Source organism: Pseudonaja textilis, chromosome 2 (genome assembly GCF_049901715.1).
Source record: "Pseudonaja textilis isolate UNSWEBS1 chromosome 2, rPseTex1.2, whole genome shotgun sequence".
Taxonomy (NCBI): domain Eukaryota; kingdom Metazoa; phylum Chordata; class Lepidosauria; order Squamata; family Elapidae; genus Pseudonaja; species Pseudonaja textilis.
In genome coordinates this window covers 249,612,430-249,756,608 of record NC_141991.1, presented here as the reverse complement: position 1 = coordinate 249,756,608, position 144,179 = coordinate 249,612,430, and positions in this window count along the sequence as shown.

Below are 144,179 nucleotides of genomic sequence, written 5' to 3'. Positions count from 1 at the left end.
TAAGATGCTGGCCCCTGTCCTAGATGGATACACAGAGTTGTGCAGAACTCTTGACATTCAGATTATCCTGTTCTTGTTTGCTTTCTATATTTTACAATATTCCTTCCTTGATTTGTTGAGAGGTTCATTAGATCATTTCTCCTTTAGACAAGAGGGAGAGAGATGAGAAGTGAAGAATAAAAAAGGCCCAATTACTTATTTCGGTCATTTTTTTGTGTGTGTCATATTTCGGTCATTTTTTTTTTTTTTTTTGTTATAGATTCTGATGACTCATTTGTGTTTTCCTGAAAGGGTTTACTACTCATACTAATGAGAGTTCACAGCACCGCTAATTGTCCACACTGGATAATAATTGGGAAAGAGCTGATTTTTGAATAGCTTTGCCTCCTCATAATAGCCTGGGCTGGTATTTTCTGCACTTTCCACAAAAATAATTATTATTTGCTTTCAGCTATGCTAGTAATGATTATAGTCAATAAGAAAGATTAAAAATGGATAGTGGACAGTGGCAGTAACTGGAGACAGGGAGGGGAAGAGAGGAGAGGAGAGGAGAAGGGATGATGAATGGAAAGGAAGGAAAGGGGAAAGGGAAGCAGAGAGGTGAGTGGAGTGGAATGGAGAGGAGAGAGAGAGAGGAGAGGAGAGGAGAGGAGAGGAGAGGACTGGAGGGAGGGAACCTAGCAGAGGGACGATGAATGGAGAGGAGGGGAAAGGGAAGCAGAGGGGAGGCAAGCAGAGTAGAGTGGAGTGGGGAGGGGAGGAGAGGAGAGGAGAGGAGGGAGGGGACCTAATGAAGGGAAGATGGATGGAGAGGAAGGGAAAAGGATAGGGAAGCAGAGAGAAGGCAAGCAGAGTAGAGTGGAATAGAGTGGGGAGGAGAGGAGAGGAGAGGAGAGGAGAGGAGAGGAGAGGAGAGGAGAGGAGAGGAGGAAGGGATGTTGGATATCTACTAGTCCAGGGATCCCCAACCACCGGGCCGCGGACCGGTACCGGTCCGTGGAACATTTCCTACCGGGCCGCTGGTTTGCTGGGCGCCGCCATCTTGTTTGATGAGAAAGTGCTTCTGGGTGAGCTTTTCCAGTTGGAAAGCGGTGTTTGGGTGCTGAAAGAATCCTCGCGCCTTAGTTTCATCAAAGGGGGGGGCTTCGAACGAAAGTAAGGCATGAGGATTCTTTCAGCACCCAAGGCAAGGCGAGCCGAGTGACCATCCCGAAGCTGTCCCGAAGCGAAGTCCATCGACAAAGGTACAAAGAAGGAGTTGAAGGTGGCGGGGAGAAGTGGGGGACGGCTGGCTGGCCGGTCGCTCGGCTCGCCTTCCTTTGTTATGCATGCTGATGCCGGTACCGGGCTGCGGATCAGTTTGTGATGCCGGTACCGGGCCGTGACACAAAAAAGGTTGGGGGCCACTGTACTAATCTAATCCCCTGCTCACGCAACAGGCCCTATACAATGGGTCCCCAAACCTCAGGTCACAGCCCACTATCAGGCCAGGGCCTATTCACAACTGGGCTGCCCAAGCAGCGGGCTGGCACACACCTGTGCACACAGCTCAACTTGTGCAAATTGAGCTGCTTGCATAGATGCACACCGGTCCACCACTCATGTGGCCTGGTTCCCCTCTCCTTCCCCCGTGCAATGCCACCAAGCTCCAAAGGTTGGGTGCCTCTGCCCTACACCATTCCAGACAAATGGTTGTCCAATTTCTTTTTAAAAACCTCCAGTGATGGAGCCCCCACAACTTCTGAAGGCATGCTATTCCAGTGATTAATTGTTCTCACTGTCAGGAAATTTCTCCTTAGTTCTAGGCTGGTCCTCTCCTCGGATCATCCATTGCTTCTTGTCTTGCTCTCTGGTATTTCAGAGATTAAGTGGATTCCCTCTTCTTTATGAGAGCAAATAGCAAAGAAGACCTATTGTTTACATATCTTGTCTCCAAGAGTCCTGGCCTTGGATGTCAACTTCTATATTTTAGTACCTTCATATAAAAGGCAGTCGCTTATAAGTAGAGATGAACTACGAATATTTGGGTGACCAATAAATAACCACAAGCTCTCTCTCTCTTTCCCTCCTTCCCTCCCTCCCTCTCTCTCTCTCTCTCTCTCATCATCTAGTCCAGATCTGTGTAGCCAAGTTCTAGTGCTCTATCTTTATTGATTTGAGGTCATTGAGAGATTTAATGTCATCTCAAAAAGAGCCAGAAGAAATTGGTAGCTGATAAAGGAAACAGCACATAAACATTCTATGACTATGTTTACAAGAAGTCACAATGACTGCCCTCTGGATTATTACCCCTTAGAGACCCATTTGGCTCCCATTTCGATGATGTTCAGAAAGTCACTTAAAACTTGGCTGTTCTCCCAGATCCTGGGGTAAGGTGGTTGCCAAGTTCATGTGGGTTGTTTTATCTGGTGTGTATGGTTTTCTTCTGGGTGCATTTGACCTGTTTCCCTATTTTATTGTTCAAAACTCTAAACTCTCAGACAAATCAGCCATCAGCAGGCAAATAGAGATAAACAACATCTACATACCATTCAAAAGAGACAATCAAAAAAGTCAAAAAGGAAGCAAAAACACCAAAACATCTCATCACCAGGTGAATCAACACCCAGATAAGCAAAGATTAACATCAAGATTAACACTAGACCAACAATCAAGGCATAAACAACACCACAATCAAAGAACTACTAACAGAGAAACAATCAAATAATAAACAAGGAACTGCCAAGAACACACCCACCAACACTGACAAGGCAAGTAAGTAGTATATAAAAGGAGAGCAAATCCACTTCCTTCTAACATTGATGATGTTACCTTGTTGGATAATGGAACGTCTGCAAGAAAATAGCCAAACTCAAAGAGCACCAAGGATCTCATTTCAATCCTGAGGTACAAATATTAATGAATATTAATATAATGAAATACCTGCAGGAAAACAACCAAGCTCAGAGGGCACAAATGACCCCAGAAACTAAGCTATCCAAAGTTATATGGAGACAGGTGACATTAACTCCACGAAGCGGAAAATATCAAGATGCTGACTCCACATGTAGACCAGAATTCCACTTTATTGAGATTCTGTAGTAACAGAATCTTGTAAGTCTACATTTTCCCTTCCCTTCTTTTTACACCCCCAGAAGTCAAGAAGGAGCCAGACTCATTGCCTGTAGGTGTCCTAACAGCTTTTACATCTCTATGGTTTCCTACAGGTGACTCTTAAATTGTACATATTTAACTCCTGAAAGGGTAAGACACTTGTATATAAACAGAGATAAACCCCACTGCTTTTTAGTACTGATGACGTTACCTAGTTGGGTCATGAAACATCTGCAAGAAAACCACCAAGCTCAGAGAGCACCAAGGACCCCACAATTCAACCCTTATTAATTCATAATTAACTCATGGAAGTTCCCAACAGATTTTGAAGTGAGGACTCCTAAAGACCTGGAGAAGTCTGAAAGTAATTTAAAGAGAGTATGGAAAGTCTTAGGCATTAGGTTGATGTAGCTTCATTAGATGACTGTTAACGTATAAGTTGGGTTGACAAAATCGGAAATGAGGAGGTGATAAGCTGCCTGGGAAAGCCAAGGGAAATCATCAAGAACCATTAAAAAGCGAAAGTTAGAATATTTTGGACATGTGATGCAACACCCGGAAAAAGTAAAATGGCATATTTTACTTAATCCTCCAGGGAAAGATCAATGGCAAACGAGGTCCATGCAGAAGAAGAACATCATGGCTTCAAAGTCTAAGGGACTGGTTTGGACAAAACTCAGCAGCACTTTTTAGTGTGTTGATTAAAAAGACTTTTTATTGTTGTTGATAAAAATAGGATCACCAACACGATCACCAATGTTCAATGATGAATTTGGCAGGAGGAGGAGGAGGAGGAGGAGGAGGAGGAGGAGGAGGAGGAGGAGGAGGAGGAGGAGGAAGGAGAAGGAGAAGGAGAAGGAGGAGAAGAAGAAGAAGAAGAAGAAGAAGAAGAAGAAGAAGAAGAAGAAGAAGAAGAAGAAGAAGAAGAAGAAGAAGAAGAAGAAGAAGAAGAAGAAGAAGAAGAAGAAGAAGAAGAAGAAGAAGAAGAAGAAGAAGAAGACAGTCATTAGCAATGGTAGTCTGGGTTGGGTCAAAAAAGATGAAGTTACCAATGGAAGCCCTGAACATTGTTATCTACAAAACTGATGGGGCTCCAATCACACTGCTAGCATTGTCATCTGGAGTCTTTTTTCCACCTTCCCATGGATCATTTGTTTTATTATCTAGTAATAAATGTAGTAACAGTGGCAGTAAAAACCATAATTTTCTGGAAGGTCTTTCTCCACTTTCCCACTTTCTTGCAGTAGAAGGAGAATATTTTAGGATCAAGTTTCTGTAATGAAACTGCCAGATTCCAAACTGCACTTTCGTTTGGAACTGCAGCTGGAAAACTCTCAGGAAAAAAAAAAAACAACAACTTCAGCAAATCCCAGGTTTTACAAAGATGCAGCTGTACTCACAAAAATATAGACGATGCTGTTGGGAGAGGAGACTGGCAGCCAGCCACAGTGACGGCTGTGAAAATTCCAGTGAGAAGGAACAATACACGAAACCTTAGGAAGCTGAGAATCGGGGAGGGGAAACCATGAAACGAAACCACACCGTGGTGATGCTGGCATGGAACATATTATCGTAAGGCCGGAAGGGATGTTTTATTTATTTATTTATTTTATTTGTCAATTGCTTACAAGACAACAGGTATAAGTAAAAAATTATGAATACATGGATACATATAAGAAAAATAAAAAGAAACAATAGGACAGGGACGGTAGGCACGTTGGTGCGCTTATGCACGCCCCCTACAGACCTCTTAGGAAAGGGGTGAGGTCAATAGTAGACAGTCCAAGGTTAAAGTTTTTGGGGTTTGGGGAAGAAACCACAGAGTGATGTAGAGTATTCCAGACATTGATCATTCTGTTGCTGAAGTCGTATTTCCTGCAATCAAGTTTGGTGTGATTAACCTTGAGTTTCTATCTATTGTTTGTTCTTGTGTTGTTATGGTTGAAGCTGAAGTATTCATTGACAGGTAGGACATTGCAATGTATGATTCTATACACTATACTTAGATTGGACTGAAGATGGCGTTGTTCTAGGTTTTCTAGATCTAGAATTTCAAGTCTGGTGGCATAAGGTATTCTGCAACGAGTAGAGGAGTGGAGAACTCTTCTTGTGAAATATTTCTGGACTTTCTCAACTGTGTTAATATCAGATACGTAATGTGGGTTCCAGACTGATGAGCTGTATTCGAGTATTGGTCTAGCAAATGTTGGAGATCTTCTAGTCCAAGGTAGGGGAATTTTATACCAGGGATCTCCAAACTTGCCAGCCTTAATGCTTGTGAACTTCAACTCCCAGAATTTGAGTTTTTCAAAACACCCACAGAACCAGTAGTAAAAATAATTTGCATCCCACCAACTGGTTGGGATGAAGAAACTGATGACTCCGATTAAAAAAAGAGAAATTGGACAAATGTAGTGCCAATTGGCAGCCCCTTTTGGACTTGTGGAAGGAACTGGGTGGGGGGAGTCAAATCACGACGTATGGATTTGATGAGAGATAATATTTATAGATTATCAAAAATAGACATTTCGTTGTAATCGTAGAGCAAGAATTAAAGTTCACTTTTGTCTGCTCTAAAATAAAGCAGAAGTCATTCTTTTTTGGTATCAGTTTCTCTGTATATTTTTTATTGTATTGCATCTCTGTGGGTTATTGCTTTCTCTCTCCTTTCTTCAATCTCTTCTATTCTCTTATTGACTAGTAGTTTTGTTGTTGTTTTATTTTTCTTTAAAACAAATTAATAATGTTATATACAAAAAAGGAAGGAGCCCTGTGAGGGAAAAAAAAAAAGAAATTTAAAGAGAGCAGGGAAATAGGATGGAAGAGTAGGAGAAAGAAACTCCCAATTGAGAGCCTTAAGACGAAGCACTTCACCAGGCTATAATGTTAAGTTAAGCTCTCATATTAAGAACTGTGATTCATAAAATGCTCCCTCATAAAAGTTGTGGCTGAACTGATAGGAAATGGAAAATTAATTTGGAGGGGGGAAAGAGAGAGAAATTTGATTTATGAAATAGGCCAGAATCTTTCATGTACTTTATTCAAGGTCAACAAGGGAAGATGGTACTTTCTTGAAGTGTAGAAAACTTTAATTGAGGCTTAGCTTGGTTGATCAAGCAAAGGGCCACCTCAAGGGACCGCAAGAATACAGGGATCTAGAAGAAGACATGGTTGTGTCTATTTTATTATGACTCTAATTTTAAATTAAAGTTAATTTAATTAAGGCTCTGGAGAGCCAATTTAATGCAGTGCTTAAGGTGCTGCCGTAGAAACCAGGAGACTGTGAGTTCTAGTCCCACCTTAGACCTGAAGGCCACCTAGTGATTTTGGGCCAATCACCAGGAGGGTGTGAGTTGTAGTCCCATCTTAAGCAGGAAAGTCAGCTGGGTGACTTTGGGCCAATCATCAATAGACTGTGAGTTCTAGTCCCACTTTAGGCATGAAAGCTATCTGAGTGATTTTGGGCCAATCACCAGGAAACTGTGAGTTCTAGTCCCGCCTTAGACAGGAAAGCCAGCTGGGTTTTGGGCCAATCACCAGGGGGCTGTGAGTTCTAGTCCCACTTTAGACATGAAAGCCAGCTGGGTGACTCTGGGCCAATCACCAGGAGACTGTGAGTTCTAGTCCCGCCTTAGGTAGGAAAGCCAGCTGCGTGATTTTGGGCCAATCTCCAGGAGATGGTGAGTTTTAGTCCTACTTTAGGCATGAAATTCAGTTGGATGACTTTGAGCCAGTCTTTCTCTCTCAGAATAGAATAGAATAGAATAGAATAGAATAGAATAGAATAGAATAGAATAGAATAGAATAGAATTCTTTATTGGCCAAGTGTGATTGGACACACAAGGAATTTGTCTTGGTATAAATACTCTCAGTACACATAAAAGAAAGCCCAACCCACTTCACAGGATAGTTGTTGTGGGGAAAATAGGAGTGAGAAGTGTTATAAATGCTCACTGCCTTGAGCTACCTATAAAGTAATAAAGACGAGATAAACATCCAATAAATAAATAAACAACCTCAAAATTAGATTCCCAGTCTCATGTCGCCACCCCACCAATGGAATATTTCTGCCATCTGACCTTAATCCCCAATTTTCAGACTAGGTGATTTGTGCGATCGGCACCACACCATCCCAAAACATGCTGGTGCCTGCAACATTCAGGAAGCAACTCCTGCCTTGTAAAATTGAATGAGCCCTATTGCTCCATTCTGCAAAACAGCCTCTTCTGACTTTATCTTTAGAGCCCTCGACTGAATGCAAAGTATCTCATCAAGGAGGATCAGATTTTCTCTTCGCTCCTGAGACAAGCATTGTGTTCCCTTTACTTCACAAAGTGCCACATTAACACACAGCTCAGCTACCTTTCACGAGCTAATTATAGCATCTCTGAAAGCTTCTAAATGGCTGGGAAGCATAAAGGGCTTGAACAGAGCGAGAAAATGTCTGTTTCTATCGCGCACTGAATTTAGTCAGTCAAAGGATTAGGTACTTTACTCAATGTAGTAATCTTGAGCAGTTAGGTCCCTACTCCCTGTTCCTGTTGAGGAGTCAATTGAAGGATTTCCCAGTGCGCATCCCTACAACACCATCTCAAATTAAGGGGAATCACTATGGAGATGGAAGCGGTGGTGAAATCTTGGGATCTTTGTAGGACTTCGATGGAGAAGACGCCACCATTTTCATCGGTTCTGAGCCATCACCCGAGAGAAAAACTAAACTAAATTGGTGCAAGGCGATCAAAATTGGTTGGATTCAGCTTTGAGAAAAGGGGTCCTTTCCTTTTTAGCAATTGGTTCTTCATGTGGCTCAAAAGTTTTGTAGAAAGTGAGCGCCCACGCCTCTCCTAGAAGAATGAAATATTTTGAGGAATGTGCTAAAAAGGCAGGATAAAATATTTCTCCTAAAAGAGAATTTAAAAAAAAAAAAAATCTTAAGGGAAACAGAAATTCAGAGCTGGCCATAAAACGTCGATAAAATTAGCAACCGGTTCACCCGAACCATGGTGAACCAGTCGCAGCCCACCCCTGGTGTGGACGCCATCTTCTCTCTGCAATCTGCAAGTGTGGTTTATCCCCATTTATGGACGTGCACTCCTGTGCAAAGTTCTTTGAAGTCTCGGCATCGAAGAGATTGCTTCCCCGTGATTTGAACGGTCCCAAGGAGAACCTTGAGAGACAATCAAAGGAGTCAATTAAACAATTTAAGCTCCACAGACCAAATCTCAGTAGGCAGCAATTACATTTCGAAGGAAAATGTTTTACAATTGTAATTAGACATAATAGGAAAAACGTATATATATTTTTTTGCATTTATCCTTCTCCCAGGGCGAGTCAATTTAATTCTTAAATACAAGAGACATAATTGATTTTAGCCCTAGATTAGTACTGAAAATGATCTATATGCATTATTTGCTAATGGAACCAGAGAATTTGCTTTCCTTGGAGACCTCAGACCAACCCACTTCGTGGTAGCATATTAAACCCTGACAGGTTAGCTAACAGAAGAAGAAAGGGAGGGGGGAGAGAGAGGGGAGGGGATCAAATACCCCACAGATTAACAATTTAACTGAATAATTAATGTTGCACTCTTGCTACTTAATTATAGATTGTATACACAAACCTATTACTATTATTGTAAAGACCACAAAGGGAAAAGAGCAGGATGAGTTGATTGTATTCACTGAGTTGTAAATGGAGGCAATTTTTGACACAAAAAGATACCCTTGTGTGGGAGAATGAGAATCGGGTACATCTTCAGCCAGCAATGTGGACAGAGAAATGAGTGAGGCCGATCGATTAGCAGTCGTATCTGGGACACTTCCTTCATCCCTGGGAAGGAAGTGCAACCACGAAGGGCGAGAGGCATCATTCACTTCGTTATCGCAACATGTTCGGCCATCAGTGGGAAGAGGAGGGCGCCTGATTTAATTTCGTCGGCTTCTTTTTTTTATCACACATTCGATGAATGTCATTTGGGGGGGGCGGGGGGGGAGAAATGGGGCATGTCTGATCTTGCTTCATTTAGGCTGTTCAGAGTTTTGCAGCATTAATTCAGCACCAGAAAAATAAACACAGGTGGCTTCATTTAACCTCTTTATAAACATAATAAGTCGATTTTACAAACCAGTTGTCGATTTCTCCAACACGGAGCAAACGCAGACAGAAACATGTTGCAAGTTCAGAGCAGAGCTCCAGTCTTCAGTAGTACAGATAACAGAGAGAGAACTTTAGTTCAGCAAGCAAGCAGAGGAGAGAAGCAGTTGATATCTTCAATAGACAAACTCAAGAGTTTAACATAGCTTCAGAGCTGCAGAGCTTAATATAGAGCCACGCCTAGGCTACGTCTAGTTTCAGTTTCCAGCCTAGGCTATTTCTAGTTTCAGTTTCCAAACTGTCCTCATTGGCTATGCCTATTCATTGGCTGACCTTGTTACCATGCTGTATTCCAGTTCATGAATATATTTTGACATAGGTCATTCTTTCTCCCCCACAAGAAGACTGTCTCGGATGTTTTTGTTGTGGCCTGCCAGTGGCCAGTGGAGCTGGCAGCAGATTCGGACAGTGAGGAGGTTGGGGAGGAACATGGGCCAGTCCTGGAGTCTGGGGAAGGCTCTGATGAGTGGACTGCATCGGAGGCAGAGATGGGGCCAGGGCCATCTGACAGTTATCAACTGCCTTCAGAGTTGGAGGTCAGTGAGGCAGAAGAACAGCTGGAGCCTGTTCCAAGTGTGCTCATGCACAGAGCTGCCAGAAGAAGTGAACAGCTAAGGAACAAGGGTCGACTCGGGAGTAAAGCCATAGGTGGACAGTGAATGGCCTCTCCCATAGGGAATAAAGAGGAGCGAAAGGGAGAGTGGTGTTTGCAGGAGACAATTTAGTTCAATTCATTAGGGTGAAGATCTGTTCCTGACTCCTTGCCAACTATTGTCTGCTACAGAATAGCGTTTGGAAGATATCGGCCTGGCAATTCTCCCAGCCTGATAAAGGTTTGTAATTGGGAACTATCTTGAAAGACTGTTGGCTGAGACATTGTTGGAGAGGAATTCACTTTTAACTAAATAAAAGGGGTTTTATCGGGACGAGGAGTCGGCTATGTGCTTTTGGGAAGCCTAGATAAGAACAGTCTTTGCTTAATCCAAGGGTGAAGAACGATGGCTTTTTTATGACTTGTGGACTTCAACTCCCAGAATTCTTAAGCCAGACATTATATACATTATATATAGAATATATAACAGAATAACAGACTTGGAAGGGACCTTAGAGGTCTTCTAATCCAACCCCTTGTCCAAGCAGGAGATTTTTATACCATTTCGGACAAATGGTTGTCCAACACAAGTAGTCCTTGACTTACAACAGTTTCTTGTAAGTGGCCATTCAAAATTACAACAGCACTGAAAAAAGCGACTTACAACCATTTTTCACACTTGCGGCATTGCAGCATCTACATGGTCACATGATTTACCATTGAATGCTTGACACCTGACTCACATTTATGACGCTTGCAGTGTCCCAGGATCACGTGGTCACGTTTTGCAACTTTCTGCCAAGGAATGGGGAAACCAGCTTCAGTCAACAACCGTATTTAAAGGACCATTTAAGAAATTAAAGTGATTCACTTAACAAAGGTGGCTAGAAAAGTCGTAAAATACATTTCCCCTTTAGCGACAGAAATTTTGGGCTCAGTAGTAGTCATAAGTTGAAGATTAGCTGTATCTTCTTAAAAGCCTCCATTGTTTGAGCACCCACAACTTCTGGAGGCAAGTTGTTCCACATTGTCTGAAATGGTATAGGGTTTCCTGCCTAAGCAGGGGGTTGGACTAGAAGACCTCCAAGGTCCCTTCCAACTCTGTTATTTTATTCTATTCTATTCTTCTTTCTGGCAGAGAGGGACAACCTATTCTCCAGAGTACCTGAAGGCAGGTGTCTTACCTACTGGATTCATCCCAAAATGATAACATCCATTGGGTTGTTCGCTCCACCTTCTTTATCTTGAACTCAAGTGACCCTGACTTCCCTTGGTGACCAGTCCACTCAATAATGACTTTTAACTAAGACTCTGATGCAAGTGTTGATCAATACACAGATTGTGATTCCCACCACTGGGAAACAGCAGCCACATCCAGAGCAAGTGACACCCAATCCTCCAAAGTTATTAAAACGCTGGGCTTTAATTTCTCATCCCATAGCTACTCAAATTTCAAGTCCTTATTGATCTTCCTTTGTAACAATTATCCTCCATTCAGCAAGTCAAAAGGGAAAGAAGTAGCAAAACATAAGCGAAATAACCATCCATGTCCTGGTCCATATTTTCTCCGTAATGCCAACGTATCAAGAATAATCCCGGTCGAAGATGTTTCTCTGCATTTTTTTTAAGCATTGTTTTTTAACTTCAGAACAGAGGAAAGTTTCTCCTTCCTCTCAGCAATTTTCAATTTGCTGAGTTCAGTCATCGTTTTGTTTTGTAGTTGTTGTTTTTAAAATGGGGGGGCGGGGCATAAGTTTTCATGTTATCTGCATTCTAGGCCATGTAAGTTTGGGGGCATATAGAACAATGTATGTTCATTTTTTACAAGGAATTATCCCCTGTAGAGAAGGGCATTTTGCATGCAAATTTTGCCTAAATAAATACGTCTCTGATTACCATTGTGCATTTGTGTTTGTGAGAGAAAGAGTGTAAAACTTCATCACAAATAATTCTGTTTCAGCTTGTATAAGAACTGCAAATGGGCAAATTCTTCAAATTGGAATTGTGACATTCTTCTCTGCTCGCAATTATATCATTCTCTCTCTCTCTCTCTCTCTCTCTCTCTCTCTCTCTCTCTCTCTCTCTCTCTGTGTGTGTGTGTGTGTGTGTAAGTGTGTGTGTGTGTGTGTGAGTGAGAGAGAGAGAGAGAGAGAGAGAGAGATCTTAATTTTACTATTTTACTTCCATTTCCTGGTTTTTTTTCCACTTACCCAGAATTTTTTTCTTCTCTTCAATTGTGCCTGATTTCTGAAGACTTGTCTATCCCTCCACTTTTCTTTGTCAGTTGATGGAAGTAGTTTGCCACTCCCTGCTTCCTAGGGCTAAGAGAGAGTGACTGGCTCAGAGTTACCCTGCCAGCTTTTTAACTTAAGGTGGGACTAGAACTCCCTGTCTCCCAGTTTCCAATCTCATTCCTTAATCACTGCACCAGACTGGATCTCAATGATGCCTTTCATCAAACTCACACAGATAGGAAATGCTTTACTCGTGCATGCATTTAATACTTTTTTTTTGCATTTTTATACATTTTACTCTTGCATGTGTTTTATATATGTTTCCCCATATTCTTCAGGCTGGAGTTCAAAATCCATCCACCATGAACACAAACTCAGCATAAGTTGCAACTGTAAACAGTTTTGGATCACAGCATCCTTGGAATATACAGTATATATCCACCAGTTTTAAAGTTGCCAAGTAGAACATTCCTAGTTTAAAAGTGTTCTACTTGGCAACTTAAAAACCTGTAGACATCAACTCCCAGAATTCCTCAACCAGCTAGCTGGGGAATTCTGGAAACTGAAGTCCACAAGTCTTAAAGTTTGCCAGGGTTGGACAGCCTTGATATAAACTATTTATTGGGCTGCCCAATTCTAACGTGTGACTCTAAGCAGCTTATAAGAAACCAAAGCACACGAAGGCCAGACAAGGAATAATGGATGGAAACTGAACAAGGAGAGGTTCAACCTGGAAAACAGGAGAAATTTCCTGATATTGAGAACCAGTGGAAGTTGTGGGAGTTTTGAAACTGGAGACTTTCAAGAAGCAATTAGACTGCCATTTGTCAGAAATGGTGTAGGATCTCCTGGCTGGGTGTGGGGTTGAACTAGATGACCTACAAGGACCCTTCCAACTCTGTTATAATCAAAGGACGAACAAGTTAAAAAAGAAATCCAGACTAAAATCCAATACTTTTTTTTAAACAAACTTTATTCAGTTTTTCACATTGAAAACAAAAATCTCTTTTCAGTAGACAACATATTTCCGGGTCATCACCTTTACATACAAATATGACAGCAACTATACATTGATATATGCATACTTAATTCTATTATTACCTTTTCCATTCCAAATTTTCAGTAAGGAGAGAAACAAACACATTAATTCTAGCCTCTTTCATTAATCTCAATCAAAACATCTTCTTGTTTCGTTTCAATTATTTCAAATATAATCCTTTAATATTTATTTTAAAAATAAAGATAAACAATATGTGTTTGCCTAATAATAATAATGATAATAAAAGAAAAAGTTACCATTTTCTCTCCTTGCTTTTAATAGTCTATATTAACTTGTTAATTTAGTTGGTTCTTTAGTCTGTCATATTCCCTTTCCATTACACATTCTTTTTATAAATTCTAGATTAATACAAATTTTAACACTAAAAAAAACCCCCAAGTATACTGTTTTGAGTAAAATTTTAACCTCAATGATTAAAATATACCTTCATTCCCTCATCTTAATTCCCAATAAACTATTATTTTTAAGAAGTTGCAATAATAATCATTACATCTTTTCAGTTGGATTCCACAGCATATTTCCCCCCCTTGATTTTTAATAAGAGTTATCAGTATCTATATTACCCTATTTTCTAAATATTTTTAATTGCAGAAATATTCTTATTACTCCTTGTCACCCTGCAGAATCCCCTTTTTAATTCATCAACCATTATCTCTGGAAAAAAAACATTTCTTTTCAACATTTTGCTATTTCTGTATTTCTTTATTTCATGCACCTGTTTCTTACTGCTTCGCCTCCCCCTCTTTTCCCCATATCTTTTCTCATTCCAGTTTATATCCCTCTCTTTCTTAATATCTTCCTTTCTCCTTTTCTGCTGGGTCTTTCTGCCTTTCCTGACTTCACAGATATTCCCCCTTTTGATTGCCTTTTTAAGTCTCAACTTTTTAAGCTTCTTTCTTTCCGCACTTCTTTGTAGTGTTTGTTTGTGTTAATTGTCTATTTAAAATGTCTTCTCCTTGAGTTGACTCCTCCTCCTCTGAAGCTCTTTCTTCTTGTTCTTCAATCGCCATTTCTATTTTTTCCATCACAGAGCAAAGTGTTTTGCCTCTTTCCTGTAATAATGCTCTCATATTTTTAAGTTCCATTTTTAATTCCCGAAGAGATATCATCATTACACACTCTTATATTTTATGATCGTTAAAGTCCACAAAAAAAACCACTTTTACCTTCCTTCTTTCTTCTTTCAATTTTCTAAAGTTCTCAGTTATTCCTGCCCAGGGTCTATACCAAAAACATCAATCAATCCCACAGTCAGTTTTTCCTTGCTTTTTTCTTTATTCTGGTTCTGCTTTCACTTTCTTAGATTCTTACTTTGTTTCAATATTTCTTTGTTATATCCACACAAGTTCATTCAGAAACAGGATGCTTTCCCTTTTGTTTGAGCTCAAGTTTTTGTCAGAAGGTGGCACTCTCCATTATACAAAGTCTTCACCTTTTCCCCCTATTTTTTTATTTAGGGTTTTTCGAACCTCAATATTCCAGCACAATCCAGTCTCCAATTTGTAAACTTTATTATTATTGTTGTTTGACAATCTTAAATCCAGCTTTATTTTATGCCTGTTTATTCCCAAAATATTTTAGTCCAATTTAGTTAAATCTTTAGTTCCAGCTTCTTCCTTTCCCGGTTCGAAGCCCTGCTTCGCTGTCAAAAATATATATATATATATATTTTTCTCCTGTCCCTTTGTAATTTCACCGCTCACTTTTCTTTTCTGAAAAATTCCATGTTACCTTAATCCCGGGGTACTTTTGTTTAGTTGTATTGCCCAGTTGTCCCGGTTCAGATGTTATCCACCTTTTTCTTCCCTCCTGCACAAATCTTAATCCAGCTGAGTCATCCTCTTCGGGGTGGCCATTTTAAACCACCACTGCAGTCGTCTCCGAGGAAGAAAAGACCAAGCCCAGGAGGGGAGATGAGGCTCGCCTCAACCTGGCTTGCGGCTTCCCCTTACTCCACCACCCCTCCAAGGCAGCTTCAGCCCCTAATCGTAAAGATCGGGGCTCTCTAACGAAAGAGCACAGACCATAGCCACAGAGAGTCGCGATCTACAGTCCGTCAGCGAGGAGGCTCCGCCTTCTTCCGCCCAAAATCCAATGCTTTTAATAAGCAATTAGGAAGCCCTTTGGGAGTAGTTCTCTCATTATTTATATAGCCGTGGTAGCACAATGGTTAGAATGCAGTATTGCAGACTGACTCTGCTGACTGCCAGCAGTTGAATCCTCACCAGCTCAAGGTTGACTAAGCCTTCCATCCTTCCAAGAACGGTAAAATGAGGAGCCAGATTGTTGGGATCAAGATGCTGACTCTGCAAATTGCTCAGCGAGGGCTGTAAAGCACTGTGAAGTGGTCTAAGTGTTATTTGTATTGTGTATGCATGTATATGCACATGTGTGCGTTTGTGTGTTTTTTAAAAAAATCATTCTTTTTGGTGTACCTGTTAGTCTTGAAAGAGGCATCTTTATTGCATCCTTTTCATTTGAGAAATTAGCAACAAAGAGGATTAGGGGACTGGAGGCTAAAATGTATGAAGAACGGTTGCAGGAATTAGGTATGTCTAGTTTAATGAAAAGAAAGACTAGAGGGGACATGATAGCAGTCTTCCAATATCTCAGAGGTTGCCACAAAGAAGTGGGAGCCAAGATCTTTTCCAAAGCACCTGAGGGCAGGACAAGAAGCAATGGGTGGAAACTAATCACAGAGAGAAGCAACCTGGAATTAATTGAAATTTCCTGACAGTGAGAACAATTAATCAGTGGAACAACTTGCCTCCAGAAGTTGTGAACGCTCCAACACTGGAAGTGTTTTTAAAAGATGTTGGATAAACATTTGTCTGAAGTGCCTAAGAAGGGGGTTGGACTAGAAGACCTCCAAGGTCCTTTCCAACTCTGTTATTTTATTCTATTCTATTCTTCTTTCTGGCAGAGAAGTTCAACCTATTCTCCAAAGTACCTAAAGGCAGGTGTCTTACCTAATGGATTCGTCCCCAAATTTCTTGACTGTTAAAACAATCAATAGAAAAGCTTGTCTTCAGAAGTTTTGAATGCTCCAAAACTGGAAGTTTTTAAGAAGAGAGTGGACTGCCATTTGTGTGAAATGGTATAGGAATTCCTGCTTGAACAGTGGTTGGACTAGATGATCTCCTAGGTCCCTTCCAACTCATTATACCATCATTCTGTTAAAAGTAACATGCTGAGAAGAATGTTAGTTTTTCAGAGTCGACATACTTAAGACATTGTCTGAATGTATTTATTTTATTTTTATTTTATTTTATTTATTTGTCAAATTGTTTACGAGATAATAAGTAAAAGTGTATACATAATTATGAATACATGAAATGAGTACATATAAGAAAAATGAAAGAAAAATAAAAGAAACAATAGGACAGGGACGGTAGGCACGTTGGTGCGCTTATGCACGCCCCCTACAGACCTCTTAGGAAAGGGATGAGGTCAATAGTAGACAGTCTAAGGTTAAAGTTTTTGGGGTTTAGGGAAGAAACTACAGAGTCGGGTAGAGTATTCCAGACATTGACCACTCTGTTGCTGAAGTCGTATTTCCTGCAATCAAGTTTGGTGCGGTTAACCTTGAGTTTGTATCTGTTGTGTGCTCTTGTGTTGTTATGGTTGAAGCTGAAGTATTCATTGATAGGTAGGACATTGCAATGTATGATTTTATATACCATGCTTAAATCAGACCGAAGACGGCGTAATTCAAGGTTTTCTAGTTCTAGAATTTCAAGTCTGGTGGCATAAGGTATTCTACAACGAGTAGAGGAGTGGAGAACTCTTCTTGTGAAATATTTCTGGACTTTCTCAATTGTGCTAATATCAGATACATAATGTGGGTTCCAGACTGATGAGCTGTATTCGAGTATTGGTCTAGCAAATGTTTTGTATGCTCTAGTTAGTAGTGTGAGCAGAGGGATTGGACTAGAACAGTGGGCCCCAACCTTTTTTGTACCACGGCCCGGTGCCGGCATCACAAAATGAACCACGGACCGGTACCGGCATCAGCACGCACGACCAAGGCAAGGCGAGCTGAGAGACCAGCCAGCCAGCTCTCCCCCGCTTCTCCCTACCACCTTCAACTCAGCATGCAAACGCTGCTTTCCATCCAACCAACGACCGACAAGCTCACCTGGAAGCACTTTCTCAAGCGCCGTCGAAACAAGATGGCGGCGCCCAAGCAAAGTAGGCAGCCCGGTACAAAATGATCCACAGACCGGTACCAGTCCGGGGCCCGGTGGTTGGGGATCCCTGGACTAAAAGACCTCCAAGATCCCTTCTAACTCTGTTATTCCGTTATGGTGGAAGAGCTATTTTGCAGGAAACAATATTTTCCACTTACATCTTAACCTTCTCAGCTTCGTTTCTGAAAACGAACTGAGTTTTTGACCTCCTGCAAAAGTGCGGCTTAGTTAAATCACTCACATGAAATCCTTCTGTGATTTATTTTTGCTTTGTCCCTTGCCTGCCACTCGCTTCTCCCCGATGGATGTGGGGAACAAACGCAAGACTGGCTCACAAGTTCACCTTCTCTGAAATCCTCGCCTGTGCAAAAGAAAAAGAAAAAAGACTTGGTCCATTATTTATTGAACAACGATGCTGCGAAACAATTACATTAGCACATCCCTCCGTAGGACTGGTGTGTGAGGCATCTTATAATTATTGTAAGGCAATCACACTCTTGGGGGAACAACAGCAAGAAAAATAAATGTCCCATGTTTTGTTTTGTTTTTGTTTTTGCCAAGATTGGTGGGAAAAGTGACATGGTCTATGCATAACTTAGCGCTGGAATAATGACACTTGGCTGAGAGAGCTTTTAAATGATTCAAAGGTTGGGTTCCGTTTCAGGGAATCTGGTTTTTCTCCTTATAAACAATGCAACAATTTTGGAAATTGTTCTCTGTGATGATCAGGAAAGGCTAAGCAAAGGCGTTTGCAATTTCCTGGAAGTGTTCGTAAGCCTACCATGGACTTGGTAAGTGATGGAAGCAAGAGAAGGGAATCCTTTGAATAACTGTTTTAAGTCACCAGTACATAGCGCCTATGATTAATGCTTCTGTTTCTTTGAAGTAACAAACAAAGAATGTGGAGTCTGAATTAAAAAAAACAGGACAAACTGGCTAAAGGGATAGGGTTTGGGTGAGGGTTTGAGTTGGGTTAGGGTTGGGGTTAAGGTTAGGGTTAGAGTAGAGTTAATATTAGGATTGGGGTTGGGGTTGGGGTTGGAATTAGGGGTAATGGTAGGGTAGGGTATGATAGATTCAGGTTATTGGTAAATTAGGGTTAATGGTAGGCATAGATTTAGAGTTAAGGTTTGGCATTGGGGATTGGGGTTGGCATTGAGGTTGGAGTTGGGGTAGGGTTAGAGTAAAGGTTAGGATTGGAGTTAGGGTTGGGGTTAGGGTTAGGGTTGGAGTTAGGGGTAATGGTAGGGTAGGGTATGATAGATTCAGGTTATTGGTAAATTAGGGTTAATGGTAGGCATAGATTTAGAGTTAAGGTTTGGCATTGAGGTTGGAGTTGGGGTTAGGGTTAGGGTAAAGGTTAGGATTGGAGTTAGGGTTCGGGTTCGGGTTCGGGTTGGAGTTAGGGGTAGGGTCAGGGATATGGATAGGATAGAATTAGGGATAGAGGTGGGCTTAGGGGTAGGAGTAGAGGTAGGGATAAGTGTAAGGTTAGGGGTGCGGTGTGTTAGAGTTAGGGATAGGGTTAGTCGTAAATTAGGGTTAGTGGTAAATTAGGGTTAGTGGTAGGGGTAGGGTTGAGGTTAGGAATAGGAGTAAGGATAGAGTTAGGGGTAGGAGTAGGGGTAGAATTAGGGATAAGGATAGGGATGGGGTAGATTTAGTGGTCCAGTTAGGGTAGGGGTAGGGGTAGAGTTAGGGTTGAACTATAATAAGCTGAAAACTCATAATGTGGGAAACACACCCCTTGAATATTTAATCAGCCATTTAACAGGTTCATGCCAAGAATATTATGGGATGAGATGAAATGTGGCATTACATGTATAGTTGCAGGGCACAGTCACTAGATGCTTGATGATTCAAATTATGCTAGCCAATGAGAGAGAGCACGTTCCAAACCCAATAGGTTTGAACTGTATATAAAGTACTTTTTTTTCCCCCTTTGAAGCTGCCTTTTCACATTGTACCTGTTTGCAAACATCTTTTTGGTTTAAGGAGGTAGCCCTCAATCTATGGCCCTCTGAGCCATAGATTATTAGAGCTGCATTAAAGCCTGACAAATAAATAAATCCATAATTCCAGTTTTCTGCTTCCCCTCCTTTTCAAAGCATTTTATGCAAACTTTAAAATTATCCCACGACTGCCTTCCATTAGAACAAGGGTGTCAAACTCTATTTCATTGAGGGCCACATTAGGGTTGAGTTTGACACCCCTACACTAGGTATAACAGATATAACAGATAATCAGAGTTGGAAGGGACCTTATAGGTCATCTAGTAGAACCCCCCACCCAAGCAGGAGACCCTACACCATTTCTGACAAATGGCAGTCCAATCTCTTTTTGAAAGTCTCCAGTGATGAAGCTCCCACAACTTCCGAAGGCAAATTCTGTTCCATGAGTTGATTGTTCTCACTGTCAGAAAATTTCTCCTTGTTTCCAGGTTAAATCTCTCCTTGTTCAGTTTCCATCCATTATTCCTTGTCTGGCCTTCAGATGCCTTGGAAAATAGCTTGACCTCTTCCTCCTCTCTGTGGCAGCCCCTCAAATATTGGAAGACCGCTATCGTGTCTCCCCTGGTCCTTCTCTTCCCTAGACTAGCCATGCCCTGTTCCTGTGACCATTCTTCGCATGTTTTAGTCTCCAGTCCCCTAATCATCCTGGTTGCTCTTCTCTGCACTTTTTCTAGAGTCTCAACATCTTTTTTATAGTGTGGTGACCAAAACTAGATGCAGTACTTAGAATATCCAATTTGGAAGGGACCTTGGAAGTCTTATAGTCCAACCCACTGCTATAACTATAACAATAATACTTATATAGCAGCCTATAGTGCTTTGCAGCTCTCTCTCTGAGATTTTTACAATGTCAACATACTGCCTCCCAAAACCTGGGTCCCCATTTTACACACACCCCCTCCCCAGAAGAATGAAACCCATCGGGATCAAATTCCAGATTGTGGGCAGAGTTTGCCTGCAATACTGCATTCTAACCATTGCGCCACCTGGGCTCTTAACTATGTAAAATTTAATTCACGGTCATCCATGTTGGCCCTCATCTCCCAGTTTTTAATATTACTAAAAACAACCCTGAATGTTTTACATGCTGTTTCTCTCAATCTCTGCAAATTTTCTGCCTGAACAACAGAAGAAGACCATGCAGCCAAATGAAATTCCTGATATTAACTTTTAGTTTAGTTTAGCAATATTTAACACCGCCTCCCTCTGAGGAGCGAAGTGTTCTGACTTCCTTTAACAGGGAGGCAGGTTATGGTTCGAATAGAATAGAATAGAATAGAATGGAATGGAATGGAATGGAATGGAATGGAATAGAATTCTTTCTTGGCCAAGTGTGATTGGACACACAAGGAATTTGTCTTGATGCAAATGCTCTCAGTATACTTAAAAGAAAAGATACATTCATCAAGAGTCAAGAATCATAAGGTACATCACTTAATGATAGTCATAGGGTACAATAAGCAATCAAATCATACTAGCAAGCAGCCAATATAAATCGTAAGGTTGGAAGTGACAAAGTTACAGTCCTACAATCACAAGTGGGAGGGGGTGGGTGATAAGGAGTGATGAGAAGATTAACAGTAACAGTAGTGTACACTTTGTAAATGGTTGAACGGTGTTGAGGGAATTATTTGTTTAGCAGAGTGATGGCTTTCAGGAAAAAAAAACTGTCCTTGTGTCTTGTTGTTCTGGTGTGCAGTGCTCTGTAGCGTCATTTTGAGGGAAGGAGTTGAAACAGTTTATGTCCGGGATGTGAGGGGTCTGTAAATATTTTCACAGCCCTCTTTTGTACTCATGTGGTATACAGGTTCTCGATTGAAGGCAGGTTGGTAGTAATTGTTTTTTCTGCAGTCCTGTGTCTGTCCTGTTGGGTTGCAGAACCAAACCAGATAGTTATAGAGGTGCAGATGACAGACTCATGTCTCTGCTTCTATCTCATAATTAAATTCTAGCAGCTAATCAAAGGAAATTATCCTGTCACAGAAAGCCAGATGCAGGTAGGTAAGTCGGTTGGAGGGAAAATATGACTATTAATCTGCTTTCCCCCACTTTAAGCCTGAAGTAATGAAGTTCTAAAGAGAAGCTAACAATGTCCAGGGGCATGCTTCGAACCCTAAGGCGATTTACAGGACTTTATCACCAAGTTATTATGGAAAGATTCACTGAGTAAAGGATAAGTCTAACTACTTCCTAAAATAAGAAGATACAAATAGGCTTTGGGGTCAGGTTAACAACTATATCCACTCAGCATTGTGTTTTTTCCAGGAGTCAAGCAAATATTTCTGGGGTAATCACCAGCAGGAGAAGAATGCCTATCCAATCCCTCTATTGCCTCTGTCCCAATGAAGCATCCTCTTTTAATGAACCCATAATCCCTTGCAGCAGGGGTCCCCAACCACTGGGCTGCGGACCGGTACCGGTCCATGGATCATTTTCTACTGGGCTGCTGGTTTGCTGGGCGCCGCCATCTTGTTTGACGAGAAAGTGCTTCCGGGTGAGCTTTTCCGGTTGGAAAGCGGCGTTTGGGTCCTGAAGGAATCCTCGCGCCTTAGTTTCATCAAAGGTGGAGGGGGCTTCGAATGAAACTAAGGTGCGAGGATTCTTTCAGGACCCAAGGCAAGTTGAGCCAAGCAACCATCCCGAAGCCGTCCCAAAGCAAAGCCCATCGACAAAGGAACAAAGGAGGAGTTGAAGGTGGCAGGGAGAAGCAGGGGACGGCTGGCTGGCCGGTCGCTCGCCTTGCCTTGCCTTGTCATGGATGCTGATGCCGGTACCCGGCTGTGGATCATTTTGTGGTGCCGGTACCGGGCCACGGCACAAAAAAGGTTGGGGGCCACTGCCTTGTAGGGTGGAGTCCGGGCAACTGAATGGAACTAGCCGAGTGTTTTAATGGCTGGATGCCTTTCCTGTCACCAATATGGAGTTTTGTTCAGCAGATATATTCTCAGTGTGCCCAGAGAGAGAAATACCTGCCTCTACCTAGGATCAAACTCACAGCCTCCTGATTGTGAGGCAAGAGCTCCACCTCTAGGCCACCGCACCACTCCCTCTGTCCCCATGAATGCAGCCCAGAAATAAAATGTCAGATTTGCATTCAGGTTGCGCAGCAATGATGAACCTGAGATGAATATGGAAAAGCAAAGCCTGGCAACCAAGTGTAAATTAGTCTGCTTTACTGTGCTTCCCAAGGATGGCTCAGTGGCTAAGGTGCTGAGCTTGTTGATCCAAAAGGTCGGCAGTTCAGCAGTTCGAATCCCTAGAGCCACGTAATGCGGGTGAGCTCCCGTTCTTTGTCCCGGCTTCTGCCAACCTAGCAGTTTGAAAGCATGTAAAAAAATGCAAGCAGAAAAATAGGGATCACTTTTGGTGGGAAGGTAACAGCGTTCTGTGCGCCTTCGTGCTAGCCACAGGACCACAGAGACGTCTTCAGACAGCGTTGGCTCTTCAGCTTTGTAATGGAGATGAGAACCACCCCCTAGAGTCAGGAACGATTAGCACGTATGTGCAGGGGAACCTTTGCCGTTACCTTACTGTGCTCCCCAAAGCTATCTATGGTGGTGAAATTGGTGTCGTGGCCCACCGGCGGCTGACAGAGCTGGCAGCAGAGTCAGACAGCAGTGAGGAGGTTGGGGAGGAACCTGGACCAGTCTTGGAGGCTGAAAAAGGCTTGGATGAGGGCTCTGCATTGGAGGCCGAGATGGTGAACGGCTTCCAGAAGACAAGATCAATTGAGAAAGCGGGGTCAACTCAGGCCACACTTCGGAGATGATTGGCCTCTCCCATAGGGCATAAAAGAGGAGCGAATGGGATGTGAGCTTTTGCAGGAAGCAATTAGTTCGTCTAGTCGGTTCAAGCTTTGAAAAGTTCTGTTTGACTCTGTGTCAAGTTTGGCCTTGCCCTACATCTGGCAATTAGTTCTCTGGCAGCATTCCAAGTACGATAAGGGAGGGTATTTATAAATATTCCCCTAAAAGAAGCCTGGCAGGCTGTGAATGAATGTAATTCACAGCCATGGAAATAAAAGAGGTTTTGCCAGGATGAAGATTGTGTTTTATGCTTTCTAAGGAGGCCTAGATCAGAACAGTTGGATCTTTAAAAAGCAAGACAGAAAGAAAATTGACTTGTTTGAGCTCTGATGTCATTTTGTTTAGTTTATTGTCATTGCACCTCGTACAAAGAATCAAACACCATCTTCAGTGCACATCATGATCATGAAAATAAACACAAACACACATCCCTCACACTCCACGCATTGAACCGAAAACCCCCGATACCACACCAACACTGCACTATACAGTCGAATTCAAAAGAGCAACTGCCCTGGGATAGAATCTGTTTTTCAGCCTATTTGTCCTTGTTTTTATTATTCTGTACCGTCTGCCAGATAGTGACAGATCAAAAAAAGGGTTCCCAGGATGAGATGGATCTTGGAGAATATTTTGAACTTTCTTAAGGCAGCGGGAGCTATAAAGCTCTTCCAAAGAGAAGTTTCCTGCATGTTCCTTGGACAGAAAAAGTGACTAACAAACAAGTACCGGAGTGCATAACACCAGATGTCACTGGAAGGAAAAACCACCAAACCGCATCTCACTTATTTTAGCCATGTCATGTAGAGGAAATTCACTGGAGAAAGTGATTATGTTTGGAAGAGTTTAGTGGTAAAAGGAAACCAGGCCACCAAAATACACAATGGCTGGACACCATCAAAGCTGGCCCCAGCCAGAGCATAGAACAACTCAAAGAAACAGTGCAAGATTGGAAGATGTTTTGACAGACCTATCGATCTGGTGTGTGATTACTTCATATATTAAATCAAAGGTATGTTTATGATGAACTTGAAAAGATGAGAGAAAGATGCTTTTGCGTTAAAAGTAATGTGTTGGGATTCCGACTACAGACTCACAAACTGGAAAGCTATATAATGAAAAAGTGTCTCCTGAGTAGATTTTTATGCTAGCAAAGTTTTTTATTGTACAGGTAGCATGTTCTCATTAAAATCTGTCCAGGAATTGCTCAGCAAGTGTCCCAATGAAATCAGAGACGGTGACACAAACTTTTAGTTTTCTATAAATGAATATATTTTATATTTACATTTACAGCAGGAAAGATACTAGTTCCCTTCCCTTCCTTTCCTTCCTTCCCTTCCCTTTTTACTTTCCTTTCCTTCCCTTCTCTCTTCCCTTCCCTTCCCTTCCCTTTTTACTTCCCTTCTCTCTTCCCTTCCCTTTTTACTTCCCTCCTCTCTTTCCTTTTCTTTCCTTCCCTTTCCATCCCTTCTCTTCCCTTTCTTTCTCTTCCCTTTTTACTTCCCTTCCCTTTCCTCTCCTTTTGCCTCTCTTCTCTATCCTTCCTTCCTCCTTCCTTCCCTCCCTCCCTCCCTCCCTCCTTCCTTCCTTCCCTCCTTCCCTCCCTCCCTCCCTCCCTCCCCCTTCCTTCCTTCCTTCCTTCCTTCCTTCCTTCCTTCCTGTTACTTTCACTGGGAAGGCACTAAGGTTTTACAAAGCCAATTATAAAAATTTATTTAAGAGCATTTTTATTTTATGAAACATTGCATCCAATTAATATCAATTAGCTCCTATTAAATTTAATAGTGGCTGAGTTATTGAGTTTAATTCAATTTCAATACATTTCAATTATGCCCATTCCTAATTATTAATTCAAGTCCCTATCAATTATCCTTAATTAATTTCATTTACTCACAATGCATATTCAGGTAATTCTCCTTTACTGCCAACTGCTTGCTATTAATTTCAGCCAACATCTGTGACCGAGAATAGAAGAATGAGCCTCGCACAGTATGGATTTGTGATATTACCGAAAACTCTCTTACCTATGTTAATTTTCTCCTCTTTTCCTGATCAGCTTCAACTCAGGATTATCACCCTCCATAGATATGGTGCACGTAGAAACACACAGTAAGAGTTTTCCTTTGGAGATGAAATTTCAATCCTATATTTCACCCAGTATGCTTTTATCCCTAAGGGTTTAAAAGCAATCTGCCACAATTTTTTATGGAAGAGCACTTGAATGTTTGATCAAAGTGGGCACTGATGGAAATGCCTAAGTTCAGTTTTATTCCAGCCAATGACTCCTACTTTATTTATTTTTATTTATATCTATTTATTGTTGTCGTTTTCGTTGCCGTATACGCCAGTCTTTCTCATTGATCAGCTTCTCCTTTTTCTTGTACCATAGCCATCATCGGATGTTGGCGATCGTATAGGCAATCCTATTTTTATCAACAGCCGCATGAAAAAGTGCTGCTGAGTTTTGTCCAGACCAGTCCCTTAGATTTTCAAGCCATGATCTTCTTCTTCTTCTGCCTGGAATCTCATTTGCCTTCAATCTTTCCCTGGAGGATTAAGTGAAGGATATCGTATTTTATTGGGTGTTGCATCACAGGTCTGAAATATTCTCATTTTGGCTTTTTTTTTCATGGTTTTGATGATTTCCCTTGGCTTTCCCAGGTGGCTAATCAGCTCCTCGTTTCTGATTTTGTCAACCCAACTTGTACGTTACAGCCACCTGTAAATCCACATCTCAAATGCTTCTAGTCCAGAGGTCTCCAAACTTGGCAATTTTTAAGACTTGCGGACTTCAACTCCCAGAATTCCTCAGCCAGCCATGCTGATTCAATTCTGGGAGTTGAAGTCCACAAGTCTTAAAGTTGCCAAGTTTGGAGATCCCTGTTCTAGTCTCTTCAAGTGTCTTTCTGTCAGAGACCAACCAAGGATGGGATTTAAAAATCCCAGCAACCGGTTCACTGCCCAATTGCTGGGTGGGCATGACCATGGTGGGCGGGGCCTACTGGAAATTCTGGGAGTGACATTTTTCACTTTCCCCAGGGTCCGGAGGCTTCCCTTGGGTCTCTGGGAGGGCGAAAACAGCCTCCCCCAGGCTCCGGAGGCCCTCTGGAAGCTGGAAATGTAAATGGGCTGCGTGGAGACTTCTGGGACGGGTGGGGTTGTGTGGATGGGGCCAGCCAGTCTGTTCAAATACGGGTTCAGCGAATCAGATGCAAATTTAACATCCAGTTCACCCAAACTGGTCCGAACTGGTAGAATCCCACCACATTTCAAATGCTTCTAAATTCTTCAAGTGGCCTTCTGTCTGAGACCAATTCTCCACTCCGTAGAGCCGGATAGAAAAGATCTAGCATCTGACAAGCCTGATTTTCAATCTTAGGCTTATGTCGTGACCACAGAAGATTTTTTTTTTCATTTTGAAGAATGCTGTTCGAGCTTTCTCCATCCTTGTCTTTACTTCAGGGGTCATGTCCCAGCTTTCATATGAATTAGAACTGAGGCACGTGACCAGTGGTGGGATTCAAAAAATTTTACTACCAGTTCTGTGGGTGTGGCTTGGTGGGCATGGCAGGGGAAGGATACTGTAAAATGTCCATTCCCTCCCCACCCCACTAACCTGCTTTACAGCTCCATTCTCCTGTATGGGGCAACAAAAGAAGACCTGGCCAACCAGCTGGGACTCAGGAGGCAGAGAATAGATGGGGTGGGGCCAGTCAGAGGTGGTATTTGCCAGTTCTCTGAACAACTCAAAATTTCCATTACCAGCTCTCCAGAACTGGTCCGAACCTGCTGAATACTACCTCTGCATGTGATCCTTTCAACTTTTTCTAATGGTATTCCTTCCGAATTTATCTAAAATCCCAGAAGCTCCCATTGGCCCTTGATTAAACATGTCACCTCTCAAAAGCTAACACTGCACATTGGCTTTAACAGAATAACAGTATAAAGAGTTGGAAGGGACCTTGGAGGTCTTCTAGTCCAGCCCCATGCACAACATTTGCCCAAACAATGTTAACATCGGTTCCCAATGGAAAGCCAAATAGGCTTTCCTATAACTGAATATACAGTTACAGGAAGACATATAAATGAACCCTCAAAAAGGGGCCACACTTTAAATTACCACGTTGGTTGATCTTACCATTAGGAAATTAAAATTAGAAAATTAGAAAACCTAAGCCCAAGTGGTTGGAAGTGTAAGAAAGAAAAGGGTACCTATTTTCATATGTGGTGGACCTGCTCAGAGGTCAAGAAATATTGGAATATAATTCGATTGTGGTTAGAAGAAATAATAAAACAGAAAACTGAATTCAACCCAGAACTATTCCTATTAGGCATAATAATGAAAAAAAGATAATAAAAAAGATAAATACATTATGCTACATATTTTAACAGCTGGTAGGATTTCCTAGGCACAATTTTGGAAGCAGGAAAATGTACCATCAGAGGATGTTGTTATAAAAAAAAATTAGACTATGCAGAGATGGACAGACTAACAATGGAATTAAGAGTCAAAGAAGAGCCGATATATTATAATGTCTGGGGTGCCTGGTATGAATGGTTTAAGAATAAAAAGAAATCAAAATGGCAATTAGATAAAGAATAAGAAACTATGTAAATACTTATATCTATATTCATATCTATCTATCTATATTTATAAATTAAGTTGAAATTGTATAATGAGAGAAATGTGTATATAGAAAGATGATAAGGAAATGTAAAAGATTTCTTGATGTTGATATAATGATGTATAAAGTTTTATTTTATGTTTTTAAATTTTGAAAACTAAATAAAATTTGCTAAAAAAATTTTTTTTAAAAGGAAATGTCTCCTTAGTTCTAGGTTGCTTCTGTTCTCAGTTAGTTTCCAAAAATTGTTTCTTGTCTTGCCTCTTGGTGCTTTGGAAAATAGGAGGTGGGGAGGTCAAACTATTTTTAAACTGTGAGAGCAATCAACCAATGGAATAGCTCGACTCCAGAAGTTGTGGGTCACTGGAGGTTTTCAAAAAGAGACTGGACAATCATTTGTCTGAAATGGTATAAGATCTCCTGCTCGAGCAGAGGGTTGGTCTGGATGACTTCCGAGGTCCCTTCCAACTCTATTATTCCTTATTCTGTGTTCCCAACTGCTTTGTTCATAATACACTTTCTCCTCAAATTCACCGCATTGTAACTTAATTTGATAGCCTCATTTTCAGCCTGCTGCGCTTAAAGCTGGTTTACTGCAAAATAGGGAACCACTAAGTGTCCAACTTATTATATGTCTAATGTTCTAACTGAATCAGTTTTCACCAGCAGTTATCGAATCCTGTAGTTGAATTCCTTTGCAAGAGGAAACCCCTAAACACAAACAAATTAGAAAAACCTACTCAGCCCCCGCTATTAATTACATGAATTCCCGCTCTACCCAATTCAGGGAGAGATTCAGCCATATTCACTCTCAAGTTAAAAGCATGTTTTAATCTGATGAGCTATTTATGCAGAGCAGGTTTTTAATCTCAGCTAAGATTTGGGTCAGAATATACCTCAAGCTTTCCAAATCTACTAATAACCCTGAACTGGATCCAATAGGATTCCAGATAATTGTCATGTTTATCCAAGGTTTAATGTCCCCCAGCCTGGAAATCAGCTTCCTCTCTAGTAGTTAACCGGCTTATCAAACTGACATTGCTTTCAGAAGTTCAGCAGATGAACTCTTGGCCTTGATCCTTGGCCCGGAAGCTACAGTATTAAAACCTGACTTCCAATATTTCGTGGACAGAGTAGAAAATCAATCTCACCCTACAGGAACCCCACCTTTGGAAATTCGGAAAGGAAGGATGCTGGTTTTAAAAAAATAATAATAATAAATAAGCATGCTTTTCCAATAACTTTTTGAGGGAAGAAAAATAACACACCATCAAATTGTTGAAAAGGATTGGATTCCGATTTAGAATAGAGCTGGAAGGGACTTTGGAGGTCTTCTAGTCCAACCGCCTGCTTCAGCAGAAGACCTTATACTCTATACTGTGGGTGGATTGTTATGATTTTGGTTTTAAAATGAAAGAATTAACATTGTTTTAATAAGTTTTAATATTTGGAAGACAAATAAGAAGGAAGACAAATGTGTCTGTAGCCGGACAGATAGGGATGCTTTTCATTTAACAAAGAGGCGATTTTGATGACATTTGCAGCTGATTTGCTATTCTTAAAAAAAAAAAAATCAGAATAGAGCTGGAAGGGACCTTGGAGGTCTTCTAGTCCAGCCCCTGCTCAAGCAGGACACTCTGTACCGTGATGGCGAATCTATGACACGTGTGCCACAGGTGGCTTGCAGCGCCATTTGTGCTGGCACATGAGCTGCAGGCAAACTTACCTCACTGTGCATGCGCACACCTTACAGCTGATTCTCGGCCAGGTTGAGGCCTTTTTCGGCCTCCCAAAGGCTTGAGGAAGGCTTCTGCAGACTTCTGCAGGCCGAAAACTAGCCCTGTTTCATCACTTCCTGTTTTTCCGAAAATACCGGCAGTGATGAAACGGGGCTCGTTTTTGGCCTGCAAAGCCTGCGGGAGCCTTCCTCAAGCCTCTGGGAGGCCAAAAAAGGACTCAAATTGGCCGAAAAATCAGCTGTGACTTGCAGTGCAGGTAAGTGGGGGTGGGTGGGAGTGGGGATTGTGCGCGCATGTTTAGGGGGCGTGGAGCAGTGTGCATTGCTTTCTGGGTGCTGGCACGCGAGCGCGAGCGTGCAAGCGCACCCACAATTTTTGGCACAGGAGGCCAAAAAGGTTAGCCACCACTGTTCTATACCATTTCAGACAAGTGACTGTCCAGTCTCTTCTTCAAAAAAAAAAAACTCCAGCAATGAAGCCCCTACAACTTCTGAAGGCAAGTTCTTCCACTGGTTCATTGTCCTCGCTGTTAGGAAGTTTCTCCTTAATTCTAGGTTGCTTCTTCAGAAATAGAATAACAGAGTTGGAAGGGACCTTGGAGGTCTTCTAGTCCAACCCCCTGCCTCGCATCCTACGCCGCTTCAGACAAATGGTTATCCAACAACTCTCCTTAATTAATTTCCAACCATTGTTTCTTGCTCTGCCTTCAGGTGCTTTGGAGAATAACTTGACTCCCTTCTCTTTGTGGCAGCCCCTCAAATACTGGAATATTGTTATCATATCCCACCTATTCCTTTTGTCTAGATTAGCCAAACCCAAATCCTGCTCCCCCCCAATTAACGCTAACGTTAAATTAACATTGGGAGAAAAAAAATCGTCCCTGCATAGAAAAAAGATCGCTTTTAAAACAAACTTGGAGAGTTCCAGGATGGAAGGATCTGAAGAACGTCAACGTTCACGCTGAAATTGTTCTAGCAAGGTCAGACTCTGGATTTTATATCAGCCACGTGATGCTCTCAAGAGCTGCCAGAATACCTCTGAACATGGGAGCACAGATCTTCTGCGTGAACTCGAGGAGACAGGCCGGACCTGGGGAGGATTGGAATTATCCCATTTCAAGTAGTCCTCGACATACAGCCACAATTGAACCTAGAGCTATGGTCACAGCAGTCTTTAAGTGAGGGCCCCTTGCCATACTGGCTCCCCCATTGTGGTTGTTACCCAAAGTATGGGGTGCCTCAAATAAGGGAGTCCCTGGGTCGAGGACTAACTGTATGGCATGATAAATTTGATCTCATGGAGTTCTTCAGCTGCTGGAGGGTTGGGAGATGATCCACTCACCCACTAACCTGCTTTCCAGCTCTGTTCTCCTGTGCAGGACAACGAAAGGAGACCCAGCCAATCAGCTGGGACTTGGGAGACAGAGAAGAGATGGGGGAGGGGCCAGTCAGAGGTGGGATTTGCCGGTTCTCCAAACTACTCAAAATTTCTACTACCGGTTCTCCAGAACTGGTCAGAACCTGCCGAACACCACCTCTGTGCAGCCCTTTGTCTGATCACCACCCCCACCACCCCCAAAAAAGACCAGGTGGCTTTTATTTTTATGCAATCAATACAGTAATTACATACAGATATGCTCCCATGTATGAAATGTGGGTCCACGTCTGTGCACGGCGCAATGATTCAACACTGGGGAAAATGGTTCCCCAGTGAAACAGCCCTGCCTTCTGTCCAACACAACAGATCCAGAGTAGGAGATTCCTTTCCAACCTCTTGTGGAGCAAGAGAGTGTCTACTGGCTCCTAGGAAATTTAACGGAATAACAAAGTTGGAAGGGACATTGGAGGTCTTCTAGCCCAACCCCCTGCTCAAGCAGGAGACCTTATATCATGGGTGTCAAACTCAAGGCCGCGGGGCCACCCTGGAAACAATGAAGGATCAGCCCGCGGTGCCTCTACCAATGAAAATGGAGTTTGGGAGGGCCGCCTGCTCTGCTTTCATTGGCAGAGGATCGCAGGAGGCCGTCACAGCCTCCCAAGCTCTGTTTTCATTGGCAGAGTACTTGGGCCATCACACGAGTGAGGTTGAGCTGGCTACATCCACCCTGAGCACATCCACCCAGACCCTAAGGTCAAACACAACCCCGATGAGGCCCTCAATGAAATCGTGTTTGACACCCCTGCCTTATATCTGTCATGCCCACATCGGAGTCCGAATTTGAGGAGGAAGACAAACAGCCACCAGGGAGCAGGAGAGTGGCTCTGTTGGCTGTGGAGGAAACTGGGGAAGGGCAAAGTCCAGCTGGGCTGAGCAGGGGAGAGGTAGAACAAGGGAGAGGGGGTTCAGAGGAAGACCCAGACCCACCCCCTCTTCATCCTAGGGCATGCAGGGAAGAACAGAGAAGAGAGCAATATGGGTTGCATGGCTTGTGTGGGAGGAAAGGGCCCTGATTCCCTTCACAAGGCACACCTGGGGAGGGAGTTTAAAGTAGAGGCAGTTGGGAGGGGCATTTTCTGTTTACAATATTTTGGACTGATTCATCTGCAGCCAAAGGCTGTTGCGGGTTCCTGGGAGAATTTTTCTCCAGTCCGGAAGGTAACCGGGACATTTTGGGGCAAAGTTGGAGCCAATAAAGGGACCCCTACTTATTATCTGGCTGGGTTGTCTTTGTGCCACACCCCGGGTCATCACAATACCATTCCAGACAAACGCTTATCCAATCTCTTCTTAAAAACTTCCAGTATTGGAGAATTCACAACTTCTGGAAGCAAGTTGTTCCACTGATTAATTGTTCTTACTGTTAGGAAGTTTCTTCCTTAGTTCTAGGTTGCTTCTCTCATCGATTAGTTTCCACCCATTGCTTCTTGTCCCGCCTCTGTCCAACCTGATGCTATCCTTTAGCAGCCAAACCCTGGACTCCTCCTCAGAGCTGGTGCGCACGAAACATATGTTCTTCCACTGTGTTGCTGGCATTTGTACCTCCAGACCGGCAGGAAACTATAAACTTCGTTTTTTTTCCCCTTTGGGTGGCTTGTGCTGACTATGGAGAGGGTTGTGTGTGTGTGTGTGTGTGTGTGTGTGTGTGTGTGTGTGTGTGTGTGACTCCCTCTCTCTATCTGTTTATATTGCAGGAATTTTTCCACCCTGTATTTGAGCTTAAATGCTCCTACATTGCCTTTGGCAGTGAAAGTCAAGCTCAAGCAAATTACACCTTGGCTTCAGTCGATGCCTGTAAACAGTCAACAATTCTGTTTTGGCAAAAGCCAGAAAGAAAAAGGAAAAAAAAAAAGGCTATTGGCACTGTCCCACCCGTCTTCTAGCTCAGCTTACATAAAATAAAAGAGACCCGGTCCCTTCATATGGGCCAGATTAAAATGGAGTGGGGAGGGGGCCTGGGGGTGGGGAGAGAGAGAGACCAAAGAATCCTGCCCTTAGATGAAACCTGGATTTCATTACAGCACTGTCTCTTCCACTCTCCACCCAACCCAATGACACATACAGGGTGGTATGTTAGTGGCAAGGAAGAAGGTCAGAGTCTGGGAGGGAGGGCAGGAGGGAGGGAGGGAGGGAGCTGGACTAGCAGACCTCCAAGGTCCCTTCCAACTCTTCGGTGATTCAGTGATTAGGAGGGAGGGAGGGGAGGGAGGGAGGGAGGAAGGAAGGAAGGAAGGAAGGAAGGAAGGAAGGAAGGAAGGAAGGAAGGAAGGAAGGAAGGAAGGAAGGAAGGAAGGAAGGAAGGAAGACCAAAGACAGGAGGAAGAGAGAGGAAGAAAGAAAGAAATAAGGGAGGGAGGGAGGAATACCAAAGGAGAGAGGAAAAAGGAAATGAGAGAAGGAGGGAGGGGTGGAGGAAGGAAGGAAGGAAGGAAGGAAGGAAGGAAGGAAGGAAGGAAGGAAGGAAGGAATGAGGGAGGGTGGAGGAAAGTAGGGAGGGAGGGAGGGGGAGGGAGGGAGGGAGGGGAGGAAAAAAAGACCAAAGGAGGGAGGGAAAAAGAAAGAAATAAAGGAGGGAGGGAGGAATACCAAAGGAGAGAGGAAAAAGGAAATGAGAGAAGGAGGGAGGGGTGGAGGAAGGAAGGAAGGAAGGAAGGAAGGAAGGAAGGAAGGAAGGAAGGAAGGAAGGAATGAGGGAGGGTGGAGGAAAGTAGGGAAGGAGGGAGGGAGGGAGGGAGGAAAAAAAGACCAAAGGAGGGAGGAAGAAAGAAAGAAATAAGGGAGGGAGGGAGGAATACCAAAGGAGAGAGGAAAAAGGAAATGAGAGAAGGAGGGAGGGGTGGAGGAAGGAAGGAAAGAAGGAAGGAAGGAAGGAAGGAAGGAAGGAAGGAAGGAAGGAAGGAAGGAAGGAAGGAAGGAAGGAAGGAAGGAAGACCAAAGACAGGAGGAAGAGAGGAAGGAAGAAATGAGGGAGGGTGGAGGAAAGTAGGGAGGGAGGGAGGGAGGGAGGAAAAAAAGACCAAAGGAGGGAGGGAGAAAGAAAGAAATAAGGGAGGGAGGGAGGGAAGAATACCAAAGGAGAGAGGACAAAAATGAGAGAAGGAGGGAGGGGTGGAGGAAGGAAGGAAAGAAGGAAGGAAGGAAGGAAGGAAGGAAGGAAGGAGGGAGGGAGGGAGGGAGGGAAGGAAGGAAGACCAAAGGGGGAAGAAGAAAGAAATGTGGGAGGAAGGTCAAGTCCAGGAGGGAGAGGAGTAGAGGGAAGAAGGGAAGGACCTTGACACACACACACACACACCCCCCTTAGCCCCATCTCATTCCTATCTTCTTTTCTCCTCCATTAAAGGACTAGATTTCTGCAAATAGCATTTCCAGGCATCCTGGTCCTTTCAAAAATTTCTGAAGATATTTACCAGATGGGAATCCTAATTGTATCCAATATAAGTGAATCCTCCAGAAGCCTGTCTTCTCCAAGGAACTTGCCTGCCAAAATGAAAATGTCCTGCAATGGAGAACTTGTCCATGTGTGTATGTGTGTGTGTGTGTGAGAGAGAGAGAGAGTTTTGCCTTCTCTCAGAGCTAATTTAATAAGAGTATCATATGTGTGTCTTCTCGTGCTTCCACAAGAGAAGGAGAGAAAGGAGAGGGAGAGAGAAGGAGACGGGGCACATGAGAGAGACAGAGGGAGGAACAGAGGGAGGAAGAAAGAATGAGAGAGAGAGAGGAGAAGGAGAGAGAGAAGGAGAGAGGGAGAGAGAGAGAGAGAAAATGAAAGACAGAGGGAGGAAGAGAGAATGAGAGAAACAGGGAGAGAGAGGAAGAGAAGGAGAGGGAGGGAGAGAGAATAATGAGAGAGAAGGAGAGAGGAAGAGAGAATGAGAGAGAGAGAGAGAGAGAGAGAGAGAGAGAGAGAGAGAGAGAAAGGAAGGAGACAGAGGGAAAGGGAGGAGGAGAGAAATGAGAGAGACAGAAGAATGAGGGGGGAACAGATGGAGGAAGAGAGAATGACAGAGAGAGAGAGAAGGAGAGAGAGAAGGAGAGAGGGAGAGAGAGAGAGAAAATGAAAAACGGAGGAAGAGAGAATGAGAGAGAGAAACAGGGAGAGAGAGGGAAGAGGAGGAGAGGGAGGGAGAGAGAATAATGAGAGAGAAGGAGAGAGGAAGAGAGAATGAGAGAGGGAGAGAGAGAGAGAGAGACAGAGACAGAGAAGGAGAGAGAGGAGAGAGAGAAGGAGAGGGAGGGGGGAGAGAATGAGAGAGAGGGAGGGGAACAGAGGGAGGAGGAAGAGAGAATGAGAGCGGAGGGGAAAGAGAGGGAGAAAAATAGAGAAAGAGATTATTCTAATTCCAGCAGCTGGATTCCTGGCTACCTCACTAGAGGCTTCTTACTACCATCTGCTCCTGCTTGTATGTTGTGTAATAGCCAGGCTTATTTACAAACGTGCACTGTGTGCATTGTGGAGGCAAGCAGCTTAGGCCCCCTTCCAGACAACAAATGACTTCTGCCACCACAAACTTCCCAAGAGGCCTCATTGGGCTAATCGATGGATCCTACAGTAAGTTACCAGGAGGATCAGAGGTGGCTTCCTTAAAAAAAAAAAAAAAAGGCACCAGGAAGAAGAGGATTGTGATTGTCCCCCTGGGAGGCTTCCCCGTTTCTTCTCCATGGCTATAAGGAGAAGAAGAAGCCAAGCTTAGACTCAACCCCTTTTCTTCTTCTTTTCAGCCAAGCTCTGGGCAGTTTTGCTGAATCCTCACAAAGCTTTATTCATCCATTCATTGTCCTTATAGCTGGTGATGCTCACTTACATAGAAACAGATTTGGGAGGAGCCGATTGAAGCTGTTGACAGGGCATCCTTCAAGGAGACATGGAAGCCACCCTGGGCATCATCATTGCAGCATTGCCCAGCTGGTGCAAAAACATTGCGGGAACTGGGTACGTCTAGTCTGATGAAAAGAAGGACCGGGGTGACATGATAGCAGTCTTCCAATATCTCAGGGGCTGCCACAAAGAAGAGGGAGTCAAGCTATTCTCCAAAGCACCAAAAGGCAAAACAAGAACCAATGGATGGAAACGAATCAAGGAGAGAAGCAACTTAGAACTAAGGAGAAATTCCTGACACTGAGAACAATTAACCATTGGAACGACTTGCCTCCAGAAGTTATAAATGCCCCAACACTGGAAGCTTTAAAGAAGAGATTGGATAACCATTTGTCTGGAATAGCATAAGGTTTCCTGCCTGAGCAGGGGGTTGGACTAGAAGATCTCCAAGGTCCCTTCCAACTCTGTTATTCTATTTTCCATATTCTATGGTTGTGGGGTCCTTGGTATTATTTGAGCTTGGTTGTTTTCTTGCATGGGTTGCATCACCCAACTAGGTGACACCATCGATGTTAGAAGTGAGTGGGGTTTGTGGCAAGGAGGAAGAGGAGGAAGGGGAAGGAGGAGGGGAGGAAGAGGAAGAGGAGGAGGACGACGACTATGGATTTTTAGTGCTCTCTGAGTTGTGTGTTTTCTTGCATGTGTTTCATCATCCAACTAGGTAACATCATCAGCACTAGAAGGGAGTGGGGCTTATGGTGAGGAGGAGAAGGAGGAGGAAGAGGAGGAAGAAGAGGAAGAAGAGGAAGAGGAGGAGGAAGAAGAAGAGGACGGCTGTGGGGGGTTCTTAGTGCTCTCTGATTTTGTTTCAACATCCAACTAAGTAACATCTTTGGTGCTAGAAAGCAGTGAGGTTTGTGGCAAGGAGGAGGAGGCGAGGAGGAGGAGGGGAGGAGGAGGAGGAGGAGGAGGAGGAGGAGAAGACCACAACTGTTGGGTCCTTGGTGTGCTTTGAGCTTGGTTGTTTTGAGGCAGATATTTCATCACCCAACTAGGTAACGTCATCAGCGACCATCAGTGCTGGAAGATAGTGTGGTTTGTTTTCTGTTTATACGCATTGCTTGCCCTGCCAATATTGGTGGAAGTGACCTTGGTTATTCCTTGGTTAGGCTGCTGTTTGTTTGCTTGCCTGAATCGGTAGTTCTTTGATCAGACTGTTATTTACAACTTGATTGTTGGTCTAGTATTGTTGTGGTTCGCCGGCAGCCGATGATGAGGACGGCTGAGGTCTCGGAGAGCGAGGACTCAGATGAGGGTCCTGCGTGTGATGCAGGGATGGGGCCAGGACCATCAGGGAGTGGAGTGCTGCCTTCGGAGATTGTGGAGGCTGGCAGCAGTGATGAAGAGTCCCCCGAGGAGCCCGTGCCCAGCGCGTGTGCATGCAGGGCTGCTCGATACTGTATGTGTAGTAAATATCGATATATTTACCAATTACATATTTGTGTTTGGGTCATTTTCAGGGTTGCATTACATGCTACCATCGTTATATCCTCAGAAACAGTCTTCTGTGACCATGAGATCCACCCTCCTGCTGAGTGTGGGAATCCTAATTGAAACCAGACAGACAGACGGAAGATGTTTAGTCTTTTTCTCAAAGACATCCAGTCAAAAAGAAGTATCCCTGTGACATCTGTGTTCATTAGATTTCCTTTCCAGGACTCGATGTTCTTTGAACGTTTTCCAGTTTGTTTGAATCTTTCATTATATGTCTTGCCCAGATATCCAAACATATTTAATATCAGGTCTAATCAATACAGACCTCCTGTGATTTAAAAAGACTGTGATTTGGATGGTGCAACTCTGTTTATCATTTTTGCAATGGTATCATAATGCTTACGCATACTTAGTTTGCAAATAACTGTTATCTCAAGGCCTCTTCTCTTCTCTCTTCCCCTCCTCCTTTCCCTTCCCTCCCTTTCCCTCTCCTCTCTTCCCTTTTATCCTTTCCCTTCCCCTCAAGTTTCCCTCCCTCGCTCCCTCCCTCATTGTTTTCTCCTCTCCTTCCTTCCTTTGCCTTTCCTTTGCCTTTCCTTCCTTTCTTCCTATCTTCCTTCCTTCCATCTCTCCATCTCTACCTTCTCCCTCTCTCCCCTCCCCTCTCCTCTCCTCTCCTCCACTAACACCAGTTTAACCTCTCCCCTTCTGCACCTGTATGTTTTTCCTACCTTTTCACTGAAAGACATTGTCTCTATGAAATATATCTTTGCTATTTTCATCCTCTTTCTCTAACCTATCACAATTCCACTGAATTTCCTTTCTCTTTCCTCCTATAGTCTTGCCGGGGCTTTGTTAGAGGCAGGAGAACATCAGCCTAGCAGAAGGGAATTAATCTGAGGCCAGGACAGGAATGCTAAGAATGTAAACATACAGCTATTCTTCAAGAGATGGGAAAGGGAATAAAATCCTGTACAGCTTTCTACAGAACTGGCTGCAAATGTGTTGTGTCATCTCTTCGCCACAGAGATTCTCACTGTGCGTTAATAGAAGAATAGAGTTGGAAGGGACTTTGGAGATCTTCTAGTCCAACCCACTGCTTAAGCAAGAGATCCAAAACTATTTTAGGCAGATGCTGTCTAATCTCATCTTAAAAACCTCCAGTGTTGGAGCACCCACAAGTTTCTGGAGACAAACTGTTCCACTGATTAATTGTTTACACTGTCAGGAAATTGTACCTGGTTTCTAGCTTCCCCTTAGCTTTACTTAATACCTACCTACTGTGTTTCCCCAAAAATAATGTAGCAACATTTCAGCAGAATCTCATCTGCCATCATCAGGCTTCTGAAGCCTGATGATGGCAAATGAGATTCTGCCGAAACATTGCTACAACTTTAAAAGCACAACTACAATGACGTGGGAAAATACCCGAACAAAGCTGAATGCCATACATGTAAGTACCCGCGAAAACTTAAGAATATATATATATATAGCCACCAAAGGAGTCACCAGGTCTTATTTTCAGGTGGTGTCATCCACTGACTAACCTCACTTGCGTGCATCGTCCCCGGCCTCCTTTTTGCTGTCCGAGGGTTCAAGAACCTCTTCTTCTGCAGCTGGCAAGGCTTTCCTGAAGGCCTCTGCAGCCAATAACAGAACTACCAGCTCCAGAGGCCTTTAGGAAAACCTTGTCAGCCTTGCCGGCTGCAGAAGAAATGGACCAGCAAGGCAGGTGTTGGGGTGTGTGAGGCCTGGCTACAACTGTCCAAAGGTAAGTAGTAGGGTAGATCCACCCCTCCCCACCATCCCCACCCTAGTTTAATTTTTACCTATCCACTCTGGTTGGGATCCTAATTAGGGCTTATTTGAGGGATAGGGCTTATATTGGGCTCACGTGTAAAAATCAAGCTAGGACTTACTTTCAGGGTAGGTCTTATTTTCATGGAAACAGGGTACTTATTTATAACAGGGCTCCATCTCATTCGACATGTCACTCTACATGAGTCTACCTACTTTTGATTTCTCTGCCTCTCTCTGCTGAAGAAGGTCATGACTCAGGACCTTGGGAGATGCCAAGTACTGGAAAGAATTACTTGGAATATTGAACCCAGTTTCAGTCACCATAGTGTTAAAAAAGATGTTGAGACTTTGGGGGAAAAGTGCAGAGAAGAGCAACTAGGATGATTAAGGGCTTGGACATTAAAACATATGAAGCATGGGTGTCAAACTCAAGGCCTGTGGTCCACTCAGATCTGGCCCGTGGGGCCACCCTGGAAACAGTGAGGGACTGGGATGCAGTGTCTCTGTCATCAAAAATGCAGCTTGGGAGGACACCCTCTCGAGCTCCATTTTTGCTAGCAGAAGGTTGCAGGAGGCCGTCACAGCCAAAAATGGAACTTGGAAGGCTGTTTTTGCTAGCAAAGGGCTTGGGCCTCCACAGGTGTGCCTGACATGAGTGACATCATACTGGCCATGCTCACCCTGGCTATGCCCTGCCCCGCCCTCCCTCAGAGGTCAAACACAACCCTGACGTGACCCTTAATGAAATCAAGGTTGATACCCCTGATATAAAGAATAGGCTCAGGAATTGTTGTGGTTTGTCGGCAGCAGGTGTGGACGGCTGAGGTCTCGGAGAGTGAGGACTTAGATGAGGGGCCTGCGTGTAATGCAGGGATGGGGCCAGGACCATCAGGGAGTGGAGTGCTGCCTTTGGAGATTGTGGAGGCTGGCAGCAATGATGAAGAGGTCCCCGAGGAGCCCGTGCCAAGTGCGCGTAGGAAAGAGCAGCTGCAGCAGCATGGGTGACTTGGGAGTAAGGCTGCAATGTAAGGCTGTCCCTCCCTTAAGAGATAAAAGCCAGCTGAGAAACCGGAGTTCTTTGCAGGAAGCAAAGAAGTTTTTGCACTCAAGCCTTGTGGACGTTCGGAATATCTTAGTTGGTGTTTGGAGACTCTTTGTGTTTGAAATATTCCTTAGTAACTTTATCTGGTGTTTTTGGCAGCCTTGGATAACCTTGGCAAGGTTTGTTCTTACCAGAGACAATTTGTTTTAATAGACTTTTAACCGTGAATGAATGGAATTCACAGAGAAGGATTAAAAAGTTTTGCTTTTATCTCTGTTTGGTGTTTGTTTATTTGGAACAAGGTTTGGGTCAGAACAGGAATTGGGTTTGTCTAGTCAAGTAAAAAGAAGAACTAGGGGTGATAGGGTTGGAGTCATCAAAATCTAAGTGGCTGCCACAAAGAAGAGGGGGTCAATTTATTTCCCAAAGCACCTGAAGGCAGGACAAGAAGCAATGGGTGGAAACTGATCCAGGAGAGATTCAATCTAGAAATAAGGAGAAATTTCCTGACAGTTAGACCAATTAATCAGTGGAACACAACTTGCCTCCAGGAAGTTGTGAGTGCTCCCATCACTGGAGGCTTTTAAGAGGAGACTATACAGCCTCCTGTCTAAAAGGGTGTAGGATCTCCTGCTTTTGTGAGGGGTTGGGCTAGATGATCTCCTATGTTCTTTCCAACTCTCTTACTCTGTTATTCTCTTCTTAAAAAGCTTCCCCAGTTGGCGTGGCTGTATCTTAATTTGCCGTTGCAGTTGAATTTCCTGTGACATGCAGCCTAAACAAACAGTTTTGGTCCAAATTCATTTTGTAAATTTGTATAAATGGAATTTGAATTGTAAACATTGAATGATATAATGTTGTACATCTTCAAGCTATCATAAAATGCGTTTTTGGGGTTTGGGCTTTTTTCTTTAAATCTACCAAAAATATAATCTTTGGCAAAGCTTAGAAATATACTATAGATATACAGAAAATTTACTATTTCTATGGATGTTTCATGTGACATAGAAACCCCAGTTTTGTTTCCCATTCTGCTTTAGGCAACGTTTCAAAAATAATTCTAACTTCCAGAAACAAGATTCCCGAAGTTCTTAGGAAAAGAAAAAAAAAACATTATTGAGGAAACCTGGAGAACAAACTTTGAACCAAAATAAACACAACTAGCCTGGAATGTCTATATGGAAACAATTTGGACTGGTAGCACAATATAATAATTCTTTTTCTGGAGCTGGGCCAATTAAGAATTCAAGTAGAAGGAATTGCCTCTTTGATTTGTCTTTTTTTCCCCCCTATATTTTATTTCTATTCATAAAGTTAAGATACAAACTCCAAAAGGAACACACCCACAAAATTCAAGAACAAGCCAAAGACATTAAAAATGTGCACTTTAAAAAAACCACATGTCTGTTGAACTGATAAATATATTACAACAATAGTCTTCCCCCCACTGCGAAACAGGCCAATGGTTACAACTCTCCTTACCCAACTAGTTTGCCTTGGCATTGATTGGCCTAAATCACCCAGCTGGTTTTCATGCCTAAGGTGGGAATGGAATGGAATGGAAAAGAGTTGAGTTGAGTTGAGTTGAGTTGAGTTGAATTGAGTTGAGTAGGTTAGGTTAGGGTAGGGTAGGGTTCGGTGGGGTGAGGTAGAGTAGAGTAGAGTAGAGTAGAGTAGAGTAGAGTAGAGTAGAGTAGAGCAGAGCAGAACAGAACATAATAGAATAGTTGTAAGGGACATTTGGAGTTGTAATGGACCGTGTAGGTCATGTAATTCAACCCCTCCACCCAAGCAGGAGACCCTACACCATTTCTGACAGATGGCAGTCCAGCCTCTTCTTGAAAGATTCCAGTGATGAAGCTCCCACAACTTCCAAAGGCAACTTCTGTTCCATGGGTTGATTGTTTTCACTGTCAGAAAATTTCTCCTTATTTCCAGATTGAATCTCTCCTTGTTCAGTTTCCATCCATTATTCCTTGTCTGGCCTTCAGGTACTTTGGAAAATAGCTTGACCCCTTCTTCCTCTCTGTGGCAGTTCTTCAAATATTGGAAAACTACTATCCTGTCTCCCCTGGTCCTTCTCTTTATTGTACTAGTCATGCCCAGTTCCTGCAACCGTTCATGCTATGTTTTAGCCTACAGACCCCTAATAATCTTGGTTGCTCTGCTCTGTCCTCTTTCTAGCATCTCACAGTCTCCTGTTTTTAGCCTGATGCCTTAGGGCATATTGGCTATAGTGAGATAGGGCATTTTGGTAGAAATCTCCAGGACCTGCTCCCATTCAGGTGCCTCTCTAACAAAAAAGTTAAAAAGTTTGCACCAAGTTGGAAATTGGACAGTATCCCTTCCAATGGTATGGTAATAAAGAAAATGTTGGACAGTGCAGAGGTGAGTAAACTTACTTTGGAACTGCAAGATAGAGAAGAATCAGAATATTATACAGTCTGGGATAAGTGGTATAGTATTTTTTTAGTATTTATTTGATATGTCAATCGCTTACAAGATACAGGTATAAGAATAAACATAGTTTTGAATACACGAGATAGATACTTACAAGAAAAATAAAAAGAAACAATAGGACAGAGACAGTTGGCACTTTGGTGTACTTATGCACGCCCACTACAGACCTCTTAGGAAAGGGGTGAGGTCAATAGTAGACAGTCTAAGGTTAAAATTCGTGGGGTTTGGGGAAGAAACCACAGAATCAGGTAGAGTATTCCAGACATTGACCCCTCTGTTGCTGAAGTCGTATATCCTGCTATCAAGTTTGGTGCGGTTTACATTCAGTTTGTATCTATTGTGTGCTCTTGTGTTGTTATAGTTGAAGCTGAAGTATTCATTGACAGGTAGGACATTGCAATGTATGATTTTATATACTATACTTAGATCAGACCGGAGGCAGCGTAGTTCTAGTTTTCTAGGTCTAGAGTTTCAAGTCTGGTGGCATAAGGTATTCTGCAATGAGTAGAGGAGAGGAGAACTCTTCTTGTGAAATATTTCTGGACTTTTTCAATTGTGTTGATATCAGAATATTGTTAGTTGGTTAGATAGTAGTTAGATATAGTTGGTTACATAGTAGAAATAAGAATTAAAAGTATATACGTATATAGATATATGTGAAATTACTAATGTCCCAACGTTGTAAAGAATGTAAAAGAGATGTGTAATTGTGGAGAAGCACAATAAAAATACTCCAAAAAAAAAAAAGAAAGAAAGAAAGAAAGTTAAGTGACAACAATGGGAAAAACTCTGTAAAGTATAAAGCAGCCTCTGGCAACTGGATTCCACAGCTGATAAAGAAAAGTGATCAATCACAAAATACTTTTGCAAGAAAGCTTGTAAGTTGTTTCTCCTTGCTGTTCTCTCTATTCCTCCATGTTTTTCTCTACAACTCCAACCTATCTGTCAGGATTTTTGGTGGGGGGTAGGGATGGGGGAGGTTCTGATTGAGGAAAAACAGCCAGTGGGCAAGGTCAGTCCAAGGAGAGATTCAATCTGGAAATAAGGAGAAATTTTCTGACAGGGAGAACAATCAACCCATGGAACAGAAGTTGCCTTCGGAAGTTGTGGGAGCTTCATCAGTGGAAGCTTTCAAGAAGAGACTGAAACTGCCATCTGTCAGAAATGGTATCCTGCTTGGGGGGGTGTTGGACTAGATGATGGTCTCCTGCTTGGGCAGGGGGTTGGACTAGATGACCTACAAGGTCCCTTCCAACTCTGTTCCTCTGAACTTGTTCTACTAAGTCAAGAAAGACTTCACAGATAAATCTACCCAATGAGTTAACAGCGAAGTCTCTTGATCTGATTTAGTTTATTGATTCATTCCGACTCGAACAGTGCAAATAGATACCAAAAAATTGCAATTTAAAGGCATAGAATACTTCCATTCCAAATTCAGGATCATATTCTTCCCTTGGACTTGCCAAACAGACACCAAAAAAAAACCCCACAAACTTTTTAATAGACCACACAAACCCATCCAGTTGAATTGAAGACACCCAATTGACAATTCCATCAGAATCAGTGGTCTAATTTAGAAAGTCAGATTGATTTGGCGAATCAAATAAAAAAAGGTTTAAACTGAATCTCCAACTCAAATCTTTGCTTAGCCATATTGATTCGTCTTAAGCTTTGTAAGCTGATTAAGGCTTAGCAGGTTGAGGGAAAACCAGCCTGTAAAGTTACTTTACAGTTCAATATATTATGGAAACCCAGAAAATAGTTCAATTTAATCGTCGTATTGGATGTGCTGTCTGTGTGAATGCAGCTATTTTGGTTCCTGGCCTAGAATAAGTGAATTATATTCCATGGTCCCTTGGGAAGAAAGCTGTGACAAACCTTTTACAGAACATATTAAAAAGCAGAGACACCCCCTTGCCAACAAAGCTATGATTTTCCCAGTCATGATGTATGGCTGTGAGAGTTGGACCATAAAGAAGATTGGGTACTTAAGAACTGTTTCTTTCAAATTGTGGTGCTGGAGAAGATTCTTGAGGGTTCCTTGGACTGCAAGGAGATCCAATCCATCAATGCTCAAGGAAATCAACCCTGAGTGAAAAGACAGATACTGAAGCACAAATATTTTGGCCATCCGAGGGGGTCCTTAGTGCTCTCTGTTCTGGCCTAGGCATAGTCCTCATCAGCATAGTCCTCATCCCGATAACCCCCTTTTGTTTGATTTACAATGAATTTCCTCTCCAACAACGTCCCAGCCAACAGCCTTTCAAGCTAGTTCCCAATTAAAAACCTTTATCAGGCTTGGAGAGTTGCCAGGCCGATATCTTTCAGTGGCCACACTGTAGCAGACAATGCTTGGCAAACAATGCAGGAACTGATCTTCACCCAAATGAACTAATCGTCTCTTGCAAAACCCCACTCCCCTTTTGTTCCTCTGTTTATTGGGAGGGGCCATTCACTGTCCACCTGTGGCTTCACTTGTGGCTTCACAGTTGGCCCTTGTTCCTCAGCTGTACCCTTCATCCAGCAACTCTGTACATGCGCACACTGGGGACAGGCTCCAGCTACTCTTCTTCCTCACTAATGTCCGACTCTGAAGGCAGCTGATAACTATCAGACAGTCCTGGCCCCATCTCTGCCTCTGACGCAGAGCACTTGCCAGAGCCTTCCCCAGACTCCAGGTCTGGCCCACGATCCTCCCCAACCTCCTCACTGTCCGAATCTGCTGCCAGCTCCTCTGGCCACTGTCGGGCCATAACACTCTCTGAGCTTGTTTTCTTGCAGACGTTTCATTACCCAAACTAGATAACGTCATCAGTCCTAGATAAGAGTGGGGTTTGCAAAGTGGAAGAGAAGGAAGACTTTGGGGTCCTTGTTGCTCTCTGAGCTTCCTTGATGTTTTGCAGACATTTCATTACCCAAACTAGGTAACATTGTCCATGCTCACTGATGATGTTACCTAGTTGAGTAATCTGCAAGAAAACAACCAAGCTCAGAGAGCACCAAGGAACTGCTCATACCAGTAAGTGACAATGATCATTCTGAATCTATATCAGCTGTCATCTTGCAAACTTGGATGAGAAGAGAAACGTCTTCAAAAGACAAAAACAGAAAATACAATTGCCTCCTGATAAAGCACCTTTGGGACAACCATGACCTGGAGGACTGAGGATCTCCAGAGATTGCTGGCCCTTCCGATCAGCAGGTTCAAACTGTGTCTTTATAGCAGTTGAAGGTCTCCACTGCCAAGGCAGTGGTGGGATTCAAAAAAATTTACTATTAGTTCTGTGGATGTGGCTTGGTGGGCATGGCAGGGGAAGGATACTGCAAAATCCCCATTCCCTTCCCACCCCACTAACCTGCTTTCCAGCTCCATTTTCCTGTGCAGGGCAACCAAAGAAGGCCCAGCTGATCATCTAGGACTTCGGAGGCAGAGAATAGATGAGGTTGGCAGGGCCAGTCAGAGGTGATATTTGCAGGTTCTCCAAACTACTCAAAATTTCCGCTACTGGTTCTCCAGAACTGGCCAGAAACGGCTGAATATCACCTCTGCAACAAGTGAGGAAGCCCACAACAGTTGTCTAAAAGTGACAAAGAATGTGCTTCTCAAGTTCAACATCTTGTCTGTTGACCTTTCTGGGAGGGGCGGAGGAGAGTGGGGGGGCCTTTTAAAGGCATTTGCCAAACTCAGCTGTCAATATTCAAGAACGCCTCTGCCAGGTCTCGTCCCCGTTCCAAGTATATTAAACTTATATACCTCTTCATAGTGTTTTACAGCCCTCTCTAAGCGGTTTACAGAGTCAACCTATTGCCCCCAACAATCTGGGTCCTCATTTTACCAACTTCGGAAGGTTGGAAGGCTGAGTCAACCTTGAGCCAGTCAGGATCGAACTGCCAAACTGCTGGCAGCCGACAGACAGCAGAAGTAGCCTGCAGTACTACATTCTAACCACTATGCCACCATATTCATAGCTAGACTTCAACTCTTGGAAGAGACTCATGGGAATCCTAGATACAGATATTCCTTGACTTACCAACCACAATCAAGTCTGGAATTTTATGTTGCTAAGCAAGGCAATGGGTTAAGTGAATCCCACTCAATTTTACCGCCTTTTTTTTTTTTTTTTGCCAGTCTCTGTGGTCATTAGCAGCTTATGTGATTGTTGAGAGAATCCAGCTTCTCCCATTAACTTTCTTTGATGGAAGCTAGCCGGGAAGATTGCAAAAAGGTGACCCCATGATGCAGGATGCTACAACTGTTGTAGATACTAATTCCAGTTGCCAAGTGTCCAAATTTTTATCATGTGGCCATGGAGATGCTGCAGCAATCATAAACGCAAAGATCGGCGCTATAGAGCACTGCACTCCACAACAACTAGACACAAGGAAAGGTTTTTTTCCTAAACGCCATCACACTGCTAAACAAATAATTCCTCAACACTGTCCAGCTATTTACAAAGTCTGCACTACTATTATTACTATGAACCTTCTCATCACTCCTTATCCCCATCCCCTCCCACTTGTGACTGTATGACTGTAACGTTGTCGCTTGTATCCTTACTGTTGGGTATATGGATACACCAACTAGGTTTGGGTGAATAAATATGTAAACCGAGGTTTAAGTGTTTGTAGCTTTAAGCACCAAACTGCAATGTAATTAGATAATTAAGGGTGCGGTTGCAAGCAGCAATATAAGGCAGTAAGAGAAACATAAGACTTTCTGGTTTACTGGTTGCTGGTTCCTGGTCTCTGGTCTCTGGTCCCAGGTCGCTGATCTGGTCTCTCTGATCTCTGCTGCCTGCTGTTTACTACTGTTTGAGACGTCTGCTTGTTATTGCTTGTTGGCTACTGTGCTGGATACCGTTTCTACTGAACAAAAGGACTGTTTACTTGGTGAGCTGATATCCTGTGCATACTCAGCGTTGTCTTCCATAGAAAGGTATTGGAAGAAAAATATATTTCAACAAGCAGATAAAGACATTGTACTGACTAGTTAATGGACTAGGTTACTGGATGGATATATTGGATAATGACATATGGACTGATTGACACTGCTTAAACTCTGTATGAATTAAACAACTATTTAAAACTACAAACAGTGTTTTTGTCTCCAGTGTGTGTATACTCTTGGGCCCAGCCTCTCTCTCATTTGGCTGCCTGGCTTGACTGCTGCTGCACACTCTGCTTGGGGGTTTGTCCCCAAACACTAACACTACGATTTATTTTGACTGTTTCCTAGTATGATTTGATTGCTTATTGTACCCTAGGACTATCATTAAGTGTTTTCACCTTATGTTTTTTGACTCTTGACGAATGTATCTTTTCTTTTATGTACACTGAGAGCATTGGACAAATTCCTTGTGTTTCCCAATCACACTTGGCCAATAAAGGATTCTATTCTTCTATTGGCTGCAAGTCACTTTTTTCAGTGCCAATGTAACTTTGAATGGATGCTAAACAAAATGCTTCTAAGTCAAGGATTTACTTGTAAATTTCTAGGAAACTGAAAACTCACATTTTAAGAAGTTGCCAGTGCTGGATAACTCTTATATTCCATCTCCTGTGATACGTCAATATTATGGGGTATAATCATATTTCAGTTCACTTGTAGGCATCAGCTTTGGAAGTATTCATAATCTGTTCTTCTGAAGAAACATCTCTTTATTCTTCTCTTTTGTCCTATCCAAAGATGATCTTTGGTGGTGATGTCTTCCAACGGTAAGGATATTGTTGTGGATGCTCCAACATGGGAGGGTTTTAAGAAGAGATCAGACAACCATTTACCTGAAATCATGTAGGATTTCCTGCTTGAATGGGAGGTTGGATCAGAAGAGGGCAGGACAAGAAGTAACGGATGGAGATTAATCAAGGAGAGAAGCAACTTAGAACTAAGGAGAAGTTTCCTGACGGTTAGAATGATTGATCAGCGGGACAATTTGCCTCCGGAAGTTGTAAATGCTCCAAACACTGGAAGTTTTTAAGAGATTAGATAACCCTTTGTCTGAAATGCTGTAGGGTTTCCTGCCTAAGCAGGGGGTTGGACTAGAAGGCCTCCAACTCTGTTATTCTATTCCACTGGTGGCGAACCTTTTTGTTGTGGTGTGGCAAAAGCATGCCCATGTGCGATAGCATGCACGCGTGTGCCAGCACTTACAATGCAATGTGCCCTGCCCCCCCTGTGCATGCACGTGCAACACCCCACCCCCTTACCTGCACTGTACATGTGCATGACTCCCTGTTGATTTCCGGCCTGTTTAAGGCCTTTTTCAGCCTCCCAGAGGCTCGAGGGAAGCCTCTGCAGCCTTGGGAGGCCTAAAAACGGGCCTTCTGGAAATACCAGAAGTGCTGAAACGGGCCCATTTTTTGGCCTCCTGAGGCTGGATCCCTCAAGCCCCCCCAGGAGGGGAAAAACGGCCTCCCCCAGGCTCCAGAGGACCTCAGAAGGCTGCAAACAGACACTTCCAGTATTTCCAGAAGGCCTGTTTTTCGGCCTTCCGAGGCTGCAGAGGCTTCCCTCGAGCCTCTGGGAGGCCAAAAAAGGCCTCAAACAAGGCAAAAATCAGCTGGGAGTTGCACACATGTGCAGTGCAGGTAAGTTTGGCTGGAGCTCGTGTGCCCGCACAAATGGCATGTCAGAGTTCTATTCTATTTCACTCTTTTTAATCTAATTTTGAAAATTAAACATTTGCAAACGTTCACTAGTTAAGTCCCAGGTAGGGCTGATTGTACTTTAGGAATTGACAAAACTTTTTTTTGTTTTTAATAAAACAAAATGAAATAACTAGTGCCAGTTTGGTCTAGCAATTAAGGCACCTGGCTAGAAAGCAGGAGACTGGGAGTTCTAGTCCCACCTTAGCCATGAAAGACAGCTGGGTGACCTTGGCCAATCGCTCTCTCTCTCTCTCTCTCTCTCAGCCCACCCAATTCACAGGATTGTGGTTGTAGGGAAAAGAGGAGGAGGAAAGCGTATTATGTATGTTTGCCAACTTGAGCTATGTATAAAAATAATAAAGGTGGGATGTAAATAAATAAATGAAATCAGAAATTAAAAAATGCTATAGCCTTTAAAGTGACAATTCTGCTGTAAATAGACAATTCTATTTTCTCTTTCTTTCTTTCATTCTTTCTTTCTTTCTTTTTCTTTCTTTCATTCATTCATTATTTATTTATTTTTCTTTCTCCTCCTCTCTTTCTTTCTTTATCTATTTCTCTTTCCTTCTTTCTTTCTTTTTCTTTCTTTATTCTTTCTCTCTCTTTTTCTTTCTATTTATTATTTATTTGTTTCTCTTTCTTTATTTTTCTCTCTTTCTCCTCTCTCTCTCTTTATTTCTTTATTCCTTTATTTATTTGTTTATCTTTCTCCTCTTTCTTTCTCTTTCTCTCTTTGATACTTTCTTTTTTTCTTTCTTTTTCTTTTTTTCTCTCATCCCTTTCTCTGTTTCTTTCTATTTATTTATCTATTTCTCTCTCTCCCTCTTTCTTATGTCTTTTTTTTCTTGTTCTGTCTCTCTTTGTTTTTTCTTTTTACTATTTATCTCTATTTATTTATTTTTCTTTCTTTCTTCCTTTCTTTCTTCCTTCCTTCCTTCCTTCCTTCCTTCCTTCCTTCCTTCCTTCCTTCCTTCCTTCCTTCCTTCTTTCTTTCTTTCTTCCTTCTTTCCTTTCCTTCCTTCTTTCTTTCTTTCTTTTTTCTCAAGACAGAAGAGTCTCTTTGTGAAACCTCCATCGACCTGCAACGTGGATTCTGTCTCCACCACCCCTGTCATCACAGAAAGGATGGACCTTCTTCACAGGAACATGTTCTGGGTGATATCCGTTGGGCCAGCTCCATCTGGAAACAAAGGACCTCAATTTACTCCTCTCAGGAAGTGGAGCAGAATTTGTTCAGATCCCCATTCCTGTTGCCGAAGACCCCTCAGCCTTGTTTGGAGACCTAAAGCCTGCCTCACACGCTCAGCGGTGAAGTTTGCTGATGGCTGTTTATCAGAAAGGTCACTCACAGCTCAAGATGGATTATCTGCCCAGAACATATTTTTTGGCTTTGACTGTTTGTCCTACGGCTGCTGTTCATTTTATTCCTCTTCCATGGGTCTTTGTCAGAAGAACCAATATCTCCTCCTGAGTGTCAGCTTTGTTCTTTCTCTGACACCTTTGTAAGGGTCATTTCTGAAAAGCAAGCAACGCTGCTTTCAGGTCTTAAAAATACACTGCTGTATGAAAAAGGGTTGGCAAATACTTGGTTAGGAGCACATAACACCGCCCATCTTACCACAAGGGAACCGTGAAGGAGAAATTTCCTCACAGTGCGAAGAATTAACCAGTGGATCAGCTTGCCCTCAGAAAATTTGGGTGCTCCAAACCCAAATTTTTAACAAGAGATTGGACAACCATTTGTCTGAAATGGTAGGGTTTCCTGCTCAAGCAGGGGGTTGGACTAGAAGACCTCCAAAGTCCCTTCCAGCTGTATGTTCTCTATTCTTCCTAGAGGATGGGGGAGGAGGAAACTGGCCCAAGGTTACCCAGCCGGCATTACGCTTAAGGCGGGACTAAATAGGTCTGTCCCCTGATTATAAGCCTTCGAAGCCCTGAAGGTGCAAAATTAAATGAACTTCAATTTCATGTCCAGTTGAGGAGACCACTGGAATGTATTGTTTGCTCACCATTGCTAGGATGGAAAGGCAGTTGAAGCTCTCGTTCCAGTAATGCAGAGCTGGTTACTACGATATTGATTAGCTTTTAACCTCCCCACCTCCCCATCCTGTTGGCATCACACGCCAAGAGACAGGATGTTAGACTTGACGGAATAAATGGACTGCTATATTTCCTGGAGCTCAAGATCAATAGACCTTCATATCTGGAAATTTTCCTGTCAGGAGGCAAAAAGGATGGTTTTCTTCTTTAAGGACGTGGCGGCCCTTATTCAGAAGAAACTGTCACCGGGGCCTGCCAGACAAAACGCTGACGTAAAATAGGATGTTCTTTCAGCTAGAATTAAGTTCTTACTCAGCGTGGCTTGAATTGAGATTACCCCCAGCTTAGTCTGGGGTCATGAATTAACAAGATGGCAATCTGGAATATCTACTTTGATTGGGAAAATGTTTCCAGCCTACTGGAAAGAACAAGCTAGTTAAGGAACTGGCAAGAAGAAAACACTCCCTATCAGCACTGATGATGTTACCTATATAGGTAATGAAACATCTGCAAGAAAACATCCACCAGGGACCCCACAGTCCTTCTTGTCTGCTTTCTCTTCTCATTCTCCTCCATTCCACACACACACCCCCTCCCTTCTAGCACTGATGATGTTACCTAGTTGGGTAATGAAACATTTGCAAGAAAACCAGCCAAACTCAGAGAGCACCCAAGGCAAGAATGACCATGAAGCATGGGTGAAGGAGCAATGTGTTGCCATTGTGGCTTCTAACAGCTTCAAGCAATGCTTCAGAAGTGTCCCAAATTGTGTACAGGATTGTTATGCCCTTGTTAGAGTCAGACTCTGAGGGAGAGGAGGAACAACCAATAGGGGGTGGAGGTGTGGCTCTGGAGGTTGTGGAGGAGACTGGGGAAGGGCAGAGGCCAACTGGGCAGTCAGAGGAAGAACCAGGCCCATCCCCTCTTCATCCTAGGACATGTAGGGAGGAACGGAGAAGGAAACAACTTGGCTTATGAGAGAGGAAACGGCCATGATCCCCCTCATTGGTAGCAGCTGGGGAGAACAGTATATAAGAGAGACGGTTACAACACAGTGTTGCCAGAAGCAAAGTGTATTTTATTTTGGGCTGAAGTTATCTTGGTTGGCGTCCTTACAACAGACTGTGCCTTGTTATCTCCTTAAAGTTGGTACTTACTTATTCTGGTCTGTTGTGGAAATTCCTTCATTGTAGTTTGTTTTAGTTTTTTATTTCACCTCTATCTGCTCATTAAGTTTGGACTCTACTGCTTTCTTTTGAAGACTATTTTTGAGTATGTTTTATCTCCAACTGAGAATTATTGAACAGTGGGGCCAAGTTGGGCATTAAAGGACATTTATTTATGTTTTGGATTTTGTTACATTTGTGTTACACTCCAGGTCATCACAAGGATGTTGCAAACTTGCATTATTTAAAATCCTTGTAAGATCTCATGGTTTTATTTAGTCCCTCAGCCTTCCACCTGCCTGGCCATTTCCTTTAACTTTCACACACCCACAAGACAACAGTTTTTCTGCACAAAACCTCCTCTTGCTGCCTCACTGGGAAATGACAATCAAGAGGGCTTTGTGTTCGCTCTACATTGGCCAAATTTTGTGCTTTCTATGGAAAATGATTCTCCCGTCATTACAATTTGAAAACGAAATGATGTATCTCAGAAGGAGCCAGATTTTATCCTTTGAGTTGTCCTTTAGCTTGGGGAAAATTTATGCAATGAGGAAATGTAATATTTTCTCAAGGACTCTATTTTTAATGGCCTCAAACGCTAGCTTTTTATTTTGGTTTTGTGCCTTGCTACTAGACTTTCTGACTCTTACTTATCCAGATGACTGAATTATTGTTTGGTGGGAACAACATACACAACCAATGATCATTTCAGAGATAATAAAAAAATCAAGAAATGCCATACAATTTGTGTTTAAGGCTTCCATCCAACTCTTCTGATATTCTGAGAGCGAAATAATAACACAAATAACAGCAACAGCAACAGCAAGAAGAAGAGGAGGAGGAGGAGGAGGAGGAGGAGGAGGAGGAGAGGGGAGAGGAGAGGAGGGAGAGGAGGAGGAGAGGGGAGGAGGGAGGAGGACTGGGAGGAGGAAAGGAGGAAGGAGGAGGAGGAGGAGGAGAGGAGCAGGAGCAGGAGGAAAAGGAGGAGGAAGAAGAGAAGGAAAATGAGGAGGAGGAGGAGAGGAAGAGGAGGAAGAGGAAGAGGAAGAAAAGGAGGAGGAGAGGGAGAAGAAGAGGAGAGAAGAAGAGGAAAGGAGGAGGAGGAAAAGGAGGGAGGAAGAGCAGGAGGAGGAGGAAAGGAGGAGTGGAGAAGGAGGAGGAAAAGAAGGAGTGGAAGAAGAGGAGGAGGAGGAGGAGGGAGGAGGAGGAGGAGGAGGAGGAGGAGGAGGAGGAGGAGGAGGAGGAAAAAAGAAGAAGAAACAATTTGTTTGCAAAAGATACCACAAAATAGACTGTGTTATAGCCTAGCAATAGAAGCCTTTCTAACACAGGTAGTCCTCGACATACAAAAATTCATTTAGTGACCGTTCAAAGTTTCAACGGCACTGAAAAAAGTGCATTTTGACCGTTTTTCACAGTTATGACCGTTGCAGCATCCCGTGATTTACGTTTGGCTGCTTGACAACTGACTCACATTTAGGATGGCCGCAGTGTCCCAGAGTCCTTTTGCGACCTTCTGACGAGCAAAGTCAGTGGAAAAAACAGATTCACTTAACGACCGTGTTACTAATTTAAGAACCGCAGAGATTCTCTTAACAAAAGTGGTGAGAAAAATTGGAAGACGGGGCAAAACTCAACTGACAAAATTCTCCCTCAGCAACACAAAGGTTGGCTCAATTGTGGTCATAAGTTGAGCACTACCTGTACAAGGTAGTCCTTGACTTAAAACAGGTTTGTTAAGTGACTGTTCAAAGTTGCAACGGCACTGAAAAAGGTTATATGGCACTTATGACCATTTTTCAGACTTATGACCATTGCATCTTCCCCACAGTTATGCAATCAGAATTCGGACGCTTGGCAACTGACTCATATTTATGACAGTTGCAGTGTCCCGGGGGTCATGTGATTCCCTTTTGCAACCTTCCGCAGAGCCACAGTGGTGCAGTGGTGAGAGTGCAGTATTGCAGGCTACTTCTGCTGACTGCTGGCTGCCTGCAATTTGGCAGTTCAAATCTCACCAGGCTCAAGGTTGACTCAACCTTCCATCCTTCCGAGTTGGGTAAAATAAGGACCCAGATTGTTTGGGGAAATATGAGGAGTTTGTTAACCGGTGGTTGCCAACCAGTGGGTCGGAAATCACTGGTGATCTGCAAGAAAATTTTGGTGGTCCCCAGAGAAATGTCACCCCCAAAGCACCCCACAAAGCAATTAATCCAGGCTGCATGGGAACACAAGGCTGCGCCGCCCACATGCCCTGTGGGAACACAAGGCTTGCGTTGCTTGCATTGTGAACAACATGAGGTAGTGAGGGGAGGGGAGAAAGGGTGGAGTTGGGGAACTTGCCCACTCACCCCACATACCTGGCCTGGCCACTGGGCTGCTTCTTTCCACTTCTTTCTTCTGCTTTTGGCTGCATGCAAGGAAAGCAGCAAAAATATTTCTTTTTCTCCCCCAAACCACCAGAAATGAGTCTTTGTGACCCTGAAAGACATCCTGCTCCAAGAGGCAGTGCCGGTGCGACAAGTCTCACATTTCTGGCAGAGTTTGGGAGGGAGAAAGAAAGATTTTTGCTGCTTCTGCTGATTTCCTTGCATGAAGCCAAAAGTCTCTCCCCCTCCTGCCCCTGAGAACAGAGCTGGAGACGGTATCCTGCAATCCCAAATAAAGAACAATCGATCAGTAGGAAAACGGGGTGGGGAAATTTCCTGCAGACTTTTTGGGGGATTTTCCCAGGGTCTCTGCTCCACGGGATTTAAAATTATGAGTTTGGTGGTCCCTGAGATCCAAAAAGTTGGCAACCCCTGCTATAAACCACTCAGTGCTGTAAAGGTATTTAAGTGGAAGTGTTATTGCTAGTATGAACCACAGTGGCGCAGTGGTCAAAGTGCAGTACTGCAGGCTATTTCTGCTGACTGCCGGCTGACTGCAATTTGACTGATCAAATCTCACCAGGCTCAAGGTTGACTCAGCCTTCCATCCTTCCGAGGTGGCCAAGTTTCGCCTAGTCTGTACCTATGCAGTTATTGTTATTTGCCTAAGTACAAAAATGTACTTTTATCTACACTCAATTTCATTTGGTTAGATCAGGCCCAGTGTTCAAGTCTGTCGAGTCTTTACTTAGAACGGTTTATGTCCTGTTATTTAATAATTTAATATTATTCAATAACAACATCTGCCTTTCCCAGGCCCCTGTGAAAAGACTCTAGGTGGATAAAAATGCTAAATCCCATCGAAACTTCTGTCCAATGGTGCACGCAGCTCTAATAATAATGTAATTTAACATTTTAAAATGACAGAAATAACACGAAGGATGATCTTGTACAGTCTTTACGAGATGAAAAATCGGGCTTTGAAAGGAAAACAGTGCACCACGCAGATCAATTCTGGCAGCTGATCAATTCCTTGCCTTCGTTTTTATTGTGAATAACATTAAAAGACAAACAACCCCCTGCTCTGCACAGAATTACATGGAAGAATGATTCATCTGCTCTTTCTTGAAGTTTCTGATGAATTGGGGGAAAAATATTTTATCCCAAATTCCTCCAACCTGTTTTTTTTTTTCAAAAAACTTTCACACCCAAATTGTATTTTATCTCAAGTATTTATTCTTGGGATAAACCTAGATGTGAATTAACATCAATAACAAATGGTTTGCATAGTAATTTATTAATAGGATTGTTAGAAAAGTTATCAAAAAATTGGCGAACAATTTTAGGTAATTTAAGGTACTGATTTATCAAAGGTATACAGGTAACCCTCAAAAGTGGTTCAGTGGCCTAGAGGTGGAGCTCTTGCCTCACAATCAGGAGGCTGTGAGTTTGATCCTAGGTAGCATCAGATATTTCTCTCTCTGGGCACAAAGAGAATATATCTGCTGCTAACTCTGCATTGGTGACAGGAAGGGCATCTGGCCAGTAAACACTTAGCTCCACTCAGTTGCCTGGACTCCACACCAATGCAAATGATTACAGGGTTATTAAAAGACAAAAAGAAATGCAGTGTGATGACCCGGGGTGAGATACAAAAGCAACAAAGTCACAAAAAACAGGTGAAGTCCCTTTAATTCCTTCAACTTGGTTTCAAAGGTCCAATTATCATTGACTTGAGAAAAAAACTCCCCCACAAACAGTTGCGAAAAGGAAGAAATTCTGTTCAAACTCAAAATACATATAAATTATAAATAGAAAAAAAAAACCACAAACCACACTGAAGAATTAATGAGACAAGTCAGGATAAGGGCTTGAAGATGTCCACAGATATCAAAATGCCCACACTGGGAAGGATGCCAGAACTCAGATAAGAATTGACAGACTAGAATTATTTCCACGCTTTGCTTCCAGCACTGGCCCATGTGCAGTTTGTCCTTTTAAACAGTCTCCACAGCTGCAGCCCATGAAGGGGATCAAGGCTGTTTCCTCCCCCTTAGACCATGCCATTCATGTTTCTCCCTTATCTTCTCCTCCCTGCGTGCCCTAGGAAGAAGAGGGAATGGGCCTGGGTCTTCCCCTGAATACCCAGGGGGCCTGTGCCCTTCCCCAGTTTCCTCCACAACCTCCGGAGCCACACTTCCACTCCCTGTCCGCTGTTCCTCCTCTCCCTCGGAGTCAGATTCTAACAAGGGCGTGACATACAGGTAATCTTCAATTTATGACCACAATTGAGTCCCAAAATTTCACCCCTAAGCAAAATAGTGGTTAAATGAATTTTGCTCCATATTATGACCTTTCTTGACACCATTGTTAAGTGAATCAGTATAGTTGTTAAATGACTAGCATGGTTGTTAAGTGAATCTGGCCTCCCCATTGATGTTTGTTGTCAGAAGGTCGCAAAAGGAGATCACATGACCTGGGGCACCACAACCGTCATAAATATGAGTCAATTGCCAAGCATCTAGATTTTGATCCTGTGACCCTGGGGTTCCTGCAATGGTCATAAGCATGAAAAATAGTCACAAGTCACTTTTGTTAGTGCCATTGTAACTTCGAATGATCCCTAAACAAACTGTTGTAAGTCAAGAACTACCTACATGCCACTGAATCTTAATTGACTTGTAGTAGCTTGCAAAATTCAACCAGAATATTAACAGCACAGAGTAAAACAATACTCCAAGTATAAACAGCATTAAATGAAGAGAGCAACCTTCGGAATTGGAAATCTGGGTCAAAATCCATTGTAACTTTGTTTGGTTATAAATCAAGGACTACCTGTACTTTGAACATCAATTTCTACACGTGTTCGGTCAAATTCATTGTCTTTCTCCACCAGCATTCCAGACTTTTCTTGCAGTGCACAAAATCAATTTTTCTTTTAGTGCTTCCTTTCCTCGACCTCCTCAATGGCACAATTTGGTTGGGTGTGCATATCCCAAGGTGCCTTTTTTTTTTTCAAGAGGCAACAGTACTTTCTGGTTTTGAAGACGTTTTGCTTCTCATCCAGGAAGCTTCCTCAGCTCGGACTGGATGGTGGGGAAGGAAAGGGTTGATACTCTTTGAAGAGTCATTTGCATCCTTTCAGAGGGTCATTGAGGCCACTTGGAGATTCGTCTGGGTTCTTAGGGTCTCCTGAGTAGTGCAAATGGGTGTGGAGCCTTCTTGGAACTGCTGAAAAGACCGCATTGTAGACTGGAGCTAAATGATGTCGTATCCCTCCATCTCTGTTGAGGGAGGGCTGTTCAGTTCTGACATAGATGGCCTCTTTGACCCTGCTTTCAAACCAGAAGTCCTCTCTGTCCAAAATGTGGACTTTGGTGTCTTCAAATGACCAGCTGTCTGCTAAAATCCATCCATTCCCTACCATCCAGTCAGAACCGAAGAAGCTTCTTCGATGAGAAGCGAAACGTCTTCAAAGAAAAACCAAAAAGTCCAGTTGCATCTGGAAAAAAACAACAACTTTGGGACAGCCACGAGCTGGATGACTGAAATCTCCATAGAGATTTGGTATGCATGCTCTTCACAAAATTTATCTAAAATGATGAAACAGGCAGAAAAGGGAAAAAAAAGATAGCCGTGTTTGTTTGGTATTTTTTTTTTTAATATCCAAAGCTGGTTATTACAATGCTGCATCCAATATGCAGACGATGGTGATTGACATAAAAATAACATATTGAAATATTGAATATCCAAAACTATTCAAGGAGAGAAGCAACTTAGAACTAAGGAGAAATTTCCTGACAATTAGAACAATTAATCAGTGGAATAACTTTTTGAAGGTCTCAAGTGACGGTGTTCCCACAACTTCTGAAGGCAACTTCTGTTCCATGGGTGGATGGTTCTCACTGTCAGGAAATCCCTCCTTATTTCCAGGTTGAATCTCTCCTTGGTCAGTTTCCATCCATTATTCCTTATCTGGCCTACAGGTGCTTTAGAAAATAACTTGACCCCTTCCTCTCTGTGGTAGCCCCTCAAATATTAGAAGACTGTTATCATGTCTCCCCCGGTCCTTCTCTTTACTAGACTAGCCAAGCCCAGTTCCTGCAACGTTCTTCATATGTTTTAGTCTCCAGTCCCCTAATCATCCTGGTTGCTCTTCTCTGTACTTTTTCTAGAGTCTCAACATCTTTTTTATAATGTGGTGACCAAAACTGGATGCAGTACTCTAGGTGTGGTCTTACTAAGGCTTTATAGAGTGGTATTAGCACTTCCCTTGATCTTGATTGTATCCCTCTGTTAATACTTGCCTCCAGAAGTTGTGAATGCTCCAACAATGGAAGTTTTTAAGAAGAGACTGGACAGATATTTCTCTAGAATAGTACCTGAAGTTGGACTAGAAGATCTTCAAGCTGGAAAGTCTCTTTGAACTCTGTCATTCTATATTCTGCAGCTCCAGGGCGCCTTCCAACTCTGCTATTCTGTTATTATTCTTCCCTCAAATGCATCGTGGCACTTTTGAGTGAGGCTGAAATTCAACCAAAGTTCAGCTGAGGTTGAAGTTCAGCTGGATTTTCCCACAAAAACTCCACATCATCCATGAAAGCTGTCAATGGAAGTTGACCCACACGGCTCAGAAATGCACTATATAACTCTGTTTCTTCTCACTTGAGGAGCATTTCCATTTTTTTTTTCCTTTCCAGGGTGTCAAAAATATTGAGATGGAAGCCTTGTGGGTGGGTTCAATGACCTCCTTGATTTTATGCGTGTTCAAGGGTCAGATCTTTGATCAGACACAAGCTTGATAACTTGGCTATTTTAACCCACACGGAGGCACCTCTGTTCCCAAATAATCCTGAAGTCACATGGAAAGTCCTTTCCATGTGACTTCACTGTCTCTTTGACAGAATAGTGTGGTCGTTTTTGACCTGTTCCCTCAATCCACGCAAAGAGCTGTAAAATGTTTCCTATTTAAAGTGCACATTTTCGATAGCCAACTTCGATGAATCAGGCAGATCATCTGGAAGGGTTTCGGCAGCCAATGCTTGTCTCTCCCTGTGACACCCTGAATCATGATTATGGCAATGTAATAAATCGAGAGCCGGAGCCAAGAATCCCAGAAGCACCGTCTGTGCACATAGCAAGTTTTGTTCATACAAGTCCATTTTACAAAAAAAAATAAAAAAATAAAACCAACCCATAGCTTTTCTTGCATCAGAACAGGTGATGGGCCTCTACTGGTTTGGACTGGTTCGGGTGAACTGGATGTTAAATTTGCACCTGGTTCACCGAACCGGTATTTGAACTGACCAGCTGGCCCTGCCCATCCCTTCCCACCCCTCCCAGGAGTCTCCACACCGCCCATTTTCAATACGGGTAAGTGCAGGGTGCGCGCAGAGGCTCTGGGAGGGGAAAAAATGCCCCTACTGGAGGTCACAAAACAGGCCTGTTTCTGGCTTCTGGAGGGCCTCCAGAACCCAGGGGAGGCCATTTTGGCCCTCCCAGAGGCCTGAGGGAAGCCTCTGGACCCTTGGGAAGGCAAAAAACAGCCCTCCTGGAAGTTTTAGTAGGCCATGCCCACCGAGCAACTGGACAGTGAACTGGTTGCTGGGATTTTTGAATTCCACCCCTTCATCAGAAGCCTTTGAAGTGGTCATTGATTCTCTCCTACCAAAAAGAAACCAACTCTGTTCTTCTTTTCATTGTCCCATTATTAATTAATCTGCTGGAAACACTCAGTTAAGACCTGGGCACCATGTTAAATATTTATCCGTATCCCATCTTTATTAGTTTTTACAAATAATTCAAAGCAGCGAACATATCCAACACAACATCCTCCTCCTATTTTCCCCACAACAACAATCCTGTGAGAGGAGATGGGCTGAGAGACAATGACGGGCCCAAAGTCACCCATCTGGCTTTCATGACTAAGGTGAGACTAGAAGTCATTGTCACCTGGTTTCTAGCCAAGTGCCTTAACCACTAGACCAACTTGGCTCTCCTAGAAGAAGAAACAGTAGAGCCTATTTCTTGCATTTTTAGCTTTCTCTTTTGTTGTTTTGCTTGGGTTTTTTTTTCTTAATTTGTATTTTGTATTAGGAAGGGGAGAAAGAAAGAAAGAGAAAAAAGGGAGAGAGAGGAAGGCAGGGAGGGAGTGTGGAAGGAAAAGAAAGAAATAAAGACAGAAAAAAGAAAGAAAAGGAAGGAACGGAGGGGAGAAAGGAGGAAAAGAAGAAAAACAAAGAAAGGAAGGAAGAAAGAAAAGGAAGAAAGAAAGAGGAGGAGAAAGAAAGAAGAAGAGAAAGAGGAGGAAGAAAGAAGGGAAAGGAAAGAAAGAAAGAAAGGAAAGAAGAGAAGAAAGAAAGAAAGGAAAGAAAGAAGGAGAAAGAAAGAAAGAAAGAAAGAAAGAAAGAAAGAAAGAAAGAAAGAAAGAAAGAAAGAAAAGAAAGAAAGAAAGAAAGAAAGAAAGAAAGAAAGAAAGAAAGAAAGAAAGAAAGAAAGAAAGAAAGAAAGAGCACATAAGACATTTCTGGAAGAAGACCAGGCATTGTTGCTATTATTTAGAGCATGGTGAGAAATAGCTGCTGAACACTTCTCCCTATCAAAAATCCATAGGGTGAAATCACAACTGCTTGGTTCTGCCACAGCCTTTACGGAACAATACAAATTGACTCCCTAAGGGACCCATAGAGCCCATCACTTCTTTCTCATTTCTTTCTCTCTTCTGCACAAAAGAATTATTGATGAATCTGCAGGTGCTGCTTCCTGCGGACAGATAAACTTGCTCAGACCAAAACAGCCTCTTCCACAGAAAAAAAAATAACAATCTGGGGAAAGGAAGATGGCGTCCCTTGAGACCACATTTGGTGGACTACATTTGCAGGGAAGCTGGAAGCCAACCAGACCATCCTTCCCTGTTGGGCCTATGAGATGTAATTTTGGATCCCTCCTTAGCACTGCAGAAATAAGAATTGGCAGTGGGTGCTGAACATTTCCTCTTGTATCCAAGTGTGGGTGGTAGGAAGCTGGCATCTTCCTATCTTTAAGACATCTGGCAATGATGACAAGCACCCACTGGCACAGCGCTGTAAATTTAATTACATTTCCGACCCTTGTTGCAAACAATGGTGCTTTCTGCCAAAACCTTGTCTTTTGTTTGAGTGCCAAACATGATAACATTTCCTTTTCCTTGATGGAGCCTAATTCCAGCACTGGAGGGCAGGGGTGGGATTCTAGCGGTTCACACCGGTTCACTAGAACCGGTTGTTATGATTCTGCACAGTTTGGAGAACTGGCAAATTATGCCCCTGGCTGGCCCTACCCCTATCTGCCCGCCCCTGCCTTCCCTGCCCAGTCAGTCTTTATCGCGCATGCGTGACATCGCCACATATGTGACATTGCTGACTGCATTCTTCCCTGTCCACTCTATCCCGCCCTCCTTACAGTATTTCTTTTCTTTTTTCTTTTTTTGCTTCCTGACGATCAGCTGTTCCGAGGATCAGCTGTGCCAGGATCCCCTTGCTGTCTTACTGCCTCAGGGAAGCCCAGGAGGCAAAAAACGGAGTGTAGGGGGGGTGCTGCAAAAGAAAAGAAGGAGGAGGAGGAGGAGGAGGAGGAGGAGGAGGAGGAGGAGAGAGGAGGAGGAGAGGAGGAGGAGGAGGAGGAGGAGGAGGAGGAGGACACACACCCAGTCACATGGTCACACCCACCTAGCCATGTCCATCTAGCCACTACCACAGAACTGGTAGTAAAAATATTTGCATTCCACCCCTGCTGGAGGGGCCATAAAACAGTGTGGCTGAAAGCCAAGGATGGACATGGTGGGCTTTAAGTCCTCGGATGAGAAGTGGAAACTATTCCTCATTCTGACATAGACGGTACATTCATTATTGGTCTTACTCTTTGAATGGGTGACTTTCATTGGGTCAGGTGCTATACCTGCAGAATACAGAATGACAGAGTTTGAAGAGACCTTCCAGCCTCTTAGACAAGAGACCGAGAAGGTTTGAAGGTCTTCTAGTCTAACCTCAGGCAGAAGACTCTATACAAGACAAATGTCTGTCCAGTCTCTTCTTGAAAACCTCTAGTGATGGAGCAATCACAACTCACAATCATCCCATTGATTAATTGTACTCATTGTCAGGACATTTCTCCTGGGTTATAAGTAGGCTCTCTCGTTGATAAGTTTCCACCCATCGCTTCTTGTCCTGCCCTCAGGGGCTTTGGAAAATAGGTTAGTCCTAGTCCTTCTCTTTATTGGACTAAACATTGCTGGGGCTCATTTGTGGAGGGACAGCTGAGCACGGTCAAGTAGAGACATGGGATGGCTGAAGAGCCTTAATTTGGGCCTCCATTGTGGTTGTAAGCCAAAAACTACATATATACATCTTTCAGCAAAGTCTCTTTTATCATGCCTTGGTAAGGCCACACTTGGAATACTGCTTTCAGTTTTGGTCGCCACAATGTAAAAAAGATGTTGAGACTCTAGAAAGAGTGAGGAGAAGAGCAACAAAGATGATTAGGGGACTGGAGGGTAAAACATATCAAGAACGGTTGCAGGAACTGGGCCTGGCTAGTCTAGTGAGGAGAAGGACCAGGGGAAACATGATAGCAGTCTTCCAGTATCTCAGGGGCTGCCACAAAGAAGAGGGAGTCAAGCTATTCTCCAAAGCCCCTGAGGGCAGGACAAGAAGCAATGGATGGAAATTAATCAAGGAGAGAAGCAACTTAGAACTAAAGAGAAATTTTCAGACAGTGGGAACAATTAACCAGTGGAACAACTTGCCTCCAGAGGTTTTGAATGCTCCAACACTGGAAATTTTTAAATGTTGTATAACCATTTGTCTGAAGTGGTGTAGGTTTCCTGCCTAAACAGTGGGTTGGACTAGAAGGCCTCCAAGGTCCATTCCAACTCTGTTATTCTATTCTATTCTTCATTCCAGTATTCTATTCTATTCTATTCTATTCTATTCTATTCTATTCTGTTCTGTTCTGTTCTGTTCTGTTCTGTTCTGTTCTGTTGTGTTCCATTCTGTTCCATTCCACTCCACTCCACTCCATTATATTACATTACATTCTATTCTATTCTATTCTATTCTGTTCTGTTCTGTTCTGTTCCGTTCCATTCCGTTCTGTTCTGTTCTGTTGTGTTCCATTCCGTTCCGTTCCGTTCCATTCCACTCCACTCCACTCCACTCCACTCCACTCCACTCCACTCCACTCCATTCCATTCCATTCCATTCTATTCTATTCTATTCTATTCTATTCCATTCCATTCCATTCCACTCCACTCCACTCCACTCCACTCCACTCCACTCCACTCCACTCCATTCCATTCCATTCCATTCCATTCCATTCCATTCCATTCTATTCTATTCTATTCTATTCTATTCTATTCTATTCTATTCTATTCCATGCCATTCCATTCCATTCCATTCCATTCATTGAGGAGAAAGTTTTCCATTCTTCTCCATCTTCTCCTTCTTGTCTGTTTGAACTCAACCGGCTACCTTTGTCACTTCTAGTTATCTAAAAGAAGCATCCACACAGCTAGGGTTTCCTTTGGAGGGGTGTTTAATTACATGGCACCGGGTTTGCATGTGTGAATTTTATTACGGTTTCCTGCCATCCAAGTCGATTTAAATCACCTCAGACAATCAGGGGCTGAGAAAATAGCTTTCCGGGGCCTACTTGTTCCCCTCGAGTCCATCGCCCCTACCTGATAGTAAAGCTATTATAGCTATTGATTAGCTCCATCCTTCCTATTAACTAGCCCCAGAGATATTCCTTAGTTACATCATTAGTCACTGTAAATCATGGGAAGCTACCACCCGAAATTGTTTAGCAAGTCGGATGGAGGGGAGGGAATCGATACGCTGGTACGTTTAAGTGTGAGGGATAAGGCCGAAGTGCTAATTGCAAAAGATGGATAAATACGTTTGCGTGAAAAAACACGAAGGGTTTCTCACCCTTTCTGTCTTCCCCAGAGAACTGACAGGGTAGGAAGGAGACACCGTTAAGAGACGGGCAAAGAAGGGGTGCTGGCTAGGCTTATTAATTAGACCATAAGATGAAAATCGAAAGTGGGTCTATTAAAATTAGCATTGAAAAGGAGAAAGATAATTTTTCGGAATTGGAATAGGAATAGGAATAGGATAGGGTAGGGGTAGAGTAGAGTAGAGTAGAGTAGAGTAGAGTAGAGTGGAGTGGAGTGGAGTGGAATGGAATGGAATGGAATGGAATGGAATGGAATGGAATGGAATAGAATAGAATAGAATAGAATAGAATTGAAGAGTAGAGTAGAATAGAATAGAATAGAATAGAATAGAATAGAATAGAATATATGGAATGGAATGGAATGGAATGGAATAGGATAGAACAGAACAGAACAGAACAGAACAGAACAGAATAGGAATAGGAATAGGAATAGGAATAGGGTAGGGAAGGGTAGGGTAGAGTAGAGTAGAGTAGAATAGAATAGAATAGAATAGAATAAAATAGAATAGAATAGAATAGAATAGAATAGAATAGAATAGAATATATGGAATGGAATGGAATGGAATAGGATAGAACAGAACAGAACAGAACAGAACAGAATAGGAATAGGAATAGGAATAGGAATAGGAATAGGAATAGGAATAGGAATAGGAATAGGAATAGGGTAGGGTAGGGTAGGGTAGAGTAGAGTAGAGTAGAGTAGAATAGAATAGAATAGAATAGAATAGAATAGAATAGAATAGAATAGAATAGAATAGTTGGAAGGGACCTTGGAGGGCTTCTAGTCCAACCCCCCGCTATACCACTTCAGACAAATGGTTGTCCAATCTCTTCTTAAAAACTTCCAGTGTTGGAGCATTCACCGCTTCTAGAGGCAAGCTATTACACTAATTATTTGTTCTCACTGTCAGGAAATTTCTCCTTAGTTCTAGGTTGCTTCTCTCCTTGATTAGTTTCCATTCATTGCTGCTTCTTCTGCCTTCAGGTGCTTTGGCTAATAGGATGACACACACACACACCCGCCTTCTTTGTGGCAGCCCCTGAGATACTGGAACCCTGCTATCATTTCACCCCTAGTTCTTGCAACCGTTCTTCATATGTTTTAGCGTCCAGTCCCCTAATCCTCTTTGTTGCTCTTCTCTGTACTCTTTCTAGAGTCTCAACATCTGTTTTACATCGTGGCAACCAAAACTGCATACAGTATTCCAGGTGTGGCCTTACCAAGGCATTATAAAGTGGTATTAACACTTCACATGATCTTGATCCACGCTCTACTTTTTGTATCTTTTTTTTTGCCACAGTTGTTAAGTGAATCGTGCAATTTAAATAAAAATAAATTAAGCTTGTAAATGATTTGCAATTGTTAAGTGAATCAGGGTTTCTCCCGAGGAATTGCCTCCTTCTTAGGGCTGAGAGAGTGTCATGCCCCTGTTGGAGACTGACTCCGAGGGAGAGGAGGAACAGCCGACAGGGAGTAGAAGTAGAAGTGTAGCTTCAGAGGTAGAGGCCGGCTGGGCAGTCAGAGGAAGACCCAGGCCCATCCCTTCTCCATCCTAGAGCACGCAGGGAGGAGAGGATAGGAGAGAGACATGAATGGTGTGGTCTGTGGGGGAGGAAAGGGCCTTGATCCTCTTCATGGGCTGCAGCTGTGAGAACTGGTTAAAAGGATGGACCAGTGCTGGAAACAAAGCGTGGAAATAGCTCTAGTCTGTCATTCCTCTCTGAGTTTGGCATCCTTCCCAGTGTGTGTTCCAATATCTGCGGAGGTCTTCAAGCCTTTAACTTGCCTGGTTCCCTTAATTGCTTCAGGGTGGTTTGTGTTGTTTTCACTCTTATAATTTTTAGGCATTTTTCCGTAACTGCTTGTGGAGGGAGTTTTTTGTCTCCAGTCAAGGATATTTGGAGCTTTGAAGCAAAGTGAAGGACTAAAAGGGGCTTCACCTGTTTTCGTGACTGTGTTTATTTTGTATCCCACCCCAGGTCATCACGATAGACAGCGGCCGGCCCAAAGTCACCCAACTGGCTTTCATGCCTAAAGCAGGTCTAGAACTCCTGACCTAGTTTCTACCCTGGTGCCTGAACCCTTAAACCAAACTGATCTAACATGGTTTAGCATGGGATAAAATCTCATTCTCTGAACACCAGTATGGAGGCTTCATTCTTCTTTCTGCAAAATGCTAGCCTCTTTCCCACCATTATTTATTCGCAGAGATCAAACAAGTCCAGATTGGCTACCAATTAAATTCCTAGCCATACTGAGTTTAAATCAAGAAACTTGGCCTCACCCCAAAATTAAATATCCACAACCAGAATTTTACAGCAGCAAGAATTCAACGTGCCTTTGAATAATGAAAAAAGACATTTCTCTTTTTTAAAAAAAAAAAATGCCGTGGAGATATTTAAATATTATAGGCAGTTGTGGGAAGGAGAAAGCATCAATTGGTAATATAGGTGCATTTAGACTACATATCGGAATATGTTTTATTTCTTGTTTAGCAACCCTCGCCCCCACCTCTTTCCCGCCCGCCCTTTGCTTTTCTGTTTCACAGTCATTGAAAATGACACTTTCAGAAACGAGACTGATCAATGTTGATTAATTTCCCCGGAATGAGTTTGGCGAGAGAGAAAGAGAAGGGAGACATGTAAATAAATATAAGAGGTGAAATAGAGTTCATACAGCCGTGGCTGAGATTGGAGAGCCTGTCTGGCCCCCTGAAGCTCATTTATTATGACCAAGATGTTGGTAGATCTCTTTTAATAGAATAGGATGTTTCTCCAATTGAGTTTCCCGGCTTTGTTTATTTTCTGGGTTAGAGGGAAGCTCAGAATATCAGAATCACGACTACCTTAATTGCAAATTCCCCTTGCCACCACCATCAATTCCCCTTGAACGATAAGTGCCGGAGAAATGTGAAAGCTGGATGAGGAGATATGAAATACAGAATTATTTAGAAGGGACCCTGGAGGTCTTCTAGTCTAACCCCCTGCTCAAGCAGGAGACTTTATTCCATTCCAGACAAATGGCTGTTCAGTCTCTTCTTAAAAGCCTCCAGTGATGAAGCATTTACAACTTCTGGAGGCAAGTTGTTCCACTGGTTAATTGTTCTCACCGTCTGGAAATTCCTCCTTAGTTCTAGGTTGCTTCTCTCCTTGATTAGTTTCCACCCATTGTTTCTTGTGCTTCCTTCAGGTGCTTTGGAGAATTGTTCACACCGTTAAGAAATTTCTCCTTAGTTCTAGGTTGCTTTCTCTCTAAAAGGATGCAAAAGACCAGCTGTCTGCAAGGAATATAAATCCTTCCATTCCCCACCATTCTGTCAGAGCTGAAGAAGCTTCTTGGATGAGAAGCGAAATGTCTTCAAAGAAAAAAGAAAGACCAGTTGCCTCTCCAAAAAGCATATTTGGGACAACCATGACCCGGAGGACTGAGAACCTCCAGAGACAACAAGAAACTATATTATCAGAGCCTAATATTATGTACTAATATAGATAAATTCCCTACTTACAACTATTCATTTAGGGACCACTTGAAGTTACAAGGGCACGGGAAAAAAGTGACTTCTGACTATTTTTCACAGTTATGACTATGCAGCATCCTCGTGGTGACATGATCAAAATTCGGACATTTGGCAATTGACTCATTTATGACAGTTGCAATGACATGGGATTGCCTTTTGAGACCTTCTGGGTCTCAAAAGCAAACCAGTGGTGGAATTCAAAAAAATTTATTACCAGTTCTGTGGGCGTAACTTGGTGGGCATGGCAGGGGAAGGATACTGCAAAATCCCCTTTCCTCCCCACCCCGCTAACCTGCTTTCCAGCTCTGTTCTCCTGGTTAGGGCAACAAAAGAAGACCCAGCCAATCATCTGGAACTCAATGGGAGGCAGAGAATAGATGGGGTTGGCGGGGCCAGTCAGAGGTGGGATTTGCTGGTTCTCCAAACTACTCAAAATTTCCACTACTGGTTCTCCAGAACTGGTCAGAACCTGCTGAATGCCACCTCTGAAGCAAACCCAATGGGAAACCAGATTCACTTAAGAACCGCGTTATTAACTGAACAACTGCATTGATTCACTTAACAACAGTGGCAAGAAAGGTCTTAAAATGGGACAGTGAGAACAATCAATCCATGGAACAGAAGTTGCCTTCGGAAGTTGTGGGAGCTTCACCACTGGAAGCTTTCAAGAAGAGTCTGGACTACCATTTGTCAGAAATGATGTAGGGTCTCCTGCTTTGGGGGGGTGGACTAGATGACCTACAAGGTCCCTTCCAACTCTGTTGTTCTGTTATTCAGAATTCACTTAACAGGGGTCTCCCTGACCAATGCAAATTTATTTTTTTGTTTTAAATATGATTTTACATTGTGTAAGCAGCCTTGAGTCACCATGGGCGAATAGGCAGCAATATAAATCAAATAAATAAACAAACAAACAAACAAACAAATGAATGAATAAATAATAAAAAATAAAAAATGTTGGGCCCAGCATTAGTCACAAACTGAGGAATATCTGTTATGCCACGCTTTGGAAATTTTAACTCCACCATCACCATCTTACCCTGTTCTTTCTCGTCTAGCTTTTAAAATGTTTCTGATTTTTATTTTATTTTATTTTATTTTATTGCAATCTGGTTTATGCTTTATTTATTCTCGACTCTTGAGAAATGCATCTTTTCTTTTATGTGTACTGAGAGCATTTACACCAAGACAAATTCCTTGTGTGTCCAACCACACTCGGCCATTAAAAGAATTCTATTCTATTCTATTCTATTCTATTCTATTCTATTCTATTCTATTCTATTCTATTCTATTCTATTCTATTCCGTTCCAATCCATTCCATTCCATTCATACTTGGCCAATTATTAATTCTATTCTATGCTTCTTCTGGCTGTTCTACAAAAGGCTTATACTGAGCTGACCCAAAAGCTCGCCTTCAGCATGAATTCTTGTAAATGAGGGGTTTGCAGTTAACTCAGGTCAAGATTTAAAAACCCAATGTGAACCCTGAAGGCTGCTTATGAAATAATCATGATTCATCTTGATGGATGGGAAAAAGATTCTCTTAATTTCCAGCAGCGATTTCCAGCAGGAGTTTTCATTAGACAGATGGGGATTGAGAGGGAAGGAATCCTATTACGGATTAAGCTGAAAACCATTTTAGTGAGGGGGGTTTTATTTCAGAAAAAGAAAGAAAGAAACCAGGGAATTAATAATTCAGACGTCTTCAGTGAGGTTCTCCAAACGAGCAGCATCATTTAAGTTTTAATTGAGGAGTTATACATCTGTAAGTCTCCAAATAGATTTTTTTTTTTTAACGCGCTGCAAATTTCTTGGCTTAGAAGAAACCAATAATGTTAAATTGGGTGAGCTGAGATAAGCAAAAAGACAACAAATAGAAGGGTTTTTTTTTAAAAAAATGAATTGGGATATTAAGTAGGCTTTTCATGTTACTTCTCATGTCATTCTGCAGTGATTCACTTAATAAATTGCAGCAAGAAAGGTCACAAAATGGGGCAAAACTCATTTAACAACCATCTTGGAATATACTGCATCCAGTTTTGGTCGCCACGATGTTAAAAAAAAAAATGTTGATAGTCTAGAAAGAGTGCAGAGAAGAGCAACAAGGATAATGAGGGGACTGGAGGCTGAAACATATAAAGAACGGTTGCTGGAATTGGGTATATTCCATGTTAACATTCTCCAAATCCTGAATGCTGATTGGTCCGCACGGACCGCAACCTGATTGGCTGACTACACAACTGTGATTGGTGCGCTAAGGGTCTCCCACGATTGGCTGAGCCGATCGCAGGAGATTCAAAGCGCTGTCATTGGCCGCCGAGCCGCCGGCCAGCGCTATAAGAAAAGCTGCGCGGCTCACAGTTTTTGTTCAGAACTAAATACTAAATAAAGAGTTGACTGTTCACTGTGAGTCTTGCGTCTCAATGAACCCGATCTACCCGATCTAACAGGGTATGTCTACTTTGATGAAAAGAAGGACTAGTATTCCAATATCTCAGGGGCTTCCTAGCTCTCTGAGGAAATCAAAACCAAAAGAGAAGGGACATGCTTTCAGACTTCGTTCAATCAGAATAGAGATGGAAGGGGCCTTGGAGATCTTCTAGTCCAACCCTTTACTCAAGCAGGAGGAGACCCTATATCACTTCAGACAAATGACTGTCCTGTCTCTTCTTAAAACTTCCTTTCTGAAAACAAGCTGTCCCACTGGTTGTCCTCGCTTTTAGGGAGCACACCAGAACTGCTAGATTGACCTCACTCCATTCCTAAGAGGTCTGTAAGGGGCGTGCATAAGTGCACCATCGTGCCTCCCGTCTCTCTCCTAATGTCCCCATTTAATCATATCTATTTTCTGTATTCTTACACATGTTTATACTTATCATTTTGTAAGTGATTGATAAATCAAATAAATTAAATTAAATTAAAATAACAAGGACAGTTTTTTCCCGAAAGCCATCACCCTGCTAAACAAAGAATTCCCTCAACATTGTCCAAATATTTACAAAGTCTGCACTACTATTACTATTAATCTTCTCATCACTCCTGATCGCCCCTCCCCTCCCACTTGTGACTGTATGACTGTAGCGTTGTCGCTTGTATCCTTACGATTTATATTCACTGCTTCCTAGTATGATTTGATTGCTTATTGCGCCCTGTGACTATTATTAAGTGTGGTACCTGATGATTCTTTTTTTTATATATATAAATTTTTATTGGTTTTTAAAACGAACATAGACAAACAAAACATAAAAACCTCGAGCCATCTTCCCTATATATACATACAGAATGCCGGTTGGTTTACAAATTGTTTTGTGCTTCCATTTCATAGTCTTCAACTACAATTACATTGTATATATTCTCATTTTTTCAATCAAGTATTAAATACATTAATACCATTGTTAATCATTTGACTATACTTTTATTCATTCATGTTTTACAAATAATCATATTTTACTTAAATTGTTTTGTGACAGTTCATATTATCATCTCAAATCTGTGAGTTCTAGTTTCACCTTAAGCATGAAAGCTGGTTGGGTAACTTTAAACCAATGACCAGGAGATGGCAAGTTCTAGTCCCACCTCAGACATGAAAGCTGATTGGGTGACTTTGAGCCAATCACCAGGAGACTATGAGTTCTAGTTCCGCCTTAGGCATGAAAGTCGGATGGGTGACTTTAAGCCAGTCACCAGGAGATGGCGAGTTCTAGTCCCATCTCAGACATGAAAGCTGATTGGGTGACTTTGAGCCAATCACCAGGAGACTATGAGTTCTAGTTCCGCCTTAGGCATGAAAGTCAGATGGGTGACTTTAAGCCAGTTATTGTCTCTCAGCCCAACTCACCTCACAGGGTTGTTGTTGTGGAGAAAAACAGGAGGAGGAAGGCATGTGCGATATGTTCTCGACCTTGAGTTATTTATCAAAATACCAAAGATAGAATACAAATAAATAAATAATGGCAGGCTTCACCGAAAGGACTAATCAAATCTCTCAGATAATGGGGATTAGAAACCTGTTTTACGAATCAGTTGGGAAACAAATTTCTGTCACCCCATCAAGGAACTCTGCAAAAAAAAAAAAAAAAAAAACCTTATAAATTCTTGTATTATACCTTTCTGCATTTTAATTTTATTATAATAATAAAACTCCCAGTCTATTACCAGGCACATATTAACACGTGTGATGGACATGCAAAAAAGTAAGGCAATTTTGGCAATAGATCCAGATGTGGTTAGAAAAAAATTGTAGGACAATGGTTAAAATTCAAGACAGAACCATTTTTACTAGGAATTACAGGTGAAAATACACCTTCAGAAGGGGAGATAATAAAGAAAATGTTGGTTTGTGCAGAGCTGGATAGATTAACATTAGAACTAAAAAATAAAGGGGCAACAGAATACTATGATATATGGAATAGATGTTACCAATAGTTGGAGCTGAGAGGTGGGAGTCGGAACATAACATAACTAGGCTAAATAAACCCTGAATGTGATTATATGTACTAAAATGAGCATATTGGTCAAAAATAACTGTACAAAACTAGCAACATATAAATAGTATGTATGTTATCTATCTTTTATTTCAGTATGTATGGTGGAAAAAATGCCTGGAAGGTCACATTGTGTTCGATATTTATATATGTATATAATAAAACTATGTATTTTTTAAAAATCCCAGTCTAAACATCTGGCTGACTCAGCAACCAACCATAACAATCTATTAAAATTATATGCTCTCCGTTGCCAAAATTAAAAATACAGGGCAAATTTGATATATAATAATAATAAAAAGATATCTTTCCACTCGACTAAACACCAAAAAGGCTCCCCAAAACCAGCAGGGTGTATGTTCAAAATGATCACATTAATCTCTGGCTTTCCAACAGAAAGGAAGAGAAAAAATAATAATAACCTAAGCAATAAAGACTACATTCAGTTCAGGAAAAGCACTCACTCAGTTGGCTTCTAGGAAGAAGCCGTGGTTTGATCCAAGCCCAGATATCTGGAAGCTAACGAGCGAAAAAATGAGACTCGTTTTTTGCTCCATTGAAAGAGCCAGTGTCCCATATTTATTTGACTTCAGCAGTGATTTTGGCTTCCATCTCTGAAGCAATGTAGATCTGGCAAGCTTTCCTTACTGCTTGGACACTAGTCTTGGCAAATTGCCGGAAGCAGGAAGAAAAAGAGAGAGAATAAAACTTGCACCAATTTTTTTTATCATTTGCCGCCTCCACAGGCGTGAACAAAAATAATCTATCTTTCTCAGATTGTGAGAAGAACTGAAACCTCAGACTTCTGCTGGTCACTTTTTCCTCAGACCAGTTCATTCTTTTGGAGGTTGGCCTCTTGTCTTGTCGTGAGATAAGTCCTGAGAAATGGACCCAGTTCCCAAGAGTCCAGCATTTGGGGTTCAGCTGGACTTTCAACTGGCTTTCAGATTGCTTATTGAATAGTGTTTCTGTGAGATGTAGGTTTCTCCAGAATAAGAGGTGGATGGAGATATTGTGGCTCTGCATGGAAAGTCCTGTTGGAAGTTAAAACCCACCCCTCTCCTAGAAAAATGAAATATTTTAGGATATACTAAAAAGGCAGAATATTTCCCCTAAAAGAGAAGTAGAAACTCAGAGAGGCAGAAACTCAGCCCCTCCCCCTACCTTTGTTAATGGGCCATTTTAAGGCCTGGGACAGTCTATTCTACATAACAAAGATCTACCTCCTTCAGGCAGAGCCATTTAATTGCCCTCCGTTGCATCACCCACCAAGTTTCAACCAAACTTAGCACACGGACAACCTACAAAGCTAGCTATGACCTCTGATAGCAACCAATCAGGATACTCTCCCTGTGTCCCAGGAAGTTCAAAGTCAGAGAGGATATAAAATCCAGGGACTCTCAGCATCTCTTCCCTTTTCTTTGCCCAAGAGCTCCAAGGCAAGTTGTCCTGTCCACCATTAAACCTCCTTTCCAAACAGCCTCCATGTTTCCAATGTCTTTTTCCCCACTTGGAATTGAACCCAGAAGGATATTTCTTCCAATAATCTATTTAGTTGATGTGGGCATATATGGACATGTTTTTTCTGATAAATGGAACATAAGTGTCAGTTTTGTGTGATGGTAAAAGCATCAGGCTAGAAACCAGGAGACTGTGAGTTCTAGTCCCGTCTTAGCCATGAAGCCATCCAGGTAACTGGACCAATCATCAAGAGACAGTGAATTCTAGTCCAACTTTAGGCATGAAAACATCTGGGTGACTTTGGGCCAATCCCCAGGAGATGTGAGTTCTAGTCCTAACTTAGCTATGAAAGCCAGTTGGGTGACTTTAAATCGGGGTCCCCAAACTTGCAACTTTAAGACTTGTGGACTTCAACTCCCAGAATTAGCTGGCTGGAGAATTCTGGGAGTTGGAGTCCACAAGTCTTAAAGTTGCCAAGTTTGGAGACCTCTGATTTAGACTAATCTCTAGGAGATTGTGAGTTCCTGTCCTGCCTGAGGCATGAAAGCCAATTGGGTGACTTTGGGACAATCACCAAGAGATGGTGAGTTCTTGTCCCACCTTAGGTATGTAAACCAGTTGGGTGACTTTGGGCCAATCACCAGGAGATGGTGAATTCTAGTCCCATCTTAGACATGAAAGGCCTCTGGGTGATTTGGGGTCCAATCATTCTCTCTCAGCTCAATTCACCTCACAAATTGTTTTTGTGGGGAAAATAGGAAGCCAAAGAATATTGTGTGTGCTCTCCATTTTGAGTTATTTACATTTGGGATACAAATAAATGAATAGTTTTATTTGGAGCAGATCATAATCAATTTTAGACTCTGAAGGGTGTTAAGATAAACACTCCATAAATGCAAAAAAAAAGAAAGAAAGAAATGGTAGGGTCCATTAAAAAGGGTAACAAAATTGATTTACTGGAAATGCAATTAAACTTACAGTTATTACTCCCAATATCCTTATCTCCACCCTTGTCACATGAACAATGAATAATTATCTGGATGTCTTTTGAGAAGTGCAATCTCAAGGGCCACCTATCAGTGTGTGTTTGTGTAACACAAATCAATGAAACTCCAAGCAGCTGCATTTCTAGACCATGCTAAGTTTGACTAACATTATCTTTGTCTCGTTTTCATAGGTTGGCACGTTGCTTATACCCAGCCTTTTTAGGCAGTGTGTGGGTTGATATATTGTGCAAAGCCAGAAATGAGTTAAATGGGTTGATTCGTAGTCACATTAAGTTTAACAGAATAAGAGAGTTGGAAGGGACATTGAAGGTCTTCTAGTCCAACTCCCGACTCAAGCAGGAAACCCTATACAATTTCAGACAAATGGCAGTCCAATCTCTTCTTAAAAACCTCCAGTGATAGAGCACCCACAATTTCTGGAGGCAAGCTGTTCCAATGGTTAATTATTCTCACAGCCAGGAAATTTCTCCTTAATTCTAAGTTGATTCTCCACTTGGTTAGTTTCCATCCGTTGCTTCTTGTCCTGCCTTCTGGTGCTCTGGAGAATAGATTGCCCTCCCCGCCCCCCTGGTTCTTTGTGGCAGCCCCTCAAACATTGGGACACTGTTCTCATGTCGTAACTAGTCCTTCTTTTCACTAAACTAGACACATTCAATTCCTGCAACCTTTCTTCTATGTTTAGCCTCCAGCCTTGCGTAGTTTGAACCACTCAAAGTTGTCTCAGACCATCAGATGAGTGGAAAATAAAGTTGATAATAGTTTAATAGAAATAGAACTACTGTGGCAAAAGTAGTATTAATAGTAATAGGTGCATTGGATATAATCCTCAAACGACTGGGGCACCACTAGAATTCCGCTGGAGTTGACAAAATCACCATTGGTCAATTGCAAAAGGCAGCTTTACTTAGAACAGTTACATCTTGCAGCTTGCAAAACCGAAACTGCATTCCATAAATTGTTTTCAAAGATCGTAACTAGGTGACAGAAGTTTAATTCTCACTGGCGAGCATGATTGATGATTCTTGGCTACGGATGTGTCCCATTGGAGAATATGAATTATGATACACGCAGGGGAAAACCAGGGTCAAGGGTGACAATGAATTATGTGTCTCAGAGTCGGCTACACACAGGCAGTGCCAGGCATGTTAACTCTCAATAAACCCTTTTGAAGTTTTGGACGTTTGGCTCAAGATTCGTGTTTTAAATGGGAGTAACTGCCAGAATCCTGACAGATAGACTCATTTTTGGCCTGAACAGCCTCCTGCAGTGCTCTGCACCCCATTTTGGCTGGCAGGGTGCTACAGGAGGCCGCCCAGGCCAAAAACAAAACATGGGTGGCCTTCTACGGACCTGGTGCCCCCATTTTGGCCAGAAGGGTACTGCAGGAGGTGTCCATCCCATCTCCCTCCCCAGCCCTCCCTCCAGCCAGTCCACAAAGGAGAACCACAGTTCTGATTCGGCCCTCAAAGAAATCTAGTTTGAAACCCCTGCTCTAACACCATCAAACCTCCACATCAGGGATTCAAATTTTTTAACTACTGGTTCTGTGGGTGTGGCTTGGTGGGCGTGGTGTGACTTGGTGGGCGTGGCAGGGGAAGGATACTACAAAATCTACAATCCCTCCCCACCCCTCTAACCTGCTTTCCAGCTCCGTTCTCCTGTGTAGGGCAACCAAAGAAGACCCAGCATATCAGTTGGGACTCAGGAGGAAGAGAAGAGATGGGGGCGGGGCCAGTCAGAGGTGGTATTTGCCGGTTCTCCGAACTACTCAAAATTTCCGCTACCGGTTCTCCAGAACCGGTCAGAACCTGCTGAATACCACCTCTGATCCACATCAACCTATCCCAGGTCCTTGGGAAGGGCTCGATAGGTAGACAAAAATGCCAAATCCACCCTGAACATCTGGTGAATTGTGTGACAAACTGAACCGTAATTTTTTAAAAAAGTTTATCAAGAAAATCCAGCTGCAGTTATGTAAACAGAAAGTTGGTCAAAAGCTGGTCTCCTTAGTTTTCAAACAAGATGTTTATGGTCATCGGTAAAATATCTCAAAATGTCTTCTTACAGCCTTCAGACAATTACATGTTTGTATTCCTGGAATATTCCTGGAATATTATTCTGTTATGTCTCTGTGTCGAGGCCAGCACAGAAAAAAGAAGTGGGGGAATATAGTATAAGAGCAAAAAAAAAACCCATATATTCATTTTGAAGACAAAATTGGTTTCCATAACGTCTTCGTTTTTCTTTCTGTCTATCCATCTATCAATCCATTCACCTTCCACTCTCTATCTATCTATCTATCTATTTATCTATCTATCTATCATCTATCTATCTATCTGTCTAAGCATCCCTCTTATCTCATTTCTCTCTTTTATCTCTCTCTGTCTACCTACTTACCTACTTTATCTATCATCTATCTATCATCTATCATCTATCTATCTGTCCATCTCTATTTTATCTATATCTATCTATCTCTACATCTATCTATCCATCCATCCATCCACCCATCCACTCATCCATCTTATTATATTTAGCTATATCTATCTACCCATCCATTATATCTATTTATCCATCCATCCATTCATCATATTATATCTCTCCATGTAGTCATCTATCCATCTATTCATCTTATATATTATTATACACTGCTCAAAAAAATAATAAAGGGAACACTTAAACAACACAATGTAACTCCAAGTCAATCACACTTCTGTGAAATCAAACTGTCCACTTAGGTAGCAACACTGATTGACAACCCATTTCACATGCTGTTGTGCAAATGGAATAGACAACAGGTGGAAAGCAGAGGCAGTTAGCAAGACATCCCCAATAAAGGAGTGGTTCTGCAGGTGGTGACCACAGACCACTTCTCAGTTCCTATGCTTTCTGGCTGATGGTTTGGTCAGTTTTGAATGCTGGCGGTGCTTTCACTCTAGTGGTAGCATGAGACGGAGTCTACAACCCACACAAGTGGCTCAGGTAGTGCAGCTCATCCAGGATGGCACATCAATGTGAGCTGTGGCAAGAAGGTTTGCTGTGTCTGTCCGCATAGTGTCCAGAGCATGGAGGCACTATCAGGAGACAGGCCAGTACATCAGGAGACGTGGAGGAGGCCGTAGGAGGGCAACAACCCAGCATCAGGACTGCTACCTCTGCCTTTGTGCAAGGAGGGACAGGAGGACCACATGGGACAAGTGATAGTTTGGAAAAAAAGAAAGGAGAAAGGAAGGAAAGGAAAGGAAAAGGAAAGGAGGAAAGGAAAGGAAAGGAAAGGAAAAAGGAAAGGAAAGGAAAGGAAAGGAAAGGAAAGGAAAGGAAAGGAAAGGAAAGGAAAGGAAAAGGAAAGAAGAAGGAAAAGGAAGGAAGGGAAGGAAAGGAAAGGAAGGGAAAGAAAGGAAGGGAAGGGAAGGGAAAGGAAGGGAAGGAAAGGAAGGGAAGGGAAAGGGAAAGGGGAAGGGAAGGAAGGAAAAGAAGGAAAGAAAGGAAAGGAAAGAAGGAAAGGGAGGAAAGGAAAGGAAAGGAAAGGAAAGGAAAGGAAAGGAAAGGAAAGGAAAGGAAAGGAAAGGAAAGGAAAGGAAAGGAAAGGAAAGGAAAGGAAAGGAAAGGAAGGCAGGGGAAAAGAAGAGTGTTAAGTTTGAGCAATGAGAGGCTGAACCAGAGCATGAGTGCAACAATACTTTATTATAACAATAAAGGGCTGACCGTGCTTGCCACGCCTGGAACTGGCTCGCAGCAATCAGCGACTGGTTGGACCCCGCAGCCTGCTTTTATAGCAGGCTGCTGGGGAATCAACCAATGAGGAAAAGGGTAATAACGCCCACACAAAGTGAGTGGACCTGAGTGAGAACTCCTAGAGTCCTCAGGACATAACACCCCTTCCCCCAGATGCGAACATGCATAGTCCTTGAGGTGAGACGGGGTTGTGTTGGCGCCCGGGCGGCGCAGCTCGGGAGCATTGTCTGTCTGTTCAGAATCCGTCTGTGACGGTTGAGCCGGCAGTGTGTGCATGCAAACGCTCATCGGATTGGGCATCCTCGAGACTCACAGGGTTGGATACTGGGGCGAGTTCCCTGGGCTGGATCAGGCTGGTCAACTCTCGGGCGCCGTTGTCGAGTTCGGGCTGACCGGGCGGCTGTTGGTGCGGACTGGACGTTGGGTGCAATGAGGCTGAGAGGCGGATGAGGCGGTTCCCCTTCGTCTGGTGATTCTGGATTTCTGCTGGCAAGGGTGCTGTGGCGCCTCCGCAGTTGGTCTATGTGCCTCCTCCAGACACGACCATCCTCCAGCCTGACCCTATCGATCTTGGCCGGTGATGGCGATGACCACGCCTGGCATCCATAGTGGGTCCCAGGCGAAATTCCTCGCGAATACAAGCTCCTGTAACATAAAATGTCTAACCCCTGAAGTGGAAGCAAGGGGAGAGTCAGGGCAGTAATGTGGGTGAAGTCTGTCCAATACAGTCCTCAGGCGCCGGCCCATCAGGAGCTCCGCTGGGGACTTATTGGTGACTGAACAGGGGGTTGAGTGCTGGCTCATCAGGAACCGTGAGAGTTTGTGGTGCCAGTCATCCCTGCTGAACCTGGCGAGGGCTTCTTTGGTGGTCCTGACGGCTCTTTCCGCCAACCCATTACTGGCAGGGTGAAATGGGGCTGTGAAAATGTGGCGGATGCCCAGGTTGGCAGCAAACGGCTGAACTCTATAGATGCGAACATGGGCCATTATCGGAGACAATGGAGTCGGGTAGCCCGTGCGTAACGAACAGGCGCGTTAACACTTTGGTGATTGCTAGTGTGGTGGTCGTGGATAGCTGTGCTACATCAATCCATTTGGAATAAGCATCCACGACCACTAGGAACATCTTCCCATGCAAGGGCCGGCCAGATCGATATGGATTCTAGACCAAGGGCCGCTGGCGCTCTCCCATCTGGTAGGGGTGGCAATGGGGGAGCAGGACGGGATTCCTGACAGATGTTGCAGGAACTTACCCAATTGACAATGTCCTCGTCTAGACCCGGCCACCATACGTAGCTGCATGCTAATGCTTTCATTCTCACGATGCCAGGGTGTCCTTCGGTGCCAGCGCCTCCAGGACTCGGAGTGCGCAGCGAGTCGGAATGACCACTCGGTGCCCCATAGTGACAACCCTGCAAACTTGACAGCTCCTGCATGCGAGTCTTAAATGGAGTTAATTTGTTATCAACGATGCCACCTGGCCACCCCTCCTCACCCAGTCGAGCACCAGGGCGGCGTTTGGTCTGCCTGGTTTTGGCGGCGATGTCAAGGGCGGTGATGGGCAGGTCCAACTGGGTGATCTTGAAAATGGCGTTGACAGGAGCGGGGTCTTCAGCTGGAGCGGGTAAGGGCAGCGACTGAGAGCGTCGGCATGGGACAGTGTTTTGCCTGGGCGGTGAATAAGTTTGTAGGGTAGGCCGCTGGGAATAGTGTCCACCTTGTCATTCTAGGGAAAGGACCTGAGGGTCTGTTTGTCCCAGCCAGTAGGCCCAGGAGGGCTTATGGTCCGTAACCAGTTGAAAGAATGGCCAAAAGGAATTCGTGAAACTTTTTCACGGCCGCAACAGCTGCTAGGGCTTCCTTGTCGATCTGGCTGTAATTGCGTTCCGTGGCGAGGCGTTCTTGAGAAAAAGCGATGGGAGCCTCGGCGCCATTGGGAAGTCTGTGACTAAGGACCGCCCCAATTCCAAAAGGGGATCGTCTGCTGCCAGTACTAAAGGAAGGTTAGGGTCGGTGGATAAGCACCGCCTCTGGCGTGAGTAGTGATTTGATGGCGTTAAACGCTTGGTCTTCTTTGTGCCCCCAGTGCCATGGTGACTGTTTGTCCAATAATCTGTGAAGGGGTTCGGCTACTGAGGCTTTGTGGGGCAAGAAGGATGCGTAAAAGTTCAGCAGCCCCAAGAAGGCTTGCAGCTCCGTTTTGGAGGTTGGAGTGGGAGCCTCGTGGATTGCCCTGACCTTGGACTCCAGGGGTGAATGCCAGAGGCGTCAATTTTATAACCCAGAAAGTCCACCTGTCTAGTGGCAATGGCGCATTTTCTTTTTTAACTTGAGGCCATGCTGTCTGAACCTCTCTAACACTGCTCGCACTCTCTGGAAAAGTTGGGGTCTGTCCCTGGCCGAGACCAAGATGTCGTCGAAGTAGGGTACTACACCAGGAGGCCCTGCAAAATCCGCTCCATGAGGGACTGAAAAATCCCTGGGGCAACACTTCGCCAAATTGGAGACGCTTGCATCGGAGAAGGCACCCCTGTGCGTGCGATGGTCTGGAAGTTCCGCTGTTTGGTTATCAACAGGGAACTGCTGATACGCACAGAGACATGTCAATTTAAGCGAAAATACTGCCCGGCTCGAATGTGTGCAATAAGTGCTGAATAGCGGGCACAGGGTAGGCGCTAACTTGTAAATATTTATTGATTGTTGTCTTGTAGTCCGAGCAAATTCTCAGGCTACCATCTTTTTGAGGGTGTGACGATGGGCGTCTCCCACTTGGTGAAATCTGTTGGCTCAATGACCCCTTGTTTTAATAGTTTATCTAATTCAGCGTCTAGTTTTGGTGAATAGCAAATGGGACTCTCGCGGTTTTAGTCTGATTGGGACTGCGTGGGGGTCAACTGTGAATGAGATGGGGTTCCGTTATAACACCCCAGCTCTTCGCTGAACACATCTGCGAAATCAGCGAATAAGGAGTCAGTGTCTAAGGTTGAGACAGCATGGACTCCTGTTAGCCCTAGGCCGAGGTGGGGAAACCAATCGAGCCCCAATAAGGTTGGTAAATTGCCGTTAACTACCACTAGAGGTAGGTGACCTTTAAAAGTTCTAAAACTGACAAAAAACTTGCCTCTGCCGATCACAGGAATGGTCTTCCCTGGTAGTCCTTCAGGCCGAACTCGCATCTTTGAAGCCGAGTGGTAGATAGGCTGGGGTGGAGTCTCTTGAGGGTGTTCCCAGGAAATTATTGAGCGCTGACCCTGTGTCAACCTCCATGTGGCACGGTTTACCTTCTAGGGAAACGGAGAGAAATTTTACTAACAGTGTGGCAAATGCGCTTGGCAAGGCGGTGCATGCGACAGTTTAATACTTGCCTCTGAGGTCCCGAGTGCGAGGAGGGAGTCTGTGTGCAGTGCTTTGGGGGTTTGGCAGACTCTCGCGATGTGCCCCCTTTTATGGCAGTTGTTACAGGTGGCTCCTTTAAACTTGCAGGTGGCCCTTTGATGCGATCCCCACAGGATAGGCACAGTGTGATGTGCTTGGGTGGACCGGTGTTTTCTTGTTTGGCCCCTACCTGCGGCCGTTTGTAGCGTGGCGGCGGTGGACATCGTTTTAGTTGTTGAAGGTTTCCTCTGCTACCACCTCCTCGGAATGGACTGGGAGCGATGCCAGCTTGGCGCTTGGGCCCTGTATTTCGGTGGCTGAGTTCGTTGCCAGCTCGGCTGCCAGGGCCTCCTCGACCGCTTGTGCGAGGTTGAGGTCTTTTTGCTAGAAGGCGCCTCTGTAGGTTGAGGTCCTTGACCCCACAAACTAATTGATCGAGGAGCATGTCCTCCAGGTATGTTCCAAACCCGCAGTGCAGAGCTGCTGTTCTGAGGGCGACCATATATTGATTGATGGTCTCCTTACTCGATTGCTTCCTCATACGAAAAGTGAACCTCCTGGCGATCTGTGAAGGTCTGGGAGCATAGTGGTTAGTGAGGATCTCAAGCAACTCGGACCACGGGGCGTTTTCAACTCTCTAGGAGCTACGAGTGCTGCGGCAGTATCGTAAGCGGTGGCTCCATGCATAGATTAGGAAATAGGATTTTCCGATGCTCCCCGCATCTGCCAGGCCGACCGCATCAATGTAATCGTTGAAGCGGTTCTTATCGATTCCCACTTCTCTTCGTCTGGCTTGAACGCCGGGAATACTGGGTTGGAACTCATGGTGCTGGGAGCGGCTGGGCTACCTGTAGAAAAAATCTCTCTGGGGACAACGGGCGCTCGTGGGTTGCAAGTGAAATCAGCTCTGGAGAGGTTTTTTGCTATCCTCTCTTTCTCTCTGGGTTAACCACGTTGGCTGTTAGCCGTTGGAGGTGTCTAGATTCGCGCCAGCGTGGGCTTTAGTGACTTACTACAGCGCTGTGCTGTGTCTCTCTTGGTTTGAAATTCAAATGACACCCGTTTGAATTTCGCGCCTAATACTGGCGACTGCGGCTCGCAGCGCTTCCAGCTTTACCCGTAGCTGGGCTAACAAGCGGCTACAGGCGCTTCTAACTTTTGAACCAGACCGCTCTCTCTGGCTGCGGATCAACGTTCGCTCTTTTTGTCGGCTGGCCGCTCTCTCTGGCAGCGGTCAGCGTTTCTCTTGTAGTCGGCCGATCGCTCTCTCTGGGTTGTGGATCGGTGACTAGTGACTCAGCGGTTGCATGGTGCTTCTGGTAGCCATCCCACCCTCGTCGCCAGTGTTAAGTTTGAGCAATGAGAGGCTGAACCAGAGCATGAGTGCAACAATACTTTATTATAACAATAAAGGGCTGACCGTGCTTGCCACGCCTGGAACTGGCTCGCAGCAATCAGCGACTGGTTGGACCCCGCAGCCTGCTTTTATAGCAGGCTGCTGGGGGGAATCAACCAATGAGGAAAAGGGTAATAACGCCCACACAAAGTGAGTGGACCTGAGTGAGAACTCCTAGAGTCCTCAGGACATAACAAAGAGAGGGGAGGGGAGGAGAGGAGAAGGGACCCAGGGGAGAGGAGAGGAGTCAACAATAGTATTAGAGCATGCACTGAGTTCAAATCCTTCAACCCCAGATGATGATCAGATGCAGGAAAAGTCCTTCAATCAGAGGCAAATGTTGTAAACATGAGTCAGTTGACAAGCATCCAAATTTTGATCACATGACCATGGGGATGCTGTAATGGTTGTAAGTGTGAAAAACAATCAAAAGTCCCATTTTCAGTGCCGTTGTAACTTTGAATAGTCACTAATTCAACTGTTGTAAGTCAAGTACTACCTGAAATATTGACGGAGCACAAGACACCCCATTATTCCTTTTTATACAATCTAGACTTTAAAAAAAACATGCACACAATTTGACAATTTTCAGTACAGCAGCCGTGTAATACGAAACTCGAGGATCCAATGGACTGTTTACAAACATCTCCAATTTTCTCAGGCGTTTCATTTTTCATTCGGCCACTTTTCCTCAAAAAAGTTTTTGAAACAGGCATTTAAGCACGCTGAGGGAGGCCGGGAGGAACTCAAGAAGAACTAGGAAGACACAAAGAGGTACAACAAAGAGACTCCAAGAAACTGCATTTTATGGCTGTGTTGCTTGGAATATGTGATTCATCCATGTTCAGAGGTTGCTAATGGAGCAGATTTCCTTTTTCATAAAGAATTGGCCGATACCCAGTCAGACTTCAACAAGGATTACACTCTTGTCTAACTGTCAATTTTCCAGTAATAGGTACGGTGTTCCAAAAATAGGAACACCTGAAAATACTAAAGTCTGTCTCGAAGTCTAATTAATGTATGTAATTACTTCTTTCCACTACAGAAGAACAATTTTAGGACATCCTGGAAAGATATGTTTTAAAAAGAATAACAGAGTAACAGAGTTGGAAGGGACCCTGGAGGCCTTCTAGTCCAACCCCTGCTCAAGCAGAAGACCCTATACCGGGGGTCTTCAAACTTGACAGCTTTAAGACTTGTGGACTTCAACTCCCAGAATTCCCCCTCCAGTCATGTTAGCTCAGGGATTCTGGGAGTTGAAGTCCACAAGTCTCAAACTTGCCAAGTTTGAAGACCTTTGCCCGATACTATTTCAAGGTTGTCCAGTCTCTTCTTAAAAACCTCCAATGTTGAAGTATCCACAACTTCTGGAGGCAAGTTCTGTCACTGGTTAATTGTTCTCACATCCTGGACATAAACTGTTTCAACTCCTACCCTCAAAACGATGCTATAGTATAGAGCACTGCACACCAGAGAAACTAGACACAAAGACAGTTTTTCCCCAAACACCATCACTCTACTAAACGGATAATTCCCTCAATACTGTCCAACTACTTACAAAGTCTGCACTACTATTACTGTTAATCTTCTCATCCCTCCTTACCACCCATCCCCTCCCACTTGTGATTGTATGACTGTAACTTTGTCGCTTGCATCCTTACAATTTATATTGACTGTTTCCTAATATGATTTGATTGCTTATTGTGCCCTATGATTATTATTGAGTGTTGGACCTTATGATTCTTGACTCTGACAAATGTATCTTTTCTTTTATGTACACTAAGAGTATTTGCACCAAGACAAATTCCTTGTGTGTCCAATCACACTTGGCCAATAAAGAATTCATTCATTCATTCATTTATTCTCAGTGTCAGGAAATTTCTCCTTAGTTCTATGTTGCTTCTCACCTTGATTATTTATTATTTATTTGATTTGTCAATTGCTTACAAGATAATAGGTATAAGTATAAACATAGTTATAAATACATGAAATGGATACATATAAGAAAAATAAAAAGAAACAATAGGACAGGGGCGATAGGCACATTGGTGCGCTTATGCATGCCCCCTACAGACCTCTTAGGAAAGGGGTGAGATCAATAGTAGACAGTCTAAGGTTAAAGTTTTTGGGGTTTGGGGAAGAAACCACAGAATCAGGTAGAGTATTCCAGACATTGACCACTCTGTTGCTGAAGTCGTATTTCCTGCAATCAAGTTTGGTGAGATTAACCTTGAGTTTGTATCTATTGTTTGCTCTTGTGTTGTTATGGTTGAAGCTGAAGTATTCATTGACAGGTAGGACATTGCAATGTATGATTTTATACGCTATATTTAGATTGGACCGAAGGCGGTGTAGTTCTAGATTTTCTAGATCTAGAATTTCAAGTCTGGTGGCATAAGGTATTCTGCAACAAGTAGAGGAGTGGAGAACTCTTCTTGTGAAATATTTCTGGACTTTCTCAACTGTGCTAATATCAGATACGTAATGTGGGTTCCAGACTGATGAGTTGAATTCAAGTATTGGTCTAGCAAACGTTTTGTATGCTCTAGTTATTAGTGTAATATTACTAGAGAAAAAGCTACATAGGATAAGGTTAACAACTCTTAATGCCTTGTTGGCTATGTAGTTCCAGTGGGCTCTAGCACTTAGATCATTTGAGATGAGTACTCCAAGATCCTTGACAGAGTTTGGATCATCAACAAGGTCTTGACTATTCAGCTTGTATTTTATTTTCTAATTTTTTTTGCCAATATGTAAGACAGAGCATTTATTTGTTGAGATTTGAAGTTGCCATTTGTTTGACCATTCTGATACCTAATTGAGGTCTTTTTGAAGGGTAGCAGTATTTTCTGTGATGTTGAATCGCTTTATATCATCAGTGAAGAGAACGCAGTTGCTCTTAATATGATCACAGATTAGTTTCCATCCATTGCTTCTTGTTCTGCCTTCAGGTGCTTTGGAGAATAAGTTGACCTCAAAAAATTTTCTATTCTTTCTTGAAGATTATTCTTATTCCATCTTGAACATCAATTTACTAATTAATTTTTCTATTAAATTGCAATGTGAGATCAATACTACACAAAATGTCATCTTTGTGTGGAATAAGCCCTTCTCCACAATTCGTTGAATTACCAATAGAAGAAATTATTCGTAGCTCTGGGTTTGAACCATGGGTATATGATACAGGGAGTCCTCAACTTACAACCACAGTTGAGTCCAAAACTCCTGTTACTAAGTCTTGTAAAGTGCGTTTTGCCCCATTGTGCAATCTATCTTGCCTCAGTTCTTAAGTGAATCACTGCCATTGTTAAGTGAATCGTGTGGTCTGTCAGGATTCCAGCAGCTACTCCAATTAAATCATGAGCCTCGAGCCACCCTCCCAAAACTAAAAAAAGATTTATTTGAAGTTAACAGTCAACGTCCAGCATTTACCTGGGCACAGCCAACTCTGAGATACATAATTCACTGTCACCCTTGATCCTGCTCCCCCGCCCCTGCCACCCTTCTGGGAGCATCATCCAATGAAACACGTCCATAGCCCAGAGTCGTCAATCATGCTCTCCAATTAGATTTTTGCCCAGCAGAAGCTTCTGTCATCTAATCAGTCTTTGAAGAAAATATGAATGGAATGTACTTTCGATTCCACACTGCCGCCTCCTCTTTGAAACTCCCGCTCCCTTCTTTCTGTTGTCAACTCTAAAACGTGTATACAAAATGTTTCATGAGTTGACACAGTCGTTAAGTGAATCTTCCCCATTGACGTTCCTCATCAGATGGTCGCAAAAGGGGATCGTGTGACTCTGAGACACTGCAACCAGCATAAATATGAGTCAGTTGCCAAGCCTCTGAATTTTGGTCACGTGACTATGGAGATGCCGCGAAGGTCATAAGTGTGAAAAACGGTCATAAGTCACTTTTTTTCCAGAAATCATTGTGACTTTGAGTGGTCACTAAATGAAGTGTCGTAAGTTGAGGACTACCTTGACTTTGACGGATAACCAGAGCAACAGAAATCTGAAGAGGCTGGTAAGCTGTTCGAACAGCCTCTGCCTCTGTGTTGGGACTACAAATCCCAGCACTCCCTGCCTGCATTAGTCCTCGACTGTGATGACCCGGGGCATGGCACAAAGGCAACACTGTTGGATAAACAATAAGAGTCCTTTTATTATCTCCAACTTTGCCCCCAATGTCCAGGTTACCTTCTGGCTGGAGAAAAACTCTCCCAGGAACAGCCTTTGACCACAGAAAATTAAGTCCAAAACATGGCCAACACAAACTGTCACTTAAAGTCCAAACAAGCCAAACTGAAGTAATTAGAATTTCAGACTTGAAGGCACGGCAAAACTCACACAGTTGGAAAGACACCAGGAACACAGATAAGTCATGACAACACAGGATAAAGTCACATTTGCTCCCAGCAGCCTGCCGCACACAGCCTGCCTTTCTTATCAACTGCCTTCTCAGCTGTGGCTAATGAAGGGAATCAGGGCCCTCTCCTCCCTCGGAAGCCACACAACCCATGTTGCTCTCTTCTTCGTCCCTCTCTCCATGTCCTAGGCGGAAGAGGGGGTAGGCCTGGTTCTCCCTCTGAACTCCCTCTCACTTGTTTTACCTATTCCCTGCTCTGCCCAGCCAGACTTTGCTCTTGCCCAGTTTCCTCCACAGCCAAAGGAGCCACATTCCCACTTCCTGTCAGCTATTCAACTTCCTCCTCAGATTCAGACTCTGACGGGCATGGCATCGACTTAAGACGGTTCATTTAGTGACTGTTTGAAGTTACAATGTCACTGAAAAAAGTGGGTTATGTCCGTTTCTCATACCTACGACCAATGCCACCTCCCCATGCTCACGTGATCAAAATTCAGGGACTTGGCCAGCTGATTTGCATGTATGACAGTTGCGGTGTTCCTGGGATCACATGATCCACTGAACGACCGCGTTGCTGATTGAACAATCACAGTGATGCCCTGAACAACAGGGGCAAGAATGCTCATCCAGCTCGCTGAACCAATGTCCCAATTAACCACATAAATTCTGGACCTCGGTTGTGGTTGTAAGTCAAGACAACCCAGAGTTGAAGAGAAAAGGGGGGAAGAGAAATAACATAAAATTCTGAAAATGGCTGAATCGATTAGGAGTATTAAATTGGCCGTATGAAGGAGGATAAGATGTCTCCCAGCCCTTGCAAATGGAAATGAAACCCAGGGTGGCATATCCAGTGTGCCATGATTAAGTCAACAGTCACACCCAAGATTGTTTTCATACCCTCTAGAATTACCTTGGTAGTTTTGAGGTTATCAAATAACGGAAGAAGATCCTGCCCAAGTGGTGTCAGGGGGCTGGGAAGAGCTGAATTTTTCCTCTTTTTCTTTTTTTTCCTTCTGTTTCTTTCTGACTCTCATCCATGTAGTCCTTCTTCCTCGGTCTGGCATCTCTGCCTGGTACGATTGGTCAGCCCTGCCCAAAATTATGTCCAACCATTTAGATGCATTTTAAATCGGAGAGAGAGAGGGGGGAGACGGAGAGGGAGAGGGAGAGGGAGAGGGAGAGGGAGGGAGAAGGGAGAGAGAGAGAGGAGGGGAGAGGGAGAGAGAGAGAGAGGGAGGAGAGGGGGAGAGGGAGGGAGAGGGAGAGAGAGAGGGAGGGTGGGAGAGGGGAGAGACAGAGAAAGAGGGAGAGAGGGGGAGGGAGAGAGAGGGGAGAGGGGAGGAGAGGGAGAGAGAGAGGGAGAGATAGAGAAAGAGGGAGAGGGAGAGAGAGAGGGAAAGGAGAGAGGGGAGAGGGGGGGGTAGAGAGAGGGAGAGGGAGGGAGAAGTAGAGAGAGGGAGGGTGGGAGAGAGAGGGAGGGTGGGAGAGGGGAGAGAGAGGGGAGAGGGAGAAAGAGGGAGAGAGAGGGGAGGGGGAGAGAAGAGGGAGAGAGAGGGAGAGGGGGAGGGAGAGGGAGAGAGAGAGGAGAGCGGGGAGAGAGAAAAGGGAGAGGGAGAGAGAGAGAGAGAGATTATCCCATCTTTATTATTTTTTAAAAAAATAACTCAAGGCGATGAACATCTCTGATAAACCTTTCTCCTCCTTATTTTCCCTAGAACAACAATAACCCCATGAGGTGGGCTGGGCTGACAGAGAAGGACTGGCCCAAAGTCAGCCAGTCAGCTTTTGTGCCTGTGGTGGAATTAGAACTCATAACCTCCTGATGCTTGTCCCCAAATCACCCAGCAGGCTTTAATTCCAAAGGCAGACCTAGAACTCACAGTCTCCTGGTGCTTGGCCCAAAGTTACCCAGCCTTTTTTCATGGTAGGCAGAACTAGGAACTCACAGTCTCCTAGTATTTGTCTCGAAGTCACCCAGCAGGCTTTGATTTTTAAGGCAGAACTAGAACTCACAGTATCCTAGTGTTTGGTCCCATATTACCCAGCCTTTTTTCATGTGTAAGGCAGAACTAGAACTCATAGTCTCCTAGTATTTGGGCCAAAGTCACCCAAGTAGGATTTGATTCCTAAAGCAGACCTAGAACTTACAGTCTTCTGGTGCTTGGCCCAAAGTCACTGAGCAGTCTTTCAAGACTAATACAGAACTAGAACTCACCATCTCCTGGTTTCTACACTGGACTAACCTAATTAATTGGCAGAGAATTCCAGCGCTGCTGAAATGCTCCAGAATCAGATCAGTTGTGGTCAACGGTTGTATAAAGCAGATATTGTCAAGTATTGACAGTCTCAGGAGGGGTGTGTTTCTGTGTGTGTGTGTGTGTGTGTGTGAAAATGTTTTTCATCTTCTCCTTTCCTAGAGCTTTTGCACAGCTGGGCTAAGTTTTTTTTTTTATTATTCTTTCTGTTATGGTCTGAGCTTCAGGCAGTAGACAATATCAACTCCAAATTATTATTATTTTTGCTTTTCATTTTTCACGAGCACAACACGCACACACACACAGACACACACGCACAAAGTTGCAGGTTCTCTTAAGAGTCCACCCATGCTCTCCAGAGGCCTCCACTCAAAGACCCTGGAGGCACACGCTTTTCAAGGTCCCCCTTCCTTTCTTTGCAATCTTTTGTCACACGTACGTACACACACTCACACACACACCAAGAAAAGGTGGGGGGAGGGATAGCTTCATTGCAAACAGCTGCCTTCCCCCTTGATTGCTGGCACGTTGGGAAGGAAACACAATCCCACATCTGGTGAGATGGTTGGCGGGTGACATAATCGTGTAAACAGCGGCTGGGCTTGAACCGTCTTCAACGAGACTCAAAATGTTTATGCCTCTCTGAAATTTCAGGAAGAGGAGAAGGCGGGGTGGGGGGGTGGGGGAGGAAGAAGAAGAAGAAGAAAAAAACCCTCAGTGTTTATTTTTCTAGAAAGGGAGGTCAGAATTGGCAAGAACATAGTGGACAGATTTTTTTTTATTTTTTAATATCTTTTTGCTAAAGCGAAGGGAGACAGCTGTCAGAAGGAATTGGCGCATTTGGTGTTGGAAGAGCTGCTGTGTTCTTCATAACAGAATAACAGAGTTGGAAGAGACCCTGGAGGTCTTCTAGTCCAACCCCCTGTTGAAGCAGGAGACACTTCCTTCTACATGCCACGATCCTGAGATTATTCCACACAAGCTGGTAGATGCTTTCTTTGTGTATTTTTGCTAGCATCCAAGTAGCCTTGGGAAGAGGTGACATTCAGCCGGTTCTGACCGGTTCTAAAGAACTGGTAGTGGAAATTTTGAGTAGTTTAGTAGAAATTTTGAGTAGAAATTTTGAGTAGTTTAGTAGAAATTTTGAGTAGAAATTTTGAGTAGTAAGAGAACTGGCAAATCCCACCTCTGACCTGCCGCGCCCTCATCTATTCTCCACCTCCATTGAGTCCCAGATGACTGGCTACGTCTTCTTTGGTTGCCCTGCACAGGAGAACAGAGCTGGAAAGCAGGTTAGTGGGGTGGGGAAGGAATTGGGATTTTACAGTATCCTTCCCCTTCCACGCCCACCAAGCCATGCCCACCAAGCCACACAACTCCCACCAAGCCACACCCACAGAACCGGTAGTAAAAAAATAATTTGAATCCCACCACTGGCCCTGGGGATGCACCTATAATTTGTTTTTTCATTCCAAAGATAGTCCTTGATTTACAATAGTTCTTTGAGTGACTGTTCAAAGCTACAATGGCCCTGGAAAAAAGTGACTGATGACTGTTTTTCATACTTATGACCATTGCAGCCTCCCCACGGTCACTTGATCAAAATTCAGATGCACAGCACCTGACTCATATCTATGATGGTTGCACCAGAGTCCCGGAGTCACACGATCCCCTTTGACAGGTAAAGTCAATGGGGAAACCAGATTCACTTAATAACCCTGTGATTAATTTAACAATGGCAGTGATTCACTTAACAACGGTGGCAGGAAAGGTCGCAGAATGACGCAAAATGACTCCCATCCAAACACTAATAAGGTTCGACTTGCTTAGATGTTTTTGAGCTCAGGGAGGATCGGTTTCAGTCTTAGCTTCAGTTAGAACTGAAGAAGCTTTGGGGATGAGAAGCAAAATGTTTTCAAGGGAAAATAAAAATAAAAAAGACTCCAAAAAAACATGCAGAAAAGAGCAACAACAATGATTAAGGGCCTGGAGGTTGAAACATAGCCTTTTCTCCCCAAAATACAATCTACCCCAAAAGTAAATCCTACCTTGATTTTTACATGTGTGCCCAATATAAGCCTACCCCCCCCCAAAAAAATAAACCCTAATTAAGGGCCCCACCCACTCCAGAGTGCATGACTAAAAATTAAGCTAGGGTAAGGTGGATCTGCCCTACTACTTACCTTTGGACAGTTGTAGCCAGGCCTCGCAGACCCCGACACCTGCCTTGCTGGTCCATTTCTTCTGCAGCCGGCAAGGCTGGCAAGGCTTTCCTGAAGGTCTCTGTAGCCGATAACGAAGAAGCTCTGGATCGATCCAGAGCTCTGCTTTGAGCTGCAGAAGCCTTCAGGAAAGCCTTGCTGGCTACAGAAGAAGAATTTCCTGAAGGCCTCCAGTGGCGAAAAGGAATCTGGAGGTGACGCGCATAAGTGAGGTTAGTTAGGGATGACATCCTCTGAAAAAAAGACCTGGTGCCTTTTTTGGTGTCTATATATATATATAAGATGTCTTATATATATATAAGACAGGTTTTTATTTTCGGGGAAACGCAGTATGAAGAATGGTTGCAGGAATTGGGTATGTCCAGTCCTGTGAAAAGGAGTGGGTGGGTGTGACATGATAGAAGCGTTTCAATATTTGAGGGGCTTCCACAAAGAAAAGGGGGTCAACCTATTCTCCAGAGCACCAGAAGTGCAAGACAAGTGTCAGGGCTCCAACAAATCCACCCTCATTCAAAAGTCTCTAGCCGCATCTCAGAGAAAAGTAAATTGGTTTATTAGAAGTTGCCATGTTGGCACGTGGCTGGATGCAACCGATACTAAATCACATCATACATTTCCCCCTTGACCCTGGTCTTTCCCCCACCCCCTGGATGTGACTTCTCCAATGGGACATAGCCATCTCCAAGAGTCATCCATCATGCTCTCCAATAACCTTCTTACGCTCCAACAACTTTGGGCTGCCGAGGTGATTATCTAGGCATTTCAAGAATGCCTTGTTTTCTGCCATTCCCTTTTATTGGCAGCTAGAATAGGAGTATCTTTTTAGTTGACATTCAGCTCCCCTTACTTCCTGAAGGTGACCTCTACAAGACAAAAAGAAAACATATTTATTGCAAGTATAGAACTTAGGGTTGTGCGGGGGGGAAAAACAGGTTTGGTTGGGTTTTCTGCAGGGAACCTAGTCACAAGGCGATCGGCTTGGACGTTCCTACTCTTTACCCAGGATGCCTCTGGGTTAAGGGAAGCGCTTCCACTTGATTAGATATTGGAGTTGTCTCCTGTGCTACCTTGAATCGAAGATTCGCTGCACCTCATAACGTGTCTGACCTCCTACGACCACGGGGTCTGGGGGTTCACGAGGTGATGGCCTCAGGGTCGATCCCACCACAGGTTTTAAGAGGCTACTATGGAATACCAGGTGTATTTTCCCTGCGTTTCCAATGGATGGAAACTAATCAAGGAGAGAAGCTAGAACTAAGGAGAAACTTCCTGACAGAACAACTAACCAGTGGAACAACTTGCCTCCAGAAGTTGTAAATGCTCCAACACCGGAGCTTTTCAAGAAGAGATTGGACAGTCTCCAGGCTGAGCAGGGGGTTGGTCTAGAAGACCTCCAAGGTCTTATTAAGGTCCAGCTCTTATTATTCTGAGCCTCCAGTAGATAGTTCCCAAGGAGGCATATCGTCAGATCTTCAATCAGATTTTCCTCACCAGAACTTCATTCCTGGGGATAGTTTGCTTCCGGATGATGGAAGAGTTTATTTCCACAGGAATCGTAATCAAGGTGTTATTAATGCATTTGACTTTCCCTAAGCTGCCAAACTGAGGATAGGTTTGGTTTGGTGGATGCAGGCTTGACTGACCCTCCCCACTGACACATGCTTTGGAGGTGGGAGGGCACGTCCAGAGTCTCCCTGGGGGGATTCTTCTCTGAACCAAGCACTTTGTAATAAGAGCACAAAATTTACAGTTTGTTTACACATTGTTTTACCGTACCCTGGAGAGAGAGAGAGAGAGGCTGTAATTGAATGCAACGGTTGGAATAAATTATTAACATTCTGATCCTCTGAGGTTCTATAACTTTCCATTCTTCTGCTGATGTCTTCCTATTTTTTGTTTAAAAATGACAGTAAAAGTAAAGAAACCCTTGAGTTGATTTCAACTTCTACTCATCCTACCCATGTTTTTTTCCTCAGCAAAAATATGGAATTGGTTTGCTACAATGTTTTTTTTTTTTTTTGTTTTTTTGCAGGTCATTGTTTCTAGAGCTGGAGATTTCCTAATGATTTTCCATTTAAACACTTCCCAGCATCAGTCCGGCTTAATTTTTGGGTCAGGTTTAAGTGTGCGCTGAATCCTTTGGTGATAGACACCCATGAACATAGTAGGGTAGGTGTAAAATTAGGGTAGTGTGAGGTCCTCGGTGCTCTGTGAGGTTGATTATTTTCTTGAAGGTGTTTCATGACTCAATTAGGTTACATGAACAGTGCTAGAAAGTAGTGGGGTTTCTACGGAGGAGGAGGGAGGAGGAGGAGGAGGAGGAGGGAGGAGGAGGAGGAGGAGGAGGAGGAGGAGAAGAAGAAGAAGTGGTCGTGGAGGATTGTGGGGTCCTTGGTGCTCTCTGAGCTTGGTTATTTTCTTCCAAGTGTCTCATAACCCAGCTAGGTAACATTATCAGTGTTAGAAGATAGTGGGGTTTGCAAGGAGGGGCAGGAGCTGGAGCAGGAGGAAGACTTTGGGGTCCTTGGAGGAGCAGGAGGAGGACTCAGGGTCCTTGGTGCTCTCTGAGCTTGGTTATTTTCTTGCAGATGTTTCATTAAGGTAGTGGGGTTTGTATGGAGGAGGAAGAGGAGGAGGAGGAGGAGGAGGAGGAGGAGGAGGGAGGAGGAGGAGGAGGAGGGAGGAGGAGGAGGAGGAGGAAGTGTTCATGGAGAATTGTGGGGTCCTTGGTGCTCTCTGAGCTTGGTTGTTTTCTTGCAGATGTTTCATGACCCAACTAGGTAACATCATCAGCACTAGAAGGGAGTGGGTTTATGGAGAGGAGAAGGAAGAGGAGGAGGAGGGGGAGGAGATGTGGGGCTGGGGCATCCTTGATGCTCTTTGAGCTTGGTTATGACCCAACTAGGTAACATCATCAGTGGCAGAAGAGAGTGACGTTTGCTCACTGTTCAAGCAGTAAATAATATCCCAATAAGGGACCACTAGGAACATTAATCAATATTGACAGGGCAAGCCACTTGTATACATTACCAGCAACCTGTGAAAAATGGGTGTTGTATAGAATGCCTAGGAAATGTATAGAATATGTGATGGCATTATCATATAATACCCAGGCATTCTGCAGAATGACAAGAACTATTGAGACAAAGCATGACAAAAGAGTCATGGGTTAGGGTTAGGGTTAATAAACCCAACTGTTTATTGAAAAGAGATATATAAAACAAAAGAATCTAAAATAATATATAGGACTCTCTTGCTGGAAAATAATTGTCAAGTGGGGGGGAAAGCAGTATTGATCTACTTATTGCAACAAGGATGGCTGGAATGGAATGGAATAGAGGAGAGGAGAGGAGGGAAGAGAAAATAGAGAAGAGAAGAGAAGAGAAGAGAAGAGAAGAGAAGAGAAGAGAAGAGAAGAGAAGAAGAGAAGAGAAGAAAAGAGAAGAGAGAAGAAGGAAAGAGAAGAGAAGAGAAGAGAAGAAGAAGAGAAGAGAAGAGAAGAGAAGAGAAGAGAAGAGAAGAGAAGAGAAGAGAAGAGAAGAAGAGAAGAGAAGAGAAGAGAAGAAGAGAAGAGAAGAGAAGAGAATTCTTTATTGGACAAGTGTGATTAGACACACATGGTATTTGTCTCTGTTGCATAAGCTCTCAGTGTACATACAAACAACAAAGTAATATAATCATAATCATGACACCAATAAGACAACTTAGTAGGAAAAGTTGCAAAGAATGAGAAACTCTGATTTAGATTAATAGTCCACATCTCCAAAAGTTCGCTAAAATACATTCTTCCCTAAAAAAAAACCCAACATAACCATGGTTAAGTTTAAAGGCCAAACATCTCTCCAACATTATTCTTCCACTCAACAAAAACCCATAATATTTCCCATCCCCCGCATCTAGCAGACCACTAGCTGAAAACAGGAAGGCATCTATTCTACTGTGCCATGATTTTATTTCTTCCTTTTTTATTTTATTTTTTTTAAAAAATCACCCTTTCTTTTAAAAAGGGGAAACAGACTGGAAAGACAGATGAGGGCAAAACATCTTGATTCCCCGCCACCACCAGTCTTTTTCCTTCGCTTCAGGTTCTTAATCTGCCAGAAAAATATGTCCTGCAGCCCAGCCATAAAACAAGTTGTTATGAAGTAAACCGCATCATGTATCAGACAGGAAGAGAGAAACCAAACAGGTCAACTCCTTGAGATTTTCCCACAAGAAACTTTCAACAATGTGGCAGAATTAATAGAAGGAAAAGAGAAGGAGACTCAACGGGCCTCCAGCAAGACCCAGTCATCACCAGCGTCCATTGCAAACTTCATCCAACCTATTGCTTCCAATGTCTACTTTCTTGTCAAATCAACAAATGGTTTAACTGTCTTATATTTTAAACAGAGACCATTCATTCTGGCCACATTTTACCTGCAGGGAACATTACTATTATTATTTTGATATTCCACACTGCATCCAGTTTTGGTCACCATCAACAAAATGGAGACTGAGGGACTCCCTAAATTATCCTTACTGGAGCCCATAAAATCACAATCACAAACTTTTTAACAGATTAACAGAGTTGGAAGGGACCTTGTAGGTCATCTAGTCCAACTTCTGGAGGAGAAGAGAAGAGAAGAGAAGAGAAGAGAAGAGAAGAGAAGAGAAGAGAAGAGAAGAGAAGAGAAGAGAAGAGAGTTCCACTGATTAATTGTTCTCACAATCAGGGAATTTCTCCTTAATTCCAGGTTGCTTCTCTCCTTGATTAGTTTCCATCCATTGCTTCTTGTCCTGCCCTCAGGTGCTTTGGAGAATAGCTTGACCCCACCCTCTTCTTGGTGGCAACCCCACAAAGGTCAGCCATAGTCCTTCGTTAAAGTAGACATACCCAATTCCTGCAACTTTTCTTTATAGGTTTTAGCCTCCAGCCCCCTAATCATCTTTGTTGTTTTCTCTGCACTCTTTCTAGAGTCTCAACATCTTTTTTATAGAATAAAATTCTTTATTGGCCAAATGTGATTGGACACACAAGGAAGTTGGTGCATAAACTCTCAGTGTACATAAAAAAATACATTCATCAAGAATCAAAGATACAACACATAGCGATAGTCATAGGATACTAAACAGATGATCAAAATCACACTAGGAAACTAAATAGAAGAATATACACTAAATCGTAAAGATACGAGCAACAAGGTTATAGTCTTATTCGTGTTATATTGTGTTGTTGTCAACTCATAAAACATTCCCATGCCTGTTTTAGTAGTTGCCATAGAAGCCGGGGGGGAATCTGGAACAGCAATGTAGTAGTTGAAAGCGAAAGTACATTCCAACTCTTATCTTTAAAAGATTGTAACTAAAATACCAGAGTTTTTGCCTGTGAATATATTTAATTGGAGAACGTGAATGATGACACCCAGCCGTGAACATGATCAATTGGAGAATCTGGTTTATGAGACATCCAGGGGGGAGAGAGAAAACAGAGTCACAGGTGACTGTAAAATCCCCATTCCCTCCCCACTTCTGGGGGAACGTTCCTGCAAAATGTTATTCCTTCCCCACCCCCAATAACCTGCTTTCCAGCTCTGTTCTCCTGTGCAGGGCAACCAAAGAAGACCCAGCCAATCATCTGGGACTCCGGAGGTGGAGAATAGATGGGGGCGGGGCCAGTCAGAGGTGGGATTTGCTGGTTCTCCGAACTACTCAAAATTTCCACTACCGGTTCTCCAGAACTGGTCAGAACCTGTTGAATACCCACCTCTGATCTCTGCCCTTCAAAACCACATGCCAACCTTTGGAAGTTATCCAAAGGATGCACCATGCCAACATTTGGATAAAAGCTCGTCTAATTGTTTTCTTTAGGAAGCAAATGTTCCCAAAGAATTTCATTTCCCCAACTGGCACTAATGTGGGTTAGGGAAGAAGTGGATGGCCCTGTGCGAATGTCAGCCTCAATTGATTTCCAGTGTCTTCTGCTCTCTACTGGCCTACAGTGGGGAAAAACCCACACCTGGGCCAGAGTGTGGCTCCGTGTGCAACTGTCCTCGCCATGCACTTTTACGAATGTCTCCAGCTGCGCCCGATACAGCACACTATTACACCGCCCCAAATTAACAAGTGGGGAGCCTTTGTCATTAAAGCGAGACAAGCCCATTTGTTTTTATTATGGCTGTCAAGAGAGCCTCGGTTTGCAACGCAAACAGCAATACAATTATCTTTGGTGATATTCCTCCATGTGGCGCGTTCTAACTCACAGTAGCCCAGATTCAAAAACTGGGGTAATGTTTGCATTTTAAGTCTTGGGGGAAAGACAAACTTCTCCAGAGCTTCACCGTTAGCTAGGCAAGCTAACGATAAAGTTAAATAAACACAGCCCATCAATTTTGCCATCGTCATAAAAAGAGGGGTTTGAAAAGGAGAGGCTGCCATGAAAAGAGGGGGGAGGGGAGGGAAGGGAAGGCGTTATTGTGATTGTGCATCAGATTGGAAACACCAAGAAATGTATGAATATAACTGCTGGGTTATAAACTTAAATCTCTCGCACTCTTTCTTCCTTCCTTCCTTCCTTCCTTTCCTTTCTTTCTTTCTGTCTTTCTTTCAATCCTTCCATTCTGCCTTCTCTCTCTCTTTCTCTCTTTCTTTCATTCCTTCTTTCCTTCCTTCCTTCAATCCTTCCATTCTGCCTTCTCTCTGTCTTCTTTCTTTCTTTCTAGCTTTCTTCCTTTCTGTCTTTCTTTCCTTCAATCTTTCCTTTCTGCCTTCTCTCTCTTTTTGTCTTTCTTTCATTCATTTTCTTTCCTTCCTTCAATCCTTCCTTTCTGCCTTCTCTCTCTCTTTCTCTCTTTCCCTCACTCCTTCTTTCCTTCCTTCCTTCAATCCTTCCATTCTGCCTTCTCTCTGTCTTCTTTCTTTCTTTCTAGCTTTCTTCCTTTCTGTCTTTCTTTCCTTCAATCTTTCCTTTCTGCCTTCTCTCTCTTTTTGTCTTTCTTTCATTCATTTTCTTTCCTTCCTTCCTTCAATCCTTCCATTCTGCCTTCTCTCTGTCTTCTTTCTTTCTTTCTAGCTTTCTTCCTTTCTGTCTTTCTTTCCTTCAATCTTTCCTTTCTGCCTTCTCTCTCTTTTTGTCTTTCTTTCATTCATTTTCTTTCCTTCCTTCAATCCTTCCTTTCTGCCTTCTCTCTCTCTTTCTCTCTTTCCTTCACTCCTTCTTTCCTTCCTTCCTTCAATCCTTCCATTCTGCCTTCTTTCTTTCTTTCTTTCTTTCTTTCTTTCTTTCTTTCTTTCTTTCTTTCTTTCTTTCTTTCTTTCCTTTTCCTTCTTTCCTTCAATCCTTCGTTTCTGCCTTCTCTCTCTCTTTCTGTTTTTCTTTCATTCCTTCTTTCCTTCCTTTCCGCCTTCTCTCTTTCTTCTTTCTTTCTTTCTTTCTTTCTTTCTTTCTTTCTTTCTTTCTTTCTTTCTTTCTTTCTTTCTCTTTCTCTCCCTTCCCTCCCTCCAATTTGCTCTCCTTCCCTTTCTTCTTTCCTTTCTTCCTCTTCTTTCTTTCTTTCTCTCCCTCCCTCCTATTTGACCTTCCTTCCTCTCCTTTCTTTCTTTCCTTCCTCTTCTCTTTCTTTTTTTTCTTTCTTTCTTTCATTCATTCATTCTTTCTTTCTTTTCTTTCTTTTTTCTTCCTCTCTTCCTCTCCCTTTTCTCCCTCCTTCCCTTTTGACATTCCTTCCTTCTTTCCTTCCTTCTTTTCTTCCTCCCTTCCTCCCTGCCTCCACAGCAAAGCTTAATAAATACCACCTTCATTAATTTGTCCAAGGCAAAAGGTATTAAAGCTGCACGGAACATTTACCACAAATGTATTACTCTTTTTTTTTAAAAAAAATATGTCATTTTAAACATTTTTTCCCTTCCCTCGAAAAGAAAAAAGGCATTTTCAAAAAGAAGAAGAAGGGGTGGGAAAATTCACCACTTACCCTTTGAAACAGTTCAGAAAGATTAATTACCCGACACTTCCAAGTGTCAAGTTTTACTGGAAAAGGGAAATGAACCCACCCACGGCACTCTGATCTGTCTTTCTTCTACAAAGAAAATACTCAAAAGATCTTGAAGGGGAATCTTTGGTACCAAAGCCAGGGTGGTTTGCGAGAGGCCAGACCGCAGTCACAAAGACTGCCAAGCTCATCCAAGCATATAAGGTCGGGAAGCAGGATTCCCAGAATGCAAAAAAAAAAGAAAAAAGCTTGAGCACCACATGTGGAATGAAAAAAAATAATAAATAAATAATAAAAATGGGGATCTTGATTTTATTTTAGGATCTTAGTGGTGAAGGGAGAAGTACCTCTGGTCTAGTGAAAAGAATGACTGGGGTGACATTTTATTTATTTATTTGTTTGTTTGTTTGTTTTGTCAATTGCTTACAAGATAATAGGAATAAGTAAAAACATAGTTATGAATGCATGAAATAGATACATCTAAGAAAAATAAAAAGAAACAATAGGACAGGGATGGTAGGCACATTGGTGCGCTTATGCACTCTCCCTACAGGCCTCTTAGGAAAGGGGTGAGGTCAATAGTAGACAGTCTAAGGTTAAAGTTTTTGGGGTTTGGGGAAGAAACCACAGAGTCAGGTAGAGTATTCCAGACATTGACCACTCTGTTGCTGAAGTCGTATTTCCTGCAATCAAGTTTGGTGCGGTTTACCTTGAGTTTGTATCTATTGTGTGCTCTTGTGTTGTTATGGTTGAAGCTGAAGTATTCATTGACAGGGAGGACATTTCAATATATAATTTTATACACTATACTTAGATTGGACTGAAGATGGCGTTGTTCTAGGTTTTCTAGATCTAGAATTTCAAGTCTGGTGGCATAAGGTATTCTGCAACGAGTAGAGGAGTGGAGAACTCTTCTTGTGAAATATTTATGTACTTTCTCAACTGTGTTAATATCAGATACGTAATGTGGGTTCCAGACTGATGAGCTGTATTCAAGTATTGGTCAAGCAAATGTTTTGTATGTTCTAGTTATTAGTGTAATATTACCAGAGAAAAAGCTACATAAGATTACGTTAACAACTCTTAACACCTTTTTGGCTACGTAATTACAGTGGGCTCTAGCACTTAGATCATTAGAGATGAGTACTCCAAGACATTGTAGAAAATTAGCACCCATCCTTCTCCTAGAACAGTGGTGGCTAAAAAATTTTGGGCTCCTGTGCCAAAAATTGTGCACGCGCTTGCACGCGCGCACTCATGTGCCAGCACCCAGAAGGCAATGCGCCACCCATCCCCATGCCCCCTACACTCACCCACCCCCACTGCCCACTTACCCTCACAGCTGATTTTCGGCCAGTTTGAGGCCTTTGTTGGTCTCCCAGAGGTTGGAGGAAAGCTTCTGCAGGCTTTTGCAGGCTGAAAACTAGGCCTGTTTCATCACTTCTGGTATTTTCAGAAAAACAGAAAGTGATGAAACGGGCCTAGTTTTTGGCCTGCAAATCCTGCAGAAGCCTGCAAAGGCCTTCCTCAAGTCTCTGGGAGGCTGAAAAAAGGCCTCAAACCGGCTGAAAATCAAACTGTGAGGCAAGCACGTGCACAGTGAGGAAATTTTGCCTGCAGCTCGCGTGCCAGCACAAATGGCTCTGCGTGCCACCTGTGGCACACGTGCCATAGGTTCACCATCACAGTCCTAGAAGAACGAAATATTCTAGGAAATATTTAAAAGGCAGAATATTATACCTCCCTGGATGAGAAAAGGAGATATGTGCTCTTGGAAAGCAGCCCCCACCTTCATTAATAGCCTCAGAAAGACTGGCACATCCTATCTACAAGACAAAAGACCTTTGCCCTCAGGACATAATAGGATTAGCCCTCTACTCATCTCACCACATGGCACCTTGGAAGATTATATCACCCAGCAAGATTGAACCAAGCCTGGGACTCATGACAACCTACAAAGTTACCTCTGCATGACCCCAGATGGGTGACTTTGGGCCAATCACAAGGAGAAAGTGAGTTCTAGTCCCACCTAGGCACAAAAGCCAGATGGGTGACTTTGGGCCAGTCCCACTCTTCCCATCCAATCCGCCTCTCAACATTGTCGCTGTTATGAGTAAAATAAGAGGGAAAAGGAGTATTTTGCCACTTGAGTTACTTATAATAATTCAATAACAGAATAGGTACTGAGAGTTGAGACTGGATGGGGGAGTGATGGAAGGATATGTTCTGATAGGAAGATGGGGAGAAGGAAGGATTGTATTTCTTTGTATCTGGTCATTAGATGCTCATCTTACTCATCTATGTAGCTCTCAGAGAGAGTGCCAATGACCAGATGACTGCAAAGTAACACAATTTTTCGATTCTTCCCCTTTCCTGACAATACCTATCCTTCTCTCTCCCTTCCATCCCAACTAATGAAGCTTCTTAGATCTGAAGCGAAATTCTTCCTCCTCCTCAAGAAGAAAACAAAATCCAGTTGCCTTTTGAGGCAACCATGACCTGGATGATCGAGAATCTACATAGACATTTAAATGGACCTTTACTTGTGGGCCTGGTCTATCTCATGTGGGAAGCCTCCACACACAGAGAGAAGAATGAAATATTTGGGGAAATATTAGAAAAGGCAGAATATTATATTTGCCTAAAGGAGAAATGAAGAAATACGTTTTTAGAGGCAGAAAGCACACACACACACACACACACACACACACACACACACACACAGATTTTCTTAATAGCCCACAGCAGATGCCAGCCCTTAAGGAGATAAAGAGCTGATTGAAAGAGGAAACCAACTATCTAGATGGCTCCGTTCATAAGTGAAGCAAACACTGCAGACAGAAATCCATTCAAGGCACGATATTTCTAAACCCTTTGCAGCAAAGTTTGACAGTTAACAAAAACATAGTGATAGCAAGATCCAACACAGGACAAAAGCCATTAGCCCCAGTAGGAATTTCCCAACACCCTTTTACAAACACAAAACCCATGTTGCACAAATCTCAAACTTCAAAGTTACGGAAACTAAAGATCCATTCACCTATTTGTTTAGCTGACCCAGAACTGCATGCTGTCTTTGGTTCTCTTCACCAATAAACTTTCTTTCCAATCAGCCTCCATGTTGTTTCCAGGGTTTTAGCCCCAGCTTGGAACTGAACCAGATGTGAAACTTACTTGATGGCCTGTAATCAAACCATCTTCAGACTCCAATTCAAATTCAGATTCCTGTTCTTGCAGGTTGAAAAGATGGAGCTACACCAGAGTTGGTATTCAGCAGGTTCTGACCCGTTCTGGAGAACCGGTAGCAGAAATTATGAGTAGTCTGGAGAACCGGCAAAGACCACCTCCGACTGGCCCCGCCCCCATCTATTCTCTGCCTCTTGAGTCCCAGCTGATTGGCTGGGTCTCCTTTGGTTGCCCTGTACAGGAGAATGGAGCTGGAAAGCAGGTTAGTGGGGTGGGGAGGGAATGGGGATTTTGCAGTAACCTCCCCCGTCACACCCACCAAGCCATGCCCACAGAGCCAGTAGTAATAAAATTTGAATCCCACCACTGAGCTACACACCCCACAGGCTGCTGATCACACGATCCGGTTCCCCGATTTTTTTTCCTGTGCTCATTCATCGCATGGCAGTTTTCAGGTTTTCAAAAGTGGAAACTCAGCTCCGATTGTTTTCATGCTCACCTTGGGATCCTAATTTAAGTTTTCGTTCAACCCGATCCTTTTGTTTGTTTTTCTCTTGGCCCACCTGCCCATTTCGTTAATATTTTTGGAAAAGGGAAAGCACAACAAAGAAGAGGAAAACTAACAGTTGTTGAACTCCTCCAATTACTGCTAATCACATTTATACCCCGGGTGCACAGAATTGGGGGGGGCGGGAATCAACGTCTCTCCCATTCTTTTCTTTTCCTTTCCTTTCTTTTTTTCCCCCCGTTCTTTTTCTTCCCTTTTTTGGAAGGGAGGCAGGCAGTAGAAGTGACAATTTGGCAGGGATCTCGAAGAGGTGAGAGACAGCTCCATTGACAGAGCGCTTGCTCACCCACAATGCACAATACACACACCTCTGGTTACACAGACACACACGCCTGGTTTTTAATTTTTAAGCTCATCTTTGATGCAAAAGAAAGATTAGACAGCGTAAATCATTGGGGGCGGGATGAGGAATTCCATTTGGCACAGTTGATTCCAAAAAATACCAGTATTGTCTTCTCTTCATTGTATTTGCTATTCAGGGACGGGGGGTAGGTATGTTTAGCAAATCTGGTTGGAAATACAGGTATCCTCAAGTTACGACCACAACTGAGCCCAACATATCTGTTGCAAAGTGGGGCATTTGTTCATTGAATTTTGCCTCATTTTTACGACGTCTCTTTTTAAGTGAATCACCGCCGTTAATTAGCTAATAACCCGGTTGTTAAGTGAATCTGCCTTCCCCGTTGACTTGGCTCATCAGAAGGCCTCAAAAGAGGGATGTGTGACTCCGGGCCATTGCAACCGTCATAAGTGTCAGTCAGTTGCCAAGCATCAAGATGCAGATCACGTGACCGTGGGGGGGGGAGGGAATGCTGCAATGGTTGTAAGTGTGAAAACGGTCATAAGTCGCTTTTTTTTTTTGACGCCATTGTGACCAGTTGAGGACTACCCTGAATTCAAAATCATATTTCTCGTCCATTCTTGAAGGGAATCAGGGGTCGGCTGCTGGGGGTTCGCGGGGGTCCGGGAGAGCCCCCAGCTAAGATTCTGTGCAGTTCAGAGGACTCCCAAATCCTGCTCCTGACTGGTCCCACCTGCCCCTCCCAGGTGTCCCCTCACAATCCGTTTTGGATGCAGGTAGTGCAGGGCCAGTGCAGAGGCTCGGGGAGAGCAAAAGACGGGGCTCCCAGAAGTTTTGGAAGCCCAAAAATGGGCCCATTTCCGGCTTCCAGAGAACCTCCAGAGCCCAAGGAGGCCATTTTCGCCCTCCCAGAGCCTCAAGGAAACACCTCCCCGCACCGCTGCCATGGTGCAAAGAGGCCGACTAGGCCATGCTCACTTTGGCCACGCCTATCCAGAAACTGGGCCGAGGACCCTTTGCTAAAATTTTTGAAGCCCTCCCTTGAATGGAACGCTTCAGATTTTAGAAATTCAGCGCCGCTTCCATCACAGAATGTTAGAACAACAGCAACAAACCGACACCACAAAACCAACAGCAACGAGTGTTCTCACATCTGGCTGTGCGTGTCAAAACAGCATTGATTTTGACGGGGAAGCGATTGCCTAAAATTGTTAACACATTTTATTGTTACCGCAGCTCATTCTAAACTGAACGCAAAGCCGTACTGTAAAAACACCCACAATGTTTGCACGGAGGTTGTCGGTGTTCATTTAGTGACTTGTGGGTGGTGGGTGACATATTTTGCTTCCCCTTCTGATGGGGCTGGAGTACTTTCTTTGGCAAGGCAATATATCCAGCTTCTAAAATTTCAAAGAATGAGGAATTTGGTTCTCAAAGAAAGCGTGAAACTGATACGCTTTAAGCAAAGGAGTCAAAAAATGAACCCAAATCCTCTTCCTTCACCGATTCAATCCCATCTTGGTATTACTAAGTGGTGCAGGCTGCAATACTCTTTTTGAAAAATAGTTAGAAAGGGGCTCTGTTGCCAGAACAAGATGCTTTCTCTTCTTACCACAGAGTTGGAAGGGACCTTGGAGGTCTTCTAGTCCAACCCCCTGCTGAAGCAGGAAACCCTATACTATTTCAGACAAGTGGCTATTCAATCTCTTCTTAAAACTTAAAAACTTCTTTTTTTTCTTTCTTTCTTTCTTTCTTGCTTGCTTGCTTGCTTGCTTGCTTGCTTGCTTGCTTGCTTGCTTATCTTTCTTTATTTTTTATTGGCCAAGTGTGATTAGACACACAAGGAATTTGCCTTGGTGTATATGCTCTCAGTGTACAGAAAAAGAAGATAGGTTCTTCAAGATTCCAGTGATGGGGCACACATAACTTCTGGTGGCAAGCACCCACAATGTCTGGAGGCAAATCATTCCTTTGGTTAATTATTTTCACCGTCAGGAAATTTCTCCTTAGTTTTAAGTTGCTTCTCTCCTTGGTTAGTTTCCATCCGTTGCTTCTTGTCCTGCCTTCAGGTGCTTGACTCCCTCTTCTTTGTGGCAGCCCCTGAGATATTGGAAGACTGCTATCATGTCACCCCTAGTCCTTCTTTTCATCAAACTAGGCATACTCAGTTCCTGCAACCGTGTTCTTACGACTCATGTTCTCCTTCTCATTGATGGACAGCAAACCTTCACAGATATATATCAATACACAATGCCTGTAAACTCAACTTTTCCCTAATCACTTTTAGTAGCAACAACTCTCTTCGATTTGTCTCCAAGGTTTTGGGGGGAAGTTGATTGAGTCCTGGTGGCGGAGTGGTTAGAATGGAAAAAGGTAACAGTTTCCCTGTCCTGTCCGACTCTAGAGTGTTGAATCATCTCTTTCTTGGCCAAGGGAATTGTCCAAAGACATTTTCCGTGATCACAGGGCCACCATGACTATTCGTTGCGGTGCACGTAATCCTTTTACCTTCTCACCAAAGTGGTACCTATTTATCTACTTACATGTACATGCTTTCGAACTGCTAGGTGAGCTGGAGCAAGGAACAGAAACGCACCCATTGCATGGTGCTTGGGTCTCAAACCTGAGCTGTCAGATTCCAGCGGACAAGTTCAGCCTCTTTAACCGCTGAGCCATCACGCCCCCACCTAGAATGCAGTATTGTAGGCATATTCTACGCAGTGCCAGGCATTAGATCCTGACTGGCTGAAGGTTGACTCAGCCTCCCGTCCTTCTGAAGTTGGTAAAATGAGGACCCAGATTGTTAGGGACAATCTGCTGACATTGTCAGCCGCCCAGAGAGTGTTGTAAAGCACCGTGAAGCAATATATGCCTAAGTGCCACTGATATTGCTAAGTTGTAACTGCATATTTCTTGATCCGGCAGCAGATTCAGGAGACTGATAATAATCTCATAAAACAGCCCTATTAGCTATGACTTCACAACACTCTTGACATTACTGGGAGCAGCTGTATCTTTAATATAGACTCATAAATCCCACCAATTTCTTTTATGCAACAGCTCCCTACTGGTGGCAGCTTCTAGAAGTCACTTTTTTTTTTTTTGGCTGTTCTCTGGGCTTAGTCATCAATCAATCAGAATAGAGCTGGAAGGGACCTTGGAGGTCTTCTAGTCCAGCCCCATCTGCTCAGGCAGGAGACCCTATACCCTTTCAGACAAATGACTGTCCAATCTCTTCTTAAAAGCTTCCATTGATGAAGCACCCACAATTTCCGAAGACAAGCTGTTCCGCTGGTTAATTGTCCTCACTATTAGGAAGTTTCTCCTTAATTCCTTGCTTCTCCCCTCGATGAGTTTCCATCCATTGTTTCTTGTCCTGCCTTGGGGTGCTTTGGAGAATAGGTTGATCCCCCTCTTCTTTGGGGTAGTCCCACAAATACTGGAAGAGTGCTATCATGTCCCCGCCCCTAAGTCCTTCTTTCCTCTAGACTGGCCATCCCCAAATTCTGCAACCGTTCTTCAGTCTCCATGATTAAACACCTTAGCTGCTCTTCTCAACACCTTTTTGGTTAATGTGGTGACTAAAACTGGATGCAGAATTCCAGGTGTGAATTCCTTACTAAGGATTTTTTTTAAGTATTTACTAATGCTTCGCGCGATTGTGCCTTTTCTCTTCGAAACCAGGTAAGAGGCGTCCACGCCAGTGGTGGGATTCCATGTTTTTTTTTTTACTACTGGTTCTGTGGGCGTGGCTTGGTGGGCATGGCAGGGGAAGGATACTTCAAAATCTCCATCCTTTCCCCACTCCAGGGAGAAAGTTACTGCAAAATCCCATTTCCTTCTCACCCCACTAACCTGCTTTCCAGCTCCATTCTCCTGTGCAGGGCAACCAAAGAAGACCCAGCCAATCAGCTGGGACTCAGGAGGCGGAGAATAGATGGGGGCGGGGCCAGTCAGAGGTGGGATTTGCCAGTTCTCTGAACAATTCAAAATTTCCACTACCGGTTCTCCAGAACTGGTCAGAATTGGCTGAATACCACCTCTGGATAGTCCTTGACTTACAATTATTCAGTTAGTGATCGTTTGGAGTTACAATGGTACTCAAATAAGTGACTTATGGCTGGTCCTCACATATATGGTTAATCTTCGCACTTACGACTGGTGTAGCATCCCCATGATCATGTGATTAAAATTTGGGTGCTCGGCAACTGGCATGTATTTGCGATAATTACCGCATCCCGGGGTCATGTGATTGTCTTTTGCAACCTTCTCAGTCTGCTTGCAACGATCAAAGTTAATGGGGGAAGCGGGATTCACTTAACGACCAAGCAATTCACTTAACAACTGCAGCGATTCATGTAACGACTCTGTCGAAATCCATTGTTAAAGTCCATCACATCCAATTTGACAGCCTTTTTTTGGGCCAGAGTTCTTAAGCAAATGATTGTGGTCGTTAAGTGAATTGCACGGTCATTAAGTAAATCCGGTTTTCCCCATTGACTTTGCTTGTCGGAAAGCAGCTGGGATGGTCGCAAATCGGAATCATATGGTGCTGGACACCGCTTGTCATGCCTCTGTCAGAGTCTGAATCTGAGGAGGAAGACGAACAGCTGACAGGGCGTGGGAGTGTGGCTCCATTGGCTGTGAAGGAAACTGGGGAAGGGAAGAACCATAAGGTCTGGCTGGGCAGAGCAGGGGAGATGTAGAACAAGGGAGAGGGAGTTCAGAGGAAGAACCAGGCCCACCCCCTCTTTATCCTAGGGCACGCAGGGAGGAACAGAGAAGAGAGCAACGTGGGTTGGGTGGCTTACGGGGGAGGAAAGGGCCCTGATTCCCTTCATTAGCCATAGCTGGGAAGAGAGTTTTAAAAAGGTGCATGCTGAGTGCAGCAGCTGCTGGGAGCAAACATGACTTTATCTTGTGTTGTCATTGCTTATCTGTGTTCCTGGCATCTTCCCAACCATGTTGAGTTATTGCCATGCCTTCACTTCTGGAATTCTTGCTCCTACCCTGTCAGAATAATTATCTCATTTTCCTTGATTTGATTTATAGTTACAGTTTTTGTAGACCACATTTTGGACTTAATTCTTTGCAGTCAAAAGCTGTTCCTGGGAGAGCTCTGGCTCATCTTCCTCTGCAGATTCAGGCTCCAATGGAGGAGGGGAGGGCATGACACTATCAGTAAAATGACGACCCAGATTGTTAGCCGATTCTGTAAACCATTTAGAGGGGGCCAGAAAGCGCTGTGAACTGTTATACGCTTAGTACAATTGCTATTGGTTCGAAAGGGATGAAAGCTCCTCAGTTGGGGATTTTTAAGCAGAGGCTGAATGTCCAACTATTAGGGGTTTCTATAAGAGTAGATCTCCTTCCTCAATTGCAGGTTGGTATGGATGACCTTTGAGATCACTTTGAGTCTTGTAACTGTTCTTCATCGCCTCATTTTTTTTTTCCAGGTTATTTCATCCTCCCTGAAATATCAAAAGTGATATAAAGAAAACGGACGGATGCCCTATGGGGAACACCGCCAAACGTAGCCCATGAAAAGTAAAGAACAAAAAAGGATAAAATAAGAGCGAAGCCTCTCACACCGTTTGATAAAAATAGAACATTTTCTTACAATTCCCTGTAGAGGCAGAATGGGATCATTAGCACGTTGAAAATCAGAGAGAGTTTGCCTTGAAGATTAAACTGGGGGAAAAGTTCAACTAAAAACTGGCATATAATTTGATGGGGTAGAACAAGCTTCTTCTGGCTGTGTGTTATGTGAGCTCTAGTGTCAGGTGGGAAAAAGGTGAGCTCATTTCTGTTCTTGCGTTGAAAGCAAACATGTCATTGAATACTGAGTTTTAAATAAGAAAAAATTAAAACATCAGGTATTGAAAGGCCTCGGATCGACTCCTGGTCCCAAATCTGAACTTAGTAGGAAAAGCAACTGAGAGACATCTGATCAGGTGGCTCGTATAAGCAAGTCAAGCAGCATTCTGACTACCGCATAAATTTGCAATGCAAATTAAGCAGCTCCATGCCTTAGTAAGCCTTAAAGCCACATCTGGTATACCGCATCAGTTTTGGTCACTGCATTACAATAAAGATGTTCAGACTTTTGTTGGGGGGAAAGAGCAATTAAACTAACTAAAGGCCTGGAGACTAAAACATGTGAAGAATGATTGCAGGATTTGGGTATGGCCAGTCTAGAGAAAAGAAGGACTAGGGTGACATAATAATAATATTACGGTATTTTAGAGGCTGCCAGAAAGAAGAGGGATCAATTTATTTATTAAAGCACCTGTAGGCAGGACAAGAAGCAATGGACAAAAACTTATCCAGGAAAGAAGCAACATGGAACTAACAGCGAGGACAATTAACCAGTGGAACAGAAGTTGCCTTCAGAATTTGTGGGTGCTCCATCGCTGGAGGTTTTTAAGAAGAGGTTGGAGAGCCACTTGTCTGGAATGGTATAGGGCAGTGGTGCTAAAAATTCTGTGTGCACTTGCATGCTCGCGCTTGCATGCCAGCACCCAGAAAGCAATGCAGGCCCCTCCCACTCCCCCTACGCATGTGAGCACAATCCCCCCCCCTCCCTTAGCTGCACTGTGCCTCACATCTGATTTTCAGACAGTTTGAGGCCTTTTTTGGCCTCCCAGAGGCTTGAGGAAGGCTTCTGCAGGCTTTGCAGGCCGAAAACTAGGCCCGTTTCCTCACTTCTGGTATTTTTGGAAAAACAGGAAGTGACAAAACGGGCCCAGTTTTTGGCCTGCAACAGCCTGCAGAAGCCTTCCTCAAGCCTCTGGGGGGCCAAAAAAGGCCTCAAGCCAGCCAAAAATCAACTGTGAGGTGCACGCATGTGCAGTGAGATAAGTTTGCCTGCAGCTCGCGTGCCGGCACAAATGGCTCTGCATGCCACCTGTGGCACGCGTGCCATAGGTTCGCCATCATGGGTATAGGGTCTCCTGCTTGAGCAGGGGGTTGGACTAGAAGACCTCCAAGGTTCCTCCCAACTCTGTTATTCTGTTAAATGGGTGGGGAACGTGTTCCCTGGAGATTAGCTTTCAGGATTTTGCTTCTGGGATGGTGCTTCCATTGACCAGAGAAGACAGTTATGATAATGGTGAGGTAGATGAGAAGGATGGTAATGTGGTATCTGTAACAAGCCACAATATTTCAAACATTGCCCCCCAGAAATTGTAGGTGCTCCATCACTGGAAGTTTTTTTAAGAAGAGATTGAACAGCCACTTGTCTGAAATTATACTTTCTTGAGCAGGGGGTTGGACTAGAAGACCTCCAAGGACCCTTCCAGCTCTATTCTGATTGATTGATTGATGCTTCCAAATGGAAATAATGGGGAGTGACAACAACAGCAAAAAAGCAAACCAAGTCACAATTTGGTTCTACCTGCATCCCTCAAGAAAATTCCTGCTAGAATTTCTCCCCCCATCCCCGAATTAGTCAATATCCAGAGGCAAATAATAGCAGTGAAAGAAGAAGAAAGACAAGCTGGCTTATTTAGAAGTCAGAATATGTTACCCTGAGTTAAAGCATAGCCATCCCTCTCTTTACATGGCAGCTCCTTGGGCAGAATTCTGCAGAAGCCATCGATGTTTAATCTTCATTTTAATATTTTATCTCTCTCCCAAGTAGCAGATGTCTCTTTATTTCATGGAGATTTCTCACTGCTGAACAGTATTTTGTTGGACAGCCCAATGTTCAAGTCTACCCAAATCCTTCTGTACCTTGACACTGTCTTCTGAGCTGTTAGCAATTCTCCCCGTCCTTATTTTGTGCCGTTATTGTCCAAATTCGACGAGGGTCCTTTCTACCTCCCTTCTAAGCCATTTATAAAAAATCCAAATGAATTCCACTACCACAAATATGACAGCGAATTTGAAAGTTTAGCATGGACCACGTCGAGCCTGAAAAGGTATTTGTTTCTGTCAGTCCCGAATTAGTTTCCAGGCCTGGTCAACCGTAGAACACGAGCAATTAATGAGCCCTAGGATACCCACAATGGCTTCTTTGAATCTGTAATTAATTTTTTTTTTTAAAAAAAATCATTTAAAATCTTAAAAGAAAAAATCCCTAACTCTCACAGGATCACCAAATAGCATGAACGTTCATGAGTGATGACCTTGTGGATATTTCTCCATTTTCAAAAATGGTTTTAATTTCTCTTAGTAGCCAAAGAATCACCCTTTGGATTACAGATTAACAGAGTTGGAAGGGACCTCATAGGTCATCTAGTCCAACCCCCTTCCCAAGCAGGAGATCCTACACCATTTCTGACAGATGGCAGTCCAGTCTCTACTTGAAAGCTTCCAGTGATGAAACTCCCACAACTTCTGAAGGCAATTTCTGTTCCATGGGTTGATTGTTCTCAGTGTCAGAAAATTTCTCCTTATTTCTAGGTTGAATCTTTCCTTGGTCAGTTTCCATCCATTATTCCTTGTCTGGCCTTCAGGTGCCATGGAAAATAGCTTGACTCCCTCCTCTCTGTGGCAGCCCCTTAAATATTGGAAGGCAGCTATTCTGTCTCCCCTGGTCCTTCTCTTCCCTAGACTAGCCAGGCCCAGTTCCTGCAACTGTTCTTTATATGTTTTAGCCTCCAGTCCCCTAATCCTCCTGGATGCTCTTCTCTGCACTTTTTCTAGAGGCTCTCAACATATTTTTATAGTGTGGTGACCAAAACTGGATGCAGTATTCTAGGTGTGGTCTTACTAAGGCTTTATAGAGTGGTATTAGTATCTTTCTATAAGAGTCAGCCCAAAATTACACAATAATGTTACAGAACTGTTTCAAAAAGGAATAGAGTGAACAGAATCCTGTTTTCAGCTGAAACAGCAGATACTTGAAATCAGAAATTGATTCTTTCCTAGTATGATTTGATTGCTTATTGTACCCTATGACTATCATTAAGTGTTGTACCTTATGATTCTTGATGAATGTATCTTTTCTTTTTATGTACACTAAGAGCATATGCACCAAAGACAAATTCCTTGTGTATGTAATCACACTTGGCCAATAAAGCATTCATTCACTCATTCATTCGTTCATTCGTTGCACAGCCAGAGTAGATACTGTATGGGAAGAATAGAATGACATGGCATAGCATAGAAAATATGGAATGGAATAGAATGGAATGGATGGATGAATGAATGAATGAATGAATGAATGAATGAATGAATTCTTTATTAGCCAATTGTGATTAGACACACAAGGAATTTGTCTTGGTGCATATCCTCTGAGTGTACATAGAAAGAAAAGATACATTCGTCAAGAACCATAAGGTACAACACTTAATATAGTTAATATATGAATGAATGGAATGGAGGAGAGGGGAGGGGAGGAGAAGAGAGGGAAGGGATGGAGAGGGGAGGGATGGAGTGGAAGAAGAGAGGAGAGGAGAGGAGAGAAGAACCAAGAACAGGGAAGGGAAGGGAATAGAACACTTCATTTGGCAACATGTGATTAGACACACAAGAAATTTGTCTCCAGTGCAGAAACTTTAATATCCTAGAGTTCAAAAATAAATATCTCAAAAAAGCAATGAGTGTTTTGAAGGATCAGATCTTTGCCACATGTAGCACTTATTCAAACTTCTCCATGTCAAACTGATCCTTAACTACAAAGCATACACATAGTGCTTGAGTTATGGCCAACCCTTTAGCAACTATTTGAAGTGATGATGGACTTCTGCAGGGCTTCTTATAACCTGGATTCAAAATTCAGATGACGGGCTCCTCTCCCCCAAAGTCACATGATCACTTTACAATACTACTTGAGCAGAGGGCTGGACTAGAAGACCTCCAAGGTCCTTTCCAGCTCATTCTATTCTATTCTGTTTTGTTTTGTTCTGTTTTGTTCTGTTCTGTTCTGTTTTGTTCTGTTCTGTTCTGTTCTGTTCCATTCCGTTCCATCCTATCCCATCCCATCCCATCCCATCCCATTCCGTATTTTCTACTCTACTCTACTCTACTCTACTCTGCTCTGCTCTGCTCTACTCTACTCTACTCTACTCTACTCTACTCCACCTCATCCCATACCACACCATCTTATCCCATCCCACCCCGTCCCGTCCCATCCCATCCCATCCCATCCTATCCTATCCTTTTTGGTGCTATCCTTTTTGGCTGTCCTGTCAGAGCTGAAGAAGCTTCTTGGATGAAAAGCGAACATTTTCAATAGAAAAAAACCAGAAAGCCCAGTTGCCTCCTGAAAAAAAAAACACCTTTGGGATAACCATGACCTGGATGACTGAGAATCTCTATAAAGACTTTTAGTTCCACTTCGCCACATAAAATTTGGACTCCATTATGGTTGTAAGTCAAGGACTGCCTGCCTGTCTGTTCACCGAGAACTTTGAAAGAAAAGCACAAAAGAAAAAAAAAGAAACACCATCGTGACAGTTTATGGAGAGCTTTGCTGAAATGCAGAACGCTGCTTTGCTTATATATATCCAATGGGTTTTGTTATAAAAACACTGAGAACATCGTATATTTTCATCTCAGGCCATTTGATGCCCAAGTCTGTCATTTCGGTCCAGTCAAACATTCAGATGTTAGGAAATGGACTGACTGCAGATTAAACTGCAGCCCATAAATAAGAACTTGTGGCGCTCTGTTTAAAAAGTAAAGAACAGCCATGCTTAATTTACAGCTGAAAAGTGAGATGCAATTAATCAAGATAAGGTGGGAGGGAAAATACGGCAATCCCCCTTCCCCGAAATAAATTGCAAAGCTTCTCCCTCGTCCTTAATAATGGATGTTGCACTATTATGGTTATTAATACCCCATAGGTTAATATTTATTTCTCTCTTAGTGTTTGATCAATGAAATCTCAGCCCAGAGTTTTACATGAATTAGGTGGTTCTCCATCACGGAAATTCATCTTTATTTTTATGGTGTCAAGCGAGCAGGGAGAATTACAACCAGAGCTGTCATGTCTGAAGGGAAGGGAAATGTCATCTGAAGCGAAAGAAAGGATTTCTGATCCTTGGCAAATCTTGGTTTCAGGATCCTGGAGGGACATGGAGAATGTTTTATGGAGAAGGGGCCAAGATTGAGCCTATTTGAGGGCCACAAAATGACATCCCAAGAGTTATATTTCCCCCAAAACAGGCAGACTTAACACAAAGGACCAGGCTAGGCCAAACTGTAGTCATATTTGATTTAAGGGAAGCCTCTCGCCATGCAGTTAAAAAGATTTTTTTTTCCCATCAGTCACCAACATCTGGTAGTCCCCGACCTGCGACCATAAGACAACAAGACAGACACAGACTCCAGAGAGTAATTAGGACTGTGGAAAAAACAACTGCAACCAACCTGCCTTCCATGGAGGACCTGTACACTGCACGAGTCAAAAAGAGGGCTGTGAAAATATTTACAGACCCCTCACATCCTGGACATAAACTGTTTCAACTCCTTCCCTCAAAACGATGCTATAGAGCCCTGCACACCAGAACAACTAGACACAAGGGAAGTTTTTCCTCCGAACGCCATCACTCTGCTAAACAAATAATTCCCTCAACACTGCCCAACTATTTACTAGGTCTGCATTACTATTACTATTAATCTCATCACTCCTTATCACCCATCCCTTCCCACTTGTGACTGTATGACTGTAACCTTGTTGCTTGTATCCTTACGATTTATATTGACTCTTTCCTAGTATGATTTGCTTATTGTACCCTATGACTATAATTAAGTATTGTACCTTATGATTCTTGACTCTTGATGAATGTATCTTTTCTTTTTATGTACACTGAGAGCATTTGCACCAAGACAAATTCCTTGTGTGCCCAATCACACTTGGCCAATAAAGAATTCTATTCTATTCTATAATTGAGTTCAAGATTTTTGCTGTTAAGTGAGATGTTTGTTAAGTGAGTTTTGCCTCATTTTACAACCATTCTTGCCACAATTCCTAAATGAATCACTGCAATTGTTTCGCTAATAACGCTGTTGAGGGAATCTGGCTTCCCCATTGGCTTTGCTTATCAGAAGGTCACAAAATGGGATCATCTGACCAGGGATGGGCTTCAAAAATTTTAGCAACAGGTTCTCTGCCCGGTTGCTGGGTGGGCATGGGCATGGTGGGTGTGGCCTAGTTGGCCTCCTGCACTGGGGGAAAGGGCATTTTCACCTTCCCCGGGCTCCGGAGGCTTTCCTCAAGCCTCCAAGAGGGCAAAAACAGCCTCCCCCAGGCTCTGGGAGGCCCGTTTTTCACCCTCCCTGAGCCTCTGTGCAAGGCCACATGGGGAGTCCTTTTTGTGTTGTACAGGTCACCTTCAAGAAGTGAGGGGAGCTGAATGTCAACTAAAAAAATACTCCTTTGGTCTTTTTAGTTGCCAGCAGAAAGGGGCGGGGGAAAGCAGTGCATTCCTCAAATGCCTTAGATAATCACCTTAATAGCCCAAGATTATTACTGGAGATCATGTTTGATGACTCTTGGCTATGGGTGTATCCCATTGGAGAATATATATGCAGGGGGTAGGGAGAAGACCAGGATCAAGGGGGAGTTGAATGATGTATTTTAGTGTCAGCTGTGGGATGGGCAAGGCCAGCCAGGGGTGGGATTTAACGGTTCACCAAAACCAGCTATTAAAAATGATAAAATAACTACCAGTTCACCTGAACCAGGGAGAACCAGTAGCAGCCCATCCCTTCACATGACTTCGGGACACTGTAACCGTCATAAATATGAGTCAGTTGCCAAGCGTCTGAATTTTGACCACGCGACCATGGGGATGCTACAACTGTTGTAAGTGTGAAAAATGGTCATAAGTCACTCTTTTTTCCAGTGCTGTTGTAACTTGGAACAGTCACTAAATAAACTGTTGTAAGTCAAGGACCACCTCCAAGGTCCCTTCCAACTCTGTTATTCTATATTCTATCCCCATGGTCGCATGACCAAAATTCAGGCGCTTGGGCCACCTGGCATGTAGATATAATAGCAATAAGCATTTAGACTTATATACCACTTTATAATGCTTTACAGCCCTCTCTAAGCGGTTTACAGAGTCAGTCTCTTGCCCCCAACAATCTGGGTCCTCATTTTACCCACCTCAGAAGGATGGAAGGCTGAGTCAACCTTGAGCCTGGTGGGATTTGAACTGCCAAATTATAGGCAGCTGGCTGCAGAAGTAGCTTGCAGTACTGCACTCTAACCATAATGGTTAGAGTGCTGGGGTGCCCGTCCTGGGGTGACGTGGTCACCTTTTGTGGCCTTCAGACAAGCACGGTCAATGGGGAATCCAGGTTCCCTCAAGAACAGTGGTATTAACTTAAGAACCGCAGCGATTCACTTAGCAACTGTGGCAAGAAAGGTCATAAAATGGGACAGAACTCATTTAAGAAATGTCTTGCTTAACAACAGAAATTTGAGGCTCAATTTTGGCCATAGGTTGAGGACTACCTACACTTAGGTTGAAGAAGCTTATTCCTGCCCTTGGTCTACGATTCAGGAGAAAATCCTTTTGGGTTTCCTCATAGCTCAGATTTCCTGAACCTTCCCTTAAAGCCCAACACATAACAGATAAACAGATAATCAGAGTTGGAAGGGGTCTTGTAGGTCATCTAGTCCAACCCCCACCCACCCACCCAAGCAGGAGACCCTACACCATTTATGACAGGTGGGAGTCCAATCTCTTCTTAAAAGTTTCAAGTGATGGTGCTCCCACAACCTCTGAGGGAAAACTGTTCCATTGGTTGATTCTTCTCACTGTCAGAAAGTTTCTCCTTATTTCCAGGTTGAATTTCTCCTTGTTCAGTTTCCATCTATTATTCCTTGTCTGGCCTTTGGGTGCACTTGGAAAATAGCGTGACCCCTTCCTCCTCTCTGTGGCAGTCCCTCAAATATTGGAAGACTGCTATCCTGTCTCCCCTGGTCCTTTTCTTCACATATGGGAGAATGTGTTCTCAGCCCCTTCAATCATCTTTGTCACTCAGGGATGACATAATTTCCTGGTTCCTTTGCTAGCATTTCCTCTGGTCCAACCACTTCCTAAAACTTTCTGATTGCTGGTCGAGTTTCCTGTTTGAGCTTAACCAACAGCTCAGGGCATCGCTTCCTGTCACCTAACCACCAGCACTAGGTCTATTCCCAGCAAGGTTCTCTCAAACCAAGTTCTTCGTAAACAAACAAACCAATCGACCGTCCCCTTACCAACCGATCTAACAGTCGGTTTCCAGATGATGCTTTTCAACTGTGAAAACCTGTTTTTGTATTGTGGTCAGGAGCTGTGAACAATCGCGTGGGTCTCATTGCTTGTCTTCTAGCTGTCGCTCAAAAATGGAAGCTAGATTTTATTATCTCCTGAGATATCCAAAGAGGCAGACTACAACGATGGAGAAGGATGCATTAGGACAACCTTTTTTGTACCAGGGACCAGTTTCACACAGGAACACTTTTTCAAGGACCGGTTAGGGTTTGTTTATTTATTTCTTTATTATTTTTATTTTTTATTTTATTTACTATTACACTATCAACTCACCAAAATTAACCAATGTTGGAGGATTACTAAAAATGTGTATAAATGCAAGACTAGACTCCAATAAAGTCATCATGATTCAGTTAATCATGATCAAACAAAAATATATGTTTGGCAAAAATATATGTTTTCCCCAAAAGTGTTTTGTGAGGTAATAATCCGCAATTCAGATTTTACATTTAGGATGCGTTTGATCTCCCATATGGTCTTCAGCTTTCCACAATCTCAACAATTGTAAGGTGTGTGGGGAATTCAGAGTGTCCAAGTCCACACATTTTAAAGTTGTTGAGGTTCAGAAATCCAGGCATATAAGGAATTCCGGGGATTCATTCCAAATACCTGGAGAGCCCACTTCTTTCCAGATCTCTCTCGCCCCATTTCGCTACAACCTCTTGGCAAGCAGAGCATTGTCTGAATTCTTCCAGCTGAAATAAGACTTTCAACTACCTGGGAATAAATCCATATTAAACCAGTCAAACTTTTAGTAGGTATTCACTGTGTAGCTTGGCTAAAGCAACATTCTGCCCTGTGTGTTTTAGGATTCTCGTTGCTTTCGCTCTCTTCTCTTCTCCTCTCCTGGTTGTTTTGGTGGCAACTGCCTTCGCCTCTGCCTGGCGCCTTTCGTCGCACACCCTCGTCCTTCCCCGGCTGACAGCTCTGCCGCCGCCGCCACCGCTGCCGAGCCATGGCCCTGGCGCCCCTCCGGCACCCCGGACAAGTGCAGGGCAGCTTTTGGGGGCTCCCGCTAGGGGTCTGGACTGGGATCTGAGCCCCTTCACTCCACCCCACTCCAGCTTTCGGCTCACACACCTCTCTCTCGCTTTTGCTCTCGCTCCCTTTCCCCAGGTGGAAAGAGGCGCTTCATGGCAGAGCCGCTGAGGTGAGTTTTCTCCTCACCCCGCGTTCCTTTCTCCCTCAGGCCGCTGACTGGTGCTGCTGAGGGCAGACTTCGAAACAAGATGGCGCCCAAGCAAAGTAGGTGGCCCAGTCCAAAATGATCCATGGACCGGTACCAGTCCGGGGACCGGCAGTTGGGGACCCCTACATTAGGAGATCTCAAGATAGGTTCTACTCTTTATACGCTTGTGATACAACTGTAACACAGATAGAAGAAGGTGGACATGCATCACAACGTCACAACATCTGTAGCCCCTTGTTTTCCTTGTTGGAGATGTCTGCAAGATAGGGTTTAAAAAATGCCAAGATGGCAGCTGCTTGCGACAGACATAAAAAGCAGGCAGAGTTTTTGTCATACCCTGGTGACTACTATCTTAACTTTTTTCAGCAGAAGAGACAGTTTGGTAGAGTGGTTAAGGCACCAGTCTAGAAACTAGGAGATGGTGAGTTCTAATTCCGCCTTAGGCATGAAATTCAACTGGATGACTTTGGGCCCATCACCAAGAGATTATAAGTCCAAGTTCCGCCTTAGGCATGAAAGCCAACTGGGTGACATTGGTCCAATCACTAGGAGACTGTGAGTTCTAGCCACACTTTAGGCATGAAAGCCAGTTGGTTGACTTTGGACCAATGACCAGAAGACTTTGAGTTCTGGTTCTGCCTTAGCATGAAAGCTTCCCCAGACTGTAGTACACTTTCTTCCTCCCTCCCTCCCACCCTTCCTCTTCTACCTTTTTTCCTTCCTTCCTTCCTTCCTTCCTTCCTTCCTTCCTTCCTTCCTTCCTTCCTTCCTTCCTTCCTTCCTTCCTTCCTTCCTTCCTTCCCAATTATACATATACATATCTCTTTCTCTCCCTCCCTCTCTCTCTCCCTCTCCCTCCGTCTCTCTCTCTCTCTCTCCCTCCTTCCCTCTCTCTCTCTCTCTTCCCTCTCTCTCTTTGCACATATGCTCAGGCTTAATGACAAAGACTTAATGAAGAAGAGTGATAGACAGGCGGTGCTGTCTATGCTATCAAGTTTACAAAGGGACACTGAAATGATTAAGATTTTCTGATGCTTTTTTCCCTCTGACTATGTTTATTTGCCTTTTGCTGTCACATTTTACAAGTTTGCAGGCAAAGGAATGTATTGAGTAAAGAATGGAAAGAAACCCACGAGTCATGGGCACCAAATTCAAAGCTTTCACACTTTCATTTTTAAGAAATTACAAATTTTAAAGAAGTTACAAGCGTGAGATGCTTCGATAAAGATATTTCATAGAATCTAAGAACTATGAAGTTCTCTGTGGTGTAGTTTAAAAAGAAAAACAAATATGATTGTTAATATTTTATTTTTAGTTAAAGGAATAACATTTAGAATATGGAGATTGGCATAAAAATAACATACTGAAATATAGACTAATCAAAGAATGAAAGATTACAACTTAACAAAATATGCATATGAATATCAAAATTTTATAAGATTGTCAACTGTATTAAACACGAAGAATATTGCCTGATTTGTGTTAAAATGTGGGCCAGACAAGGAATAATGGATGGAAACTGAACAAGGAGAGATTCAACCCAGAAATAAGGAGAAATTTTCTGATAGGGAAAACAATCAACCCATGGAACAGAATTTGCCTTTGGAAGTTGTGGGAGCTCCCTCACTTGAGACTTTCAAGAAGAGATTGGACTGCCATTTGTCAGAAATGGTGTAGGGTCTCCTGCTTGGGGGGGGGGTGTCAGACTAGTTGACCTTTAAGGTCCCTTCCAACTCTGTTAATCTAATCTAATCTAAAAACTTTTATTAAGTTTCAGCCTTCCTGTCTCATTGGTGCTTAGGAGGGGTGTCCAACCTTGGGAACTTCAAGACTTCTGGACTTCAACTCTCAGAATTCCTTGGCCAGAATTCTACGCCTTGAAGTCCACTAGACTTAAAGTTACCAAGGTTGGACATCCTTGGTCTTCAGCTTCCTAACTTTTCAGGACACGGTACCTAGAGATCCATTTTAATAGTCTGCTCATAGCTTCCCCAAAGACAGCGAGACGTAGCTACATTCTCCCATCCTGCATAGCCTGGAGATATTTTTTCCCCTTACAGTTTTTGCATTGATTCCACATTTCCTAAATCACATATAGTTTTCCTCAAAAGCCAAAGTCTGCTGTCTCTCGACAGCCTTCTTCAAAAAAAGAAAAAGAAAAAAAAGAAAGAAAATAAAATATTCTGCAGCTGTGGGAAATAAAATAAAATCAATCCCTTGAAATATTTTCTCCCCTCCCGCACGTTTGATTGAAAGCAGACTTTTTTAAAAAAAAATACCTCCAAGAGTTCACTTTTATAAGGAATGTGGATTTAAAAGAGGGAGGCGCACGAATAAATCTTTCCATTTCTTACAAAATGAGTTCCCGACTCTTCCCCGTATCACTTTGACAGGCGAGCATCGATGTGACTTGTCAGCATCGAAGTTTTAATAGAGGCAATACCCTCACCCGTCCCTCCTTCTCTTTCAATTCCAAGGAAGGCTGCAGCACATCTCCTTGTTTGGACTAGATCCAGACTGATTCTGTTCTAAGAAAAGGCCGAGCTTCACTTCCAGGCTCCAGTAGACAGGTTGCAAATCATCAGTTGCCCTCATTACCAAGAGTTGGATTTTGAAAGGGAGTAAAAGCACCGTTTCAGGGATGCAAGTGGCTCAGTGGATAAGGCTCTGAACTTGTCGATCAAAAAGGTCAGCAGTTTAGCAGTTCGAATCCCTAGCGCCACGTAATGGAGTGAGCTCCCGTTACTTGTCCCGGCTTCTGCCAACCTAACAGTTCAAAAGCATGTAAAAATGCAAGTAGAAAAATAGGGACCCCTTTGGTGGGAAGGGAACAGAGTTCCGTGCATTTTCGGTGTTTAGTCATGCCGGCCACATGACCACGGAGACGTCTTCGGACAGCGCTGGCTCTTTGGCTTTGTAACGGAGATGAGCACTGTCCCCTAGAGCCGGAAACGACTAGCACGTATGTGCAAAGGAAACTTTTACCTTTACTAAAAGCACTGTTGGGAAGAAATTGGAGAGAGCTAGGATGAAGGGAATCCTCGACCAATTTTGGACCTGGTGGTTCGGTGGTGATGTATTCTCAAGGATGATTAGTTCTTTGAAGGCCAGAGTAAAATCTAAAATAATTGTCTGCTGAAACAGACATGGTTCTTAGTACCCAATTTTCAGGGAAGGAAGGAAGGAAGGTGAAGGGAGGGAGGGAAGGAAGGAAGGAAAGAAAAGAGAAAGAATAGAAGTAACAAAGAAAGGAGAGAGAGAGGGAGGGAGAAAAGGAAGAAAGGAAGAACAGGGAAGGAGAGGGAGGGGAGGGAAGAGAAAGGAAAGGAGGGAGGGAAGGAAAGAAAAGAGAAAGAATAGGAGTAAGAAAAAAAGGAGAGAAAGGAGGGAGGGAGGGAAGGACAGGGAAGGACAGGGAGGAAAGGGAGGGAAAGAGGAAGGGAGGGAAGGAGGGAGGGAGGGAGGGAGGGAAGGAAGGAAGGAAGGAAGGAAGGAAGGAAGGAAGGAAGGAAGGAAGGAAAAAGGAAATAGTAACAAAAACCCAAGACTAAACTGGGCAAGTATTATTGTTCTTGATCTATGTGGGGCATTGACATTACTACAGTTTCATTAATTGACCAGGTCTGAACACATCGGAATCCATTCAGACTCATTTCATTAAACTCATGTCCGTCTTTTTAATCCACCAAGTCAACCTTCTGAGATTTAAGTTCTCAGTCATTTTTGGAACTTTAAACTAGATCGATTTTCCTGAATCAATGTTGGAATCTAGCCAGATCCATTTTGCAAAACAATATCAACCTTCAAACAGGATCCAACTGACCGCTAGTTGACTAGATTCTTGTGTGTAGATATGAGCAATAAACCAGCTTAACTGGAACATAATGTGTGGCCCTGATTCTTCATACCTGACAGGAAAGCTACACTTGTAGGCTATCCATGGTTGTCTCTATTCCCACTGTGATGTAGCATTTTTCTAGATAAGTGAGTCAGAACATGTCCTAGGCAGAAAATTGCAGGTATCTTCAGATAAATAATTTCACTAGTAATTAGAGAAGGAAAGATCTTTATCAGTTTTTTCACATGTTTCTAAGTCCATCCTCTGTAAAATCTTTATCAAATTGCATTTAAATAAAATGATTATGAAATATAGCTTGCACACATTTTTTTTCAAAGTAGCTTTTTTCGACAAGAATTATATCACCACTGGTACAGAGTGAGCGAAGGGGGTGGGGAGGAGGAGGAGGAGGTCATAGAGGAAGAAAAAGAAAAGCGGGAAGAGGAAGGGGAAGATGAGTAGGAGAAAAAGCAGGAGAGGAAGAGGAAAAGGAAGAAGAGGAAGAAGAAGAGGAGGAGGAGGAGGAGAAGAAAAGGAAGAAGATTAAATAGTTTTCCTACATATTTTGGAAGGGCCAATCAGCTGACTCGTTTTTAAAAAGGAGTTCCTTTCCATAAGGCCCTCTGTCTTCTACAACTTTCACAACTTAATTAATATAAAACTACTTTCCATATTCCAAACAGATTCCTCTTATTAACTTCTCTTTTCCAAACATGTTTCACACTCCATTCCTCCCTAAAACATGACATTAAGCAGAGACCCAAATGATATTGATGGATTTAGCTCAGGCTTATCATATTGCCATATTTCTGAATTTTCCTCTGTCCTGTACAACATGGATGGTTGATAAGTCACCTGTGGCCTTAGAGTGTGAAGAAGCCCAGATAATAGTCTTACATTTAGGAAGACACCCATAAAGTATTTGGAGCCCTAAACCTCCTTAATATCAAGAAGAAGAAAAATGAAAACAGGAATTTCCATTATCATTGCATATCAATCATTGTGACGTCCTAGTTTGAATAGTCATGAACACTGTCTCCTTCAAGAGATTTGCAGTCTGGATCTTCCAGAGATCAAATAGCACAGCAAGAGATCATATCACATCATTTATTTGACATTTCTGTAAAGAAGAAGGGATTTAATCCGGAATTGGAAAAGGGTGATTCTAAAGGATGAGGTCACAGGGGCTGGAATTGCAAATCTGTGAACATTCCTACTAAATTGACTCGTCCTTTTTGGTTCACCCAAATGGACACGGTGGCTCAGTGGTTAAGATGCTGAGCTTATCAATCAGAAAGGTTGGCAGTTCAGCGGTTCGAATCCTTAGCGCTGCGTAACTGAGGGAGCTCCTGTTCCTTGTCCCAGCTTCTGCCAATGTAGCAGTTCGAAAGCATGTAAAAATGCAAGTAGAAAAATAGGGACCACTTTGGTAGGAAGGGAACAGCATTCTGTGTGCCTTCGATGTTTAGTCATGCTGGCCACATGAGCACGGAGAAGTTTTCGGACAGCGCTGGCTCTTCGGATTTGTAATGGAGATGAGCACCGCCCCCTAGAGCTGGAAGCAACTAGCGCGTATGTGCGAGGGGAACCTTTACCTTCATCTTTGTTTCACCCCAGGGCATGACTCCAATTGGCTGGATTTGGACAACATTCCAAGTCAGCAAAATGATCTCAATCCATCAATGATCAATCAAGGATAGAAGCCAGCAAGTCTATTAGAGGTTTCACTGATCTGGTGAAGAATGTTATGCATCGACAAGAGCTACAAAGCTAATGTATCATGCTTTGTCCTTCCAAGTTTACCATAAAAAATATAGAGTGATACGGCTGGAAGGGACCTCGGGGATTTCTACTCCAAGACTCAGAGCTTAGAATAGTTTTAGTGTCACTTTAAATGTACACTCACTGGCATACATTAAAATGAAATTTCGTTGCATGCAACTCTCAAAGGGTCACCACCTCTGATATACACTACATAAACATGACAAACAAACAATCATGCGAGTTTACCAGACGAATGGCATAAGGAATAACGCTGTTAGAGAATCTGGAATTCCTGCTAGAAATACTTTGAAACCTCCTCCCAGAGGGGAGCAACAGGAACAGACCGTGAAATGGGTGTGTGGGGTCTCTAACAATGTTTCGAGCTTTAAGCACTTAGTGCTCATAAGCAGCATCCTGAATGACAGGAAGCAAGCTTCCGATAATCTTCTCCGCTGTCCTCACTACTCTCTGTAGGGACTTTCTAGCTGAGGCACTGCTGCCACCAAACCAAACAGGGATGCAGTTTGCTAAAATGCTCTCAGTTGTGCCTCTGTAAAAAGTGGCCAGGTCAGAAGGAAAAAGATATGCTCTCCTCATCGAATGCAGGAAATGCAGACGTTGGTTTGCATGCTTCACTAAGGATGATGATCCAAGCTCTGCCAAGGGCCTTGGAGTACTCAACTCTAATGACCTAAGTGCTAGAGCCCACTGTAACTACATAGCCAAAAAGGCGTTAAGAGTTGTTAACCTAATCCTACATAGCTTTTTCTCTGGTAATATCACACTGCTAACTAGAGCATACAAAACATTTGCTAGACCAATACTTGAATACAGCTCTTCAGTAGGGATCCTGCATTACCTATCTGATATTAATACAGTTGAGAAAGTACATAAATATTTCGCAAGAAGAGTTCTCCACTCCTCTACTGGTTGCAGAATACCTTATGCCACCAGACTTGAAATTCTAGACCTAGAAAACCTAGAACTACACCGCCTTTGGTCCAATCTAAGTATAGTATATAAAATCATACATTGCAATGTCCTACCTGTCAATGAATACTTCAGCTTCAACCATAACAATACAAGAGCAAACAATAGATACAAACTCAAGGTTAATCTCACCAAACTTGATTGCAGGAAATACGACTTCAGCAAAAGAGTGGTCAATGTCTGAAATATTCTACCTGACTCTGTGATTTCTTCCCCAAATCCCAAAAACTTTAACCTTGGACTGTCTACTATTGACCTCAGCCCTTTCCTAAGAGGTCTGTAGGGGGCATGCATAAGCGCACCAACGTGTCTACCATCCTTGTCCTATTGTTTCTTTTTATTTTTTCTTATATGTATCTATGTATTCATAACTATATTTATACTTATACCTGTTATCTTATAATCGCTTGACAAAATAAATAAAATAAAAAATAAATGTGTGGAGAGACCAGTTCAGAGCGTTCATTATCTGCACCCCCAGATACTTAATACTGTTGACCATCTCTATAGCTGCATCCTTGATACCGAGTGGCTTATGACTATGCTGGCTCTTTCTAAAATATACAATGATCTCCATTTTTTTATTGACATTTAGAACCAGGTTACTTTTATTGCACCAGTCCACCAGAGCCTTCACCTCTTCTGTGTATGCATCTTCATTGTTGTCCCAGATAAGACCCAACACACACACACACACACACACACCCAAATGCAGGAGTTTCCTTCCAACCCAACCAAATAGTTTATTTTTGAAAACCTCTTGCGATGGAGAATCCACAACTCCAAGAAGTAAGCTCAGGGGTGGGTTTCAACCGATGTAACAACTGGTTCGGTGAGCTTTGCGCGCACGCCCAGCGTTTGAACAACACTCGTTTTCAGCTCTAATACTTACCTTCTACTACAGCCCCAGTGAGTAAATCAGCTGAGGTGTGGCAATCCGCTGTGTTGTGTGAATCAGCTGAGCGGAAAACCCTGGAAATAAAGGACAGATTAGGGCAGGGGCTGATTGGCAGGCCAAATCATTGCCGTAACTGTCGGTTCGCGTGAACCAGACCGAACCGGTAGAATCCCAACCCTGGGTAAGCTCTTTCACTGATTAATTGTTCTCACTGTCAAAATTTCTCTTTAATTCTAGGTTGGGTCTCTTTTTGACAAGCTTCCCCGCATTACTTCTTGTCCTGCCTACCGGTGCGCTAGAGAATAAATCAATCTTTTTATCAAGCACGGGAACTTAAAAAGATTGTAACCACCATGAGATTCTCTGCAGAGTGGATTATACAGATTTAAGATTCATGCGTACATACTGGACTATGTACACAAGGTTGCTTATGTTATGTAGACACCTGTATGATTGACAATGGTCGCCCTTTTAGGTCTCATGAAACAAAACATTTTGGGCAGCTGGTTGAAATAGACTTTCCCTTTTCCTCTCTCTTTGATCCTTCTCCTTCTGTCGGAGAAGGAATGGCAGAACCTGGGGACAGAGTGAAAAGAGGGTTCAGCCTAGAATCACTATGTAGTCACAAACTCCCCTTGAGTGTCTGTTGATTCTTATTTAACTTAAACCAGGCGCTATTATTGATAAGATTCCGATGCATAATGGGCTTTTAGCAATAAATCAGCTTAACTGAACCTTTACATGTAGACCTGGTCTTTTGCATCTGATACCTTCTCTTTCTCCTTTTCATCTCCTTCACCTAGAAATAAACCTTTGTTTTCTTTTTCTCCTTCTCTCTTTCTCTTCTGCATCTCATTCTCATTCCTCTTCTCGACATATACTTTCTCCTTCTTTTGCACTCCTGCATCTCCCTCTGGTTCCCTTTCTCAATGTATACCTTCCCCTTCTCCTCTTCTTTCTCCTCTTCATTTCATTCTCCTTTTCCTTCTCAACATATACCTTCTTCTTATTATTTTTTTCCTCTTCATCTTCTTCTTCTTCCCCTTCTCAATATATACATCCTCCTCCTCCTCTACTCTTTTTCCTCTTCATCTTTCTCCTTCTTCTCTTCCCTTTCTTGATATATACCTTCTCCTTCTGCTCCTCTTCTCTTTCTCCTCTTCATCTCCTTCTCCTTCTCATTCACCTTCTCAACAAATACCTTCTCTTCCTTCTTCTCTTCTTCCCCTTCTTAACGTATACCTTCTCCTTCTTCTCTTATCTTTTTCCTCTTCATCTCCTTCTTCCCCTTTTCAACATATAATCCTCCTCCTTCTCTACTCTTTCTCCTCTTCATCTTTCACCTTCTTCTCATTCAATTTCTTGACAATTTCTTCTCCTTCTGCTCTTCTCTTTCTCCTCTTCACCTCCTTCTTCTTCCCCTTCTCAACATATACCTTCTCCTTCTCCTCCTCCTCCTCCTCCTCCTCCTCCTCCTCCTCCTCCTCTTCCTCTTCTTCTTCCTCTTCTCTTCTTCTTCCTCTTCTTCTTCTTCTTCTTCTTCTTCTTCTTCTTCTTCTTCTTCTTCTTCTTCTTCTTCTTCTTCTTCTTCTTCTTCTTCTTCTTCTTCTTCTCAACATATACCTTCTCCTCTTATTTTTCCTTTTCATCTCCTTCTTCTCACTCCCTTTCTCAACATACACCTTCTCCTCCCCCCCAGTTCTCTTTCTCCTCGCTCCTTCTCCTTCATCTCCTTCTCCTTTTACAGTACCCCTTTTTGAAAGTCAAAGTTGGATGGATGGTTGTCATAGATAGACCACAACTTTCAAATGCCCCTCAGCAAGAGACTTGAAATGTGGTGCACTGAGTTATCCACAAACGTGGCTAGATGGCAGTAGATCCCAAGCCTGCTAGAGTTCTGAAAGGCCATTTTTAATCGAGACACGCAGAAAACACAATGAGATCCTTTTGCAGAAGAACCAGGCTTAAAAACTCCAAGCACGTGTTCCCAGTCCCCATTTCGGAATTCCTTAGAGTAAGTAGATTAACTTAAAGGAGGGAAGAAAAAGAGAGAGCTACCATATCATCACTGCTGGCAGCCACAGCCTATGACCTCAGCAGATAGAGATGCAGCTTACCGCAATTTAATAAACTGGAACATTTAAATTAATTTGGCCAAACTGTGAATTTCTAAATGAGATAATTTGCTTTAAGCACCTGAACTTTCTCCCACACACAATGCTCCTTTCTCTCCAGACTTCTCTTTCTCTCCTAATTGAGACAATATTCCAGCTCCTTCAAATGTAATTTTGAACAACACAACAACACAGTCCTGTTCTTTTCTTCAGCAGTGACTTTTTTAAAATCCAATTTTCTTGCCTTTTCTCTCTCTCTCTCTCTCTAAGCTTTCCGCCCACTGTGGTTGTGCCTATTGCTTTGTCTCATCACACGTTGAAAAGGTTAGTAAGGTGTAAAATGAAAATGACAGTATATAGATAGTCCTTGAATTACGACAATTGTGCAAAGAACTTCCATTGCTAGGTCAGACAGTTGTTCAGTAAATTTGCCTCTCCTGCCACAGTTTTTAAGTGAGGAGGTCCTTAATGCTCTCTCAGCTGGCTTGCTTTCTTGCAGACGTTTCATTAGCCAAACTAGGTAATGTCATCAGTGCTAGTCAGTGTTGACGTTACCTAGTTGGGCTAATGAAATGTCTTCAAGAAAGCAAGCAAGCTCAGGGAGCACCAAGGATGCCTCATGTCAACCCTGAGCTACAAATATTCTCAAATATTAATATTAAAATAATAATATTACATATATTAAAAAGAGATAGGATAACCATTTGTCTGAAATGGTATAAGGTTTTCTGCCTAAGCAGGGAATTGGACTAGAAGACCTCCAAGGTCCCTTCCAACTCTTGTTATTCTATCCTATACTGTTCTGTTCTACTCTAGTCTTCATCCCAATATTCTATTCCGTTCTATTCCATTCCATTCCATTCGACTCAATTCCATTCTATTCTGTTCTATTCCATTCCATTCTATTCCATTCCACTCCATTACATTGCATACCATACCAAATACTCCATTCTATTCCATTCCATTCTATTCTATTCCATTCCATTCTATTCTATTCCATTCTACTCCATTCTACTCCATTCCATTCTATTCCATTCCATTCTATTTCATTCCATTCTATTCCATTCCATTCTACTCAATTCTATTCCATTCTACTCCATTCTATTCCATTCCATTCTATTCTACCCCATTCCACTCTATTCCATTCCATTCCATTCTACCCAATTCCATTCTGTTCTGTTCTATTCCATTCCATTCTATTCTATTCCATTCTACTCCATTCCATTCTATTCCATTCCATTCTACTCAATTCCATTCCATTCCATTCAACTCCATTCTATTCCATTCCATTCCATTCTATTCCATTCCATTCTACTCAATTCCATTCTGTTCTGTTCTGTTCTGTTCTATTCCATTCCATTCTATTCTATTCCATTCTATTCCATTCCATTCCATTCTACTCAATTCCATTCCATTCTACTCCATTCTATTCCATTCCATTCTATTCTACCCCATTCCACTCTATTCCATTCCATTCCATTCTACCCAATTCCATTCTGTTCTGTTCTATTCCATTCCATTCTATTCTATTCCATTCTACTCCATTCCATTCTATTCCATTCCATTCTACTCAATTCCATTCCATTCCATTCAACTCCATTCTATTCCATTCCATTCCATTCTATTCCATTCCATTCTACTCAATTCCATTCCATTCAACTCCATTCTATCCTATTCCATTCTATTCTATTCCATTCTACTCCATTCCATTCTATTCCATTCCATTCTACTCAATTCCATTCCATTCCATTCTACTCCATTCTATTCTACTCCATTCCATTCTATTCCATTCCATTCCATTCTATTCCATTTCATTCCATTCAACTCCATTCTATTCTATTCCATTACATTCTATTCCATTACATACTACTCCAGAATCATAACGTTCAACACTTAATGATAGTCGTAATGTTCAATCAACAATCAAATCATACTCGGAAACAGTCAATATAAACCGTAAGGATACAAGCAACAAAGTTGCAGTCCTACAGTCACAAGTGGGAGGGGATGGGTGATAAGGAGTGATGAGAAGATTAACAGTAACAGTAGTGTACACTTTGTGAATAGTTGAGCAGTGTTGAGGGAATTATTTGTTTAGCAGAGTGATGGCTTTCAGGAAAAAACTGTTCTTGTGTCTAGTTGTTCTGGTGTGCAGTGCTCTATAGCGTCGTTTTGAGGGAAGGAGTTGAAATAGTTTATGTCCGGGATGTGAGGGGTCTGTAAATATTTTCACAGCCCTCTTTTTGACTCGTGCAGTATACAGGTCCTCCATGGAAGGCAGGTGGGTAGTAATTGTTTTTTCTGCAGTCCTAATTATCCTCTGAAGTCTGTATCTGTCCTGTTGGGTTGCAGAACCAAACCAGACAGTTATAGAGGTGCAGACGATAGACTCAAAAATTCCTCTGTAGATGTGAAACAGAACTATTTTGAAGATGCAAATAAATCAGGTAGATGGTTAGCATATAAAGTGAGAAAAGAGAAAGAATCAAGGAAAATATTGCAATTAATAGATGACCAAGGCCAAGTTTGCTATGGAAGTAAAGAGAAGAAGGAAATCATACGAGACTATTATGGGAAACTATATACACAAGAGAATATTGACGAGGAATGAGTTAAACAGTACTTACAGAATGCTAATCTACCCCAGATACCTAAAGAGATTGAAACAATGTTAGAAAGCAATATAACCATGATGGAGTTAACTGAAGCACTTGAGAAGCAAAATAATGGAAAGGCACCAGGCCCAGATGGACTTCCGGCAGAATTTTACAAAACATTACAAGAATCATTGAACTTTCCATTGCTAGAAGTTATGAATGAAGTTATGTTAAAGAAGAGGATACCTAAATCATGGTCAGAAGCTTATATTACACTTGTCCCAAAAGAGGAGGCTGATCTATTACAAATCAAGAACTAAAGACCTATTTCCCTACTAACACAGATTATAAAAAATTTTCTTCAATATTGGCAGAAAGACTTAAAAAATACCTAAATAATTTCATTCATCCTGATCAAAATGGATTTCTGTCAAAGAGACAAATTAAAGAAAACATGAGAGTAATCTTGGATACTTTGGAATACTACGAGGCACACCCTGAAAAACAAATGGCTTTGATATTTTTAGATGCACAGAAGACATTTGACAATGTGAATTGGCGGTTCATGTTATTACACCTGGAACAGATGGGCTTTGGTAAAAATATTCATCCAAGCAATACAAGTTCCATTCTATTCCATTCCATTCTATTCCATTCTTCATTCCAACCGGGTTATTAACTTGATCACTGCAGTGATTCACTTAACAACTGTGGCAAGAAAGGTTGCAAAATGGGGCAGAACTCACTTAACAATTATCTCTCTTAGAGTTCTGACCCAAAGCTTGTTCCAAGGAAACAAACACCAGATGGAGGTAACAGCAAAACCTTTTCATGATTCTTTACGAATTCCGTTCCTTCCCGGTTAAAAGGCTGTTTCAAACTAATTGTCTCTGATAAGAACGAGCCTTGTCGAGGTTGTGCAAGGCTGCTGCCAAGAACACTAGAAAAAATTGCTCAGAAATATTTCAAACACAAAGAGTCTCCAAACACCAACCAAGATATTCTGAACGTCCCAAAGGCTTGAGTGTAAAAACTTCTTTGCTTCCTGCAAAGAACTCCAGTTTCTCAGCTGGCTTTTACCTCTCGAGGGAGGGGCCATTACCTTGCAACCTTACTCCCGAGTCGCCTATGCTACTGCAGCTGCTCTTTCCTTCAAGCAGCCCTGCGCGCACACACACTTGGCACAGGCTCCTCGGGGACCTCTTCATCACTGCTGCCAGCCTCCACAGTCTCCGAAGGCAGCCTTCCACTCCCTGATGGTCCTGGCCCCATCCCTGCATCACATGCAGGCCCCTCATCTGAGTCCTTGCTCTCCGAGACCTCAGCCATCCACACCTGCTGCCAGTGAACCACAACACTTAACAACAGAAATGTTGGCCTCAATTGTGGTTATAAGACTTCCTGTAAAACATAATATGCTTTATGTAGGTGTGTATGATATGCTTTATGCTTTATGTGTGCACAGTATGTTTTCTTAAGTTTTCACAAGTATTTATATGTATGGTATTCAGCTTTGTTCGGGTATTTCCCACATCATCATAGTTGTGCTTTTAAAGTTGTAGCAACGTTTCGGCAGAATCTCATCTGCCATCATCAGGCTTCTGTATAGTGTTCGTCTGTGAGTCAGACTTTCACATCCGTTTCTGTTTTAAATTTGGTGCTAGCCTACTGCTGTGCCAGAATGTTTTTTTCTTCATCCTGATTGGTTGGGAGTCTTGGTCTGTGTTTATTGGTCTTGGAGTTTGCCGTGTTCTGCTTGATTGGTGTTTCTAATATCTTCTGTCTGTTTTGTGGCTTTTTTTGTCTTGATTGGCTGGCAACATTGTCTTTCCTGTATTGGAGGCTTTTAGTGTGGCTTGGCTCCAAGTAAATGGATGGCTATGATTTATTAGGAAGCTAGGTTTCATCTGGGTGCCTGGTTGGGGTGTGTTTGAGCTGGAGGTATTGGGGGAGGGGTGTCTGTTTGTGCCCAGGTGTTTGCTTGGCTTGTGGTGTGGAGACTTTTTGGTTTGAGAGTTCAGGCTTCCAAATAATTGACAGTCTGGTGGAGTCATCTCTTCTATTCATGCTTTCAGGTCTTTTTTCAATCTCTATGGCTTCTCTGATAATTCTGTGGCTGGGGTTTTCACATCAAGACTACCTTCAAAACAGACAGAAAAATAGCAGCCATCCTAAGAAATCCTGAAGAAGTGCACTCTCAAACAAAAAAATCTCCACACCACAAGCCAGGCAAACACCTGGGCATAAACAGACTCGCCCTATAAAAGTCTGACTCACAGACGAACACAATACAGAAGCCTGATGATGGCAGATGAGATTCTGCTGAAACGTCTTTTGCACAACTATGTGGGAAAATACCAAAAAAAGACACAAAAAAAAAATATATATATATATAAAAACACACACTACTAATACTGGAAAACACCCCACACAACACTCAATGCACATATATATATATATGGTAGATTTGTACATGTAGATAACTTCTCTCTTTATTTACCTTTTGGTAGATTGGTTTTGTATTTTATATATTTTCTCTATCTTGAATTTATATTAATATAATATATTATATTAATAATATTATTATATTAATTATATTAATTAATTATATATCAGGTATTGTTTGCTAATCCTAATAAATAAAAGGATCAAAATTAGGACTATTTTCACAGCAGTTTCTTTCCTTTCCTACAGGAATACCATTTGCAATTGGGTTTTTTACAAAAAATATTATTATGTTAAATGTCTGTGGAGATTCTTTAGTCATCCAGGTCATGGTTGTCCCAAAGGTGTTTTTTCAAAAGGTATCTGAACTTTCTTGGTTTTTGCTTGAAGATGTTTTGTTTCTCATCCAAGAAGTTTCCTCCATTCTGACTGAATGGTGGAGAACTATTTATTTACTTTAGTTATGATTTTAAAAATGTGTTTAAAAAAAGTTTAGCATTTTAAAAAGGGTGGGGAAAAAAAGAGTATTTTTCCTGTAGGGTCACACAATCTGAAAGAATATAGTGAACTTTGTTAATAAAAATGATGATAGTTCACAAAAGATTATTAGGTGCAAATAGAAATACATATTTTCCACAACAAGGAAGATGAAGCAGGAATGGTTAAATTTATCCTTTTATTCAAAGAGGGGAATATATTTAAGTACATTTTTTTCACTCGAATATCAATTCTGGATTTTGTGGTTGTGATGAAAAAAAAATGAAACTTTGACTTCGGGTTGATCAATTAGATTTGTTGTTATAGAAATGGCTAGTTATACATGGCTAGTTATGTGTAAAAGCAAAAAGTTGAGTATTTTTATCTTGTATTGTGCTAAAATGAATCGGAAGTCAACGCCTCTTTTATTTTTTCTCCTTGAACTTCACTTTTTCCCCCTTCTAATTTCCTATTTCTATTTTTCTTTGTATTTTATGCATTAAATAAAAATTTTAAAAAAGAGAACTATTCATCTGGGTCTGTTGAAACTGTGCCTTATGTAAAGTAGCAATTGACTATAATGCCTTTCCCAATTTGGTACCCTCCCAATAAGTTGTGGTTCAACAATGGCTAATAATCTTCAGGCATTTGCAAAGTCATCATGCAACCCACAATTAGAAAACAAAGCTATCATTACCTCAGTGTTTGTTACTAGCACGCGGAAGTAATTGGATAAATACTTCCATCCTTGGAAGATATTCGCTGTCACAATTGTCACTTCTGAACATTAATCAAAGCTCCACCTAAATTCTGGAGAAGTCGCCCATGACTCAGCCCATTCCTAACTAACAAATTTTGCCAAATTCCTCAAGCATAAGGAAAATTATATCTGACACTTACTGAGATGCCAATAACGAAGAATATTAGTAGCTCAGGATTTGAAATGAGAGATTCTTGGTGGAAATGAAGGATCCACTTTCTGAGGTGACATAGACTTGTCCTTTTTTACTTTTTTTTCCAAGTTTGCATTTTGTTTGCATTTTGAAGAAGCAGGATAGAAAGAGGATTGATGCTGCTGAACTTTGGTGTTGGAGAAAATTCCTGAAAATACCAAAAATTGAGGACTACCTATACGATCAATCAATTATATTTGATTCTCCCCCGTTCAGATGGAGACTAGCATGTTGCGTTCTTCATGTTGGTAGAGATCTAGGAATAGCTTTATCTTGAGAAGGAACAGACTAGAAGGGAAAAATTGTCCTGCCTATCTGAGAAAAAGGAAGATCTCCGAAATTTATAGTAAAAATCCCATTTCCTTCTTTCAATGCAGTGACTGGTCTGGAATCCATCTCAGAGGAAGAAGAAGAAGAAGAAGAAGAAGAAGAAGAAGAAGAAGAAGAAGAAGAAGAAGAAGAAGAAGAAGAAGAAGAAGAAGAAGAAGAAGAAGAAGAAGAAGAAGAAGAAGAAGAAGAAGAAGAAGAAGAAGAAACCCTTTGCAGTAGAATAGAACAGAATAGAATGGAATGGAATGGAGGGGAGAAGAGAAGAGAAGAGAAGAGAAGAGAAGAGAAGAGAAGAGAAGAGAAGAGAAGAGAAGAGAAGAGAACTGAACAGAACAGAATTGAATTGAATTGAATTCTTTATTGGCCAAGTGTGATTGGACACACAAGAAATTTGTCTTGAGTGCATAAGCTCTCAGCGTACCTAAAAGCTATGTGATAAATCATGATCACAGTCATCATAAAAATACATACATCATAAATCATAAGTTACAACACTAGATAGTCATACGATACTAAATAATATCAACATAAATCATACTAGGAAACTAAATAAAACAATATAAATTGTAAAGATACAAGCAACAAAGTTACAATCATAAGAAGGCAAGGAGATAGGTAATCGGAAAGATGAGAAGAATAGCAATACAGCCTTACTAAACAGTGTTGAGGGAATTATTTGTTTAGCAGAGTGATGGCAGGGGAGGAAAAACGGTCCTTGTGTCTAGTTGTTCTGGTGTGCAGTGCTCTATGGCATCGTCTTGAGGGTAGGAGTTGAAACAGTTTATGTCCGGGATGTGAGGGGTCTGTCAGTATTTTCACAGCCCTCTTTTTGACTCGTGCAGAATACAGGTCTTCAGTGGAAGGCAGGTTGGTAGCAATTGTTTTTTTTCTGCAGTTCTAATTATCCTCTGAAGTCTGTGTCTGTCCTGTGTGATTGCAGAGCCAAACCTGACAGTTATGGAGGTAGAGATGACAGACTCAGTAATTTATCTGCAGAATTGTATCAGCAACTACTCCTTGGGCAGTCTGAGCTTTCTGCATTGGCATAGAAAGAACATTTTTCTTGTGCTTTTTTGATGACTTTTTTGATGTTAGGTGTCCATTTTAAGTCTTGAGATATTATAGAACGTAGAAACTTGAAGGTCTCTACTGTTGATACTGTGTTGTCTCGTATTGTAAGAGTTTTAATAGTATTGTATCATTAAGGCTCCATGTTACCTACTTTTCTGAGGTAACTTAGTCTAGTAAAAGTCACTTGCCAATAGAAGAGAGTATTTATAGCTCAGGGTTGAAGTGTGAAGTCCTCTGAACTTGGTGGGGTTTTTTTGCAGACATTTCATTACCCAACTAGGTAACATCATCAGTATGCTTTGGTGATGTGCTTTGGAAGTTTTGTAATGAGCCATCTGTAAGAAAACAACCAAGCTCAGAGAACACCAAGGACCCCACAAAATGTTGGAAATTTGGAAATCACCTCACCTGATCTTTCTAAATCAATTAAGCATCCCCCTGATGCATCATTCTTCCCTCTTAACTGGAGCCAGGAAAATTATTTTTGTACACCTGTACACAAAATCCATTCTTTTTTTTTTTGTCTATGATTTGCATCAAATATTTTCCCTTCCTGAATGCCTCAGGTGGTGAATTTAGCTGTTGTCTGCCTGCGTGGGTGGGTGGGGGATTAAATCTGATTTTTTAAAAAAATATTGGCACTTATTTATTTTAAATAAATTATCACTTTCCATTGAGAATGCAACACTTTAAAGTTGTAAAATCTACATCTTTTGATCCAAAGGTGGCATGAAAACACTCGCTTAATTTTGACAGAAGAATAGCAGAATAACAGAGTTAAAAGGAACCTTGGAGGTCTTCTAGTCCAACCCCCTGCTAAGGCAGGAGACTCTATATCATGTCAGGCAAATGCTTGTCTAACTTCTTCTTTAAAACCTACAGTGTTGGAGCACCCACAACTTCTGAAATTAAGCCGTTCCACTGATTAATTGTTTTCACTGTCAGGAAATTTCTGCTCAGTTCTAAGTTGCTTCTCTCCTTTCTACCCATTGCTTCTTGTCCTACCTTCAGGTGTTTTGGAGAATAGCTTGACTCCCTCTTCTTTGTGGCAGCCCCTGAGATATTGGAAGACTGCTGTCATGCCACCCCTAGTCCTTCTTTTCATTAAATTAGACATATTCAATTCCTGCCACCGTTCTTCATATGTTCTTCATCTTTGTTGCTCTTCTCTGCATTCTTTCCAGAGTCTTAACATCCTTTTTATATCATGGCAACCAAAACTGGATGCAGTAATCCAAGTGTGGTCTTACCAAGGCTTTTTTTTTTAAAATGATATAATCCAGTTATCCATAAATGATTTTGGCACCGCTACCACTGAAATATACTGGACAATAAAATCATAAAAGTGTTGTTTTGCAACATTTTTGAATTGATTTTCTAATAAACCTATGTGATTTAAGGTAGTGTTTTTCCCCAGCACCAAAGGGGATTTTTAACTAACGGAATGGATATTTCTTTGGTATTTTTCGAAGCAACTGTGGTGGACCCCGTTGTTTACAATGGGTTTGCAACTTCCCCCAAATGTTTCCGTATGTTAAACGTTTCCTCTTTTTTTTTTTTTTTAGAGTTGGGTATGAATGGCCTTTCAGAGTTTCCCACCAAAATTCTCGGAAGACAAAATTGGGTAGATAATTTGCTTCAAGAGGAAGGAATGGGGTGGGTGGGGGGAAATGGCTTAAGGGAAGAGGTCCTGTAAGGGGGAAATCTCATTTATGGAGCTTTTACCTAGAACCACTAAATTTTGGGATTTTCAGAAAGAATATAATTTTTTATGAATAGAATTCTTTATTGGCCAAGTGTGGTTGGACACACAAGGGATTTGTCTTGGTGCAAATGCTCTCAGTGTATATAAAAGAAAAGATCCATTCGTCAAGAATTATAAGGTACACCACTTAGTGATAGTCAAGCATGGAAGGTTTAGGATTGGGATTTACAGAAAGCACGGAAGGTTGTTTGAAAAAAAAAATGATTGTGCAGTGGCAAGGCCAAACATTTAACACGCATATACAAGTAGTCCTCAACTTACATCCGTTCATTCAAGTGAGTGTTTGAAGTTACAACAGCGCTGAAAATAAAGTGACCTAGAACCGTTGCAGCATCCTCTTGGTCACATGATCAGAGATTCAGATGCTTGTCAACTGCCTCATATTTATGATGGTTGCCGTATCCCAAGATCACATGATCCCCTTTTGTGACCTTCTGACAAGCAAAGTTCATGGGTAAAGCCAGATTCACTTAACAACCAGGTGACTAACTAAACAATCACATCTTTTAGCTGTGTTATTTTTCTATTAGTGTAGTAACAGAATAACAGAGGTGGAAGGGATCTTAGATGTGTTCTAATCCAACCCACTATTCAGACCAATGGTTTGTTCCATCTCTTCTTAAAAATTTCCAGTGTTGGAGCATTCACAAGTTCTGGAGGCAAGTTGTTCCACTGGATTAATTGTTTTCACTGTCTGGAAATTTTCTCCTTAGTTCTAAGTTGCTTTTCTCCTGGATTAGTTACCATCGATTGTTTCTTCTCCTGCCTTTTTTGGTTCTTTGGAGAATGGATTGACTTCCTCTTCTTTGTGGCAACCCTTCAAATATTGGAAGACTGCTATCATGTCACCCCTAGTCCTTTTCATTAAAGTTCTTCATTGTTGTTAGTTGCAAAACAGATCCAGGAAACTGTAGACCAATCAACCTAACATCAATACCCGGGAAGATACTGGAAAAGATAATAAAAAAACAGATCGGCCAACATCTAGAAACAAGTAAAGTAATAACTAGCAGTCAGCGCCAGTTTGTTAAAAACAGATCATGCCAAACCAATCTCATTTCATTCTTCAACACAGTGACTAAATTAGTAGACCAGCAAAATACTGTGAACATAATATATTTAGATTTCAGCAAGGCATTCGATAAAGTAAACCACAACCTACTTCTTAATAAGCTAGAAAAAAGTGGAATAGATAGCACCACCACTAGATGGACTCACAACTGGCTGGCAAACCATACTCAACAAGTAGTCCTTAATGGGTCTAAGTCTACATGGAGGGAAGTAAGCAGTGGGGTGCCACAAGGTTCCGTCTTAGGCCCAGTCCTCTTCAATATCTTCATTAACGACTTAGATGGGGAATCGAAGGGGAACTTACCAAATTTGCAGATGATACTAAGCTGGCAGGAATAGCTAACACCCAAGAAGATAGGCTCAAGATTCAGATGGATCTTGACAGACTAGAACACTGGGCCATATCTAACAAAATGAAATTCAATGTAGAGAAAAGTAAAGTCCTACACATAGGCAAGAAAAACCAAAAGTACACATATAGACCGGGTGAAACCAGGCTCAATAGCAGTAACTGTGAGAGGGATCTTGGAGTCTTAGTGGACAACCAGCTAAATAGGAGCCAGCAGTGTGCAGCAGCCGCCAAAAAAGCTAATGCAATCCTAAATTGTATTATCAGAGGGATACAATCAAGATCAAGGGAAGTACTAATACCACTCTATAAAGCCTTAGGAAGACCACACCTAGAGTACTGCATCCAGTTTTGTTCACCACATTATAAAAAAGATGTTGAGACTCTAGAAAAAGTACAGAGAAGAGCAACCAGGAGGATTACAGGACTGGAGGCTAAAACATACAATGCAGGAACTGTGCTTGGCTAGTCTAGTAAAGAGAAGAACCAGGGGAGACATGATAGCGGTCTTCCAATATTTGAGGGGCTGCCACAGGGAGGAAGGGGTCAAGCTATTTTCCAAAGCCACTGAAGGCCAGACAAGGAATAATGGATGGAAACTGAACAAGGAGAGATTTAACCTGGAAACAAGGAGAAACTTTCTGACAGTGAGAACAATCAACCAGTGGAACAGAAGTTGCCCTCAGAAGTTGTGGGAGCGGCATCACAGGAAGCTTTCAAGAAGAGATTGGACTGCCATTGTCAGAAATGTTGTAGGGTCTCCCATTTGGGCAAGGGATTGGACTAGATGACCCTTAAAGTCCCTTCCAACTCTGATTATCTGTTAAATCTTTTAAGTCTTGTCCGACCCAACACAACCCCATGGACAATGTTCCTCCAGCCCTTCCTGTCCTCTACTATCCCCTGGAGTCCATTTAAGCTCACGTTGACTGCTTCGGTGACTCCAGATACAAGAACAGTTTTTTCCCGAAAGCCATCACTCTGCTAAACGAATAATTCCCTCAATACTGTCCAACTATTTACAAAGTCTGCACTACTATTACTATTAATCTTCTCATCACTCCTTATCACCCATCCCCTCCCACTTGTGACTGTAGGACTGTATGACTGTAACTTTGTCGCTTGTATCCTTACGATTTATATTGACTGTTTCCTAATATGATTTGATTGCTTATTGTACCCTATGACTATCATCAAGTGTTGTACCTGGTGATTCTTGACTCTTGACAAATGTATCTTTTCTTTTATGTACACTGAGAGCATTTGCACCAAGACAAATTCCTTGTGTGCCCAAATTACACTTGGCCAACAAAGAATTCAATTCAATTCAGTTCAGTTCTGTTCAGTCTGTTCTGTTCTGTTCTTCTATTCTATTCTATTCTATTCTATTCTATTCTATTCTATTCTATTCTACTCTACTCTACTCTACTCTATTCTCTACTCCATCCAGCCACCCCTTCTCTTTTTTTGCCCTCATTCGTTCCCAGCATTAGGCTCTTCTCCAGTGAGTTCTTCCTTCTCATGAGGTGGCCAAAGTATTTGAGTTTCAAGATCTGGCCTTCAAAAGAACAGTCAGGGTTGATCTCCTCCAGGACTGACCAGCTGGACCGCCCTGCAATTCAAAGGACTCTCAGGAATCTTCTCCTGTGCTGAGTCTGGAGCCTCCAGAATCGGACATCAGCGAGGCAGAGGAACAAGGGGAGCCTGTTCCCAGTGCATGCGTGCGCAGAGCTGCCAGAAGGCAAGAACAGCTAAGACAAAAGGGGTGACTCGGGAGTAAGGCTTGGAGGTGATTGGCCCTCCCATAAGACATAAAGGAGGAGCAAAGGGAGATGAGCCTCTGCAGGAAGCAATTTTGTTTGTATTGGTCGGCTTGAAACCCGAAGCTCCATGTTGAATTTGTGCTCCGTTTGGTCTTGTACAACTAATTGGCAATTTAGTCGTTGGCAGCATTTCAAGAAAGATAAAGGTGCGTGCTTATCAGACTTATCCTGAAGGATGTTGGCAGACTTCTGTGGGGCTATTTACAAACTGTTTGAGAATCATTACGGGCTGTGATTGAATAAAATTCACAGCCGTTGAAATACAGAAAAAAGGGTTTGGGGACTAACATGTGTTTGTTAGTGTCTCAGGAAACCTCAGTCAAAACATCTCCAGCACCAGAGTTCAAAGGCCTCCATTCTTTGGTGCTCAGCCTTCCTTATGGTCCAGCTTTCACAGCTCTGCATTGCAACTGGGAAAACCATAGCTGTGACTCAAAATGCACTTTTGTTGGCATTAAAGCAGACATTCCTAATTCCTGCAACTGTTCTTCGCATGTTTTAGCCTCCAGTCCCCTAATCATCTTTGTAGTTTCTCCAGTCTGAGCAAGTCGTTTCGGGGGGAACCCACAAATGTTTTCCACGGTTTCATTTGTCGCCTAATTTGGAGAAGGCCCACATTCACTTCCAGGAAAAAAAAAAATTACGAGAGCCTTATCGACTTTTTCTTCCTTCAGGAATACGTCCTCAAGGGCCCTGCCAGATTTTCACAAGGTGAATTTCTCATCCCCTGGTTTCACTGATTTTTAATGCCTCCTTCTTTAAGTTTTTTTTTTCTTTTTTGAATGGACTCGAATATTTATATCTTATTTTGATTTTTTTTTTTAAATTCTTCCCAAGGCAAAGCCCTTTCAAGTTGTGCCAGTATTATTATTTCTCCAAACGAGTTTCGTCTTGATCCTTAAAGCAACTCAGTGCCAAGAAGGAGCTTGCTTTATAGCTAATGCATTTTTTTCTCTCTTTTGCAATGGCCGATCAACAATTCCATTTGAGAAATGGCAGGAATTAAAACAGCTGAACAGGGTTTCTTTTTTCCTCTTTTTTTCAAGAGGTCCTTCTAATGCAGGATTTCCTCAACTTACGACTGCAACTGAGCCCAAACTTTACGTCGCGAAGTCAGATATTTGAGTTTTGCTTCATTTTACAACCTTTCTTGCCACCGTTGTTAAGTGAATCCCTGCAATTGTTCAGGTAGTACCGGCAGTCCTTGACTCACAATGATTCATTTAGTGACTATTCAAGGTTACAACAGCATTTATGACTGTTGTTCACACTTATGACCTTTGATCAAAATTCAGGCGCATGGCAACTGACTCATACTTATGACAGTCACAGCGTTCCCGTGATGCCCCTCTTGTGACCTTCCGACAATCAAAGTCAATGGGGAAGCCGGATTCACTGAATGACCGTGTGACTAACTTATCAACTGCATGGATTCACTTACCAACCGAGGCAAGAAAAGTCATACAATGGGGGCAAAAGCTCGCTTAACAAATGCCTCAAACGAATTTGAAACCTGCCAAAATTGTAGTTTTAGTTCAAAAGGAGGGGAAAAGCTTTAAAGATATGACAGGATACGTGACCAAATACTTCTTTGGTCTTTTTAGTTGTCAGCAGAAAGGGAGTGGGGGAAAGCAGTGCATTCCTTAAATGCTTCAGATAATTGCTAGGCAGCCAAATCT